Raw genomic sequence first — 121,896 nt, forward strand, 5'->3', positions numbered from 1 at the left:
CGCGTTTTACTTTTTAAATGCGTTTTTCTCGAAACTGCATGTTGCCCAAAACCTATCATAAGAAATTCTTTGAAATTTTCACGACTTAATAATTGCGATTCATTCAGTAGTTTTTTTTTATTCAATGAAAAAGCCTTAAAAAAACACCAAAATTCACAAAAAAAATTTAACACGTCACCAAAAATTTTGCTTTTAATATTTTTTAATAATCCCAGTTTGCGGACTGTAGCTAAATCCGCACGTTAAAATGCCGTTTACTCTTTTTCTTTAAGATGATCACATCGCCCTCTAGCGTGGTAACAGAAAACACCTTTTTTGGAGATGGGTGTAAAAATTGCTCTGTATTTCCATAATGAACTACGCTATCGGACTGGAAAAATTATTACACATGCTCCAAATATTAATAAATATATCGTGAAAAATTCGTATTTGTATCTTTATCCAGTTCTTCATTTTTCATTTCATTTTTTTAAAAAAGCAAAAAAAAACGGCCTTCACACGGGATGACCCCTTTAAAGCGGGAGACCGGAAGGGTTATTCCGAAATAATATGTCAAACGGTTCCAGACTTGTTTCCTGACGACAGGGAGATGTTTAGTTGGTTACGTTGCGGGAGGGTGTGCATCAAAATATTCACCCAAATTACCTACAAAAAAACTTCCCTACAACAGTTAAAGGAAATGATCGAGAAATGATTGGAAAATTTATGCTATTTTGGAAAATTCCAAGGTTTTTCCAGACCTAGACTATCAGCGATTAACCTTATATTCTCAGCCAAGCAGATGAAGGAAAAATTCTGCGAATATAAAATTCAGGTATTTAAATTGCTCATCCTCTCAGGATAGCGTGATGGTTGAGGGGGTAGATCGTCACCCTCCCAATTTCTCTGTTCTGGATTCGAATCCCAGTCGCCATGAGTGTCTGTGTTCGTCTTAAGTTTGTCACGCAGCTGTGAGCTTATCACTTGCATAGCTGCGATGCAGTGCGATGACAGTGAAACTGAAGCACTGGGTGGATGCCATAACTCCAAAGAAAGCATTAATTGCTCGAGAATTCCCTTCAGCATTACGATAGGATTTGTTAAACTCTGTATAAACTATTACTAGAATGAAGTTAAGCTGGTTCGACTAGTTAAGGTTATAATGGATAATACGAAAAACGAATTTTCCCGGAAAAATATTTGGGTCCATTAGTCCGCATGATACTGGGTGAATTCGGTACAATACTGAGTTTTGCAACCATTTTGATGGTCGACCAGGATCTGTTCTGATCTAGGTGCCGAAAATTGCGAGGGGCTGAGAACATCGTACATGTCCAACAGAAAAACTACGAGAACAATGGGAAAGTAGTATTAACATAGACAGTGGGGCACTGCTAAATATGATGAAATGAATGATATGATCAAAGGATCAAAGATGTTGAAGCGAGCGATAATTCAAGGATACCAAGGAATGATTTAACTCAGAGTACCATCAAAGAAATGGACTCTATAGTGTTACAAAAAATACTGAAGGAGTTTCCAGAATGCGTAGCATTAACACTCATATTTGGCTGCTCTGTTTGGTTCAATCTTAAGCCTCAACAATTTTAAGGAAAGGCCCTAATCAACCTGGAGACTGGTTGACCAATTCATGTAAAATATGAATAGAAAATTGTAAAATCTTACATAATTTTATCCACTAACTATTCAATTATTCAAAGTGCATTTTGATACCGATAATTTTCTAATTTCAAATAATGAGAAATTCCGTGAATAAATTTTTCACTTCTAGGTGCTGAAAATGATGAAAATCTTCAGAGATATTGCAATACTGCGATTTATCAACATAAATTTATTATTTTTTTCCTATCTCTTTTCCTTTTTCATATAAATTTCGAAGTCAACAGTTTCCATGTTGAAATTTATAGTATGTCTTTGTCTCAGAGTTTTTTAAGCTTTCGAATCACATTTTCAAGCCAATTGCAGGAATGTTTTTCTATTATCAAAGCCAGATCAGACGAAGCTGTGTCAGTTATTTTAGACTGGACCAATAACATTGTTTCAAAACTTGGAACGAAACTTCCGGTTATTGCTTTCTTCCATGAATTATGTAAAACAAATCATTAACACCCCCGCGAGTAGACCGAGCGTAGGTCAGCTATTTGTTCAGAAACTGTCTCAGTTTGATAATTTTTTGTACTTAAGTGATCATTGAACACTTGAGTTACGCATTTGTAACAATCCAATTCTTCATGAGAGTCTACTGGTTGATAGTAGGAATTTCAGGCTTATATATGTAACATCCAATAATCGTTTAGAGCGTTTGTATCTTCTAGGTATTGAGTGAAAGCTGGTAGTACTAATTCTATTATAAATATATATAAAAGATAGATCCATAAAGCCAATCTTAATTATTTTGAATACTCATTATTTCTCTGTATTACGTGTAAGAGTAACTTGGTAAATGGTAATTACGTTTTTCGCCGCAATACCGAGCCAGATTGCTCAATGCGTATAATCAAATATGCATTACGCTCTGATTAGTCTCTATCACTATGTAAATTCTTATTTTTATAATCTTGTACGTACGTTTATCTTAGTAATCCAAAATATTAGAGTAGTTATAATCCAAGGTTTATCGTCGAGAGTTGAAGCCAGTCATATTGACGAGAAAATTCACGTATTTTATCGAAAACAGCAATTTATCGCCGGCTTTTTCACTTTTTTACTTAAAAAAAAACACCAAACGAATGTTATCCGGAAACACATACACATAAATTTCAGAAATTCAAAAATTTCCCAGTTAATCCGGCAAAATTAGATATTGGTCATATTCAACAAAGATTTCACACTGCAAAAATTAGTAATATCTTTTGCACTGATTAAAAAAATTAATATTTTGATGAGCGATTTCTTAAGGAACATAAATGAAAATGATGAATAGTTTCCTTTGTTTCGCACCACACCTGCCAGACAAAACGAGTTAATAAATCTTTTTTTCTTCGTTTCTATAATAATCAACCTTATGAGCAATTCCGAACGGATAATTCACGATAAATCCAACATTTAATGCCGACGTACTTAAATTTTTCATCAGATGATGAAAAAAAAGTAGAGTTCATATGGGAATAACAAAATTCACTTTCAAATGCACATAGATCAAAAAGGAAATGTCGGAAGAAAGATGCAAAGAAATAATCAAAAAACCAACTACCGAATATAAGCAACAAAGAATAGCACACAGTCGATAACTTGGAAGCAACCGCGCCAGCAAAGGCTACAATAACAATACACTTAAGTGAAAATTACAATTCAATGGCAGAAAAAAATTAAATGTAATCATAGTCTTGAATGCTTTCAGGAAGCCAAGCACCAAATCAGTTTTTTCTTCAGATCCGTACGATAGTTTAATCGTCCGTTATAACGTCCGAATGACAGATAGGCGGCTTTTTCGAATTTCACGCGCGTTTCGATACTGACAGAACGCCAAACTCCCCAAGAACCATGCAAGCGTAAGATGGTCTAATCTAATCTTGCGAGCCGTGCATGGTGAATTCGCTAGCACACTATTTGCGTCTGTTTGCCGGTACTACGTCCACTGGTAAGAAAGTCTTATGTGGTACTGTTACCTGATCGCCTGCTGTTACCACGATTACCTGTTAAAAACAACCTCTCCACATATCATATTGATGGAGTTTGGCCATGCACCATTTCCAGCCGATTTTGCGGCGGTAAAAGTATTCGGCATCAACTGGAGTATTCGTAGTTGGAGAAAAAAACATCTCCACCAACATCTTTTTCCAATTGTATCTTCCAGTTTTCTCTGTTATGGTTAGTAAGATGGTTGAGTCTTTTTGCGGTGCAGTAGATAACTTGTCGACAGCAGAGTAATAGGTGTTACTGTTAAGACTTGTATTGTAGATTTTTGAACTTCTTGTTTGCGCGATTTTTGAAATAAATGATTATTTTTTTAGATGGAAGGGCAGACAAAATTACCTTTATTCTGCTTAGGTAAATATTTGGGCACTAGAGGCTCGATTCGCAACTGTACTTTACAATATTACTATGTTTACTGCAGCCCAAAAGTTTTGCGAATTTTTTTCATAGAGAAAACAATGAAGTAAACAACCCACGCCACTCATTTAATGACGCGCCACTTGACCCCAGACTATACAACTTAAAACTATCAACCGCGCTACCTGTATGTCGCGGTCGAGGTCAGAAAATCCACTGCAGGTTGCAACCTCAGCTAATACTTCCTTTTACTGTAGATGAACTTAATATCTCCTGACCTAATTATACTAATATACCGATGCCCTGAATACATACTGTAGGTTCCTAGGAATGTCCGGAGAAGGTGGATTTCCGTCTGTAAACCGTGAAAGGACTGGGCATCATAAAGAAGCTATGTTCTCGATATTCACAGAAATAACACAAGTGAAGATTCACCTGCATCTAGTCCGTAAACTTTTTTGCATAAAATATGCCTAGTATTCGACCTTTCGTGACTTCCAATTCTATAATAGTTCTAAGTTAGTCTTCTAGTTTCGCGTGAAAAAAAAATTAGTAAAAAAATTGAAGTTCTGGAGTCAAATATCACTTCAGCCAACTACGTGATTTTTTTTAAATTTCTTTTTAAGGTTTTGTTTGTGAAACAAAACCTTATTAAAATCGGTTTACTGTCTGTCTGTCTGTCCGTCTGTCTGTCTGTCTGTCTGTCCGTCTGTCCATCACACGCATTTTTCTCGGAGACAGTTGTAGCGATTGACACCAAATTTGGTAAAAAGGTGGGAACTGTGAACGCTCACGCATATAGTGAGTTACATCCTCTTACGACGAATTTAAGGGGGGGGGGTCCCCATACATGCAAAAAGGGGGTGTACATTTTTTTTTCATCAAATATAGTCATGTGGGGTATCAAATTAAAGGTCTCGGTTAGTACTTTTCGAAGCCGGTGTTAGTTTTGACTTTTGCGGAAAAGGTAGGGAGTGCGGGGGGTTGAAAGTGGTCATTTTTTTAACGAACCTATTCTCAGGAACTACTCAACCGAAAAATCTGGAAAAAATCAGAAGGCTGCCACTATATAGTGCCTAGGCTCCGAAATACCCTCCATGTCGATACCTGTTCAAATAAAGTTAATAATAGTATATTACTATAATTTTTAGTAATTGACAGGAAAACCCCCCTTAAGTTCTCCTTAAAATCAGAAAATTTTGCAGCAATGTAGGCTACAGTATAGATCATGATCCTGCCAAATTTGGTGAAAATCGCACTATTGCGAACAAAGTTATACTAGGTCAAATCTGCGCTCCTCTCCAAATTCAAGACTATGAATGTCAATATCACTTGAAAGTGGCTATTTTCACATAATATATGCATATTTTATGTGCTACATGCTTATGGGACAAATGCACACCCAAATCTCTTTATAAAAGAAATACACAAAACCTTTCATACCTGAAGCGTCTAGCTTCCGGTTTCCCGACTTGTTTATTTTCTGAGAATGGGCCCTCATTTTAGTGGGTAACTGTTAAGCATGAAGGAGGGGGATGGCGAATAAAACCGAATAAAAATGGAAAACCTCGGTGAGTACCTTAAGAAACAGGCGACATCGATTGCAAATTAGAGTACTGAGAAGTTAAAAAGTACAATTTCGAAGTGGGGCAAGGCTCATTCTCAGAAACTACGGAGCGGAAAATCTGAAGAAGGTCATCAAGGTGCCTGTATGTAAAATCAAAACCTCATAACAATACCTCATACCTCTCTATTTAAATAAAAGTGATAGTAGTGTGACTCTTCTCAAAATTTTACTGGTGAACCATCCTTAAATTTATCCTAGGTTTACAAAATTTTGCAGGAACGCACTGCCCAATTTATATCAAGGTATTGAAGTGTGGATGTATGTACGATTTTAAAAAAGTTATAGTAGATCAAATTTGTATATTTCCTGTGAATTTGCCATACCCATACCCCCCCCCCCCCCCCATGGTGACCGCTGGGAGCTTTTTCTTAACCAAAAGCTGCAGATGGAGAAGGATGAAGGCGAGTCTCCCGCGCCTTGAAACGGGACAAATTGTACCAACCGGTCCTCCAGGTTGGGGGCTGGGTAGGGCTACACGGAAAACCCAAGATACGAAGCCAAAACAGGAGCCTCGGACTGGACGGATTACACAACGACGAACCCGGCAACGACAAAGGAATAACGATTTGTGCATTTTCTCATGAAACGTGCGCTCCCTGTACAGAGATGCAGCTGCAGCAGCTAGCCGATACCCTGTCCCAATATAGGGCTGATATAACAGCGTTACAGGAGATGCGTTGGACAGGGACCACTTTCTGGAGAAGAGCCACTACACCATATATTATAGCGGCCATCCGATAAACCATGTGCTCGAAGTGAATTTCCGGCTGTTATCGGCTTTAAAAACATAAGCGAAAGGCACTCTGCATTTGCGAGGCAAATTTAGAAATATAAGCCGTATAAACATTCACGTCCCTACAGAGGAGACTGCAGAGTCGGAGAAGGATACCTTCTACGAGGCAGTAGAATGAACCCTCGAAGCCTGTCCCAGATATGATATCAAAATCGTACTTGGAGATTTTAACAATAGGGAAGGAGCCCGTATTGAGGCAATACAAACGATAGCGGACTGCGAATTATTCAATTAGCAGTGTCACACGAAATGGTTGTTGGAAATACTTGGTTTCCGCGGAAAGCGGTCCACAAAGATATGTCGGCCTCTCCACACGGGACCACTTTCAACCAAATTGACCACGTGTTGATCGAACGCCGCCACTTCTCAGCTTTGATGAATGTCAAAACATATAGGGGGGCCAATATAGACTCATATCACTATCTCGTTGGCACCACCCAGAATCCCCTGTGACAATCAGGTGAGCATTAAGCATTAAGCAAAAAGGAAGCCTGGGAGAACCAACAAGTCTGTGAACTGGAAAAGTACATGGAGGAACCTCACCAGGCGCGGAAGTTTTACCAACAAGTTAGCAGGACGAAGCCTTATACACCTCGATGATCATTGGTTACATATGGAGGCGACCAATTACACCAAGTGGTTCATCAACTTGTGCTCAAGGTGTGGGACAGCGAATCAATGCCTGACGATTGGCAAGGAGGCATTATCTGTCTCATACATAAAAAGGAAGATATTACACAGTGCAGCAATTATAGAGGTATCACGTTACTGAGTACCATCTATGAGATATTCTCAGCTATCTTGCTAGGCCAGATAGCCCCATACGCTCAGAATATCATTGACGCAACAGATCAGATTTTCTCTCTGCGGCAAGCGATGGAAAACTGTTGAAATATGAACATCAGTTGCACCATCTCTTCATCGACTTTAAAGCCGCCTATGATAGCATAGCCAGGGTAAAACTGTACACGGCCATGAGAGAATTCGGTATCTCGACGAAATTAATAAGACTGACTAGGCTGATCCTGGCCAATGTGTGAGGCCAGATAAAAGCAGCAGGATCACTCTCAAGAGACCGTTGACAATTTCTCCTATCTAGGGTCGAAAATCACAACCGATAACAGTTACGATGACGAAATCCGCGCACTGTTGTTGGCAGTCAACAGAGCCTTTTTCAGCTTACAAAAACTGTTCCGCTCGAAACGTATCACCATAGGGTCAAAGCTCTTACTGTACAAGACTATGATCTTACCAGTCGTCATGTATTCCTCGGAAACTTGAGTTCTTAGCAAGAAAAATTGCGAACTCTTGGCCGCGTTCGAGAGAAGAATCCTCTGAAGAATTTTTGGCCCCCTACATGAGGATGGACGATTCCGCAGCCTACACAATGACGAAATCTATCAATAGGTTACGGTGGGCGGGTCACTTAATCCGTATGGATGAGGATGATCCAGCCGGGAAAGTCTATAAGGGCAATATCTATGGTAGAAAAGTAGACGAGGCAGACCCTGCCTGAGATGGAGCGATGGCGTAGGTCAGGACGCCAGACAGCTTTTAGGGATATCGAATTGGTGGACCTCGGCGCAAAGAGAAGAAAAAGATTCGAAAGAAGGCCACCCGTTTTGAGTGTGACAACTAGAAGGGTGTCTGCATGCTCCCTACCGTTGCAAAGGTAATAGCTATAATTATCCGCATTAAAGAATATCTCTAAAGCTTGATCGACAGAGAGCAAGCTAGTTTCCGCTTCCCATCCTCCTTCATTGACCACATCAAAACACTATGGATAATTTTGGAACAATGCGCGGTGTTTAGATCTTTACTTACTCTTCAGCGATTTCGAGAAAGCTTTCGATGGTGTGAACAGGGAGTGTATCTGTAGTGCTCTACGTAGAAAGGGCGTTATCAGTACAACATATGATAGCGCAAAATGTCACGTGTTACACCGATGTAAAATCTTAGCGGATTTTAAGGTCCAAAGCAAAGTTCAGCAGAGTTGCGTCTTTTCACCGATCATAGATCTTGGCTAAATGGTTCAGGATTCCGAAAAAGAGACAAGTAGAGTTTGACTGAAGAAAAACACCACCGGCTGGACGGCTTATAAACGGTTGTCTACTTTCACAGTCTATCAATTCACAGACGAACTTCGAGAGCTTTACCTCCTTCCTAGTCTAGTTGAATGGAACTCGTAGGCCGTTCGAATGACACTTTTTAACTTTCTTAGTCTTATATATAAAATTATTTAGTGTTTCCTGTTCACTCGTTGCAGAGCAGCGAGATTGGGAGGCTGACACTCTACCCTCTCAACCATAACGCAATCATTATATTATATGCTAACTTAAACTAAATTTTATTCACACGCCTTTTTACAAATTATTGATTTTTACATTTGTATTATCTGAAATAATTCTTCATGTGGACTCTTTCTATTTCTATTCAGTGGCACATGCTTTAGTTTTGATGGTTACTTTCACTTTGATAATGAACTATGTGTGAATCTTAGCATTCTACAATGGCCATCGAGTGAGTCGCCCCAAGTGCACTTGGAGCAAAACAGTAGAGAAGAAGTGCAGGCTTCTCAGAAAATCGTGGCGGGAGCTGAGGCTCATTGCAAGTAATCGCGAATGACGACACATAGGTGTTTTTGAAGCGCTGCACACTACTAAAGGGTAATTGGCCACCATATACATATATAAAAAGAAAAAAATTCACAACAATGCCTCATTCAAAAATTCTTCAACTTGGAACATTCGTATCGTTCAACCAAATTGACCACATGTTGAATGAACGCCGCCACCTCTCAGCCTTGATGAATATCAGCACGTTTAGGGGGGGGGGGAGTTATTTACTCGAATCACTATCTCATTCACATAGTGCCCCAGGCGGCATTCGAAATTTATTTCAGAAACAGAAAAATGAAGCCTGGGAGAGCAAACAAGTCTGTGAACTCAAGAAGTACATGGAGCACCTTCACCAGGCGCGAAAGTTTTACCAACAAGTCAGCAGGATGAAGCCTTATACACCTCGATATTCATGCCGACGCAAAAAGGGAAATCTGATTTCCGACAGAATGGGCATATTGAAGCGATGGGTTGAGCACTTTGATGAATTGCTCAACAATCAAAATATCGGCGGACTGGAGGTCCCGCCAACTGAAGATGACGGAAAATCCTGCCACCACCAAGCATAAAAGAAACAGTCCGTGCAATTCATCGGTTTAAAATCCATAAGTTGCCAGGCGTCGATGGAATTTCAGCCGAATTAGTTAAAAAAGGAGACGAACAACTACACCAAGCGGTTATTAACTGATGCTCAAAGTATGGGTCAGCGAATTATTGCCTGATGACTGGCAACGAGGCATTATCAGTCCCACACATAAAAAAGGGGATATCACGCAATGCAGCTATTATAGAGGTATCCAGTTGCTGAGTATTATCTAAAAGATATTCTCCGCTTTCTTGCTAGGCTGGATACCCCCATACGCCCAGGACATCACTGACCAAAGGGGCTTCACTCGAGCAAATCAGCAACAAATCAGATTTTCTTTGTGCGGCCAGCGATGGAGACACATGGCTATGAGAGAATTCGGTATCCCGACTAAATTGATAAGACTGACAAGGCTAACTCTGACTAATGTGCGAGGCCAGATAGCGATCACTCTCTAGACCATTCAACATAAACCACGGTCTGAGACAAGGGGATGTCCTATCATGCATCCTTTCTAAACTGGCTATGGAAAAAGTGATCCGGGATGCTGCCTTTAATGCATAAGGCATCGCCCTCCTCAAGTCCACCCAACTACTCGCCTACGCTGACGATATTGATATTATGGAAACAACAACCCGAGGTGTACCGTCTACCTTCATCCAGATCGATCAGACGCACGAGATCTTAGACTCCACATTAATTAAAGTAGGACGAAGTGCCTAATAGCACCATCAGCACCAAAAACGAAAGAACCAGCAAAACGAGAACAATAAAGATAAGAGACTACAACTTTGAGACCGTTCATAATTTCTCCTATCCAAAGTCGAGCATCATAACCGATAACAGCTATAACGATGAAATCCGCCCACGGTTGTTGGCAGCCAGCAGAGCCTATTTTAGCTAACAAAACCTGTGTCGCCCGAAACGTCTCACCATAGGGCCAAAGCTCTTACTGTACAGGACTATGATCTTACCAATCTCCGGAGACCTGGGTTCTTTACAAGAAAAATTGCGAACTTTTGACCGCGTTCGAGAGAAAAATCCTCCGCAGAATTTTTGGCCTCCGATATGAAGATCGACGACTGCATAGCCTCTATTACGATGAACATTATGAGCGAGGTCTCAACAGGTTGGGGGTGAGGATGATCCAGCCCAGAAAGTCTGTAAAGACAATATCGATGTTAAAAAAAGATGAATGTGGCAAACCCTGCCTCATATAGAGCGATGAAATAAGTCAGGACGTTAGACAGCTTTCAGGGATATTGAATTTGTGGACCTCGAACTAAAACCTTATTAAGGCAGACCTAGACCGGATACCGGTTGTTGCGCTATTGACGATGATGATAATCTGTGATCTGAAAGCGATGGTTCATCTCGTATACGCCACCAGAAGTAACATAGTAGGTGTGAATATGGACATCTTTGACTTTTGCCTTTGCAAATCTAGCCCTTGTAGAATCCTCGATTTTTTGCATAGCTCGTTGAAGCTCTTAACAAGGTGGCCTTCTCCTCTACACTCCCTACCCATTTTCAGCATGTGCTGTTCAGTATGCTGCTGCAAAGTAGCCAAGCCGGATACGTGAAACATTTACCTTGTTATTTTCTGATTCTATTTGAGAAGATGTTGAGAATTCAGCCGATGTGTTAAAAATTACCACGGTTATTTTACCTATTCAGCTTTTTTTCACGAAGAGACGTTTTCACACGTTGTGGCTTGCTGACGTAAAGAGGCCTAATTCCTTCCGTTCCTATTCCTCGTACCGGAAAAGCAAGAAAACTGAAAAGCCTATTCTACTCCTAATGAATAATAGAATAACGATTTGTTCTTAAAACTCAAGTTTAGTATACCAAAAGACTGCTTTATCACATCCTTGATTACACGCACGTTTAAAAACGATGGGCTCAAATTAAGTAAGCGAGAGTCACAAGAGAAATGATGGTTCCAAAGGTTAAAGGTACGATAGGCCCATAGTACTCAAACTACTTTACTTTTCATATCTAAAGCTCTCAGCTCCCGACAGATACTTTTCTAGTGCGACTTAAAAATAGTTTGTAAGAGATGTTTCTCAGTAAAGTTCGCAGAAGCTTAAATCGTGTTCGAATATTTGGTCGTACAGAGCCAAATATCTGTATTTAAATATCATTTTTTAGAATTACATTCTCTAGAATTACCGTTGCAAATTTCTCAGTGTATATATCCTAATCTCCGCAATGAAAAATCCTACAATTACTTGAAGATGAACACCAAAAAACGTCAAATCTTGAAACACAAATGAACATGTTTTATCTTTATATCATCCCATTTATGACAAATTTCTTTTGATATAACCTACTCATCACTGTATGATACCTACCTTCCTCGGCAGTGAAAAAACTCAAATAAGTCTGATCTTCCTCACCAAGATCAACTATACTCGCTGCCAGCATCTTGAAGACGCATCTAAGTCCCCATATTTTCACGGTGAGCTCTTCCAGTTTCCAGTACCTCTTCAGGGAGCCAAGATCAACGAATGCCTCTACAGCAAGTGCTTTAGCAATTTTACTTTCGACTGACCTTCACTGAGAGGTAAGTGTAAGTAATAGCTCTCAAGTGCTCCGAAGAAATGACCTTAGAAATTACGTGGGTGCAAAAGAGATTATTCAACAGTTAACCTACGCCCATTCACGAGACAGGAAAGTATTAAACATGATTCAGATGCGTACATTTGCCGGTCATAATGCGTGTATTTCTTAATTATCCCATTCGTGGATAGAAGATGCTTGGGGCACATTTTGTAACTAGAGATATTGTTTGGATTTTCATTGCGGCTCGATAAGTAGACAGGTGCTGACATTATTGATAAAATCATGACGGATGAAAGTGATTGATTTGTTCGCATTGTTTGATGTTGATCGCGGTTCATCGAACAAATAATTCAATTAGAATCCGACGTGGAAAGTTGTAAGTAACGCAAATTAATTACCTAATTCCATGATTACTAATACTAATCATTATCTTTCGGGCTACAATGCATATGGCCAAAACAGTATACGGTATCAGTGTAAAATAATTTTCTTTCCACAATGAGTTTTTTTTTTCATTTCGGCAAATACAATCTGACTCCCCCATGCTCATGTCCTTCTTTCTGCAAGGTAGCATTGTGAAGTATCGTTTCACATCAGGATAAGATAGACTATCTTAGATAAAACCTGACCCAACAAGGACTACATAGCCAACGTAGCATGAAGAAGCTGCTCATCTCTAAAATGACCAAGGTGATTCGAACATGGCCTGTTGAAAACTATTTTTAGCAATAAATCATCAGCATCAACAGTGCAACAACTTTGCCTTAATAAGTTTTCGGCAGAGGTCCACCAATTCAATATCCCTAAAAGCTGCATGATTGCCCGGCCTACATAATCGCTCTATTTGAGGCACGGTCTGCCCATGTTCTTTTTCTATTTCTATAGGTATTCTCCTTATAGACTCTCCGGACTGGATTAGCCTCATCTCTCTCTCAACTTTGACGCTATGGCGCGACGCTTCGAGAGGAATAATTTTTTGAAAGCTGGAATAGACTCTGTTTGCAGCCAACAACCGAGGCCGGTGTCCGGCTAGGCCTGCCTTAATAAGCTTTGGCCGGAGGTTCACCAATTCGATATTCCCAAAGGTTACCAGGAAGACGGGGCGGCAACCCTGTCGGCCAAACCAAAACTAAGTGGCCGAGGAGAACCTCCATAGTGGTGGCACCGGGAGACGCTGTACTCACTTTGGCTTGCCGGCCGTGATGCAGTAGGCGAATGCTCCAAAGGCCTAATCAAGGCGATCAGACCCGAGTCTGCACGGGGACTCATCTGAAGTGGTAATTTGGTCACGAAACCTCACCAGTGGTATACTGGTACCATGGGAACCGGGATAGCCCCTGAACTCACATACTTCAGTAGAATTCCTGTTGTATATTCGTTCAGCTCGGTTGTTTGCGGTTGGCCCCCTAGTGGGAGCTTCATGGGAGTTGTGGGTGCGTTAAAGCGAACAGAGATCTTCGGGTCTCAGTGTAGTGTTGCGTTTTAACATGGGTGCCGTACTCCTTAGTTCGGTAAAGATTTAGGTAGGTCTTGCATCCAACCAGTATCCAGCCAATATGAATGCTGTGCCGCTGGTATAGACTGGTACCGTTGTTGCTTGTCACAGCGGGGCTCTTGTTATGGTCACAAAATCAATCCGTGTCTTAAGAAGACCGTGGGATTAAGTCTCCATGACAGGTACTTACGTAAAACCACTAGGACTGACTATATCTAAGGCAGGATTTGCCCGTCTTCTTTTTCTACCATAGGTATTGCCGTTGTTCTCATCTATACGGATTAGGTCATCCGCCCACCGCAACCTATTGAGACGGATTTTATCGGTTATAATTTTCGAATCTATATAAGAGAAATTATCAACAGTTTCAAAGTTATAGTTTCCAATTGTTGTCATTTTTATTCGACCATTTGGGAATTTGATGCGGTTGGTTCTTTGGTTTTTGATGCTGACGTTGCCAACATGTACTAGACGGGAAGACTTCTTGTCATAAATGTGCAGCACAAAAATCTCTCAGCAGGATCACTCTCAAGACCATTTGACATCAACAACAGTCTACGACAAAGGGATGCCCTATCATGCGTCCTCTTTAACCTGGCCCTCGAGAAAGTGATCTGTGATGCTGACGTAAATGCAAGAGGTACGATTCTCTCTAAGTCCACCCAACTACTGGCCTATGCTGACGATATCGACATCATGGGAAGAACCACCCGAGACGTACAAATTGCCTTCATCCAGATCGAGCAGGCGGCGCGAGATCTTGGGCTGCACATCAATGAAGGCAAGACAAAATATATGGTTGCAACGTCAGCACCGAAAACCAACCAACCAATAACATCAAACCGCACTGGTCAAACGGGAAGAATAAAGATAGGAGAATACAACTTTGAGACCGTTGACAATTTCTCCTATCGAGGGTCGAAAATCATAACTGATAACAGCTACGATGATGAAATCCGTGCACGGTTGTTGTCAGCCAACAGAGCCTATTTCAGCTTACAAAGACTGTTCTGCTCGAAACGTCTCACCATAGGGTCAAAGCTCTTACTGTACAAGACTATGATCTTGCCAGTCCTCATGTATTCCTCGGAAACTTGAGTTCTTAGCCTACACAATGACGAAATCTATGAGCGATACCATGACTGTCAGGTTGTGGATAAAATCCGGCTCAATTGAAAACGGTGGGCGGGTCACTTAATCCGTATGGATGAGGATGATCCCACCCGGAAAGTCTGTAAGGGCAATATCTATGGTAGAAAAAGAAGACGAGGCAGACCCTGCCTAAGATAGAGCGGTGGCGTAGGTCAGGACGCCAGACAGCTTTTAGGGATATCGAATTGGTGGACCTCGGCGCAAAACCGGGATGTCTGGAGTTCCTTATTAAGGCAGCCCTAGACTGGATACTGGTTGTTGCGCCGCTGACGATAATGATCAGGGATCACTTTTTCCAGGGCCAGTGTAAAAAGTATGCACGATAGAGCATCCCCTTGTTTTCGACCGTTGTTGATGTTGAATGGTCTCCAGAGTAATCCTGCTAATTTTATCTGTCCTCGCACATTGATCAGATTACCCTAGTCAACCATATCACTTTGGTTGGGATACCGAATTCTCTCACGACCGTGTACAATTTTACCCTGCTATGCTATCATAGATGTTGCAACTGACAGCCATCGCTTGCCACAGAGAGAAAATCTAATCTATTGCTGATTTGGCAGGAGTAAAAGCTTTCTGGTATGGGTAGATTATGTTGTGGTCATATGGGGCTATCCGGTCTAGCAAGTTACCAAAGAGGCGGGGCACTCACATAGAAAATGGTCTGCGGATTTCACTTCCACATTACAAGATGATCATCTTCGAGAATCCCTATTCTGAACATGCCCAACAAAGGGAATTATGGTCATTCAGAATGCCTACAAAACTTCTGCAAATGTTCCTGCTATTTGACAGGATAAAATTGCAATATGTTTGTCTAGTTCTAACAGGAAAGAACCGCTCAACGTCCTCAGTGCAATTTGACTAGTGCTACAGATTGGGATGCGCTTGCCCTTCAACCTCTCGTCTATCAACCAGTTTGCTGGCTTCAAGATCGCATACACTTCAGTCTGGAAAATCATGGCATATTGTCCCAATGGAAAGCCCGCTTCTCGTTTTTACTCGAGAGGTAGACTCCTGCTCCAGAAACCTGTTCTCTTTTTGAGACATAGGTGTAAAAGGCTTCCGTCTATCAGGCCACACATTCTTCTGGGACTTCCAAATTTTCTCTGTATTTCAGGGTAAGTCTATGTCTTCTACAAACAGATGCTTGGGCTCGTGAGAATCAGAAAGAATTTTAAGAATTTGATTCAGTTCTACTTCCAATAACACTTCCAATGATCTGTATTTCCGTTGTTTCCATATAGATCTAACCACATCAATCTATGAGCTATTCTCATTGCAGTGTTCACATATATATCAAAGGGCTGCAATTGGGGAATGTATTTAGTGGTACCCAAGATGTCATGCACATGGCACCGGTAATACCCAGACACACAGTTCTTTGTAGTGCCACTAGTTTACACGAAAACGTTTCTGTTTACTTCATCATCTCTGGAAGGTAAAGACCATTCCGTCTCCTCTTTTTGTAAATAATATCGTCGTGATTTTATTTGGATTTACTGTGCATGTATATTTCTACACACCGTATCGACTTGAGCGTGTATTGTATTGTAGTGAGTCAATCAACCAACTCCACAAGAGCGGCGATAGCACACCTCCTTTGGAGTAGTCTTTCGTCGCTTCTGATGTTAAGCAGCAATCGACACCCACTTTAACACACAGCACTCTCTGCGTTAGCATACTTAACTAAACTTTCAATGCCCCTTCAATGTCCACGAACACACCCATCGCGTTCTTGCCTACCAGAGTTCCGTTCTCTCTCTTTGAAACCAAGGAATGAAGAACAGTCTCAAAGGATTTTCCACACTGTTAAACGTGTTGGTTTTCATTTATTGGGTGAGGCCTTAATACCTTTTAGCTACTGTGACGTTCAACAAATCTCCCCAGACATTTTGCGAAAATGATGTTAAACTGATTTATCTGAAGTTCTTTGGATTTGGGTAGTCATCTTTCCCAGGCTTCAGTGTGAAGTCTGTTCAGACTCAACCCTTGAATTCGTGCAAGTTCCATCTGGTTTTCTAAAAGAGTCCAAGTCCCTTTTAAGGGCTTTGCACAGCCTTTAAATCCCAATTTCACACTCCAGTTTCTCACAGTGTGATCTAAAGTAGTCTCACTTCGAAAGTTCTACGAGCGTCTTAAATTTATGTTCTCAGTTCCGCAAGTTTAATTAATCTTTATTCTTATGTCTTTACAAGCACGATTCAGCTCTGTATGATTTCCGGAGTTTCTGCAGTTCACGGTTCCACCAGAGAACCCTTTTACGCCTCGACTTCGCATAATAGGATAAGCCTCTTCAAAATACTCCAAAGTGTGCGATCCAGATTTTCCAATTGATCTTCTATCGCCAAAGGAATCCTTAATCGCCTAAGAAGCTCCGCTTTGTCACCAAGAAGTTCATTGAACTTTGTCCACTCCGTTTTCCTACTATTTCATCTTTCTATTACATTCTGCAATAGCTAGACTAAATTCTAAGTAATGGCGATTTGCACCTGCCAGTATCTATTTAACTCTACCAACTTTGAAGTGCACATTGTTGGGTCAATTATTTCACTTCTCCTTGGCCCCACGAATGTAGGAGCGCACGCGCGGTCAACCAGTTGAAGACATAAAATCAAACATCTTCTTTTCTCTAGGATTGCATTTGCTACCTCCTCAACAAATATGCTGAGCGTTCGCATCACAACCTGTTAAGAGTTCAAGGCCCTTAGTTCTTGCGTCGGCGAAGGACACAAAAAATCGTAGCATAAGTAAGCGGAGGCAACTATGACATTTCCCCTCTTGCCATTAACCTGGTATTGTAAGTTGTCCGTAACTAGGTCATGGAAAAAGAATTTTCTCGGCATAGTTGCTTTTAACAAACTTAACATAAAAACGCAGCCTCTCGGCTTCCAGGATCTCTCATCGAAAGAGATCCTATCCCCCTCTACTGATCAAATAACAGATTTTGTTAAAAGGAACCCATGGCTTTTGTACCAGAAATATAGAATTGTAGCGTTGCTTCCAGTTGATAGGAAGAGGCTTTGGAATGCGTCAGGTTAACTTCACAAACCTTTGTGCTTATTGGTAAAGTGTAGTCTAATGTACGTTAACTAATTTCTTTGGATATTTCCACATTTGGTGGTGTAGCAACGCTCAGTCTCTCATTTCCAACAAGCTTCGCCTTCTTTCCCAATGCCCCCGCTATTGTTGGCTGGAAACCTTTCTAGTTTCGCAGGATCCGACCTACATGGATTCGTTTGCATATACCGGTGTTAGACCAGTTGCATCCACATCACTAGCCTTCCCTTATAAAGGCGAAAGAGAATGCTCTGAGGGGCGAGACGTAGCCTCTCCTTTACGGCTGAAATTTCCTCCTATCTTAGGCAACTATGTCACCGACAGGTCGGCCATAGTCAGGTTTCTACTTCTTCTTATTAAGGAAGTTGCTGCACTCTCCTTTCTGGCTGACAATGCCGAAGACACTGAATGCTAGGGTTGAAGATTTCTCAAAGGTCAGGAAAAGAATTTTAAGACACTTGTATTTTATTTAACAATGCAAAAGGGTCTGCATTTAGTTCAAGTCCCGATTGTCTCTGTACAGTCCTTATCCTGCATGAATAGCCCGCGTAAGCGTAAAGCACTCAAAAGTCATGTATTCGCGAATCACAAACTAATCTTCTGCTGAAAATTATTCAAGGATTTTTTCTTTGGCTACGATATCATCATCATCATCATCAACGGCGCAACAACCGGTATCCGGTCTAGGCCTGCCTTAATGAGGAACTCCAGACATCCCGGTTTTGTGCCGAGGTCCACCAATTCGATATCTCTTAAAGCTGTCTGGCGTCCTGACCTACGCCATCGCTCCATCTTAGGCAGCGTCTGCCTCGTCTTCTTTTTCTACCATAGATATTGCCCTTATAGACTTTCCGGGTGGGATCATCCTCATCCATACGGATTAAGTGACTCGCCCACCGTAACCTATTGAGCCGGATTTTATCCACAACCAGACGGTCATGGTATCGCTCATAGATTTCGTCATTGTGTAGGCTACGGAATCGTGCATCCTCATGTAGGAGGCCAAAAATTCTTCGGAGGATTCTTCTCTCGAACGCGGCCAAGAGTTCGCAATTTTTCTTACTAAGAACTCAAGTTTCCGAGGAATATATGAGGACTGGCAAGATCATTGTCTTTACAGTAAGAGCTTTGACCCTATGGTGAGACGTTTCGAGCGGAACAGTCTACCTGTTTGACTGTGCGGTTTGATGTTGTTGGTTGGTTCGTTTTCGGTGCTGACGTTGCCACCATATATTTTGTCTTGCCTTCATTGATGTGCAGCCCAAGATCTCGCGCCGCCTGCTCGATCTGGATGAAGGTAGACTGTACATCTCGGGTTGTTTTCCCCGTGATGTCGATATCGACAGCGTTGGCCAGTAGTTGGGTGGACTTAAAGAGAATCGTACCTCTTGCATTTACCGCAGCATCACGGATCACTTTCTCAAGGGCCAGGTTAAAGAGGACGCATAATAGGGCATCCCCTTGTCGTAGACCGTTGTTGATGTCGAATGGTCTTGAGCTGCTTTTATCTGGCCTCGCACATTGGTCAGGGTCAGCCTAGTCAGTCTTATTAATTTCGTCGGGATACCGAATTCTCTCATGGCCGTGTAAAGTTTTACCCTGGCTATGCTATCATAGGCGGCTTTAAAATCGATGAATAGATGGTGCAACTGTTGTCCATATTCCAAGAGTTTTTCCATCGCTTGCCGCACTGAGAAAATCTGATCTGTTGCTGATTTGTCTGGAGTGAAGCCTCTTTGTATGGGCCAATGATGTTCTGGGCGTATGGGGCTATCCGGCCTAGCAAGATAGTGGAGAATATCTTATATCTTGTGTGATATCTCCCTTTTTATGTATGAAACAGATAATGGCTCGTTGCCAATCGTCAGGCATTGATTGGCTGTCCCACACCTTGAGCACAAGTTGATGAACCATTTGGTGTAATTGGTCGCCTCCATATTTAACCAATTCGGCTATAATTCCATCGGCTCCTGGCGACTTATGATTTTTTAGCCGATGAATTGCACAGACTGTTTCTCCTAAACTTGGTGGTGGCAGTATTTGGCCGCCGTCTTTAGTTGACGGGACCTCCAATTCGCCGATGTTCTGGTTGTTCAGTACGTTATCCATCAAGGTACTCAGCCCATCGCTCTAATATGCCCATTCGATCGGAAATCAGATTTCCCTCTTTGTCTCGGCAGGATGAACATCGAGGTGTATAAGGCTTCATCCTGTTGACTTGTTGGTAAAACTTCCACGCCTGGTGCGGTTGCTCCCTGTAATTTTCGAATTCACAGACTTGTTGGTCCTCCCAGGCTTCCTTTTTCCGTCTGTGAAGTCGCTTCTCCCCTCGACGGAGTTCGTGATAAGTCTCTGCGTGTGCCCACGTTCTTTGAGAATGCAACATTACTCGGTATGCAGCATCCTTCCGTTCCGTTGCTAGCTTACATTCATCGTCAAACCAGCCTTTCCGACTCCTTTTGCGGCTGGGGATGTTGTGGATGGCTTCAGTGTTCACTCTCACCTGATTGTCAGAGTGGATTCTAAGTGGTATCGTTATTCGAGCTCGGAGCACCATACCAACGAGATAGTGATCCGAGTCTATATTGGCCCCCCTATATGTTCTGGCATTCATCAAGACTGAAAGGTGGCGGCGTTCGATCAACACGTGGTCAATTTGGTTGAAATTGGTCCCGTTTGGAGAGGCTCACGTATGTTTGTGGACCGCTTTCCGCGTAAACCAGGTACTTCCAACAACCATTTCGTGTGACCCTGCTAATTGAATAATCCGCAGTCTGTTATCATTTGTTTTTTCGTGTAAACTATGGGAGCCAACGTATCGCCTGAATACGGGCTCCTTCCCTACTTGGCTGTTAAAATCCCCAAGTATGATTTTCATTTCATATCTGGGACAGTCTTCGAGGGTTCGTTCTACTGCCTCGTAGAAGATATCCTTCTCCGACTCTGCAGCCTCCTCTGTAGGGACGTGAACGTTAATGAGGCTTTTATTTCTAAACTTGCCTCGCAAGCGCAGAGTGCATAGACGTTCGCTTATGATTTCAAAGCCGATAACAGGAGGTTTCATTTTTTGGCTGACTAAAAAACCTACTCCGAGCACATGGTTTACTGGATGACCGTTATAATATATGGTGTAGCAGCTCTTCTCCAGGAAACCGGTCCCTGTCCATCGAATCTCTTGTAACGCTGTCATATCAGCCCTATATTGGGACAGGGTATCGGCTAGCTGCTCATCAGCTTTATCTCTGTACAGGGAGCCCACGTTCCATGAGAAAATGCGCAAATCGTTAATCCGTTTTCGTTGCCAGGTTCGTCATTGTAAAGTCCATCCTGTCCGAGGCTCCTTTCGTGGCTCCGTAACATCGGTTTTCCGTGTAGGGTTGTCAGCCCTACCCAACCCCCAACCTGGAGGACCAGTTGGTACAGTTTGTCCCGTTTTTAGGCGCGGGAGACTCGCCTTCATCCTTCTCCGTCTGCAGCTTTTCGTTAAGAAAGAGCTCCCAGTGGTCACCACGTGGAGGTGGAGATAGGGTTTGGTAGTAGAGCTGCTGGTGTTGGTTCAGCAGGCATTTCCCAGGTTTTATACTCCATCGTGAGTACCAATCCACGTTTCGCCCTGGGACCTATACTACCCTTTGAGCACCTACAATATGCAGAACCGAAATTTTGGGTTCGGAAGGCAAACTTAATAAGGTCTTCCAGCTCGTCGCAAAGACAAGGCCGGGTGCGTTCGCTGAGTTGTCTGAAGCATGCATTGCTTGTAACTTCCTTTCGTACCCAAGCTTAGTAAACTTCAAGGCGAGCATCGTCTTACTCGCCCATATACATATGTACATGTAATGACCGTTTTGGGTTGCTGATGGTCTGGAAAATTTTGAGATTGACAATTTGGTTTCCGTAAATCGACCTGACTTCCGAAATCATAAAATTGGTTACTATGTAGATTTGAATGCATCAAATTCGGCCAACTACATAGAATCAAATTGTGTGTTCCCTAACGGCGGTTGATATTCTCGTCTCTCGTTAGTTTTCCTGACAGCCACCCAGAGAGGAAACAAGGCTTTAGCACGACAGTGATGAAGGACTCTAAGAGCATTAACAGCGGTGACAAAACATTTTAAGGATGTCGAGTTGTACTCAAATGCAAATAGAAATTCGCGGAGCAAAAAGTGTAAACACCGAATACCGAACGCAGGCGATGGGCTGTATATTTGCAAGTGGGTTTCCCAGGCCTGATGCAAGGGGCAGTAATACAGACACATAAAGAAGTAACTAACGGTAAAGAGATAATATTGGGGCCTGCATAATTTTCCACCCGGCCCCGGATATACTCTCTACGGCCCTGGTGAAGAACCAACAAGTATTTCGGCCAGGGTGATTGGAATGGCAATGATTAATCGACAAAGCATGCACCATGAGACTGAGAACCTCTCCGGTAGCATGCAGCAGCAGGATGTAAGACTTAACACTTTCATGTATTTATACTATGTCTCCATTTGCGCCCTTAAGCGCTAATTCTCGAACAAGTTTCGGAATAAATTTAAATTGAGCACTATTTTGAAATTAGTTCTTCAAGGTAAAAACTGCTCATTAGAAGAACTGCATATCATTTCATAACTCAATTCAAATGGGCTTACCTTATCCTAAAACATTTACCTCAAACCTTGTGTCTAAATGTGATAAGATAAAATTAAAAACTTCAGATTAACTTGAATTTTTAACATTTTTATACATGATTCTATCATCACTTCCATCGATTACCACTATTCATTTTGCTCTTGTTGGTTGTATTGGCTTGACTCTCATCCTGTGATGCTAGTTCTTCATCCAACAATAGTTCGAAATTTCCCATTGCTTCTGGGCCTGGGATTTTATTCCATCGCACGCTAGATAGACAAGTAGATACATGACTAAGAAACTATATAAGTCTTGAAAGATTAAATTGTACTCACTCTGGAACGCCATCCGGAGGCAGAACAACTGACAATATGTTATCAATTAACTTATATTTAAGTATCCTATCATTTACAGTTGTCGATGTAAGTGACGGTGAAGCATTCACCTCAACCAGCCACGGTTTCAAATTGTTATCAATGATAATGTCGTAACCATAGCACTCGAAACAATGTCGATCGCTGGCCATTACCGGAGCAACCGCTCGCAGTGAATGCACTATGAGCCAGGATATCGATCCAAATAAACGATCTGTGACTTCTTTGCCTCTCGTTCCTTCCAAATAGAGACGAAGGTTTTGGACAGACCACTTGCCCCCATGCAGATTATTATATTCACCCTGAAAATGTTTGACTATGATAACTAGCTTCTTTTTGATTGCGTGATTGTGCTGAACTTAATTCATTTAATGCTTATCCTTACCCCGTGCTTCTGAACGCTCACGTTGGTCAAGTGAACATACATATTGTCCAACTCGGTTACACTGGTATCATATTTCACAGTACAGAAACGACAGAATCCCAATTTAAAAAGATATGCCTTCAAAGGACGAAACGAAGTCACCAGCACGTACAGACGTAAATCAAATTTTTTGCCTCCAATCAAAAGTGGGTTATCTATGTATCTTGAAGAAAAAAGTATAAAAGATTAAATTTTGAAAATAGTTTCTTTTGTGAAAAAAGAACCATATGGAACCATATGATTTCCATTTCAACCAAAAAAATTTCAAAATTGGTAGCCCCACTAACTTTCTAATTACCTCGAAATCACATAACTTTCCTTCCCGATCTGTGGATGAAATGCGCCTTTCGCCTCACGGGACCACTTCTTCAATTTTGATAACTTATTGATTAAAAAAATTCCCGCACCTTGTGATTTACCGCATGGTTTCATGATCCATGTGCTTTGCGGATGTTTTCTATATTCCTCAACAAACATGTTGTAATCTGAAAAATAGAAAAAATTGGAAGAGATAATTCCGAAAAGGATTATAATTTGAAACACTTACCAGCCGGAAGAACAAACGTAACTGGAATAAAGTCCAGATAGAGATAACGCGCTCCACCGGGCTGATTACTTTCAGTTTTTTCAGCTAGTGGGCTACCATCACGTTCTAAATCCTTTCTATAGCGCTTGATGTTTTTCACCAGCAAATCCTTCCGAGATAGCTCATAATGATTTGGAAAGTGATTTATGATTCTATCAAAGAAGGTTAGCAAATGTTACTAAAATAATTGCTGTAAATGGCGATTTTAGAGACACAATATCTAGAAGCCTACTGCTATCCGTTTTTAGTGAAAAAAAACCTAAGAATCGAATGGTACCACAGTCCCAAAAAAACAATGTCAAATAGACATTTTAAAAAGCCAGTTGAACTATATGTTTCTAATTTTCAATATCTTTCCCTTTAGAGGGCTACGCATACAACAAGTACAAGGAAACAAGTTTAAGTGACAGATTTAGAATTCCATATAGGGCACCCCAAAAGTATCTGCACTTTATATATTACAGGTATAGGATCAGTCCATTAGGACATTCGAAGAGGGTTCTCCGCCCATATCCCCATCGACCACCGTGAAAAGTATTATTTTATTGAGAGGGCTATGGTTTATACCAGCACGATCAATCCAGTTCCTGGGGCTTTCCTATTGTTGCTTTTAGTGCGCTCCAATTTACTTTTGATGTTAACATCTCCTCCATGAGATTATAGAGTCCAATAACTCCTTTAGGGGTGTCATTCAACCTCCCGCTTTCATTCGCGAATCTCGGACAATGATACATAACATATTCGACGAGCCTTTTTAGCTCCATCAGTAGTTTGATTTCCTACTGTAGTAAAAAGACCGTTACAACGTTGTAGAGTCACTCGCGTCAGTTACACGCAGACATAACTGACTCGCCTTTTCCAGCGCAATTCCCTTCGGGACATGACTTCCTTCTAGAGCTCCAGGAATGTCTCCTTCTCAAAAGCCCCACTGAACAAGCCAGCTATCCTAGTTTTTTCACTTCTTGTCCCTTTGTCCAGTCCCAAAAACCGACGGTGCTAGGTTTCCGAAACCCTGCACCGTAGAAAACTTCCTGTCTCGTCCTCCACATTTGGTTTGATTTCTGGATACCCTTCCCATACTCATTTTTTTCACGAATGGGCATTCGCTCCCACCTACCGGGCTTATGAATCAGCATCCAAGGAGATTGGGTGAGTGTAGGCGACTAGGATAACCGCCACAGGGGAAGGATTATATTAAATGATAGAAGTTGTCCGCGATAGCTGAGTGGTTAGAGCATACCTCCCTTCAAGAAAGTAGCTGGACTGCATTTCCTTCTACAGGCGGACATGGACAGCAGCAAAAAGCACAAACAACTGTAACCCCCGCTGAGAGTACTGTGGCCGCCAAGCGTTGACATTCGATTATAAGGTGAACTGGCAAAATAGCGGAAGAAGGAACACGGCGCCTAGAAAGTCTCCAGGACACAAAAAAGAAGCCCAAGAAGTACAAGAAAAAAAGGTTGGAATTTGCGAGATACAAACGGTGGAGCAACAAATTAAAAAGGCAGAGAAATGGATATAAGCGTCAAGCTCCACTCGTTAAACCGGAGGAAAAAAGATCATTCCAAAAGCCCTCGGTGCTAAAAAATCAAACCCGAAGTGTCCTCCGTTTATGAAATGAAGGTTCACCGAGTCTTCGTTGAATTAGGTCCGAAGATAACCAACAAGGCTACCGTGAGGCCTGCCGAGGCGGCAAAATAGCTACTTGAAAAATTGAAAACAATTTCTTAACAAAGGAAAAATCATAATCGGTTTTGTAATATGTACAGTCAGCTCCGAGATAATGTCTGACGGATTTAAAAAAAAACTAAGAGGCGTCCAACATTATTCGCAACACACACCGTGCAACTACTCAGGAGTTGCTAGCGCTATTCGCTGCGGTGGAAAAGCTAACCTAATGCTAATCGGCAAATAGTCCCGGAATAACGACCCAGCTTCACAGTATCTTCACTCATTGAGTATCCATTGCTATCTAGGTTCGAAATGGCACCTAACTTTGGGTTCAGACTCGAATGAGCTGTGGTCTGGTCGCAGTCTTTTGGCGCAGACTAGAGGATGCATCTCAACCACGGAGGAGCAGATCCTGGTAATATAAAACATTAATGCCTGGACATATCTCAGCTTAACTCTAGAGGTGAGGGCATCCTAAAGATGGGGAGGACGGGGCCCGTAGTTTTAAGCGTATGATGCATGCCAACATTTTAGCGCATTTCGGTCACTAGAATGGTCGGTGGAGGGATGGCGAATTCTGGAAAACTTTTCTACAAATAACTATCAAAATATCGTATTCAAATTAATCGACCCAATCACTTGATCTGCACTGGCCTGGTGCTCTCCTCATTTTGAATAAAAAGAGAATTCCGAGCTACGTCTCGTGATAATCGCCGAGACAATTATAGAGCCAAAGTTAAGTACTTTGGGTTAAAGCCTGACTTCAAAATGAGCTTTTCCAACGAAATCAAAACAGCAGGAGACAAGGCTGCAACACGAGCTTCCACCTTAAATCGGTTAATGGCACATTGTGAACTCCCTACCTCCAGCACGACAGCAATGCAGTCTGTTCTGTTCTGTGGTTATGAAGTAGAGACTGATGTTTTTAGCAAGAAAGTATAGCATAAAAGGGTAGAGTCTCTCCACCATTCTGTCTGAGGGTCCACTGTAATGGTGATCCCAGGAGAGAGCCCTAGCTCAACACAAGATCAACCTCAAACGCAAGGGATAGGACTCAAGGGAGATGGCTGCTCATGAGAAAGTGTGCCATACAGTGAATGAATGGCAACATTCTTGGGGAAATAAGTCGAGAAAGGGATGAACTAAGCGACTCATCGGAAGCGACCGGGGTCACAGAATGGCAGATGTTCTTTAAACAACTTCCTTCCCTCCTTTCAGGCTATTTTACTGAAAGGAGTGAGCTGTTTATTTGGTCGTCCGACGGCTTATAATTACAAGAGTTCAACGTGCAATCTGTAAATACATCCAAAAAAAAAAAAAAGTGTGCACTCCAAATTTTTTTTTGTTTTTAGAGAATGGCCGAATCAAACAGTAATTTGAACTTTCTTTGAAAACATTAATTCTCAAAAAACTAACATGCTTTGATTCCACCAATATTAAGAATAATGTAAAACGAGGATGTTGCCTATATTTCACTCGACTTCTTTAATGGTGCCAAGGAAACCCTGAAAAGGGGCATTATCAGCACCTTATGGAGTGTGTAGGCTACCAAAATACAGAAGTTTATAACAACTTTTACCGCGTTTCTTATAGAGCGGAAATATTAATGCGCCTCTTCCGAAGGGCTCTTGCGACTTCCTCCGCCTTTCCAATGAGGGTACCAAGATTCAAATTGATTCATTTAGGTCTTGCTGCCGTCCATGTGTCAAGAAATTTTGCCTGTTTCTCGACAGGACCGGGGTTGCTCCTGCCGCGCATTGCCCTTCCATTTCTGCGAGAATTTGAATTCAACATTATCCCTATTGTTATTAACGACCTTGAACGCATTTTCTTGGTCAACCTGCCGTGGGATCTCTCACTAAGAGAGATCAGCTCAGATTTAGCATAGTAAAGTAACCCCTACCATATTTTATTTATCTCAGCGTTTTATTTTCTTCATTTTACTGAAGATAGTACAAAATATGTAGTCTCAAACCTTCCTTCTTTATATGTGGTTAGAACTAGTTATGAGGCTGCGGAGTTTCCATGCACCGGAGAGTACTCAAATGTGATAAACCTTCTATGTATTGAAGAGCGGCAGAAATGGCCGAAATGAGTGCCACAAGCTCCGCTGTTTGGCACAGCCTTCAAATTATGGAAAAGAGGCATGCAACAGAATGTCAGAGTACAAATCACATAAAAAGGAGGATTCATGACGGAGTAAATAAAAGCAAAGCTTACTGCTGAGAGGAGCTTGCCGACAAAGTAGGCGAGCATCCATGGGGATTTAGTCATAAGCTTGGCATTAGAAAAACCGGTGTCCTACGGAAACCGTGTTGACTTAATGCCAAAAAGACAAACTAAACCGTACATGCATTGTTCCCTGTGCATCCCGTTCAAGGTGATGTCTACAGGCACCGAGGATTGTCCACTTTTCATCACGAAAGAACTGGAAGAGATAACCTTTTCTATGAAAAGCGCACCTGAACTTGACAGTATTATGGCAGGAGAACAGAAACTGGCATTCCGCCATCGACTGGACCTACTGTTCTGCGCCTTTAAAACTTACCTGAACGAGAGTATCTTTCCTTCGCGGTAGAAACTAGCAAGGTTCGCGCTGATCAAATGCAAATCAAATTCAGGGTACTGTGGCGACTAGTAAGCAGATGAATCTCTACTCATTGTTTCAGCTTTTACGCTTTACTCAAAGATGAGCTTTTTCGAGGAAATATTAACAGTAGCCAGGAAGGCTGTAGCAGGAGTTTTGGTCTTAAGTCGACCAATGGCAAATTTTAGGGGCCCCAGCTGCAATAAAAGACGTAACAATGCAGTCGATTTTACTTACGGCGCGCAAGCATAGGTTAATGCTTTTAACAAGGAGATGTATCTTAAGCACTTTACACAAATGCAGAGAAGGGGAGCTGTGATCGAAGGAAGAAAAGCAAGACGTGATTATTCATGAGGAATGGCAAGATACTCTAAATGATAAGGAATTCTCTTGGGAAAACGAGTCGAAACAAAGATGAACTGCGCGACTCATCGGAAGCTTAGGTCCAGAGCTGAACAGAAAACATATGACTTCCTTACCCAACTTCTAAACGGCCACGGAGGTTTCTGACTATGTATACTGAAATAGGGTGGCGAAAGACCCCAATTACACTTTTCGTTCTTGAACGTGGGATGGGATTCGTCAGCAACTGTATGCAGATACAGGAGAGTTTTTTCCAGGCAACATTGTCGTGGAGACGCTGACAAATGGAGTCCTGTTACATATTACGTTCAAGTTCTTCTTCGACCAGCGGGGTCCGGATGTCAACAGGTTCTTTGAACTAATTACTTCCCTTCCGTCTCTCGTTGATGGAGGAAATTCCCTGACTTGAAAGCTCCCTAAAATGGAAGAGCGGGAACGCTATTCAAAAATAATAGTTCTCTGATGACAGAGAGAGGTTTAGTTAGTTATCCGACGGCTTATAGTTGAGGGAGTTAAACACTCAGTCCCTAGTGCATCCTACTACAAAAGTCGGGAAACCGGAAGCTGGACGCTTCAGGTACGAAAATTTTTGTGTATTTCTTAGTACATAGCACATAATATATCCATATATTATGTGAGAATATTTACTTTCGGGTGATATTGACATTCGTAGTCTTCAATTTTCAAAGAAGCAACAACTTTGACGTATTATAACTTTATTTGTAATAGTGCGATTTCTACCAAACTGGTAAGATTATGCTCTACATTATAGCCTACATCACCGCAGAATTTCGTGGTGCTAGGATGAATTTAATGGAATAATGGTAATATACTATTATTAACTTTATTTGAACAGATATCGGTATGGGAGGTATTTCGGAGTCTAGGCACTATATAGTGGCAGCCTCTTGATTTTTTTCAGATTTTTCGGTTTGGTAGTTTCTTAGCATGGCCCCTTTAAAGAAACGATCACTTTCAACCCCCCGCACTCCCCACCGTTCCAACTAATGTCAAAAATAAAACCTGCTTCGAAAAGTAGGACTATATTTGATGAAGAACAATTTTACACCCCCCTTTTGCACGTAATTTAACGTAAAAGGATGTAGCTCACTGTATGTGTTTGTTCACAGTTCCCACCTTTCTACCAAATTGGTGTCAATCGCTATAGCCGTCTCCGAGAGAAATGCGTGTGACGGACACACAGACAGACAGACAGACAGAAGGTCCAGTGAGGAGTGCCCAGATCTCCCATCAGACGCGACTCAGCTGGCGGATTGGGGCATACCTATTGATATGTAAATATGTGTTCATGCAATTTTCTTTTCTGACTGTGCATGGGCTAGTGTTTGCTAATCTCTGGTGCGTGGACCAAAATGGCTATGGGAAAGACACCCATCAGATTTGATCAAGAGGTACTCCAGCAGCAACAAATAGATCCATTCAGGAGAAGCTCATCAATTTTACGATCGCCTCCAATACCAAAACTGGCAAAAGAGAAAGTCCATGGGAGCTCAGTAACTAAAAAAGGCGAAGGAGTTAGTAAAAGGAGTAATCTGGCCAAGGCTCACAGAGAACAGAGCCCTGACCCAGAAGAACTGCCTTTTATGCCGCTTGGGACTAAAATAGTTAAGCTGCCCGAATTCATCAAGGACAAGCACAACGTGCACAAAGCCATTAAGAACATGGTGAGAGCCATCACGGTGCTTTACAATAGGTCCCAGGATGAAATAAGAAAGCCTAAGGAAAAGCCGGACATCCCAGCCCCAACAGTGTCACAGGCGAGTGCAAGACAAAGAGGGGGAAGCTTTGTGGAATCAACAGGGACCAAAAAGGTAAAAAAGGAGTCTTCACCAGCCCAACAAACGGAACTAAAAGTTCAGAAGGGCCTAAAGTGCCCAAAGTAGGAACGTCGGCCAGCGAAGCGAAACCGAAAGAAAATAAGAGCGGCGGTTGAACTAAGGTCGTGGACAAGAAAAAAAACAAGAAATCAAAGGTACGAATTCGCCCGGAGGCAATTGTAATCTCTAGCAAAGGACATCTAACGTATGCGGGGATATTGAAGAAAGTGAAGTCTGACCCCAACCTAAAAGACCTGGGCGGAAATTTCAGCAAAATCCGGGGATTTTGTGGAGAGAAAGGACATATTGCCAAGGACTGCAATAGAGACCCCAAATGCATTTTGTGCGAAGGAAAGGAGGGACGAGATAACCGGCATATTGCCAGAAGTGGCAAATGCCCGGAATTTGGGAAGGCGCTATCTTCAAAGAAAAAATGATATTTATTCAAATAAACCTCAATCATTGTAGGGTCGCTCAAGATTTACTCGAGCAGACCATCTACGAATCCGAGATGGAAATTGTCATCATTAGCGAACCCTGTAGAAACCGTCACGGTGGCGTATGAGTTACAGATTCGACTAGTGGAGCGGCGATATGGGCATGTGGTCGACAAGCCATGCAATGTACTGGGGGTCAGACATACAGCGGCTTTGTTTGAGCGAAAATAAACGGGGTATAAGGGTACAGCTGTTACGCCCCACCAAGTCTAACACTGCCCGAATTCGGGGAAATGCTTGACAATCTTGTTCTCGACACAGGGGGTCGTAGTCCAAGGGTGATTGCTGGTGACTTCAATACTTGGGCCCGTGAGTGGGATAGCACAGAGACAAATGCAAGGGGCCGCAGTCTATTAGACACTTTCGCACAGTTGGATATCATTCTACCCAACGAACGAAATGTAAGCACCTTTCAGAAAGGGGGGTCTGCCTCAATCGTAGACCAACTTTTGTCAGCCCTGCACTGGCACGTAGAATGTCCTGGTGCGTCAGCAATCATTGCACCCACAACGATCACCAGGCAATCTTCTTTGGGCTATGGGTGGAGTCACAGGGCTAAAGACCATCATGCCTGAAACCGAGAAAGATGTCAGGCTGGTCTGCTTCATAGAGGTGTAGTCAGATCAACCTAATAAAGCAGGCGCCTCTACGAAAAGAGCTGCCCATGTAGCCCAATGCATCGCCAAAGCATGTGACGCGTCCATGCCTAGGAGGTGCTCATTCCCCAGTAGAAGACCAAACTACTGGTGGAATGCTGAACTGGCCAGCCTTCGATCAGCCTGTCACCGAGCCAGAAGAGCAGAATTGACCAAGGGCAAAAAGAACGCGCCTATAAGGAAGCCCGCAGAACCCTCAAGCTCGCCATCCAACGGAGCAAGAGGGAATGCTTTAAGGAGCTCTGTCTCTGGTGTAACGCCAGGTCAACCATTGATGCCATCAAAATGGTTGCTTGCTTGGCCGAAGATGCAATCCACGGAAAGGGCAGTACTAGCAAATATTGCATAGTAGTGACCCTGGATGTGAGAAATGCATTCAATTCGGCCAATTGGAACCTAATACGGGAATCTCTGGCGAAGATTGGTATTCCCGCTTATCTTGCAACTATTGTCAACAGCTATTTACAAGAACGGAGGTTTTGGTATGACACCAATGATGGACCCCAGGAGTACGTTGTCTCTGCGGGTGTCCCACAGGGCTCCGTACTGAGCCCACTGCTGTGGAACATTCCGGAGGAAGCCACGGTGGTGGGCTACGCCGACGATATAGCGCTGGTTGTGGTCGCGAAGCACCTCGAAGATGCTGAGTTATACCCATGCGAAGCGATCAGTGCTGTTAAGGGTTGGCTAGAGAGTTCTGGTCTAACACTTGCGGAGGAAAAAACGGAAACGGTCCTCATCACCAAGGGCCGTAAAAGAAATGTTGCCCGTATTCAAATGGGAATCATATCATCACTTCTAAGCCTGCCATCAAATACTTGCGAGCGATGATAGACGGCAAGCTACGCTATAAGCAACAAGTGCAGTATGCTTATGACAAAGCATCCACTGCAAGTGTAGCCCTGGCGAGGATGATGCCGAATGTGGGAGGGCCAAGGCATGCTTCCAGGTTGCTTATAGCTAGTGTAGTGTGTTCGATCCTGCTCTATGCAGCTCCAGCTTGGGGAAAGGCATTGTAGGTTGCATTTAACGTTAACAAACTGAGTCTACAGAAGAAAAGCCCTAAGGGTGTGCTCGGCATTCAGGACTGTCAGGCGTGTCCAGGCCAGTGTCTTTTGAAGATTTCCACCACCTCAAAAAAAAAAATTTAATAAGGTTTTGTGTTTACACTTTTAAACCTTAAAAAAGGAATACACTCCAAAATCTGTATGGTACTGGAGTTTGACCAAATCAAATAGTGATTTGAACATTTGTTCATCATCCATCGTCCTTAATAGAAAGGAGATTGGTATGTCATGGATATTGGCTCAGCTTTCTTTTAGTTCAGCTTCTCCATTCATATCGCCCACTGAAATTCACAACATAACCTTTTAGCTTTAAGGAAACAACTATCCCTTCTGAACCGGGAATTTGCAATCCTGTACGATAAATACTCTTGTGACGATTCTCCATCTGAACTGGAATTTTGCAAAGGGAATTCATATTTAAAATAGGCCTCCGAAAAATGAAGGCGTAGCTTCCTTACTGGTTTGTTAAATTTCAAATTTTCAATTTATCACAAAGTTGTGCGATTTAGGTTCTTGGATAAGCAATTACAATGTCAATGATTTTATGGCATCAGATCTCCCGACATTAATAGGTTGAATACTTTTTCTCTAGGACAATAAACTTCTGCACATTAGTATCCATGAATCGTGTCTAATATTTGGTTATCGATGTAATGAGCCTTCATGCAATCTGCCTTATTCAAAGCTTTTCGAGTAAACTAGAAGGTGCAGTTTCTATATGACGCCATTTACGGTTGTCCTGGGGTTTCCATTTAATTAAGACTAGTTAGTAATAATACCCAAAAAAAACTGAATGAAAACAAGAAGAACTTACTGATTGTCGTGCATCCTATATCCACTATCCACGCTAAATATATTCCGGCATGTCTGAACACCAGCCCAATAGAAATTCCAGTCATCATCAGCCCCGACTTGTACCCAACCGCGTTTCTCGAAATTATTCACCAGAACCGATTTATCTAGGTCCGTACAAAAGCAAATTTTGATTCGTTCATGAACACCTGAAGGTCCAATTCTGTAAAAAAGGAAAGGCTGAACTTTAGAATGGTCATTTCAGCGAACAACAGACGCCAGGTCCAACCAATTAACAACACTTACAACCAGAACACATCATAAATTAAATTTCTTATGTGCACAGACTATTCAACAACTTCTTCCAAGGATTTCCTGTCGCACAAAAAAGCCCAACTGGAGGGTTTATAACTTGTTCAATTTCGTGGACATTACCACCTTCCAATGTTCGCTTACTTACCTGCCATACATGTTAGCCAGGTTGCTCGCTAACCGCTTCTGTTCGTAAGTCATTCCTAGCATTTTGCCTGAAGTTGTTTCGTGCTGTGTAATTTGACCAGGTTTGATTTAATGCATATCTGCATATGAGTATATGTTTCGAGCTCACATGCAATCGAAAAATCTAATACACATAAAATGGATATTTGTTTCTATTTGCCTGCGATTCGGTTTATTGATCAAACAAGGTATAGCGAACGTGAGAAATTAACCGAAATCATTCAACTGATAGAATTGGCTTTTCAGTGCGCGACTGAACAGATAGTACAGGAAATATCTAATCTCATATTGAAATAAAAGGAGTTAAAAAATTTGTAGCATTGAACAAGCTCGAAAATTAATTACTTCCCTCAAAGTCATCAAGAAATATTGGACAAGTGGACAACTACTGGTTACAGTTACAACCTCCTCTATGGAAAATCGTCTTAATGTTGGTATAAGCCAAACTTCTCTCAAGGATCCAAATTCGAAAAATAATTTCTACCTGACCAACTTGTTTCAATTTTCAATAATGAGATCGATTAACGCCCCGTCGATGTATACTTTCTCTAGATTTGTGGCAATATTTTAAAATGAAAGTGAACAATGAACCATGACCCCCGTAAGGAGCGAAAAAATATATTAATTCCTCCTGCCTACGTGGGTGTTGAAGGCTAGTTAAACCGTGTTTGAAACAGCAGACTTGGAGACTACCCAAGCTTGGCCATGTAGGGACCTCTCCCCACGACACAAATGCGAGCACTGAAGGTTTCTTAATGACAAAATGTGATGGGTAATGGACAAAAGTCCATTCTGAGTGGCCTGCGACGACCAAGAAGGGAGAACTAACCCAAAAACTTAAAAAGAAACACAAGTTGGCGTAATTGACCGTGAAGGTCCGCCCGCAAATACTGAAGCTCCATTGAAGTGTTCCGTCGACACGTGCTTGCTCGCCTCTATACTAGCCAGGCTCAGGAATGTGAAGGGGGTCCTTTGAACACTTTGATCCCTCACATGTCAATTTACGTGTCCTTTACCGATGCGTGAGTCCGCATCGGAACCTAAAAGTTCGACACACAGAGGAATTAGCGGGAGCCTAAAGAAAGATCAACACGCGAGCTAAACAACAAGTCGGAAACCGGAAGCTCGGTGCTTCAAATATAAAAGGTTTCAGAGCCTAGATGTCATTACCATCACTTTTTTCTATTTTTCTGGTAGATAGTTTCTGAGAATGGCCCTTAATTTAAGTGACCCCTTTATGAACCTCTACTCTCCCATTTCGCAATCGGCTTTAAAACTAAGCCTAAGAAATTTGGAAAGTACTAATCGAGATCTTTCATTTGATACCCCAGATAATTATATTCGGTGAAAAAAAAGATACATCACGCTTTTGCATGTAAATTGACCACAGAATGATGTAACTCACTGCATGCGTGAGCGTTCACAGTTACCATTTTCCTACCAAATTCATATCAACAGGTGTAACCATTTCTGAGAAAAGAAGAAGTGTAATAGACAGACAGATCTCCCATCAAGTGCGACCCAAGGTAGCGGATAGAGACATACCTATTGATGTTTACATATGTGTCCATGCTTTTTTGGCTGTGCATGAACTAGTGTTTACGCATCTCTAGTTCGTGGGCCAAAATGGCTATGGGAAGAATACCCAAAAAATAAAACCACCATGGAAGACAAGAGTAAACGTGAACTTACGGCGCAAGGACTGGGAGTCCCTGTATCGGCGGCTTTTAGTAGTGAGCAACCGAGCTCCGGGTCTCCGATATCAAAAATAGTCGAGTTGTCCGAATTTATTCAGAAGGGAGAAAACATCTGCCCAAAGTGAGAACATCGGCTAGTCTAGGGAAACCCAAGAGAAACGAACGCACTGAATGGATCGAAGTTACCAACAAAAAGGCGAAAAGGAAAGCAAAAGTGCGAATTCGCCCAGAGACCATAGTTATCTCTAGCAAAATGTAAAATGCCTTATGTTTGGACACAACGGTGTGAAACATCACGATGGCGGGTTACGGCGATGATATAGCGCTGGTTGTAGTCGCAAAGCATCTCGAGGATGCTGAGTTATACTCATGCGAAGTGATCGGTGCTGTTAAGGGTTGGTTAAAGACTTCTGATCTGACGTTTGCAGGGGAACAAACGGAAGCGGTCCTCATCACCAAGCGTCGTGAAAGAAGTTATGCCCGTATTCAAATTGGGATCGTTGCCATCAAATACGTGGGAGTGATGATAGACACGAAGCTATTATAAGCAGCACCTGCCGTATGCTTATGCTGCTGCAACTCCTACTCTATGCAGCTCCAATTTGGGAAAAACATTGCGGGCCACATTTAACGCTAACAAACTGAGTGCAATCTACAGTAGCCCTAAGGGTGTGCTCTACCTTCAGGACTGTCTCAGATGATGCAGCACTCGTCATTTCGGGAATGGTGACCATTGATATGTTGAGGTGACAAACATATACAATACGAAGTCTAAACCTCCTTTATCGCAGACGATGAACGCCGAAAGGGAGGTATCTCTAAACAGATGGCAAGAGCGTTGGAAACGTTCGGAGAAGGATCGGAGGTACACAAGCCCATCCTTGCCATCAAGGAGTGGTGGAAGAAACGGCACGATGGGATTAATTATTATCTTATCTAGTTTTCCACGGGACATGGAGAATATCGCCGGTACCCGTACCGGTTTAAACTGGAAGCCTCACCCGAGTGTCCAAACTACAATGGCGTCCCAGAGGAACAAGAGAACGTACTCTTCCGCTGTCCAAAATTTGTGGAAAAAAGAAAAAACCTAGAAGAGGCCCTAAGAGAGTTGCTGGTACCAGTAAATCTAGTGCAAAAATCCTAGTATGTGAGGAGGACTGGGGTACGATCAACTTCATGGTCGTATCTATCCAGAACACAGTGGGGAGTCGCAAATGGGTTCATGGCGCTGAAAAATGAAGAGGAACGGCTGAGGGAACTGAAAGTTCATTATACTCATGCGGTCGAAACCTCACCAAGAAAAGCCTTTAGATCACACCGGAATACTCACTGGTCACTGCTGGCTAAATTATAGCCGGGGAAGCTAGGGACATCTACGGACGCTATATGTAGATTCAGTGAGGAGAGTGATGAAACATGTTCTGAGACAGTGTGCGGCACTTATGCTAAGTAGACAAAGGCACCTGGGAGAATACTTACTACCGGATACCAGGTTGAAACACTTAAAAGTAGGAAACATAATAAATTTTCTTCCGGTTATAGGCTTGAAGGACATATATAGTTAATAGGTATATTATAACTAGTAAAGGGGCACAATAGTGCTTTTAGGACAGAGTGCAAAATCCTTTGACAATATTATTATTATTGTTAAGTTATTATGGCTGGACCATAATACGGTTACAAAGCACATTGATGACATGAGACTACCAAATAGAATATTCGAAGGGAAACTTAGCAGGAACCCCGCAAGTCAGGAAACTGCTGAAATACTACTAGGTTTAAGAAGTTGGAGAACATCGTTATTGAACGAGATAGTTGGTGGCAAATTCATAAATGGATGAGTAGTTAGTTGCTTTCAGCGCCTCCCTTAGACCCGTTTCCCCACCCCCCCCCCCTTTTTTTTTACCGAAACATAGTAATATTTCCGAGGGTGATCCTCTTTATGCAAAATAATTACCATTCCAGATAAAGGCACAGGGAGGAGCCTCCAAAATGCTCACACAGGAACTATCTTTCAAAGTCTTTTGGAAGGAGTTGAAATTACCTCCTACCTAATTAACAAGGGGAACAAGGTGAACGAGCAGTTGCTTTAAGGGATAAAACGCCGAAACTGCTGGAAGACAGCCGAAGGATTGCCGAGGAAAAAAACAGCACACCAAACAATCGACAAAAGGAGACGAGGGAAAACAGTTTGGATCTGCCAACAAGGAGGCAGCAAGAAGAATCCAAACGGATCAAGCAGTGTCGAAAAAATTCAACAACAACAACCTAAGTTGAATAGCGAAAGTGGTAACCCCACTGTAGCAAAGTTAAAATCGACCACGACGGCAAATCAATGCCAAAGAAAAAAGAAAGAGCAAACAAGGCCAAACGAAGGAAGATATTTCGCAACGACGCCAAACCACAAGACGCCGGGGTAGATGTTAAATCTATTCGGCGAACTCTAACCAGCAATGTACCTGTGTCCGCGAGAAGCAGTTATTTCCAGCCTAGAACTCATGTGCACCCTTGAAATAAGGAATCAGGATTGTCTCAATAACACGGAAGAAATAGAGGAAGCGATAAAACAGGATTTCCCAGATGTGTGCAACCTTAAACTGAGAATTACGTCAGTCAACTCTAGAGGGCAAAAATTGGCCATTATCACTGTTCCTGGGAAGACACCGAGCCAACTTTCAACCTCACACCGAACAAATATATGTCCGCTTTTCAGAATAAGCTCACCGCCTTGGAGGACGAGATTAGAAACACGGAAGGGAGAACTTTAGTCGAATGAGACTTTAACCCTCGAATCGGCATGCCTCAACCAGATTGTCGAGGCACACAAATTTTAGAGACGGCTCCTCCCAATGTTTGACGTCCGGCAAATCCATACCGCGTAAAACATCGACTTTGGAAAATTTGTCGAAGCTGTCTCAAGAGAAGTAAATCAGCGACAAGACTCAGGCGCAGACAGAAGAACTGCAACTGAATCGGTAAGCTATTCAATAATGAGTCTTATCACCGCAGCTTATAATGCATCGGCTCCCAAAGGGAAACTGCGTCCCGGGAAAATACTTGTGTACTGGTGGCTTAGATCCGCAGAATTTAAGAGAGCGAAAAAGGAACTCCACCAGAAAATCAACAAGCAGAAGGCACGCTGTTGGCAGGAGCTAATCGACGATGTAAGCAGAGAACCATGGCGCCTCGAGAATAAACTGCTTACCAAAAAACTCGGTGCCCAACGGTCACCCAGTTTTGTGGAAGTAGAGGAGATAGAGGAAATCGTGCAGGCCCTTTTTCCTGTCCACCCCATTCGAACTGACGCTACCGGTAAGGGAGTGTGTACTGAAGAATGGCCACTCTTCACTGTAAAGAAACTAGAGGAAGCACACAGTCCATGAAGGACAAAAAAGCACCAGGACCAGACGGTATTCTCAGCGAAGAGTTGAAACTCGTATGTAGATACAAACCGAACTTGCTACTCAGAACATTCAACGCATGTTTGACAGAGGGTGTTCTTCCCTCCCGCTGGAAGGTTGTGAGACTTGTGCCGATAAGCAGAGTCAGCGTATGTTGGACACAGCGGAGAAGCTGTTTGAGAAGCACATCAATCCAAGACTGATTAATGCAATATGTGCTGCGAGAGACTACTAACCAACACAATATGGTTTTAGAGCGAGGCGATCCATAATTGATACGATTGAAGAAGTGGTCGCTACTGTCGGTGGGTGAGAAACGCCTTCAATTCTGCGAGGTGATGAAAAATCGTTAACATACTCGTACTCCAGGCTACCTATTGCTGATATTGAGCAACTATTTAAAGGACCATGATCTACGAAACCCAGGAAGGAAAGTGAAGAATGAGGGTCACGTCGGGGGGGGGGGGGGGGGGGGGGATTCTTGGTCCAGACCTTTGGAACGGAATGACGATGAGGCGAATAAGCAGATGAATGGCTAAGCATGGAACTTTCCTAGCTCTGGGAAAAACTGAAACCATCATCCTAACCAAAGAGAGGGCTCTCACAGTCCTCCCTGTTCAGATGATCTTGCCCAAGCCGACGGTGAAACACCTTGGGTGATGATAAACACGAAGATGACCTTCTTCGAGCAGATTCACAACACAGAGGTTCCTTATCCAGCAAGCGTCGCTAGCTGATGAGTACGGTTCAGTCCGTCCTTCTCTTATGGTTCTCCGCGCCTAGCGCAAGTATCATATAACGACGAGTGGCTCTGCAAGCTGTCTCTGCTTATTGCACTATCTCGCAGCCAAGTTATTCCGTTCGGTCTTCATACTGCCGAGTAAGGGCTTATATACCTCAGAAAAGGCAAGTGAAATAAAGAAGCTGGCATTTTTGAAAAGAGAACCTGTACTCCTTGCGCATAGCATCAATCTTGGAAAAGAGAATCAAGGGGTAGATGATCCGCGAATCTCATCGTCGTTCAATCAAAAGCACGATCACGTTGACTATTACCTAACCCAGCTACTCAGCAGACATAGTTGTTGTCAATCTTACCTGCACGCAATCGGGAAACCACGATCGCCTGCTACACCTTTTTCTTCTGCAGAAGGTGGGGGTGACATCGCCATTACTTTTCATGGAGTTTTTAAGGCGAAAAGGAGGGAGATGGATAGAAGAGATGCCAGGGTAGCTGAGGCTCCTTGAATCCTGCTCCTATACTGGATAAGCCTAGCCTGAGGTAATGTGTCAAACAGTTCCGGGTTAGAATGATACACGCCCCAGGGTAGTGTTTTCGCAGATAGTTTGTTTGAGACAGGAGTTCGGCACTTTGTGCGTAAGTGCATTTCACCTCCCTACAAAAAAAAGATAGGGCTGTTAACCATTAAAATTATGAAGATTAAACAGATCCCGGTAAAACCTGGCTGTGGAACAAGTTGAGAGACTGGTCTGAATTTGATCCGACAAACCAAAAACGAAGTTAGAGGCCAGAGCAGGCTATTTATAAAATTTCACCTTCTGTGAAACTGATCATATCAGAGGCCCACGTTGGGCGCCATTTGAAATTAACACTTCCTAACTGCGATCAATCTATTAATTTTCTTGTATTGCCGTTCTAAGCCAAATCTAATAAACGAAGCATGAAAAGCACCATTTTTATATTAAGTCTCAACTACATAGTACGAATTTGTTTTTAACTCTACCAACACTATTTTAGCTATCTTCAATCGAATTCAAATTATTTGATTATGTGCCCATGTTAGTATAATGATGAAGTATTTTGGTATGCGTATGCATATTTCTTGATAGATAAATACGTTGTGATACCGATTTGGGAATGCAACATAAACTATTCGAAGCCTATTTCAATACGCGGCCTGTTAATTGAATGTGGTAGACAAGATTAGCGAAAGGTAAGATGAGACCTTTAAATATTTATACTCGCTCTGAAGCATTTACCAAAAGACAAAATAAAAAGCAGTTTGAAAAGTTTCAAAACTATCAATTTAATGTGGTTTTATGTATACTGTATATAAAAGTAAAAATATGTGCATACATTAATAGGATTCAGATTCACTTTCACGTCGCGCATATCAAACAGGCATCATTAATTAAGAGTTCATACATAATTATGGTATTACACCAACTAAGCTGGATTCACTTCGAATCTTGTGGCATATCTTTGTCGTATTCACTGATTTAAGATGATTGGAAAAATTGTCTGAATGATGTTTTTATTCTTTCTTTTGAATTGTTAATCGTACTATACAGTTCGGATTAAAGTTAGCCCAGAGCGGCTCAAAAAGACGCTTGGAATACCTTAAGCATCCTACTTGAAGATGCATCTCAAGCAACGCTTGCCTTCCGCTTTCGAATCCACCATGATAACTCAATTAACATTATTACCAAGTGAAAACTACATACCGACGTCCACCCTTCTTTCTTCTTCGTACTTTTCTATTTCGATACATTTACAAAATCATGTAGTTGAGTTTGTCATGCCCATCAAGGCGCAAGGACAAATATGGTTCAACTCTGCTTCGCTATAATGGTATATTTTGGAATATAAAAACTTAATTGAATTTCATGCTGAAGTGAAGATTTATGTATTCATCTTTGACTAAAATTTCAAAACAAACCGCACTAAAATTAAGGACGACATTTAAAGCAAAGAAACTGGGATATCTAATGACAATTTTTTATCGAAAGATAGTAACCCAATTAATATCAATTATTCAAGGTTCATAGAATTGCATGTTTGCTGCTCACATTTTGTTCATTCCACGAGTTGTTTTTTGACCGCGAAAAAACCCTTGGATCTTAACTCGATATAATTTGTTGTTAACAGGCCTAATCGAAGTAGTATGAAGATAATCCGGAATCGGCGTAGAAGTGATGCGAATCCATTATTAACCGTATGTAATGTGTAAATATTAAACAAACCTTCGGACAAACTGCTTCTGGGCTTACTGCCTTATAGTAGAGCTGCGGGGAAAATCGAGATATTTGTGGTGGATCCGATCTTGGGTATACAATACAATAGAATACTACATTGCCAAACCCCGACAATGTCAGCCACTGCGCAGCTTTACAAAAAAGATGTCTGAAATGCGGCAAAACGCCTGCATGCAATGATCCATACGAGAGACCAAAGTGTTTAGTTCGCGGCAGTCCTAGCCACCAAGTCCGGGACGAAAACGGTTAGAGTATCTATAACATAACCAAATAGCTGCCATCCAGAACGTCACAATTGAAGAAGTACAAAGGAATTCTGCCAATACTATGATGTCCTTGGTTCGTGCTCGGAAAAAATCTTTCTGTCTCTCACAAAAGGAAAATTTTACTCATCAGAAACCCACAAGAGGACATAAACAAAATAGTAAGAGGAAAACACTTCTTCAGCATACAGTGCTGAAACACCATTCCACCCTGCAAAAAAAAACGGTCAATCTTCCCCACATCTGAGTAAATGGCATTCTATAGCGAGATCCCCGCCTACATCTATCCCAGCAAGCATCAATATCACAATTGTTCCCATAAACCTTCCACCGCCAACTAATGTATACGCCTTCCGCACAGAAATCAACAGGCTACTTCAATTTTTGGAGAACAGACCAAGCATTGTCCTAAGTAGTGATTGCAATGCACGTTCCCTAACATGGAGTGATACTATCAATTCTCCTAAAGGTTCAAGCTTTTTCAAAACTCCTCTTTGAAACAGAGTTTCAAATCATTGATAATGGGAAACCAACCACCATCTCATCAACAACACACGGGTTCTCTGTTCAGGACCTAATAATCAACAACCCCTGCTTAGGATGAATGTGGAATACATTGATGGTCATCTATCAGCTTCAGCCACCACAGTTCAATCCTAATCTCAAACACTTCAACCACAGAAAGGTCTCGCTCCTTGAACAACACCTTGTGATGGGGCAGCCTTTAGCAGTTTACTACTACACTAAGGGTGTCCAAAAACACATGAAGATGAAGGCAATGCATAGCAATGCATTGTACCTCTCCAAGCAGTAAGAAATCACAGACTCCGAATGCACCCGCGAATTTAAGAAATCAGGCACAAGGAGAAATATATGCAAAGCAAGCTCTCCACTTCAGTGGAAAACTTGCACCCAGTGTCTACGGCGCGGTCAACCAGAAAGGATAGTACAGTAACCACCTTAATGAAAGGAAAAGGAAAGCTGACTACGACCGGTCCTTCCGTAACACTGTTGCCTAGTTCTTCGAAAAAAACTAGAGAGGAAGGCAAAACGAAACTTCGACCGCAAAATAGAGAGAACTACAGGTTTGCCTGTCAGAACCTTCTTTTCCACCGCTGGCAACAAAAGCGGAAGAAAGGGAAACTGGTGATATGGACGCAACTGGTCTAATTCCGGTATGTGGAAACAGATCCACGCAGCTCGACCAACGTTAACCTGGGAGGGTTTCCAGCGGACAACAACGAAAGACTCTGCGAAAGAAGGCGAAGTTTCTTGGGACTGGGGACATGGGAGCTTCTACACCACCAAGTATGGCGATATCCAAAGAAATTGGATGCAAGAAAAGCGGAGCTATCGGTGGAGGAAGAGGACAAGTTAGTAAAGCCCGTGAGATCCACACTGGACGCTGCAGACTTTTCAGTTAACGACGGTTTTCACATTAGACTACACTTATATCTACAAACATAAAGGTTAGTCAAATTAACCTGCCGGATGACCAAGCCTCTCCATATCTACTGGCAGCAAGGTTAGTAAAGTTGCAGAATTGTCCTTATAAATTTTTGATACAAGAGCCATGGGTTCGTTTGAACAAAATCTGTAGTATTGGTTCAGTAAAACAAGAAGAGTCTGCACGCTTTTCTGTGTCCGGACCTGAGTTCCAGCCACCTAGTCGTGGTCAAGTTGGACCAGGTGGGGGCAGAGAACGTGTATATTTCCTCGGCTTACATAGCTCACGACCGACCAGATCAACCAAAAGAACTACAACATCTGACGAACACCATAGCAACAAAGAAGACAACCTGTTGATAGGTTGCGACGCCAAGACTGTGAGCTGTGATGGTTGGGAGGAGGTCCTTGATATCACCCTAATAAGCGACAATGGGATTCATAGAACTGGAGAGTGTCTGACCAGATATCATTCTCAGATCACAGTTGGATACTTTTCAGTCTAGATCTCGCCACGGAGGTCTCCAAACCCTTCAGAGACCCGATGCGCAAATTGGTAAGATTCGCACGACACGAACTGGAGTCAAAGGTCGGGGCTCTGGAAAAGGCATTCGATACCGCCTTTAAAGTCTCATGCAATACTAAGTACAGCAAGAAGACACTGCCGTCGTAGTCGAAGGAAGATCTCTCCAGCCTCAGGAAGCTCACCAGGGAATTCTTCAACATCTGCAACAGGTATAAATATTAGCAGCCATACAAGGACTGCCTGAAGAAGTACAAGTCGGCCATCAAGATCGCCAAGAGGCCGTCTTGGTTGGACTATTGTCAGAACATCGAAAGCACCAGTGAATTCGCGAGGCTCAGCAAGATAAAAGCAGATCCTTCCTTAAAAATTCGGAAGGCTCCTGGACGGAATCCTCTGGTGAAACCTTGGAGCTGCTGGTTCAAAGGCACTTTCCCGCCAACGAGGAGGACTGTGAGTCAGAGCCTTGCTTGGAGGGTTTGTGGCCACCCCAGCTGGGCGAGACTATCAAATCGTCTCAGGCTGAGCTATAAACAGCTTCTCTGCATATAAATCTCCAGACTTAGATGGCATAATGCTAGTTACACTACAGAAGCAGCAGAAAAGAAAAATCCACAGAAACCGATCTCCACGAGGTAATTGATACGGTTGAGCGGTCATTGCAGTACAAGCAGTATACTGTAACTGCCTTCTAGGATATAGAGGGAGCTTTCAACAACGTTAGTACCAACGCCTTCGAAGAAGCCTTGACCAGCATTGGATTGGAGTATCTTACGCATTGGATTATATCCGTGCTAACTACCAGGATAATCCAGTCCGATCTGGGAGGCAACCACTTGACCAGAGCTGTGAACAGAGGCACGTCCCAGGGTGGTGCCATCTCTCCGGTGCTCTGGTTAATAGTAATGAACGAAATTTTACAAATATTAGACAGCAGCGGGGTGAAGATGCTGGCGTATGCCGACCAGTTGGTGATATTAGTGCCAGAGATGTTTCTGTATATTATGAGCGACATCTTGGAAGGTGCGCTGCGAAGCGTTGTGGACCGCAAAATGCGGAATCAGCATAAACCCAACCTACGGCCACAGTAACATCCTAGACGAAATACCTCTGGAAATCCGAGCATTCCCCACGGACTATGCCACACACAAGCTGAACTTCACGAGAAACTTTTCTGTGGACTTTACAACGAGCGAAAAGTGGAAGATCGGCGGCGCGTTGCAAAGTTAAGACTCAATATTCTTTACCGACGGATCAAAGATGGTCTGTGGAGTCGGCGCGGGGGGTTTTCTCGAATACACACCGTGCACCCGAGTCATATAGTCGAACAGGTTTCGCCAGTGTATTCCAAGCGGAAGTACTGGCGATATTGGAAGTCTGTCGATGGCTGGAGCGGGATCCGAGCCCCAAACGTATCATAGCCATTCTGACCGACAGCCAAGCGGCCATCAAGGCTTTGTACTCAGCGACGACATACTCCAGGCTGGTGCGGCAGTGCAGGGATGCACTGAACCATCTGGGCGACACGCTCAAGGTCACCCTGCTCTGGGTTCCCAGGCATAGAAACATAGAGTCGAATTAGTGGGCTGACGGATTGAATAAAGCTCTGCTCTTGGCTGCTCCTGTGCCAAACGCGTTCAAATGCATTCAAGATTACGGCGGTCCGCACGGGACTCTGGCTCATAGCTGGCTTGGCATACCCTACAATTCGCATTGCCGAAGTTTCGGAGAAGGAAGAGAACCCTCATACACTTTTTCTGCGATTACGCAGCTCTAGCTAGAATCAGGCTACCGACACTGGGTAAACCATTCTTGGGGAACCTCAGAGAGATTTCTAGCTGCAGGGTGGGAGATCTGCTTTCCTTCGCAGGCTGGCTATGAAGATCCGAGCCGATTAGACACTGTCTCCCTGCTCTCATAACAGCAGTCAGGGTCTAAGGAGTTTCTGGCATCAAAACGACGCGTCCCTAGCGCTAATTAAGCTCCCGGGAGCGGCCACTGATACCTACCTACCCTGTTCTCAGCTTTCTTACTTTCTTGCGTACAGTAGCACATTACCGCTTAACCTCAGAATACCTCCAACTGGAGAAACTCAAACTCTCGATCAAGTTGGAGAAAACGATCATTCTGTGGCCCGTCCCCAACATGGTTGTCAGAAGAATACGATTGGGTCAGACGGTCAGACGATAAGCCAGGCTGCAGTATGGGGTAACGTCCTAATTCTAGACAAAATACTACACCCACCTATCCAGTCACTTTTCTGCAGTTTAAAACAGTTTCATTTTTAGTTCAATGATTTTTTCAAGGTCCCGTTTTCACGATGCTGGATATGGACTACGTAAGACTCAAACTGACTCGCAACCAAAGCCGCTACCGCAGATCAATAACTTCTCCAGTAAATTTCTATGTCAACCATGCATCCTCTTCCTTGATATGGAACGACGTTCGCTACTCATGATTAAAACAGTAAAAACTGCCCAAACAACAAAAAGAAGGTTAACCACGTCTTCATTTGAAATTAAATAAATCCGCTACTATTCAAAACATTAATATCTTATATTTTCTAGAATCACAACAAACGATTTCATATCGAGAACCAACCAGGCAGACCAGGTCTAAATTTGTTCCTCTCCAAATATTTCTTGAAGCCTTGCTTCGTGTCTTCCAAAGCTTTGTTGTCTGATTCTTGCTTGGCTAAATCCTGCTTCTCAAATATGTCAGGAAACTCGAACTTTTCTTCTTTCGGCTGCAAGAGATTAGTTTTAAAATTAAACTTATTTGAGAAAATCGAAAGGATTCAAAACGATCCTCACCAAAGTCACATAGGCCAGCTTCATATCATCCTCCTTGAGAACGAAGCCCTTGAGTGGCTCGCGACGAGTTTTGCCTAAAGCTATCCGCGTCCGTACATTAACTACTGGAACATTATAAATTTTCTCCAAGTAGTTTTTCACATCGTGTCGGGTCATTTCCATTGAGCAGTGAAACTGGACAATATTTGGAGGTTGGTCATGGGCTGGTCGAATGAGTTTGAGCCAGAAATTCGGCAGAAATACCCGAAGCTGCGGATTGCCCCGTTGGTAGATTGGATACCATCGCGTGGACATTGTTTCTGTAAGTGAGAGAGGAATGAAAATTCATGTTTTTATAGAAATAAGTGACTATTTACTATAGCTAGACCGCAACTAGAATAGATGTTGCACAATGTTTTGACAATTCTACATAACCTACGAGATTTATTAAAATTTATTTGGTTGTTTTACTGAAACTTTAGATGGCAGCAGCAACAGCTCTTATAAGAACATGGGAAACATTTTTTGGCTAACGTACTAGAACGTCCTTCACTTTTGACAATTTACGTGTTGTTGCGACGGCTGAGTCCTAGCTCGATTGGAGTAATTTTTAGGTGAGTATCGTGAATAAGAAAATGTCCAAAGTTATTGAATTGGACGACTGCTTTCTCAAGAGAAGGTTTTATTCTTTTCTGTTTGCATGGTCTTGTGCATATTAGTTGATCTCAGATATTTATGTGCGCTAGGTTATGTTACATAATCTTCCAGATGTCCTTAGATTTCCTGCGAGGAATAAAAGAAAATCTCCATTTCAGATATAAACAAAAATGCGTGTAACATCAGCCCTTTCCGGTCAACATTTTGGCAACTTGGCCAAAGTTCATGGCATTGTGACATACAAACTCTCGCCCTACGAGCAGCGGGCCTTCGCTGGAGCTATCAGCAAAGGACTTCCAAATATCTTTAGGCGTCTGCGATCAAATGTGTTCCGTGTAGTACCTCGTAAGTAACTACATCTGTTCGAGTAGGAACTTCTCTAGCAATAACTAATTTCAATTGCAGCCTTTATCATCGGCTACCTCGTCTACGACTTAGTCGAGAAGGAGCACACTCGCTTGACCCGCAAAAATCCAGCCGATTTCGCCAATGATGAATAAGCGCGTGATTAGTTGTAGATTTTTCCGAGTATAGTTGAAATTTAATATATATTGGAAATTGTCCGAAAGTCAATGGTTGTGTTATCACTTTACCTACAGCTTACCTTTACTCTTGGATACAGTCGTTCAAAGAAAGCAGTAAAAATCGCAGCTTGTTATACGAGCGTTTTGTCTTTCAGCACTTAGCCATCTTCACCTAAATTTCTATCTACTTTTACCATTATATGCTATTCATTTCTATGTACTTCGACCACAGCAAGCTCGACTACTCGAATCTATAAATTTCACACGAAAACTCTAATATTTCCCGCTTAAGCATCTTCCAGTCCACCTGATTGTATTCGACGTCTGTTATATTACGCACTAAGACTGAGACTTTCGCATGCTGATCCATCTCTCGGGCATCATGGTACCGTGTGTATGCTTTTTTGGTTGGATGTGGGTAGAAAATTCTACAAGACGCTGCTGCGTCAGGTTACCGCAGTTTATACAATTCATATCTACTAAACCCACTCCCATTCTTGTACCCGGAGTTATTATTCGGCGGGGAGGCCTCAGGTCTACACCAGCACGATTAGGTCACGCGTCCGGCGCGCTTTTCTTTTTCGTTTGCGTTCTTAGAGCTGCAGCGTTTACCGTAATCCAATTCCCCTTCTCCTCTACAAAGTATTTGGGTCCGTCTTCTGTCGTCTGCGTTGAGAGCCTCGTTCAGCCTCCTTCCCTCCTTTGTGTTTCTCGAGCAAGCAAATATAATATACTGCGGGTCTTCGGATGTAGCGACGCATTCGAAACAGTCAAGAGATTCATCCAATCTGAAGTGATACAAACACTTACTGTGAACAACGCGCCCAATGGAACTATGTTAGATGGTAAATAATTTCTCAGTGTTTGCCCGATTCATTCTTCAATACAAGTGCTTGGTTCCAGCGACCCATTTCAGAATCATCCTTGCTGTGCTCCTGTCATTTTCTACACATTTCCTTCCTAGTGGCTTGTCGGAAGTCTGCAATGACCTCATTACTAAAAAATTCAACGGGGTCATTCCAGCAATGATACACATTGCCTCATCTGATTCCTCCTTGACTCTTGTCGCGATTGCTTGGTATGCCAAACTCACCCCTCTTAAGTTGACAACATTGTCAACATTGACATTTTTTCCTGCGGTTGGTAGTGAGGACGGCCTCCGTCTTTTCGACCGCCAGGTCCAGTTTAACCTTTATGACATGAATATAGTCCCACGAACTCAGAGTTTTTCACAACTACAACCATCGCTGCTTAACCAATTAATGTAGCATCTACAAAGACCAATCGCCTATCGTACATGACCTTCCATAGCAGGGGACCCCATACGGAACCTTGAGGAACACCCGCTACCACAACGGAAAGAACCCTCTTTGAGAAGTAACTCTTGATTCACCGAACCAAGTAATCAATTCCGCCAAAATGCCGGCCGTTTGGCCTCCAGATCTAGATCGATTGCTACCGCATCGAAAGTAGAACGGGCACACCAAAACCTATTCTGTCGCTCTGATAGACCACAAGCTGGATGAACGAGAACGTCGTATATTACTCTCTCCGACATCTTCTCCATAGACTCTAAAAGACAGATAGAGTGGAGTGGTTTGGAGTGTAGATGGCAGAACAAACTTCTACCTCTTCCACGGCACAGCACTCCTTCCATCACTCACGATTCAAATATGCTTATGTACCACTCGGACCTGGTTTTAGCAGTCAACTTCAGCGCCTTATTTGTGATTCCGTCTGATTGCCTTCTTATCTCCAATCGTCTTGGGATCCCTCGCAGTTACTCATCAGTAAGGTCAGGGAGAAGACATCCTGTTGGAATATTATGTAAGATATACTCTACTCTTGCTGCGAAAAATCGTTATAATTATTTTCAACAAAAACCGCCATGTAAGCAAGTTCCACTTAGTCAGAAAACCGAAATAAAACTAATTTTTCCGATAATGCCGAGAAGAGAAAAATTAATTTTTTTTTGATTTTCTAACTATAACCAAGCCGAACAAAACGACATACATAGCAATAAAAGTGATCCACTCGTATGTATTGGCATCAAGGCACAGCTGCCTGGAGCAATTCTTTTTGCTTCTCCGTATATTTTTCTGAAGTTATTTCGGAGATCCTACGCTCTTTGGCAGAGTTTCCTTGTTCGCAGACGCGGCGATCTCGCGTATTTTAGCGTTACATGCCTCCATTATATACTAAGATAGCTGACCTAACATTTCCATCCCTGTTCGCTCCTGGCCATGTCACTCGACCGAATGCCTATTCCACGAAAGTCAAAGTAGACTAGCCGGAGCTTTCGGTTTCAATGTCGAGAAAGATGACCTGGTGATCGCTGCGTGTAGTGTTCACTCGTCCGCCAGACTATCCTTCTCACCGACGAGATATGTCAAATAGACCACCGACCCTAACTCTCTACCTCGGAAAGTCGGCGCACATCAAACATTAGGTAGTACGATGTCCAGCTTCACAAAACTTTCGATGAAGCCCTTGATGTTCGTCACCTGGCTTCTTCATTCTGAGGTCTACGCATTGAAATGGTAGGCAGTGATTTTAGTGCTACGATCTCCAGCGTCCAATACCGAACTGACAAATATTTGTGCTATTCTGGCACTATTAGCAGCAAATCGGCTGTAAATACGAACCCCGTTGGTTTTTACCAACTTCATTTATCGATACAACCCTTTTGAGGTGACCGTCTTCCCCGCACGTTCTGCACCTTTTTTACCTATCATGTTGATTGGTTCGAGCTGCTGCAAAGTGGCGGCATTCAAGACGTCTGAAACATCTTTTTAGAGATACTTGCTCCCTGAGTCTGCCCGTAACCGTGCCTATCTGTATTTTCCCCGCTGTAATATTGCTAATTCAATCTTGGCGTCTAGTCTAAGTTCTGCTTTCTAGCTCTAACCTCAGCTTGCTCTCTCCAATTTGCCGCAGAAATTATCCACGGATTTCTCTCTGGACCTATTAATTCTAGCATCAGATTCCTTTCTGTCTTGGCCTGATGCAACTCACATCGTCACCCAAGCCCGTTCTGGATCTGCCTTTACCGCTCAGAAAATTTCTATATAGGACCTATCTTCCTCCTTGGAAATAATAATCTTCTTCTTATCCTTTTCCCTTCCTTTACTGCTAGCCCTTATCCATTCTTCTTGCGGCCGTGTTGGTTTCTTTCATTATAATGTTGACGTCGTAGTCGAGAAACTACTTCCTCCAAATCGCCGGTACTGGGTTTCTGAAACTCTACACCATATGAAAAATCACCCTTTTCTTTTCCACATTTGATTTTATTTCTGGGTATCCTTCTCATAGCCAATTTTTATCCAGGGGTAGGTGTTTTGTTCTCACCTAGTCGGCCTGCGCCTGTCCATACACGCACAATTCCGGGTGCTTGCACGTGCACGCCGATATATATCTGCCGAGCTATGCTACCTTCCTGTAATGAAACCGACAGCACTTTCGGACTCAATACATACCTCCCCACGTCTTCTTCCACACTGGGCCCGGGTTCTAGGCTAGCGATGGGGTCTCCTAAGTTATTCGTTGGTCGTTGAACAGGTCTACTTCTGACAGAAAAGGTAAGAATTGATGCCCCATAGCCCCATCAGGATCCGGAAATGAGAAGCCCGCAGGAGCAATATAAACAGACATCTCTCCTCAACCATTTGCGAAGACACTTACAACAGCCTAAGCTCCACGGGCTTCAAAAAATTCATCTTTTGCTTTTCTACTGAATGAATGCCCCGTCAACTTAAGAATGGCATACTCAAAGGACTAAGATGGGGAGAATATCCTTTTATTTTGGATTTTGACGAAACCCCTTACCATCATCAATGACGCAACAGCCGGTATCCGAGCTAGACCTGTTTTAGCAAGAAGCTCGAGACCCTTGGTTATATTATTGCCCTTATAGGCTTTCCAGACTGGGGCATCCTCATCCATATGGATTAGCTGACCCGCCGGATTTCATCCACAACCAAACGGTCGTGGTATCGCTTATAGATTTCATCGTTATGTAGGCTACGGAATCGTGCACCCTCATGTAGGAAGTCAAAAATTCTTCGGAGGATTCTTATCTATTCTCTCGAACGCGGTCAGCAATTTTTCGTGCTAAGGACTCAAGTCTCCGAGGAATATATAAGGACTGGCAAGATGATTGTCTTATATAGTAAGAGCTTTGACCCTATGGTGAGACATTTCGAGCGAAATAGTTGGGCGAATTTTTTCGTCATAGCTGTTATCGGTTGTGATTTTGGGCCCTAAATAGGAGAAATTTTCAACGGTCTCAAAGTTGTAGGCTCCTACCTTTATTCTTCCCGTTTGACCAGTGCGATTCGATGTTGTTGGTTTTTTGTTCTTTGGCCACCATATACTTCGTCTTGCCTTCATTAATATGCAGACCGAGATCTCGCCCCGCCTGCTCGATCTGGATGAAGGTAGACTGTACATCTCGGGTTGCTCTTTCCATAATGTCAATAGGGCATCCCCTTATCTTAGACTGTTGGTGATGTTGAATGGTTTCGAGAGTGACCCTGCTTTTTTTATCTGGCCTCGCACATTGGTCAGGGTCAGCCTAGTCAGTCTTATCAATTTCTTACCCTGGCTATGCTGTCATAGGCGGCTTTGAAGTGGATGAAAAGATTGTGCAACTGATGGCCATATTCGAACAGTTTTTCCATCACTTGCCGCGCAGGAAAAATCTGATCTGTTGCTGATTTGCCTGGAGTGAAGCCTATTTGGTATTGACCAATGATGTTCTGTGTGTATGGGGCTATCCGGCCTAGCAAGAGACCTGATGCCTCTATAATTGCTGCACTGGGTGCTATCATGAGCATCAGTTGATGAACAGCTTGGTGTAGTCGCCTCCATATTTAACCAATTCGATTGTAATTTGATTTGAAATTTTAACTGTATATTTGTAATTATTTCCTGCAAGGAAGTAAATAGGATTCATTGCATAGTTTTTTATAATAATAAGTAATTTTCTCACAAAAATTTAAATTTTTTTTAAAGAGCGCCATTTTTGCAAAAGTCAACATACCCGAAAAATGTTATATACTTCTCTAGCTATGAATGCTTATAATCGAATCAAATTTCTTTGTTTACCGTAAATTCAAAATTGTAGGTGAAATTGGTTCCCCAGCAAGACCTTCAAAAAAGAAAGCGTCGTCGAAGAAAAGCTGTGTAGCCGCCATTTCCTTTTCCATTGCTTTCAAAAAAATAAGATTACCATATATCATGCATAATTAAGGCCATTTTTACTTCATTGTCGCTCTGAAGAAAATACGCTTTATTTGTATATTAGGTCACTACAATGGCCTAACCCATAAGTAAGCCGCAGAAAAAATATTCTGCGGCATCTAGCATGTTCTTCAAACGAAGTAGGATAACGTCGAACAGTCACGGAACGCAGTCTTCAATTTAGATTGTAGAATCCCCGGGCAAAAGGCGAAGTGAATGGCTGAGAGTCAATAGGACAGCAATCTCCAATAAACAATGGGGCTAAAATCTAGGATAGTGGAAAAGAACGGCTGAAATTGCTGGCCAAATGCATATAATCGCAATGTTTGAAAGAAGAAGCGGTTCCCATAAGAAGGATGGGGAAGCTTAGAGAAAAATCGTACCTCAGAAAGGCAGAGACAAGAGGAGGATACGTCCATAAGTGTTTGTCATCTTTAAATAAAGTAAAGGGTAATGCACCAAACGGTTAAGGGTTAAACATAAGATATTTTTCGCATCCTGCTAGGCCGAGTAGCCTCATATGCCCAAAATATCATCAGCTCATACCTGTTGGAATAGGGCCATCAGTCGCACTATATTTTCACACGACTTTAAACTCGTCAGGCACAACTAGGGTAAAACTTTATACATTCATAGGAGAATCCATTATCCCAACAAAATTAATAAAGTCAGTTTAGGTCCTGACCAATGTGCGAGGCCAGGCAAAAGTAGCAAGACTACTCTCCAGACCTTCCACCATCAACAACGGTCTAAGACAAGGTTATATTCTATTATGAATCCTTTTTAACTTATTTTTAGAAAAAGTGAGCAGTGACGTTGAGATGAATGGCAGAGGCAACATTCTCTTCAAGTCCACCCAAGAGCTAGCCTATGCTGACGAGATAAATAGTTACTCATAAGAAATCACTGACTTTTTAATATAACTTCAAATTGAAAGGTCAACGAAATTCTTGATCCATTAAAATTCAAACGAGGCTCTCATGTATATAAGGAAGTCCAGCAGGTCAAACGGAAAAGTCAAAAGTTAATTTTCAAAAATATTCAAAAAAATCTCTACACAGTTAGGAAACAAAATTTCCTGGTATGGGGATATTCATAAACTAATTTACACTGTCAAAAATTTGCATCGTTCACCCAATTTCTACCAGGCTCTCTCCCATTGGTAAAAACCTTGACAACTGATTATTCTTGTTGGAAATGTTCTCGAAAATTCCATACAAGGTCGAGAAATTACACAATCTCTACCTACACAACTCCTCTATCCACGCCACGTACACTGTACATACAGCATACGTCTGTGTGTGCGCTTTGTCCTCTGGGGGAAATTTTCCCTCAGCTGAACTCGTTTCAGTTCAAAGCAAAACGCCGGGAAGGGTCTTGGACAAGTTCTGCTGACATTTTTTCAGTATTTTTGACTGAAAAGTTGACTAGTTCTTAGACACGTTGGAAAACCTATTTATTTACATCCATACGATAATTGATTGTACGTTGAATAAAAGATAGTAGTCTCGAGAGAAGTGAGATCTCGATTTCCGTGAAAACCGGGTTCATCCAAATTGACATTAAATGTCAGGGAAAATTGTCCCAATTGTGGAGACATTTTACTATTACGAATCATCGACAGTTGTCCAGTGGGAAATTCTCTAAGCTCGGACCGTGTCGTTTTCCGCCGAACTCGGCTCGAATATTGTGTATCGTGCTATCGAATCGAGCGCCGCTTTCGGGTCTAGAAAAGGGAGAAGATATTAAATCAATTGTTAAGTCAGTCGCTCTCAAATTTTCGCAAGATTTCATCGAGAACTTATCGTTGCAACGGAGTAATTAACCAACAGAACGTGGAGGAAACATTTCGCATTGCGCGTGTGAAGTGATTGTTGTGAGTTTCCCGTACCATCGAAGTTCCGAATTCACTTGGAATTGGCCAAGAGGAACGAGAAAGGAAAACGCATTGTCATTACACATTTTTCGGTTTTTCCCGATACGGAACTGGGAGAAGTTAGTGGAGTGTTTGGTTTAGTGAGGGAGACGTTTGAAACTCCGGGAACCATCGAAAAGTGACCAGAAAATGTCTGTGATTGGAATCGATTTTGGAAACGAGTCATGTTATGTGGCGGCCGCCAAAGCGGGCGGCATCGAAACCCTAGCAAACGACTACAGTTTGCGGGCGACCCCGTAAGTATCGTTTTCATTATCCAGATCTATCGAGGCCTGATGTGCATATCCCCGTCCTGGTTACAATTGTAAAGTGCGCGAGGCCTTGCCGTGTCTGATATGTATTGGCCAATCACATGTTCGCAAGCGTGATCAGTACTTTGTTCGGAAAAAATGCTCGCTTTACTACCACCACCACTTGGAAAGAAAGACTTCCTATTGCGGTTGGAACCTAACCTCAAAAAGTGCATGGTGGAATTTTGGTTCTAGAACAGTTTGGATTTCCTACGCTGTTGCCGCAGCAGATAGTAGGCCTGTGACATTATCAAGAGGACTCAAAGAAAAGTAATCAGAACTTAGGAGCAAGAACCGAACTCGCAAGTCCCTAAATGGGAATATTCCATCCATGAGTTTCCAGAAACTTCTATACATTTCCAATAGAGGATTTTGACAGATGCGCGTAAGCCTACTGGGGTGACTGCTAATGCCGGTTTGGGTTTCTAATCTTCCGCTGACGAAGGGTGGGCGAGCGGTGGCCGGTATTACAGGCGGTGAGCAGTCACATCTTACCTGTTCCATGCTATTGAAAGCTAGTGTGTCGCTGATGACCTAAAAGGCATATTTCGCCGAGCTCCATTGAAGGCTTCCTTGTTAAAGAGCGCGCATGTTTGCGCCGAAATTTTAATCATCTACGAGTCAACAAAGCTGTTGGTAACATATGTGTACTCTCCGATGGTGAAGAGTCAAATTAGTTGTGACTTTATCGGTAATGAGTGCTTGCCGCATGTTTGGCCGATTGACCCATTCCACGCCGCAATCATGGGATCGGCAGTAGTTGCTTCGATTAGATTTACATACTGATGAGTTTGGCCACTTCGCTTTCAAATTGGAACCGTCAACTTCCAGAGCATTCGGGCACTTTCTGCCATGTCTTGATATTAAAGTGCTACAAGTGACTTTGTATGCAATCCTTTTCCTGCTTTCTCATAAAGCGATTTGGTATGAAAAGGGAAGGACTCACGGTTCATTATCTTTCACTAGTAAAAGCTTAATCGATACCTTACCTAGATTGCGCCTAAAGAAATGGTCTGGTGTCTTGTGTGTCACGAGGGGACTTATCGTCTTCAGAGTTCTCTCAAAGCAAACGACAAGTGAATAACGATTGGCATGCAAGGGAATGAAGGGTATTGAATACTTAGATTCATGTGTATTTAGATTGCAATCTGTACCGAAATCACTCGAACATGTTGTACAGTTTCATCATAGAAAGGGAGCTTCATGTTTATTCACATTTTCCCTTTCACGGAATATAATCCTTTGTGCATGGAAAAATCGTGATTCGATGCAGGCAGGCTTTTTATTGGGGGTCTTGAATGTTCGTTTTACTTAATTTCCGATTGTATTGTTTAGCTCTATAAAGTTTGTCGAATTTAGTACTCACCTAGTTCAGACAGACAGACTCAGAATATAGCAAAACCTTTCTTGGGAACGTATTAGGGGAACATGGCCTCTTGCAGGTAATAACAAAGATGAGTGGTTAGTCGAGTTCTGCGGTAACATCATCCTCCATAGATGGCTTAAGTCGCGCATTTTCGTGCATAATAAAAGAAACAGGAATCGCCAACGAGACATACTAATCATGAAATTTGTAGTGAATTTCTGTCAGTCTAACCTGGAGCCTGATAAAAGATTTAAACCAATTAACGAACGCATATGCAAAACTCGAATAAAAGGCAGTGGTTTAAAGTTTATCCATTTATAAAAGAGCAAGCAGCAATTCCAATAATAATGGAAGAAAAAAAAAGCCCCTATGATTAATTCAAAAACACTTTAAAACCAGGTCCTAACTACGACATTAGCAAGTGATTGGCGATTTCAATACACAAAGGTTCATGCAAGATATTCTGTTCATCTGAAAGCCAACAAAAATTGGCTGGTATCGTCTATTAAATTTTGCAATAGCAAAAAATTGCATTTTGGCAATACAGACTTGCAGCATAAAATTTCCACAAGGTCATCTGGATATCATCAGACAGAGAGACCTGCAACGAATTAGGGTGTTTATTGAAAAACCTGCAAAACTCTGTTTACCGTCTACCTGTCGCCCGAAATTTTAATTCCAACTAGAAGCAAAAATAAATAGGTTCCAAACTGCAGAACCTCCACATTACCCTATCTCCAGCTAATATTGGGTTGCAGCGAAAAAATCTAACTCCTGGCGCCTTCCCAGAGACACAGGGCTTTGGCCTGGACACGAAGACATTCTTAGGCCTGCCGTCGATCGATGTCAAGCCTAAGGAAGTGTTCCCTCTGTATAATATTTCATAAGAGACCTCATACGGTGGCTGGAAGGATTTTCGGGAAGCATCCACGCGAAGCAAGACGTGTATGCAGACGTCCAGGTCCTTGGCGGTGTTAGCCTTCGTCGAAGAATGACGGGATGGCGGGGATGATTTTAGGGCTGCCCTGGCATCGAACGCAAGATTCGCAAATTCTGCCGTATACTTGCTCGGCGGACCTGGGGGCAAAAACCTTACGATGGGCTGAATGTAGGCCAAGCAGAACAAAAGACAGAACTAGCGACTATGAAGATTCATCGTGTACCATTATGGCAGCCTTCAGTGTCCTATGCTAGCGTTCGAGCATCCCATTGGATTGCGGGTGGTGCACAATCGTCCGCTGGCGTTTGAAGTCTAAGAGACAAGTCGGTTCGTTATACGATTGCCTGGATGCGCAAGATCGTGTACTTCATGGAATAATTCCTTGCGAAAAGTCCCCGGCATATATAACCTAGCTCCCTTTTCAGAAGTCTCACAGAGTATTTCGGAGGTTTAGTCGAAAAGGTGGAACTTCCGAAATTTCTATTTGGAGTTGCCTTTGGGGCTCTGATGCACTGCGTTATCCTTCTTTGCCTCGGCGATTGCCGTAAAATTCAATGTGGGAGGAATTTTGACCTCTGAAATGCGTGACAAAGCTGTCTGCAACTACCTTGTTCTTGCCGGATACGTGTTTGATATTCGAAGTAAACTGGCTTATAAAGTTCAGGTGTCGAGGTTGGCGAGAGGACGCTTTGTCGGCATTCTGCTTAGAAGCGAAGGTAAAATGTTTGTGGTTCGTGAACACTATGAACAGCCTGCCTACTAGGGAATATCGGAAGTATTTGATTGCCATGTACGCGACTAACAGCTGCAGGTGCTGTAGTTCTGTTAAGCTGTATTCAATTTCTTTTAAAAGAAGCTCAACGTCTGCCAGATTTGGTCCACTTTTTGCTGGAGGACATCACCTACTGCGATTTCTGAGGCATCGTAGAATACGACTAGGGGTGCATCTGGTTGAGGGAATGTCAGGAGTGTAGCATCCGCCAGCTGTTACGTGGCTAGCTCAAATGCTTGGACGGCCTCTGCAGACCTCGCAATCACGCGTGAGTTTTGGGTCTTGTGGTGTGTGAACTCGAAGTGCATATTGCCGTTTTCAGAATGTCTTCTGGAGCTACAGGAGTTTGATGGTGCGCCTTGGCTTCGCCCAAGGTCGTGAAGAAGCGGCAATTAGCGGGGTTGGTGCAAAGTCGTTAGTGGATGGTATGGGGTAGCGGTCTGGAATGGTCTGAGCATTCAGACATTTGTAATCATCGCATGGTCTCTCTTCGCCGTTGGGCTTTGGGACTATGTCAGATCTTCTGGGATGGTAATGGACGCACCTTCGAGAAGACATGGGAGCCAGTGGTGCTATGCATCATGTTTAGTTGACTGGGAGAGGTTACTTTCGGTAGTTATGTTGCTATATTTTTGCAGGAGCGCGCGAATCTGAGTGTCGGCTACTTCTTCAAAAATGGTAAAAAGATTTACAGTAGAGCAGGTGGCAACCTTTCCTAAAGACCTGAACGAGGATACGGGGTCTATAAGAGACCTATTCTGCAGATCCACCAGCAATCTATAGTGGCCTAAAGAGTCTGCGGCTAATATGGGACTGCTGATGCGCGCTATAAAAAAACGCCATGAAAACATTCGTCGAAGTCCCAGACTTACGTCCACTTACCTGTAACCGCAAGTATGTATGGTAGAGGAACTTGCCGTAGTTTCAATTGCTACGGAATCAGTTTGTGATTCCGCGATACCGATAATTTGACATCACTGACCACGGGGCGCGCATGTACCTCGTGAATTTGATCAGCGGTGTTCGTTAACACCTCCAAACATCCGGAGTCTGCACAGGACAAGATGGCTTGGGTGCTCTTTGGGAGTCACTGTAACCACAGCGACTTCGGAAGCTCAACGCCGATCTTATCTCCGCCCAACTGTTTCATTTCACGCATTAGTTGCTTTGCTGACTCAGTAGGAACACTCCTCGATCACGTCAGCAACGTCCCTCGTCCAGGCCGAAGAGTGTGTGGTTAAATCGCGTGGTATCAGTTGTGATGCCCGCGAGCGCGTACTTAAATCGCGTGATATCAGTAGTTATGCCCGCGAGCGCGAACTCTGTATCCAATTGGCGGATCCAGGTCTCCGGGTTGCAAGCGGAAAACGTGAAAATTGAACTGCAACACGACCGAAACGAAACCACTCAAGCTCCAATGTTAATTACAGGATGAGAAACCAGGAGAACTACCAGAACGCTAGAGTCCATAGTCTGCCCAACTTTATTCTTAAAAAAACTGCGCCGGCTCTTGCGAGCTAACATGTTTTACTTTTCACAATACTTTTAAATCTGTTAAATTGAACTAACTCAATAATAATATGTACATAAATAAAGAAAATGTAGGTTGTTGTTGTTGAAGTTGCGGAAATTTCTTCGAGGTGTACCTGTTTTTCTCCAACAATCCCTCCTTTGCCGTCACAGATTCTGTAAGTTTCGATAGTAATACCGTATCAGTTGGTTCTAAACTTCCAAATACGAAAGGCGATGTTCGTATTGGGGTCCCCAATTTATAATGTAATTAAAATTGCAACTATATTTTTCTCACGGCAGACCGGTGGGTCAGCATGGTTCCTACGCGGGCCCCGTGGCTGCCACCTGCTACCAACAGATATGTGAGCTACTCAGTCGGGTGAGTTTCGAGTCGGGGTGAGTTGCGCTACTTTGCTATGGAGCTCGGGTAAATCTCTGCTAAGCGGCTCCACACTGCAACGCATCCACATGAAGATCGGTCGCCAAATATAAATATTATTGAATCCATCTTTCAAATATTCTAAGTTTTTTGAGTCGTCTAATTTTGAACTTTTGCAATCGATCCTTTGTCAACCTGTGATAATGAGTTGTAAGTTTGTACTTGTATTTGCTGGTATAGGCTGCAATCTCGCACAAGACTAGGTTTCTGAAGATCCCTGTGAAGCTGGTTATTTTTCACAAACGAAAGTGCCCTTGTGATTGCACGCATAATTCTGGATTGCGCGCATTACAATAGCTCTATATTAGGTATTCTCGCAGAACCCTATATGTCTAGACACGCTTTATGACTGGCTTGTACAATTTAAGTATAGAGCACTTGTTTAAAAGTCAGTGTAGACTCCTTGCTTTAACGGTCATCTGTTGCTTCTAGGCTTCAATATGCCTTTTCCATGTAAGCCGTCTGTCCAAGTACAATCCCAGGTATTTGGCACCACTAGATTGGGGAACTTGGGTTCCATTTAGGTTGGTGCAGAGCAGGTTTTCCGGCGGAGCGAGAATGTTATATGAGTGCTTTTGGACTCATTGAATTTGATCTTCCAGGTGGTCAGCCATTCCTCAATCCGATTTAAATGCCGCTGTAGGACGCAAGACATTAATCGAGATTTGTCGTGGGTGATAGATGTTACGGTAAAACTTTCGTACCGAATTCTAAACTTTCGCTCAATTAGATAGGATTCAAGAATCTTGTGAACATTAACGGGAAGCAGTTTCTTAATGTTGTGCACCAGACCTTCACTCCATTTGATGAAAGATAAACGTTTGTCCTGTACAGGTGTATCACACTTTTAAAAACTATCTACGAGATCATTGTTAACCCGCTTAATGTCTGCAGATGATAACACATTGAAAGATAGAAAATTTAAGAAGTTTCTAAGCGAATTATGTTATATTAAATCTTTCAGGCACTAATATACTTTGTCTGACAAAGGGTTCAACAACAGCTCTGAATTTTAGCTAAAGCTTATCTTATAATTGACGGGTTTTTCGAGAAGTAAGGTCTCGGTACACTCCTCGCATGTGTAGCTGAAAAATTTCGAGGAAGGGAAATGATTCAGTTATGCGTCCGAATGGCTTAGCGGTAAGAGCGCTAATCTGCTACAAGGAACCCCGCGGCTCAAATCTCACTTATGAGAAAGATTAGCCAAACTTTTTCCAGCAGTTTTGATCCAACATATATATATAAATATTTTCCAAAAAATTGTAGCAATTATAATCAGTTAAATTTTCACACTGCTACTGTGTCCAGTTTGGATACACTGGCAATATCCACGATGATTTTCCCACTGAAATAAGCTTTGCGAGCCAGTACTGACAAGGCGAAGTAGTAATTAAAAGGGTTTACTGAATGCTCCCAGACACATGCTCAATTACTCATTTCGGAAAAATTGTCATAATTGATATAAATAGCAAAATTTGTATTGCAATTTTCCAACTTCTTTAGCAGTGTTTTTTGTTTTTCAGCAGAATTTAAATTTTTTTCCAATTGCTAAAAAGTAATATATCAACAATTTATCGATTAGTTGCCCAAAGTCAAGTGTCGTTTGATGATTATAGTATCGATTATTCAACCACGCATGACATCGTCTAATTTAAGTGGCTGAAAGGGTATTTTCCAAATGTGTGACTAATTTTATATCCTGTCCTAAGGGACGCAATCTTAAGTAGTACCTTAAGGTGTTTTACATTATTCTATCCTTACCATATGCATTGTTATGCGAGAGCAGACAATTGAGAGTTGTTGACATTTTCTAAGTTCTAGAATTTCTGAAGATTTTTTATCGTCTTTGAGGTATTTCACATGGAAAATTATATTGGTTAAAGTTTTCAGATTCAAACGGTAGGAATATCCAAAAGAAGTGATTGCTACATATTTCGAGAAAACGATACTCAATGGATTTCACAAATCACAACTGCAATTAAATGTATGGCTAATTTTAAAAGGAAATTATTATTAATAATTAATTTGAAACTTCAAGGGTATCTGAAATCTATCAGTCCGATAAGAACTAATTTCTACGTTAAATTTTTTTTATTTAATTATCAATCGGGTTTTTCCATTCATGTGAATTGAAACGCTACTCAGACAGGCTATGAGTCATCAATAGGAAAACCTGGAGATTCTGGGGAAAGATGCCTGGAGTTTTAGTGCTCCGGCGATTGATTTCACAACGTATGATGTCGTTTTCTTTTTTGACTTAATAGATTTATCTTACAATATGTGCAATTTTTGCAAAATTTTACCAAATGCAGCTCTTATTCTAGTCACGAGTCCTGATTTCCACTATAATTTTTTATGCGACGGAACCAGTATTTATATTATACTTAGTGGAATCATGGAAGGTTCGTTGTCCAGAGTAGACTTGATATAAAAAGGAATAGCAATCAATATACAATATAAGATCAACGTCTCTCCACTCATCCATTACTGGCATTTCAGTTACCATGGAACAGTGAAATACAATAGATCGGTCAGCTACTTTTTGAGAAAACAAAAAAAACTATTCCCTTGTGCAAGCGCAGAAAACGTTCCGTCATCCTTTCCAAGTCGGCCAAACATGGTTCTGTTGTGGGTGGAGGACTTGCACTTACAAAAAGATGAAAACAATCCGAAGGACTGCGTTCTGTGTAGATACTAGAACGGCGTTCCGTTCTTAACCATTCTACTGCTGTCAACATAACGAATCTGCCGGAAAATTCTGCTTTGGATATGCAGTTTCACCAGGCCTAACAAAAGGGGTGATTCCCCCCGGGCCCGGAGTTTTTTTCAGGGGCCTGGAATAGAGATTTAGCTCAAATTAGATAGACATATAAGGACAACTATTCACCCCTGAAATCATGCATTCCATTCTATGCAGAAAAGTTTGGAATAAGTATACAATCAAGATTGCATTTCCAGACCTATGCGATGCATATGTGTATAGCTGCTATGCCCCTCTAAGTCATATTTCAACTGCATTCGAGAATATACTTTTGTAGCGTGTTTTCCGACATGCAAGAAAGTATAGTTCATTTTGCGCTGTTGTACATAGTCCTAACCAAAGAAATAATGTAAATACTTACTGGAAAGGAAACTCTGGCTCACTTGGGGAACCGTGTCGTTAGGGCTGCGCTGGTGCATAACATGTGTTAAGACTTTAATGGGGATTATTCCGACAGCAACCACCGGGCAATTTTACCTCAGCTAGGGAGGGAGCCAAGGCCAAGCATAAGGAAGCCAGTAAACCTGCGAAAACGATAGGGCTGGAACAAAATACGACTCGATTTTAAGATGATGCACATTCCCTGTCAGAAAATATAATTACTCGTAAAATCGTAATCTGTCTAACCTTCGCTGCCATCCAACCAAATGAATGCCCAGAGAACGGTAGGTAAGATTGATTAAAATAAAAAAAATATGGCTATAAAGAAATATGAAGTGTAACGAGGAGGGATGCGTTTAAAGGGACTCTAAATGGTCGCGAATTGTGGCAACAATAACTGACTGACTGATGACTTTGTGCCGCACACAGTGCCTTCCTTGATATGAGTGTTAATAATCTAAACCCAGCTGCGTACAAAGCAAAACTTGTCGACCTTTGGATACAACAAAGACGGTTTGGAAATCTTTCAATTTTTGGTGTAATATGTTCGAAGTTAGAATGAATGATAGATAGCTCCATTTCCCCAATTAAGAGAATCGGCCAACCTACCTACTGGAAAATATATGTGAAAGCAATAGTTGCTTACAAAGCTAGTGGTCATCCTGGGGTCTGACCGTTGGAACTGCGCATTGAATTTCTTTTATGTCATAATGTGGGCGATAAGGTACTGGACATTGTGATTTTGTGTTTTGCCCAAGCTAGGTTCCTTTAAGTTATTCTTCATATTGCCTTCACCAAGAAGACTATATACAGGAGAAATCATTACATATCTTTGATCGCAATTGGGGTTGTGCAACCAACATTCCGCGCATAAGGACTGTTGTTAGTTCCGTGTACTTGATGCAATGCTGCGAGCACCAGCAGCATCTGGCATAACAATAGACATTGCACAGCTGTTTATGACTTGACACATCCCAGCGAGGACTAAAGGCAGAGCTTACTTAAGGATTTAAGGTCTTAATAAAGTCTCTAAGCAAATTATGCTTCAAAATTCCTCTATGAGAAACTTGGTGGAAGGAAACAAGTGCAACATTCTCGGCAATAAATCCATATTTGCTTTCCTGGGAAGTGAGGAGGAAATAAGTAGGGCTCCCACAGGTGTTGAGTTAGAAGTAATTTTATGTTATTCAAAGACAATCAGTCGTAAATTTTTTCCATTATAAAATTCTTCCTTCTCAACGTCATCCCTTTTCGATTGGGCGATTGTAGTTCACTAGCCAGAGTCGATAATTGTCTCTTAGTTTAAAATAGTAAAATGTTTGTTAACAATGGTTGCCATTCCGAATTCTCTGCCGCCTGATTCCTTTCCATTTACATGCATTGTATTCGATTGTTCCTTTGTTCGAGAGATCTCGTTTCTTGGACCACCATGTTGGTGTTGTATTCTAAAATTTCACTGTGAATATCTCACTGAGCTTCAGCTCTATCTACAAAATTGAAAAAAAGCATCATCAACGGCGCAAAAAACGGCATCCGATCTAGGTCTGCTTTAATAAGGAACTTCAAAATCCCGAATTTGCGCCGAGGTCCACCAATTCGATATCCTTAAAAACTGTTTGTCTGGCCTACGCCATCGTTCCTTCTCCGACAGGGTCTGCTCGTCTATTTTTTCTACCATACATAGATATTATCCTTACAGACTTCCCGGCCTGGATCAGCCTCATCCAAGCGGATTAAGTGACCCGCCCACCGTAATCTGTTGAGCCGGATTTTATTCACAATCAAACGGTCATGGTTACGCTCATAGATTTCGTCGTTATGTAGGCTACGGAATCTATCCATCCTCATGTAGGGGGCCAACAAATCTTCGGAGGATTCTTCTCTCGAACGCGGCCACGAGTTCGCAATTTTTCTTGCTAAGAACTCAAGTCTCCGAGGAATACATAAGGACTGGCAAGATTATTGTCTTGTACAGTAAGAGCTTTGACCCTACGGTGAGACATTTCGAGCGGCACGGTTTTTGTAAGCTGAAATAGGCTCTGTTGGCTGCCAACAACCGTGCGCGGATTTTATCGGTTATGATTTTCGACCCTAAATAGGAGAAATTATTAACGGTCTCAAAGTTCTAGCCTCCTATCTTTATTGTTTCCGTTTTACCAGTGCGGCTTGATGTTGGGTTGGTTGCTTTTCGGTACTGACGTTGCCACCTTTGTCCTCCCTTCATTTATGTGCAGCCCAAGGTCTCGCGCCGCCTGCTCGATCTGGATGAAAGCAGTTTGTACGTCTCGGGTAGTTCTTCCCATGATATCAATATCGTCAGCATAGGCCAGTAGTTGGCTGGACTTAAGAGGATCGTACCTCTTGCATTTTCCTCAGCATCACGGATCACTTTCTCGAGGGCCAGGTTAAAGAGGACGCATGATAGGGCATCCCCTTGTCGTAGACCGTTGTTGATGTCGAATGGTCTTGAGGGTGATCCTGCTGCTTTTACCTGGCCTCGCACATTGGTCAGGGTCAGCTTAGTCAGTCTTATCAATTTCGTCAGGATACCGAATTCTCTCATGGCCGTCTACAGTTTTACCCTGACTATGCTATCATAGGCGGCTTTAAAGTGGATGAAAACATGGTGCAACTGATGGCCATATTCCAACAGTTTTTCCATCGCTTGCCGCAGAGAAAAAATCTGATGTGTTGCTGATTTGCCTGGAGTGAAGCCTCGTTGATATGGGCTAATGATGTTCTGGGCGTATGGGGCTATCCGGCCTAGCAAGATAGCAGAGAATATCTTATAGATGGTACTCAGCACACATTGCACCTGTGTGTGCCTGGTTGTTCAGTAGTTCATCAAAGTACTCAACCCATCGCTCCAAAGTGCCCATTCGGTCGGAAATCAGATTTCCCTCTTTGTCTCAGCAGGATGAGCATCGAGGTGTGTAAGGCTTCATCCTGCTGACTTATTGGTAAAACTTGCGTGCCTGGTGCGGTTGCTCCCTGCACTTTTCGAGTTCACAGATCTGTTGGTTCTTCCAGGCTTCCATTTTCCGTCTGTGAAGTTGTTTCTCCGCTCGCCGGAGTTCGTGATAAGTCTCTGCGCGTGCCCACGTCCTTTGAGAATGCAGCATTACTCGGTATGCAGCTTTCTTCCGTTCCGTTGCTAGCTTACATTCATCGTCAAACCAGCCGTTCCGACTGTTTTGCGCATTTATGATAACGTTCTTCAGGTGATTGTGAAGATCATTTGTTGATGTTTCATCTCCAGGATCTCTGTTGACTGCGGCTGTTGCGTCATCCAATTCCCTCTTATAAGTGTTGCGGATGGCTGTGTTGTGGATGGCTTCAGTGTTAACTCTCACCTGATTGCCAGAGGGGTTTCTGGGTGGTGTGGTTATTGGAGCTCGGAGCACCATGCTAACGAGATAGAGATTCGAGTCTATATTGGCCCCCCTATATTTTCTGACATTCATCAAGGCTAAGAGGTGGCGGCGTTCGATCAACACGTGGTCATTTTGGTTGAAAGTGGTCCCGCCTAGAGAGGCCCACGTATGTTTGTGGACCGCTTTCCACGCAAACCAGTTAATTCCAACAACCATTTCGTGTGACCCTGCTAATTGAATAATCCGCAGTTCGTTATCATTTGTATTTTCGTGTAAGCTATGGGAGCCAACGTATCACCTGAATACGGGCTCCTTCCCTACTTGGCTGTTAAAATCCCCAAGTATGATTTTAATATCATATCTGATACAGGCTTCGAGAGTTCATTCTATTGCCTCGTAGAAAGTATCCTTCTCCGATTCTACAGTCTCCTCTGCAGGGGCGTGAACCTTAATGAGGATTATATTTCTAAATTTGCCTCGCAAGCACAGAGTGCATAGCTGTTCGCTTATTTCTTCAGATTTCATTTTTTGGCTGACTAAGAAACCTATGCCGAGGACATGGTTTACTGGATGGCCGCTATAATATATGGTGTAGTGACTCTTGTCCGTGAAACCGGTCATTGTCCAACGCATCTCCTGTAACGCTGTTACATCAGCCCTATATTGGAACAGGACATCGACTAGCTGCTTGGCAGCTTCATCTCTGTACAGGGAGCGCACGTTCCATGAGAAAATGCGCAAATCGTTATTCCTTTGTCGTTGCCGGGTTCGTCGTTGTATTATCCGTCCAGTCCGAGGCTCCGGTTGTGGCTTCGTAAGTTAGGTTTTCCGTTTGGGGTTGTCAGCCTTATCCAACCCCCAATCTGAGGGACCAGTTGGTACAATTTGTCCCATTTTTAGACGCGGAAGACTCGCCTTCATCCTTCTCCGGCTGCAGTTTTTCGTTAAGGAAGAGCTCCCAGCGGTCACCGCGTGGAGGTGGAGATAGGGTTTGGTAGTAGAGCTGTTGGTGTTGATTCAGCATTCATTTCCCAGGTTTTATGCTCCATCGTGGGTACCAATCCACGTTTCGCCCTGGGACCTATACTACCCTTTGACCACCAGTTGCTGAAGTCGTTGGCGTTAAATCGGTCCGGTTCCTTTCTCTTCCCTCTTCCAGTGCCTTTTGGCGGGATGGCTTTTAGCCCAACACCCAACTCTGCCTGGAGCGCCGATCTAACAAGACTCGGTTTAGTAGCTCGCTACAGCCCGAATGCTAACCATTTTGGTGATTTCAAGGATTTTATTTCATTTCAAACTATTGTCTGAACCACAAATTAATTTTAGGTTTTCTTGAATATTTCCTTATCGGAGAGCAGAGATCTTCCACGATATTCGCGAATGATTTGAGTCAATCATTAACAAAAATATCAGAACAGTCTGTCTTTCATTGAATAAATATATTATTCTCAGAGTCAAAATTAAAATCACTCGGATATTTGTGTTTTCGTCATAATTTATTTATGCCCATCTGATTACCATTTCCCGCGAACACAAAACCTGTAAATTAGAAAAAAAGCGAAACACATAATTGAAAAGAATCAACAAAGCATATAAATGACTTATAAATTTCAATAAAACGCACTCTAGCCGCCCATTTACCACTAAATAAAGAAATGTTGCCGTCGAGGTAATTCATTTTGGTTACAGAGTTCCGCATCGGACTGGTTCCTTGATGACGTCGAGCCAAGTGAGACGAAGAAAAACATTTCGTGGGTGACTACCAAATGAAAATGTGAATTGAATATTTTCTATTTTTAAGATTTCAAGATTATTCACATATTTAAACACAAACGGTATCCATACTTCAATTTTCAAATGATGTATTCATAGTCTGAGATTCATTGGAGATTTTTTAGTCTTCTGGGAGATGACTTATTTTCGAGAATAATCAACATAGTATGCCCTCGTCATGATTTTGTTTGATACATTTTATATCAAAATGATATTTTTTAGAGCCGGTCAGTGTGCTAGACTGAATAGATATTTATCTTAGATAAGACGAATTATTTGCGGAATATTGCATCATAGTTATTATTACTCTATTGGAAATAGTATCACATTTATGGTCTAATTTGACACTATCTCCAATTGTTGAAATAATATAAATATTTAGATTGTTTTCCAGATCTTGCAACTAAACAAAACTGTCTTCTTCTAGAAAGAAAATCTCCATAATTTTCCCAGATATGCTGAGTTGGTTACTCGACCGCAAACAAAGCTGTACCTTTCATTCACTGATTTTATTGGGGGTGACGGCATTGCAAATCTGTTGTGTATGCGGAGCTTTAATTTTTGGGTGGAAATTCAAATATTGTTTTGTAGATAATATAGTTATGGTTGAATTTAGTATCTTTCTATGATAGGAGGTTGAATTTTAGGTGAATTTTCGCTAGGCGTATTCCAAGTTTTTGATAACGAGTTTCGAGTTTTGAAATCGAAATGTAAGTGGTGAACGTAACTGATTATAGCTAACGTACTACGCGTGTAGAAACAAAAATTATTGTTGGGCTCTTGATATATGACTTATAGATTGTTGATTCGATGACAGTATGAAACTAATTAGATTACAAGAATTTCATTTATCTCCAGCTACAATAAATTGAGCTCATGGGGATTTTATGTTTGGGGAATATCCCGAAGAATGCCAGGTGTAATCAAAAATAACGCTGATAAATTTACTAAGAACCTATTAATTGCTTGTACTAAATTTTATTTAGTTTTTCTCCACTTATCCTGCATACCCATGCATTCATCTCACCTTAAATTCAATGATTGGAGTCGCTTTGGAGAGGCCTTGAAGTTGCTCCGTCATCGCCCTCTCAATTTCCGGAATAGTGTCAAAACATTTTTGGCTTAGTACAATGTTCATTAATTTTAGAAAGACCCTGAATTCGTATGATGTTAAATCTGGTGGGTAAGGCGAAATCCTTCTTTTGAATTAAAAACTAGCAAGTCGTTGTAAACTTCGAAATTTATAGTTGTTTCATTTATAATAATAATAATAATCGTTGGAGCAACAATCCAATTGAATCAGGGCCTTGAAGTGTGCTAGAGCACTTCATTCAAGACCGTAGCGATACATTACAGTGCACTGTAGGAGGTAATGTGGTCAGCATTACGCTCGCCCGAGATTATTCTCCTGATTTAACTCAGGTACTCATTCACAGCTGAGTCGACTGGTATCCGACGTCAAATCGCGATACAAATTCCACTGCCACCAGTGACATTGGAACCGCGGCATTCCGTACGACGGCCTTGTGCTCTAACCACTCGGCTATCCGGACACCACCTCTTAAGGGACATCAAAAATGCCGCTCTGGCGACCCCAGCTTCTTTCATAAGGATTTTCGTCTGCTGCCAAGAGTTCAAATTTCTCCGCAAAATTGATCTAGCGCATCTTCACGCATTTCCATTTTATTCTATGCCCAAAAGCATGCATACCACCTTTCATTTGATAGCCCACATGACCACATTCTGTGGAAAAAATTGTACACCCGCTTTTCGCATGTATGGGAAGACCCCCTTCAAACTCAACAGAAAATGACGCCACTTGCTGCTTATAAACGGACATTCAGATCACGTGTTCTCACCAAATTTCGTGACAATCGGTTCAGCCGTTTCCGAGTGAATCGGACAGACACAGACATTCTTCTTCTTTCTCTTCAGCCTTTGTTCTGTTCACAAGCGGGGTCGACTCGTCGTGATTGATTTCACCATTTGGCTCTATCAAATGCCTGATCTGGATGCAATCTCGAGGTTTTTAAATCTCCATCCAGCGGATCAAGCTACCGCTGTTTTTTGGCCGGCCTTTTGGTCGTTTACCATCGATGTTCAGACCAGACTAACCTCGGCAGGTGAGTTCTCGTTAGCGCGAATTACGTGACCATACCGTTGAAGATGATTCTCTGGCATTTTTTTCACGATCGGTGCAACCGCATATCGATCGCGAATATGCGAACGCAACATCTTCGACTCCATTATCGCAAGACGCCGTTCATTGTGTTTTATAGTCGGCCAAAACTCAGAACTACAGAGAACGACAGGACGGACAACATTGCGGTAAATTTTAGATATGAGACGTTCGTTTATACGTCGATCACATAGAACATCAGTTGTGATACGCCACTTCATCCAGGTTGCGTTCATCCGTGAAACAATTTCATAACGCAGTTCTTCATTGGCTGATAGCGTTGACCCGTGGTATTTTAATCGCTCATTTCTAGGCAGGTCACTGGCACTGACAGTGATTGTGCCTGTTTCATCGGGATCGGTCGTCAAAAATTCAGTTTTGTTTAGATTCAATCTATGACTGTGTTGCATCAAGCGATCATTCCATTTCTGGACAAATTGCTCGAAATCATTTTTGCTATGTGATGCTAGCAAAACATCATCTGCATAAAGCAGTGTATAAGGCGCTGGACTCTGGATGTCCCGTGTGACTGTCTCCATCCACTCCATAAAGAGGAGTGGTGAAAGGGCGCTTCTTTGATGAACACCAACAAAGACACGAAGCGGTTTTGATAGACCCCCCACACTTCGAATTTTATTTTTAGATTGTGGTATAGCAATTGAACCCAGCGCACGAGTTCTTCTGGCACTAAGTGTTGTCGTAGAGCATGCCAGATAAGTTCATGTGGCACATGGTCAAACGCGTTCTCTAGATCAAGAAATGCAATTTAAAGAGGGCGATGCTTCTCATGATTTTTCGCCATGAGTAACCGCGCAGCGTGTATTGCGTCAGTAATCCCGCAGTTTTTGACAAATCGGGCTTGATTCACTGTTATTTCAACGATTTCGCAAATACGGTTGTCAAGAATGCATTCAAAAATCTTCATAGTATGGGAAAGTAACCGGATTGGACGGTAATTTAAACATTCTACTTCTCTTGTTTCATATTGAAACGGCGATACTTTCTTGCCAGGCAGATGGTGTTCTACCTTCCTGAATAATCCAGTGTTGGGTCCCAGCTCTTTGCTTTCCAGAGCTCAGATGGAATGTCGTCAGGTTCTGTGGCTTTCCCCGATTTCGTTTTATTGCCCCCTCGACTTCAGTTGAACTGATAGGTGGAATTACTTCAAATTTCGGCAATGATTGTGGAAGTGGAGAATGAGCAAATTCTTCTGTTGAAATCTGCTTGACGTATTCTCACCATCTATCAGTCGCGGTAGGTAAGCAAAGTACCATTCTTGTTATTAACGCAACAGAAGTGTTTGATATCCTATGTGTGTTCGTTTTGGCTTTTATCAAGTCAATACAGATCTCTCGTATTCCGAGTGTCCAATTTATCGTAAAGATTTTTGTAATGGTCCGCTCGGGTGACAGCGACCGCTTTCTTTGCTTCCCGGTTGGATATATAAATTTGCCAATTGGCCAATGTTTTATCGTTGAGAAACTTTTGGCAGAAGCGTTTCTTTTCACGGACCTTCATTTCAACATCAACAATATGTACACTACATATACAAGTAGAAATTGCAAACGATAACCGCTTTGTTGTATTTAAATTTGATATGAGAGTGAGAGAGCTCATTTGGAATTGTACATTCTAGAAATCAGATAAGTCAAATTCAAATCTGAGAAACGTTTTGTAATTTTCAATTTCAAAGCGCCTCACGTTTAGGAGAAGCGCGAGGGGATTTTACTCAATCAGGCAGTTATGTTTCAATATTTATATCTAAAATCTGAAAATCCCCCATTTCAAATTTTATCGAAACATCAGATCGACGACGTGGTAGATAAGAATTGACGAACATAAGAGCTTAGAATATATTATTTCAAAGAAGAGCGTTGTTGCTGACCAACCTCAATTTGATGATAGAGAGGGTTATACGATAACAGCGCTTTCAAGCTCAGTTTCATATTTAAGAAAGTTTAAGCTTTGCATTCGTCGAGTGGCATGGAGTAATAAAAATACAGAATTGGATAATTATTGTTCCATTAATAACTGAAAAGAGTTAATACATTAAATAAACCATAACATGGCAAAGCTGCCTCAATCAATTGACTTGAAGAGAATAATTTATAAAATCTTTTGTGACTCATTCATGTTTCCCTTAACCTACTAACTTTGACTTAACTTAAATGTAGAGGACTATCCAATTTTTAGTAGGAATATCAAAGAGTATTGTTGAAGAATCGTTAAGAAGGGTTAGGATTATCTGAAGATTAGTCCTTAAGTCTCCTTTGTTGTCTATCTATCATACGCACTTTCCTCAGGAATTATTCGTATGAAATTTTTTGAAAGGTTTAGAGCTGAAAGCCTTCGATATGTCTTCTATAGCGATATCTGCTCAAATAAAATTAATAATGGGTATATTATTAAAATGTTTGAGAAATGGTTCTAGGGTAAATCCCAGGCCGGGGTGTTCCATAGAGGCTGCCACTGCAGGAAAAAATTAAAATTTGAAGAAGAAATAGATTAATTACAGAAGTGATTGGAGTATCAATTAGACCATTTTAGCAAAAATCATAAAATGCACAGATTCGTCCAAATTTGTCTGTTAATAATAACCCTTAAAAGTAGATATAGCCTACTGATCTATTGGTCCACATCTTTTGATAATTCGGATAAATTAACAGGGTATGCTGGAGTATTTTGAAAAATTTACAATGCCTGGTGGCTTTTTTTTCTTTTTTTAATATTTGTTTACTTCTGGGAAAAAGTTATCTTTAAACCAGCCCGAAAGAGGCAATTTTGACCTACTATAACTTTGTTAATTATAGTAGGATTTCCACCATACTTTCCAGTATGATATTAGAGCCTATATTACTGTTTTACGGACCTAGATTAAACTTTAGGGGAGCGCAGTGAATTTTCAAAATAAAATATGCTGTAACTTTATCTGAGCAGATAAACTGGTGTGGGAATGCCTTGAGTGACTGATTACAATCGACTCGTCCAACAAGGTATGGATACTTTGGGTTCCAGGCCATGCTAGGTTGGAAGGCAACGAGGCAGCGGATGAACTAGCCAAGAAGGGAGCAGGGACGCCTTTACTCGGGCCAGCACCCTTCTGTGGAATCAGAAACCCATGCTGCCAAAGGATTGCTTAAACCTCACCAAAAAAACCTCTGAATCATAGTGGGAATTTTCACTGGTAATTGTCGGCTAGGGAAGCTAGGGATATCTACGGACACAGCCTGCAGGTTTTGTGAGGAGTATGATGAAACCTCTATACACGTCCTGGAACAGTCTCCGACACTTGTGCAAAGTAGGTCGAGGCATCTGAGAGCACTTAATACCAGATGAAAGCTGAAAGATCTGGAAGTAGGGAACATACAAAAGTTCCTGCCGGTTAAAGGCCTGTTTGAGATACTATGATCAATAGGTACACTATAACCAGTAAAAAGGGCACAATAGTTCTTTAAGGGCGCAGTGCGACTTTCTCTTAACAGAATAATAAGGATATAAAGTGATTATCTGCTGGGTGTTCGGTTCTACGCTCCTAGAATCTAAAGGAACGCGATTTTCTGAAATTTTTGCGGCGTATTCTGGGATAATTAAGCTATCGATCTATCCAATAAAAGAAATCCATTCTGCGTTGTGGTTTCCCCCCTTGAATTCAACGTGCAGCAATGCAATTGATCGTATACGTGTGTGTGGGTGTTGACAGTTCTAACCTTGCAACACGTGTAACAGCTTCTGAGAAAAGTGGGTGTGACAGACAGACAGACAACCGATTTTAACGAGGTTTTGTTAAAAAAGCCGCTTTAGTCAAAGGATGTATGAGTGCTGACCGTATAGCGAGGTATGAGTGTCTCAATTTCTTCTCCATATCAAGTTATAATTTCGAACATAAACTGAACAGTGATTGGATTCAAATTCTACGTGATTATTACCTGGGTTTTTACTGTCTTTTTTAATTTCCTTTAAGATAATCTTAGCCACTCCTTCGATAGTTATTGCCTAGTGTAACTTACTTGGTTCAGTCTATCTGCGAGGGAGGGTCTAGTGCTACTCAGGTTAGCTTAGAAAATATTTGAATGTCATAGAGGCGATTAACAAAAACAAAAGCTCATAGTAACCCTTTTTCGAAAAGAAGTTTACGTCAATTTTAGTTATCTTTATAAGCGACAACTCGTCATTATTTCACTTTTGGCAGTCATCTGACAACCGTTATGAGTAAATGAGGAAATAATGTTCAACGAGAATCTAAAAAGAAACGCTCGACAAGTCAAATTTTCTTACATTCTTTACTTCTCTATACTGTGCCTATCCGTTGACGAATAAGGGTGAAATTTCATTAAACCAGAACCAATGCGGCAGTTAGAGTTATAATCAAAATGTTAAATGGTGCTAATTCGCTGAAACATATTGCACGTTTTCATTTGCGCCAATCGGAGAATAAATGAGAAGCCAAAAGTGCCAAACAACAGGTCACACATTTAGATAATGACGACGCTTCTCACGTCGACAGTATTTCTGATTGAACACAACTGTGTTCGCATTGATATGTACGAATCATAAGTAGCGCTGATTTTTAGGGGAGAGTGAATAATTGTCAAAACGGCATGGAAAGAAACTTTTATAATAATAGACACTTTACTTGCGGAGTTATAGCTTAAATAGAATTTTGATCATGCGAATTAGCAGTAGATGTGTAGACTCGATGTGGGCCTATCATTTGAGTCGATGCAAAATGAAGGGGAGCCATTTAGTTTTTACACACTGGAGATGTTTTTTGAAAATCTCGCAATGTTCCTTTGTGCATTTCAAAGGCAATTTGAATTTTCCCATAGAAGCAATCAAAAAAGATGAAAAACTTGGGATAATAGCATTTTACAAACATCAACTTAAAAAAAATTTGTTGACTTACAACAAAAAGATTAATTTACTTAAAGCCAATAAACTCGCTTGCCATATCTTGTTTTTTTTTCTTTCGGGATTCTTTTTTGGTAAAAACACATTTTTAATCACGTCATATTTCCAAGAGATCAAGGACGGTTCAACGGTGAGCAAATGACTCATTTTACTACCGCGCGACTGGCCTCAAAAAGCGAACACATACGTTTTGGTGCCAAGTCAAAATCCAAGCTGTTCATTTCCATATGGAGTCTGAATCAAATTAAAAAAATACTTGAGATGTCGTTTTTTGAAAGAGAATCACATAAGATCACGTTTTGCATGTGGCCGTATTTTCTCGGGTCCGATCACACATCCCAGGGTATTGATCATTGTTTGCCTAGAAAATGAAGAGATGAGCAATCAATTTAGAAAGTCGTGTCAGGTTAATTACTTATGGATTATAATTCGTAATGTAAAAATGGAATCCTGTTTCAGATTGGATTCCATGATCCACATGACCCTGCTCTTGAAACATCTCCTATTTTACACTGGAGACTGACCATCGGCAACAACTCCACTGTTAACTATTTTTTAAATTCATTCTATTCTCCCACTTCTCGCGAAAACATTGAGCAGCAACATACATCTTGGCACTCTGGCTATTACCTTGAAAGAGAACTAGTTTTGGATGTATTTTTATAGTGGAAAACCACCGTCATGCACTTGCTATTTTTTGTGATAGAAACTCTGCTAATTTCCAATGATCGAACTACTCAAGTTGCTTTTCAACAATAATTTATTGTGATTTTTCGCTCACAAACAGTAATCACACTACAAGAAATATGTCAATCGAATGCGTTAATTATTTGCAGTCTATTAGTTACCAATTTATCTGTCATAGAGGGCATAAAGTATTGAGTAAAAGTAACTCTTACAAACCTATGTCACCCGACGCTATGGTGTAAGGTAAGCTGACCTATCGGTTGTTACATAGTCGAAGCATTCCATGATGTAATCACATATGATGTTGCTCAACCATCATGTTTACATTCGATTTATTGAATTTAATGATCGAACAATCTGAAATTTATCATCCAGTTTTGGAAAAATCTATTTAAAATTTGTAATAGGTTAAGATTGTGTATGGACATAGATTGTCATCTATTTTTAGTATATGAGAAAATGTAGATGAATTTGAGATATTCCCTTTTTGAAAAGTTAAGTGGAATATTGTTAGTAGGTGGCAATTGAAATATATTTCATTTTCTTATTGCTTAGTTAGTCTATCTCCGTATGGTCAAGGCTACTCGATAGGTGTTGATTTAGAACAATTACGAATCGTGTTAGACTTTTTTAGAAGAGAGGAAATTATGTCACTTAACCAGTGTTAAATACATTTGTAAGGCAAAAAAACACATAGGATGAATTAAAGCGTAATTCTACCGCCATTGGAGTGTATAAACGATTTTCCATGAACCGAATCCACACGTTGATTTATAGTATAGGACCCACCATTCTTTTTGTTTCATCATACATACAGCATTTTTCGCACATAATAAAATCTTCCTTTTAGGGTAAACGAAGACTAAACCATGAAAAAACCAGAACATTGGGCCTACTACCTTTTTTGTCGGAGCCGATTTGCACACAACTCTTTTACATTGACTTTACTAAATAACTTCCTTGTCCTTAACATTGTAAAATGCAAACTTGGATACATATAACTAACTTACCTTATAAACCTCCTTATATTCATTTTGTATTTAATTTTTCTTTGCAGATCATGCGTAGCATTCGCCGGAAAGAAACGTGTACTTGGTGTTGCAGCCAAAAATCAACAGGTCACAAACATGAAGAACACAATAAGCGGTTTTAAACGCCTGTTGGGACGGAAATGTAATGATCCACATGTTCAACATGAACTTAGTACCATTCCATATAGGGTAGAGCCACGATCGAATGGTGATATCGGCATTAAAGTGAATTATTTGGATCAAGATCAAACATTCTCGGTGGAACAAATAACAGCAATGTTACTTACAAAATTGAAAGAGACATCAATCAGTGCCTTACAAGTGCAGGTAATTGAATAAATTTAGTGTTTTTTCGTTAATTTTTAAGTAGAAAGTTTATAGTAAATTTGAAGGGTTTCAATCAGAATTAATTTACGAATAACAACTTACAAAGAAACTTTTTGCACATGCGGTCTCATGAAATATACAAGCCTGTGGTTTTATAATGCCATCCATGATTTTTTTTGTAAATTTCTTTTGTAATAAGGGTAACACAATTCTCATTATTTTTAAATCTTTGTTTTTAACCGAATTTCGATTATCTCGAATATCTGGACTTTGATTTTAACCTTTAGACAAAGTAGAGGTTTGCCCTGTTATCCTAAGTTTAACATAGCTTGCGCATTTCTTCTATGTTCCATCCCTATCAATTGTTGATGAAGTAATTGTGTTCCTGAGAAAAATTCAATTTTATAACTATCCACCTCTATATATAGCTCAGCCATCGGTTCTCTTGTCTTTTAAAAAAAAAAAAAAACTTTTTTTTTTTTACATTTCTTCATTCGGAATTGTGTTAGGTCATGTGTTGAGGATGGACGATTCCATAGCTTACATATCGCCAAAACCTATAAGAGATACCATGACGGTCAAGTTGTGGATAGAATCCGGCTTAATTGGTTACGGTGGGCGAGTCACTTAACCCGTATGGATGAGGATGATCCAGCCCGGAAAGTCTATAAGGGCAATATCTATGGTAGAAAAAGAAGACGAGGCAGACCCTGCCTAAGATGGAGTGATGGCGTAGGTCAGAACGCCACGCAGCTTTTAGGAATATCCAATTGGTGTACCTCGGCGCAAAACCGGGACGCCTGGAGTTTCTTATTAAGGCAGGCCTAGATCGGATACCGGTTATTGCGCCGTTGATGATGGTGATGAACTATTCTTTAAATAATGCAGCATCTACACCTGGATGGAACACCATCGCTTGATCTTTGATTAAACGACCTGTTAAAAGAGCTTCCTTTTGTCTTCCTGGTTAAACCATATTCAAATTTGTTGTTTATTTTGTTTCACAAAAAACTTTAAAAATCGGAAGTTTCAAGGGTTGGTAGAGGTTTGGAAACTCGGAAATTCTCCTTCAATAAGTTCAACAAAAAAAAAGAAGAAAGCGTTGATAACAGCGCAAAATGACTTGATTGCAAAACATTCACCATGATTTGACCCTGGTACTCATTGACAGGTGAGTCGATTGGTATCCGACATCCAGTCACGGATTAAATGACCCGCCCACCGCAACCTATTGAGCCGGATTTTAATCACAACTATTTTGTGAATCCTGGGATAAAATATTTGATTGCGTTTTAGTGACCATTTAAAAATATTACCCTAATTTTTTCTTTGCTATCATTATCCCCAAGGACAATTGCTAGCCGCAGTTGAACGTTTCAAGGAAAGGATAATTCTGTACCTTTTCTCACAGCTTTGTTTGAATATTTCCGTTTCGGCAACTCAAGATTTGATCAGATTGATGTAACATATCTGAAATCATTTTTAAAGTTCTGTCTAAAACTATCTAATTAATATTTTGTTACTATATTTTAGAAATTTATCCAAACGACCCCCTCAAAATGATTCTAGATATACGAAATTTGGCACAAGCGAATAGCTGAGTGGCTGGCATACGGAAGGTCGCGGTTCAAATCTCACTGATGGCAGTGGAATTTATTCGGATTTACTGCTCGGAGTGGTATTCACAGAATGCGTTCTATATATAGCGATATGGATATATGCCACAATAAAGTGAACCGCCTCATTTACGAAGGCCGAATGGAAACAGCTTCTTTTATCCTTTTTAGCTATGCGAGTGCTATTCGCTTTTGTGTATGAGAAAGCACTGTCCATACCCACAAAAAAACCAGAAGATAGAGGAGGATTTAATACTCCTTTTGCTGCCTTGAAGGTGAAGGAAGATTTTTTATTTACTTTCGTATGTCTATTAATAACTTCACTTAATTGTATAGTTTACTAGAACATGGTATTACAAACGCAAGATACCAATGAGTGAAAGGCCCTTCCTGTAGAGAAAGGTTGGTTAGTTTCTGCGAACCCCACATGCCGTAATTCACATCTTCAAACCATTTATTAGTGGCTGGGTGTAGGAGGTATTCCAGTATTGCCTATATAGAGTAGAACGCAAGAACTCTCATTGACTGGCGGCAGTGTGCATTGCTACATAAAGCCGGCCACACACAACATTAGGCAGGGCTTTCAGTTACGCCTGAACAGTCCATCCGGCTGCCTATTGAATTGAAAACACCGTACACGTACCGGCAAGCCGGGCGACACCATTAGTATAACTCTGGCCGTGAAAGGTGTTGAGATGCAAATTTGAGATATGTTTGTATTTCAGCATCTATAAAAAATGTTTCCCAGCGGTGAAGATGCGCATACAATTCTCACTCACTACGGCTTATCCGCCTAATATAGGTCGGGCGCCTCAACTAACACGTACCAGGTTACCTTGTCTCCTTTCCGGTCAGCCCAGTGGCCACTTGAACAATCCCAGCTGGCTGACATTCCGATCGCCGGTTAACTGCGGACTGGTCAGGCGTAACTGGAAGGCCGGCCTGCGCGCGTATGGCAAGTATAAGGAAGCACAGATTACAAAGAGCGCTATCTGTGTGTGCTGGCTCTGAAGTAAATCGAAAATATTCAGATCCGTACATACATGAATATGTATATAAGCACTAGTAAACGGTAATTATGTATCTTTTCAATATGAGGTTTGGAAATACATGGAAAAATATATAATATTTTTAGCTATGAACAATCTATTCCTTACATACCTGAAGCGTCTAACTTTTGGCTTTCCAACTTGTTATATTCGACAGACAAATTCATGGATTATTTTTTTTAAAACCCTAGCTGCGTGAATATTTGAGTTACGTTAAAATATGGAGAATTGGTGCTACAATTGTCACTCGCATTTCAACCAGTTTCAATTCCAGTAGCTCTATTATCTACTGATAAATGATCACTGGGTTGATTTTTTTCTGTCTGAGAGAATAATATATCGACAAGGCCCATCTGTTAAATGCTCTTACGTGTTAAACTAACGCTAACAAGGTGGGTTGTTAGCTTCGTGATTTCAGCATCGTATTAAGGACTCGGCTCTCGGCGGCCATGGGTCCTTGTAATTGTCTAAACGGGTTAAAACAGTACAATGAACATTTCCTCGCTGTTTAAAAACACACTAAGAATGAGTTTGCTAAGATCCTTTCAACATTGGGAACCTCACGATGGTTGATTTGGAGGGGGGTTAGCCTCTCGATCTGGTTATCCCGGGTCCGATTTCAAGTCGCCATGGTATGACGATAAAAAAACTGAAGCTTCATCTCATTGAAACAAGGTAGAAACGGTGTGGATGCTACTCCACCACAAAGATCTGAAGAAGAGATATATGTAGTGTAGCTGTTTATTCACAATGGAAACATGAAGAAGGGGATCTCACGAAATTGATCTCGCTTTCGCTGTAAATGGGATCTGTTACTAAAAACTTGAAACACTTTTTGATATTTTTTAAAAATATTTATTTACTTCAAACTTTGAACTGGAAACAAACAAAAGCAGGAAAATAAATAAATTTCTTTGGTACAAGAAAAAAATTAATAGTTGTGTAATGTCCTACATCTGTGTCGCATTGATCCTAAACTATTAGTTTTGGCGACAGTCAAGGAAGGGTGGCATACCATACCTCAGAGCTTATCCTTATACGGAGAGGCATCTTCCAGGGAGATTCTTTGAGTCTCCTTTGATTTTGCTATTCAAAGCTTTTGAATAATGCTAAAGGGCATGGTTTTGATCTACTTACCTGACGTCAAACTGTATTCTGGCACTGACGACCACCTTAGAAGTCTGTTGCGAATAGTAGACATATTCAGCCGTGATATTCGGACGGAATATTAGACAAGTGTTGAATCCTAGCCGTCCGCAAAGGTCATCACGAGACGCATGTCGGACATGGCACTGGTAACCTCCGCTTCCAAACTATGACCGAGACAGACTTCTACAAATAGTTAGGAATTCTGCAAGGAACGCATGCTCGAGTTGGTGATCTCAAGGATGCGTATCTGTCCGAATTCCTGCGACGTGTAAACCTGGTGTTGAAATCGCATCTCTCGGGGAAGAATAAAATAAGCGCATTGAATGTATTCGCTATCCCTTCAGTTGATTATGCATTCGGAATATTATCGAGAACAAAAATAGATTTGGAAAACGTCCAGCGGCAGATATGAACTACTATGTCCAAATTTCGAATACATCATCCAAACTCTGCCGTGGAGTGAATGAATCTGCCTCGTGACATCAGAGGTAGGGCGTAGTTGACGTGGCAGCACATCATCGCCAAGTCGACTCGCTACGCGCTCATTTTTACAACAAAAACCAGGCGAGTCCCTATGGGCTGACTCCATTTAACTTAAAGGATCCATCTTTCAATCCTCTGAGTGGTGTGAAGTCGGACCAAGAGCGAATCGATGAAGCGAAATCGAAGGCAATGCACGGTTAAACACATCAATTGTCTTTGGCAGCCATTTGTCGAACCAGATGGCTATGTGCTGGGGAGCTTTTTGCTGAGACAGAGGAATTTATGTGTGGCATTCAGGAAGGCGTGGTCGCAACCCGAGCTTATAAAATGCTCATAATGAAAGAACGGATGGAGAACGACTAGTGCCGAATGTGTAGTTTGGCGTTAGAAACGCTGGACCATCTCATTTCTGCCTGCACTGTTATGGCACTGGTGGAATACACGAACAAGCATAATGCTGTATGTAAGGTTATCCATCAAAACCTAGCAAACACGCATGGCTGATCAACGTGTCCGATATGAGCCGCTAGCAGTACTTGATAGTGCTGCTTACAGCATGTATTTGGACCGGCAAGTTCTAACTTATCGCTATATTCCACACAACAAGCCTGACGTGATATTAGTTAACAGGACAGGTCACTCAGCGTATATTATTGATGGTGCTATCCCCCATAATAGCAACATTGAACGGAAATACATACATGGAGAAGAAGGTGAACTATAAATCACTGGCTCGGGAAGTCAAAGAAATTTGGCTTCTCGAGCGGGTGGTTGTAGTTCCCATAATATTGTCAGCTACAGGTATTATACCTAAATTCCACACGGCTTCCTTTGATGTCCTGGGACGTTCGCAGTCTGGTTCAAACCATGGAGAAGTACACCATTCTGGATACGTACTCGATGTTGCGGGGGGTTCTCAACGGATTCTTCAATTGATTTACCACGGGGCGACCACCACCAGCGCCCCTTTAAAATTTAAATAGATTGGATCGTCCCAAACTAAATTCTCGGCACTTAGTGCTAGTATTAGGTAAAATCCGGCGTCTGCCGAGATTGTCATACTCCAACGTGATCCAATTATATGAAATTTGATATATGCCACCTAATATTTCCTGGATTCGCATAGTCGTATTATAAACCTGGTTTTCACAACTGCCTTGTAGAATTGTGTTCAATGCATCCACATTTCCTGACGATTCGGTTAGCGTCCTCGACAGCCTCGTGACTGACCATTTTAAAACAATCCAGAGGTGGTTGATGAGATTAGGTCTGGATATTGGAGAGGCTAATCTAACGTTTTTTGGTGGGCAATTTTGTTGTGTGCTGCAGATCATTGTACTGTTGAATGGCAATGTCTAAAGCATTAACCCTTAAATCTTCCATGGTATAAAAGAAATGATCCTGTAGAACCTTAACATAAGAGTTTGCTGTTATTTTTTTCCTTCCATCTTCTCCGATCTCTCTCTGTTTATCATATTCATTCAACTTTGTGGGTTCTATATAAGGGGGTTGTATTTTCCCTCCACGATTCCTGCGCCCGTTCGCGGCCATTCGAACCAAAATGCTTTATTTTCATCCCATTTGACAATATAGCCTCTGCTCTGCTCTGCTTTCAGTCCAAGTTTTATGCTTTTTTGCGACCGAGAATCGCAATTTCTGATGTCTCTCTGTTAGCAAGGATTTCTTAACGTTTACATGCTCTATAAGACCAGTATTTCACAGTGTTCGTCGAATAGATTCTGAGAATATTTTCAGTTTATTAATGTGTTGAAGGTTGTGTGGCGTAATTCTACTGCATTTACTTACAAAATCTTGCTCGAAGACTTGGCTAAGGATTTGCTTTGGATTTACCTTATTTTTTACAGAAAATCGAAAATTTTTTGCCGGATTTCACTTACTACGCCTACAGAAACTCCAACTCCCATTGAAATCTTCAAAAGCTTAACCACTACGCAGTACATCCTCGATTTCCTTGTGAAAGTGTTGTGGGTTAAAGTCTAGTGCCTACCGACGTTAACGAGCTCCATAATGATTAATTTTAAATTTATTTGTACGTCTTACTTTCATATTTTTGTAAATTAATTTACCGTTAGTTTGGCTCAGTAATATATTGATAATGCAAGTTCAAATATCAAGCAACAAAAATATTAAATGCTATTTGTCGATTTGTAGACATTAAAGATACAACGTTAAAGAAAAAGCATAACAAATTCGAGCGTGAAAATTTTGTGAGTTGTGAGTATATGTTGCAGTTTAGAAAGACTCAACATCATTGTAAGATCCTTAAAGTTTTTGTAAAGGCCCTTCTTTATCCACAGATGATAAAAAAATCATTAAATGCATGTAAGTGATATCCATGTGTATGGGAGTGCATTTTTTTTCGAAAATACTGGGAACTTCTTCAAATGACTATTGATCTTTTTATCTATATTTCTAGTTAACTCTTGAAATCACAATGATAACAAATAAAATTTATGTTTATTTCAGGTTAAAGATTGTGTCATCGCTGTTCCCATTTACTTTACTAATGCCGAAAGACAAGCTCTACTCGATGCAGCTATGATTGCCGGTTTGAATGTTTTGCGATTGTTGAACGAAACAACATGTATAGCCCTACAGTATGGTTTTTACAAGCAAGATTTACCAGAAGATAAGCCACGTAATGTAATATTTATTGATTGCGGACATGCATCACTGCAGGTCAGTGCTTGTGCCTTCACAAAAGGCAAATTGAAAATGATCGCTAGCGCTTGGGATCAAATTGGTGGACGCGACTTTGACTTTGTATTAGCCGATCATTTCGCCCGAGAATTTCAGGATAAATACAAAATAAATGCAAAATCAAATCCTCGCGCCTACCTACGACTCCTCACTGAAGTCGAGAAACTGAAAAAACAAATGTCTGCTAATAGTACAAAACTGCCATTAAACATTGAATGTTTCATGAATGAAATTGATGTACGCTCGAGTATGCAACGTGCTGATATGGAGCAATTATGTGCACATCTGCTGAATCGTGTTGATCAGACGCTAAGACGATGCCTGAATGAGTCGAATCTGTCATTGGATGATATTCACTCGGTGGAAATTGTTGGCGGCAGTTCTCGTATTCCAGCCATCAAACACTTAATTGAACAGGTGAGTAAAGTGCGTTCTTAAATTTGAAAAAATTACTAATTTACGAAATATAATGACTGTCGACTGCTAGAAAGCATTAAAATTTATCGAATCTCATTGATTAATTTTCATATTTTTCTCACTCAGGTATTTGGTAAATCGGCCAGCACAACTTTGAATCAAGACGAAGCGGTATCTCGTGGAGCTGCCATTCAATGCGCAATTATGTCACCTGCAGTACGTGTCCGCGAATTTAACATCACCGACATTCAGAACTATCCAGTCAAAGTTGTTTGGGAGAAGGATAACGGTCAACCATGTGAAGTTGAAGTGTTTCCAACTTTCCATCCTGCGCCATTCAGTCGTATTATGACCATTGCAAAACGTGATCCATTCGTCATGAATGTCATGTATGCACACCAAGTTCCCTACCCCGATCAAACAATTGGTAAATGGCACATCAAAGACGTTCGACCCAGCGAGAAGGGTGAACCACAAGATGTGAAAATAAAGATTCGTATCAATCAAAATGGCATCGTGTTGATTACGAGTGCTTCGCTCGTTGAGCGAAAAGATCAAGTTGAAAATGAAGCGGAGGAGAATCAAGAAGCTGAACAGCAACAACAGCAGTCTCCTGATCAGCAACAGAATCAGGAACCAATGGAAGGCGTACAAGAGGTAGGTTGTTGATGAAAGATTACTAATACTACTCATTGTTAGCAGATCGGAAAATGTTAGTGTTAATAGACACTATATTTTGGTGGATTAATTTCTACATTTCAAGTGAATTTTGCTTCGTAATTGAGCGGTAGAGATGTAATTCCTCCGAAGTTTAGTGAATAGCATATCCACTCTCATACGAGCACCGTAGTGATATTCGTACTTTAAAATCTTTGGAACAAACGGTAACAATGCGGAGTAATCAATGTGCTATTTGCACACTTTCTTCATCACTTAGCATATAACATTATGCGGTCTGCCTAAAATCTTTAGAATTATATCTTTGTTGACTTGCAGAGTGTCTATTAACATTTACCTTTTGCCTTCCATACGAAACATAGCAACCTTTTGGTTTTTGAATTGAATTGAATTTCGAATACCTCTAGACCAAAATCCATTACATACAATGAAAAAAGTAAAAATATAAACACTAAAAATATGTATATCCTATGCCTTTCTGTCAGGCTTCTTTTGATAATGATTTTGATTATGGTAGTCAAGGTGATGGTCATTATCAAGCACAATCACCTACTGCATCATCACCTAAAGGACAAGGGTGGGCTCAACGGGTCAAGGGATGGTTTACTTCGGTACGTTTCTTTACGCTTTTAAAAAATATTCTTTTCGAATAAGAAGATAATTATGTATAAATTTTCCAATACACAATTAAATTTAAACATTAAAGGAATTTCAGAAATGAAAAAAGATTATGACTAGCTCTTAAAAGCGAATTCATCTGCACTTTTTATTTTATTTATCTGAATATGTTTTCGTTCTTTTTATTAACTCTCTTTATTTTCTCTGTTGTTCTTGTCTACAGATGATTTGTATATCAAATGTATGATATGGTTTTCTGTCATTAATCCATTTTTAAGTAATCGAGTTTTTCGCAAAATTCCATTTTGTAATAGTAGAACAACTTTTTCAAAAATAAACCGTTTTTAAAAATGTCGGTATGGGAATAAATGAGAAGTAAAAACAATAAACACCATCTTGTAAGATGACCGAGCTTGTGCCTACCCTGTGTGCTCCACTTGTTTGAAAATGTAGATATTGAGAGATGTAAATATATTCTTAAACAAATTTCATCTAGCTTTACAAATGTTATAGATATGGAAAAATCATTAACAGTTTTTTCATTCCCTTAACCAATCACAACTCATATGCCAGTCATAACACACAATTTAGGTTGATGAGATTGATTGTTTTAGCGTGTTCCATTTAACAATCCTCCAAACCCTCTCATGTCCATTTGAATATTAACAACATCCATCGCTTGCATTGAAAGTTGAATATATTCCACCCCAAAATCCGTTGAATAGCAGTTTAAGAATGGATGAAGCTTGATTTTTAGTTAGGCAGCAATATTAAAGTGGATTAACATACGGGGTGGGAGTTACATGAGCCCGGAAACACCTTTGCTCAATTGGTGATTGCTGGTTGTGGTGTATGCTTCTTGGATTGTAAACGTTAACTCCTGATAACTGATCAAACGCTCTTGGATGAAAGCCAAGCTTGACGTTTAGAGGGAAACGCATATGTGATTAATTCTTGCTACGCTACTTCTTTCAAAAAATCATTGCGGAAAATAGTAGAAGGGTAACAAAAAATAAAGGCATTCACGTTGTTTCATATAAATATGTGTTCCTTTATGTAGACGTGATAAGTACGGTAATTTTTTATGATTTATTTCACGAAGGCCTCTAAAGTAGAACTCTTGACGTACGAACATATATGCAGTTACGCCCTCAAGATACAACATTCCTTTTAAATGAAACTCGATTTATTTCAGGTCATTACCAGATTTTCGATGGCCCTCGTTCATATCTTGGCAAAATAACTAGTTAAAAAAAATTGTTGATTGATAAGACAAAATCCTGTCCTTACTAAAATTTGTTGCCGTTTGCTATCGAAAGTTAATCGAAACTATTTTACCTTTTTGCAGTTTTCCGTCTTTCTTCTTTTCATTGGCTTTGACAAAAATCTAGACTTGGAGAGTTTCACTTCATTCATTCAGTATTTCATTTGTTTCTGTCACCTCACTCTTCATTTGAGAATACCACATTGTTTTCTTTTACAACTTCTTGCTTTTGTTACCTGTGTACATATGGAATCATTTAGTGGCATCAGATATATGCAAATGAAAGGTTCTAGCATTTAATTTAAAGATAATGGAAGTTGATTTTATGTTTAAAAACTCCAAATCTACCACATCCGTTAGTATATTCACTAATTTATTGTATCAATGAATTTGCAGGATGCAACCAAACAAGAAAAGAAAAAGAAAGTTAAATCAATTGATTTGCCATTCGATGCTCAGACACATGGACATTCAGCTGATGAATTAACACATTACCTCCAAGAAGAAGTCCGAATGGTTGACAATGATTTCAAAGAAAAAGAACGTGTTGATGCTAGGAATGCTCTTGAAGAGTACGTGTACGATATGAGGGAAAAATTACAGGTAAGTCCAAATCAACCATTTTATTTTTCAATATTCACATACATTAAAGTGTTATCTAAATGTATAGAGAATGAGGACATTTTTTTCCAATTTAACTTTATTCCAAAAAGAAAGGAATATTGTTAATGCTCTCATATTAAATGCGAATTTGCGAACCGATTCATTTTGATCGCACTGGCCGCTTTGAAATTGGACCAAAAATCACGAACAATGGACCACAGAATTCAATGTGTAGTTGTTGTCTTTGTTAATGTTCGACTCTTGCCATCTGAATATCTCGTCCGCTAGCTAGTTTGAGAAGGTTGGACGAGTCGCGGTACTTCGTTTCTTCGCGTTTTGTACGTATGGCGCTAAAAACTTGCCAGACAGAATGTCACAATCAAGAAGAATTGAAAATCTCTGCCGGCTGCATCCTCATCCGGTACCGCTTTTTTGGCTTAATTCTTATTGGGACGTGACCTATGGACTATGCGCTTTCTCTATTTCTAAATTTGACGACCTACTAAATTTGATAGTGAGAAGAAGAGGAAATGGAAATTTTCTCAAAGCAAAAAATACTCTGGTGGGTTCGTTGATACGTCGATCACAAAGAATATCAATTGTGGCGCGTCACTTCCGCCAGGTTGCGCTAATGCGTACAGCAATTTCACAACGCAGTTCTCCATTTGCTGATAGCATTTACCCGAGATATTTAAATCGCTCAGTTCTGGGCAGATTACTGGCATTGACAGTGATTGTGCCTGTTTCAAGAGGATTGATCGCCAAAAATCCAGTTTTATTTCAATTCAATCTGAGAACGATCATTCCATTTTTGGACAAATTGCTCCAGATAATTTTTACTATTGGACGCTAGGAAAATATCATCTGCATAAAGCAGTATATAGGGCGCTAGTCATTGGATGTCCCGTGTGGCAGTGTTTATAACAAGAATAAAGCAGTGGCGAGAGGGCGCTTCCTTAATGAACATAGACAGAGACACGACGCGGATTTGATACACCCGCCATACTTCGAACTTTACTTTTGGGATCGTGGTAGAGCAGTGGGGTCCAGCGCATAAATTCTTCTGACACTGTGTTGTCATAGAGCATACCAGATGTGTGTGTGGCGTGCGGCCAAATGCTTTCTCTAGATCCAGAAATGCAATGTAAAGAGGGCGATGCTTCTCACGTTGTTTCTCCATGAGTAACCGCGCCGCGTGTATTGCGTTAGTAGTTCCGCAGTTCTTGACAAATTCTTCTTGATTCAAGGTTATTTCAATGATTTCACGATTACGGTTGTTAAGAATACGTTCAAAAATCGTCATGGTATGAGAAAGTAATCAGATGGGACGGTAATTTTAACATTCTACTGGACTACCTTTCTTTTTTCGCATTGCACTTGTGGTAATTTGTTGCCAGTCAGATGGTATTCACTGAGCCGCAGTTTTGGGTCGCAACTCTTCGCTTTCCAGAGCTCAGATGCGATTTCGTCGGAAGTGAAGGATGAACGAATTCTTCAGTTGAAATCTATTCTCGCCATCGTATCGTTCTTGTCATTAACACAACACAAGTGTTGGATATCCTACGTGCGTTCCTGTGTTGGCTTTTGGCAAGTCGATACGGATCTCCCTGGCTATCCCGAGTGTCCAGTTTATCGTAAAAATCTTTGTAGTGGACCCTTCGGGCGACTGCGATTGCTTTCTTTGCTTCCTGGTTGGCATTCTTATAAATTTGCCAAATGGCGAGCGTTTTATCGATGAGTTTCGGCCATTTCTTTTCACAGACCTTCATTTCAACATCGTCATTCCGAAGCCAAGTACTCTTGGTTGATGGACCGCTTACCTGGCTTAATGACCTCAAGGTTTGCCGAGGCCACAATGTCAAAACCGTATTGAGTGTGTGGGCTGCCCAAATAGAGAAGTTTGTAGCCATTATACCCACGTTGGTGTTCTACGTTGCAGCTTTTGGCACCAGACCATCGGGTTTCTTGCAGACCGCAGACATCAATGCGCTTTTTCCGAAAGGCTCTTACGAGTCTTTCCAGTCAGTATTTGTTTTGCTCGGACTAACTTACTTAATTCGTGACGCCGTCCATGCGTCCAGAACCTTTCCCCATTTCTTGATATAATGCCAAAATAATCAGCTAAAGAAATCATGTTATTTGCGAAATTTTAATGCAAACTCGTTGCAAATTTAATTTAATTCTATTTTTAAAATTCTAAAAGCATTTGGTGCCTGGAGAATAATATAGGAAAAAACCAGCTAAAAAAACATCTAAAAGTGACATTCAGAAGGCCAAAAAGCGATTGATTCACAAGCGTTACGACTCCTCCGCGCATTCTCTCACAGACATCTTAACAGTTCCAAAAAGGTACTAGTTAACAGTTTAGCTAGGGGAACCACCACCAGGAACACCAAAAAAGACAATTACCATCGCTTTCACAATCAATGTCATTGGTCTTGCTTTATTGTTCTCGGGAAGTTGGGAGGCTTCGCTAGCTTGATACTTGCTTGGTTTCAGGTTCATATCCATAACACCAACTCTCATCGCCTGTAATGACTTGAGTAAAAAGTTTTCATCAATTTGAAAATTTTTCGGTCTCAGAAAATATTTAACTAGGTGCATCAGCTCAAGCCCTCAGATGCGGTAGTATAACTACATCGCACAAATGCGTGTGGCCCAATATGAAAAGAGTCCTTTCAGGTCTCCCTAATTGTAAACAGTGCAATTTGTCTATTTGGTTGTGAAGGAATCTGATGTGTATAGCTAACCGCGTGATTATCGTTTTTATAGCTGCGAATTTAATAATTTCAAGTGCAATTTAATGAGCTTCCACAAACGAGCTTTGCGATTCACAGAAGTAATTGCCACAATTTTTCGTTCCGCCCTAGGCCTTGTTTTTTTGTTCGTCCACAATGAATTTTGCTTCAGTTTTTAGAGATCTGGACCATTACATAAGGTGAAAATAACTGAAGACTAGAAATTTCTCTCATTGAGTGATTCCCCGTTCACAGCAGTGCAGAAACTGCACTTTTTTCATTGGAAATGTCCGTTTTTCTCTCCATTACAAAATTCGCACCAAAATATGAATTTTCAATAGTTTTTGTTTTTCACCGCAATAATGTTTGCACATATATCAATCTTAACATTTCATCATTTACTTCCACAAAACTTTAAAATCGAAGCAAAGCTAATATACATTTTTCAGTTAAGACACTCAAAGAACACTATTAATTAACTTTAAGCAAATTAATAACTGGCACTTTCCACACCTCTGACTCGTCTGCTTATACTTTTTAATCTGCAGAAAGGACCAGCACCTCGTTTTATTACCGTTTTATTTTTCCTAAACTAATTTCGTTATTTCGGCCAATAAATATTATTGGCTACGTACCTACCAAGAAAAGCCAAAGCCAAATGCAGGAAATGATGAAATTTACAAGTGCTTGTAGTATTTTGGCCAAGGACTATATATCATCTGAACCTCAAACGTAGTCACTATCAAAATTTTCATATCTTGCCTAGACTGCAATTTTTTCTCTGAACGTTAACTTCTATTCTTTTTCAAGTTTTGAAATCCATTCCACTCTGCCGATGACAATGTTCACCTTGTTCCATTACAGATCATACAGGCATTATCATATGCTTTGGACGCGTTTGTGAGAACTTTGAAAGCTACAGTTTCCAAAATTAAAGTGCAGTTATAGGAGTCAAATAATCAATACAAGAGACTTTGGATAAAATATGCCAAGTGAAGCTCCCACCTTTCCCAGAAGTAGGAGATGTATTTCTGACCAAAATAGTTACCTACTGCAAACTGTGACAATACTACTGAATTGAAATAGGGAAATGACGAATGGCGTAAGAAAATAAAGTTAGCAAAGACCTCCTGATTTAATAATAATCGATGGCGCAATAACCAAATGCACGTCAAGACCTTGAAGTTTGTAGCTTCTTAGCATTTCATTTTTTGATTTTAACGATACACTCAGGAACAATATGGTCAACATTGCGTTTACGTGGGATTATTACCCTGATAGATTCAGGTATTCATTAACAGATGAATCGGCTAGTATCTGACATCCAATCACGTTACAAACTGAACTCCATCATCAATGAAATCTACAAAATCCTGATTTATGACTTGTCATTTTCATCTTTTCGAACCCCTTAAAAGAGGACAGCAATTTCAAGCTTGATCGACAATGGAAGCCTTTGATCGCAATTGACTTCTAATATAGTTCTCCCAATTTGTTAATTCCAACTCCGATCGGAGTCATACAAACGTCTCTCATTATGGAAACTATCCGTGCAAACTTTCCTCTTCTATCACCGGAATTTCTTTTTAAAGTCACAAAAAATCGAAACTTTTTCTTTCGCCCTATTGAAATTTTTCAATGTTTTTTTATGCTATATATTCATCTTGAATTGCTTAGCCATTATCAATTTTAACTAACTGTACTTACCGTAAAAAAAATTTTTTTTTTTTTAATTGATTTCCTATTTTATAGTGAACAATAGACGACGATAGATTATGCTTTTTCAAGATTTTTTGAGCCTCCCTTATGTTTTGTGATCGGTTAAACTCTCGCCCGGTTTCGTGAAATTCTCCAAAAGCGCTTGTGTAGTTTTACTGTACCAAGTGTACTCGGTCACTTTGTCCAATTCAGCAACAGTTTTGGTTTCTGCTTCATTGTTAGCACCTTCATATATAATGTGCCAAGACTTCTCAATAGGATTCGTATTGGCCTGTTTGCAGGCCAGTTTAGTGCCGAAATTCCGATTGGGCTATTACTATTGTTTTTGATTACCTAATAGATTTATCAACAAGAATATTACAGCGATAATACAGGTCATCTGCTCAAGAATAGGACCCTTCTATTGCTGGAAGCTGATTGTTCTCCAAAATATTTTTCTTTCAAATAATTCGATCCGATCTGCGATGATTTTTTCGCACTCTTCTAGATCCCTTTTCCCGTTCGGTAGATCCAGTAGTCTGAGAAATATATAAAAATTTGCTTATTGCCCTTAACCCTGCTACTGATATTACCCAAACTTACTAATAGCTTTACCGTAAAAATAGTTGCAGAACTTAAGATGAACTGATTTAATTTAAATCATTTGCCCTAAGACTCAGAAAAACTATCAGATAACAAAAAACTCAGCGTAACATTGTTATGACCTCTCAAGCGCTACCTATTCTATATCATTATATTTTGAAAGGGTTTTTTTTTTTTTTTTTTTGAAGACTTTTTCTATGTCGTTTGTAGTTGTTTTCCCCGAACAACTGTTTTTATGCCACATTTCTCCAAACCCAACTGCACACCGATATCCCTACTGAACTGGATGGTGGATGTCCAGCAAGGAGCGAAGTTGATTCTCGTCCTTGGCATACAATTTGATGTCATTAATATACATTAAATGGCTTAATGTACATTTCGACAATATGCCATGTTTGACTTGGAACCCGTATTTGCTTTCATCCAAAAGATGGGATAGCGGATTCAAAACCAAACAAAACCACAGTGGGCTTAGAGAGTCGCCTTGGAAAATCCCACGCCTGATTGGTATCTCTCCTGATGTTTGTGAGGATACCGATAGCTTCATGCTCCAATTCTTCATCACTATTCTGAGGAGAAGAACGACATTGGGGTTTGTATTGCACATGAGATGGCGGCCGATTTGTTACTTAAATTTGAAACGACTGTAAAGCTTACACAAATTTAATTAATCAGAATAGGTGCCAGTCGCTCCAAAACACTTCCCCCAGCGAGATACAAGAGAATGTATGTCAGTTTCGTAGAAGTCCAATTTTCAGGTGTTGATAAACTCGTCGAAGGCAATTTTGATGGCCTCTTCATTCCTAAATTGTTTTTCCGCCAAAAAAATGATCCAAATGCTTAAAAAAGTGGTAGTCGGTTGGCGAAAGGTTCGGTAAATATGGTAGATGAGGCAGAGTCCCATACTGCAATTCGTTCAACATTTGAACCGTTGTTCTGGATACATGAGGTCGTGCATTGTCGTGAAGGAATATCACATCATCTCTGTCGACTAATCTCAGCCGTCGAATACTCAATTTTTGGTGCCTTTGAGTTTGGCACAGTATTTCTGTGCATTTATCGTTTCTCCAGTTGCCAAAAAACAATAGTGGATAACTCCAACTGTAGACCACCAAACAGTCACCATTACCTTCTTCGGATAGAGACTCGATTTCGGCATATGCTTCGATAGCTCATCAGTATCTAGCCATTGTGCTGATCGGCAGCGATTGTCGTATAATATCCACTTTTCATCACATGTCACTATTCTGTGCAAAAAGGGATCGCCTCAGTTGCGGGAGAGTAAAAAACTGCAAATTTCCATTCGAAGCGCCATATTTTGCTCCGTACGGGCATGCGAAACCCACTTGTCGAGCTTTTTCACCTTGCCAAGTTATTGCAAGTGCCGGGAAACTGTCGAATAGGAAAAGTACACGTTCTTGGCTCTTTTCCATCCTTTTTTCCTTTTTATTCACTGTTATCACAACGATGGTCAAAACTGAAATGACTCCTTGAATAAATGTAGGAGTATTTATACTTCATTATCCGACACCAACAGCGCCAATTGGTGGTGGTTTGATACAGCAAAATCGCAACTAACTTCACTTGATTGCCAAATCAGCCATTTCATGTGCAACAAACTAATACAAGCGTAACACTTGTAGTAACAACGAATGTGATATGGAGTCAAAGGCTGATTTATAATCGATGTAGGCTGTCGAGGTATTTGGTTTTTGTGAACAGCCTGCTTTACAGCGACCGTATCGATGCTGTTCTTTACAGCCTAGGGAGCTTTTTGCGCATCTTTTTTGTTCCTCAGCTATCAATTTATGAACATCAAGATGTTTTGAGATGTTTGCGCACAAAACTGAAGTGAAGATTTTGTAGATGGTAAGAAGACAAGGAATTAGTCGATATTTTGAAGGACAAGAGACACCCTGTTCCTGTGGAACTAATTTCGGATCGACAATCATCTGTTTACAATGATTTGCCAATACCCTATTAGTGCTCTTGAATCGCTTCAGCCAAAAGTTGCGAATCTTATCAACTCCTGATGCTTTCCAATTATCTGTCTTTTCAAGGGCTACTTCTACGTCAGCTTCAGTAATGTCATGCATGGTCATTTCGGGGAAGACATCGCATGGACGCATAAGTTGTAGGAGCTACGCTGCTTCTAAATTGCGATGACTAGGTTTGCTCCAAACACTCCTCCAGAAGTCTTCTGCCTGATCAGATCGAAGTTACTTTCCCGACTTGAGTTGGTGAGATTTTTATAAAATCCCCGTTGGTTCTGAAAGAACAAAAACTCTTTTGATATCTACGGGTGCGATTGGAGCATACCGCAAGCTTCTAATTCAGCATCTCGAGGATCTCTTCGATTGGCACATCATTGGAGAGATGGTAGTTTACAATGATGTTCGCAACGCATCTGTGCACTTTAGAACCTTTCTCAATTTATACTCATGGAGAATTCATCGGACATGTTTTTTATCATAAATTCGGTTCAACTCTCGTTATTGTAACGATGATAACCCAATCATCTTCCGAGATGACTATTATAAACTGCAACCCCCATGTGCATTGTACATTCTAAAAGTGACATTCAAGTTTCATACAAGTCAACTTTTCAGTATTAGTAACAAGGGGAAGGGTTGGAAAGTACTCCACTGTGGAAAGGCCTTATGGCGTTATGAAAATAATAGAAAGTTGATTGAAAGCTAAATAAGTGATTAAAAAGATGTGCTAAATAGTGCACACCTTTTATTTGTATTTTTCTATATTCAGAACTATGTACATAACAACTTCCTTATACATATTTATCCGCAGTTAGTCTTATTTCTGTTTTATTTGAAGATATATAATTTGAACATTACAAATCTTTTCAGGAGGAAGGTCCGCTTGTTCCGTATGTAGCAAATACTGATCGTGAAAACATTTGCGCTCAGCTAAATGATCTCGAAAATTGGCTATACGAAGAAGGTGACGATTGCGACCGTGATGTTTACGAAACGAAATTGGCGACATTGCATTCACAAACTGATCCAATTAAATCGCGACAACAAGAATACGAAGGACAACCACCAGCTTTCGATGAGCTTGGACACATGATTCAAATGGCACGCAAATATGTTGATGAATATCGATCTGGCTCACCAAAATATGATCATCTTACCGAAACGGAGATTCTGAACGTAAGCGAGTTAGCCGATAAAGCACATAAATGGCTTGAGGATTGCCGAGCAAAACTCATTCGAACCCCAAAAACATCCGATCCACCAGTGAAAATTGCCGATATCCGCCGCGAATGGTCGACATTATCGTCATGCGTTAATTCAGTCATGAATCGACCAAAACCTAAACCACCAACCCCACCAGCAAATCAAAAACAAAATGCCGGCGATGCAGCAGGCCAAAATGGTGATGTGAATAGTGGAAATAAAACAGCAGAGAGCGAAAAGGATAAAATGAACAATTGCACCGCTGAAGATTCAACGATGGAGGTAGAATAAAATCGCTTAGCAGGGAGGGGAGTACTTTAATTTATCTAATCTACATACATACATGTAATAAAAATAATGTTCATTTTCATCCTCGTGACGAAGGTGAATCGTATTTTATATGTATTTAATTTTGAGCTGAATAAAAGAAACTGAAAAAAGGGTAGCAGAAAGTCAAGTGATTCGCCTAGTAATATACAAGAAAAGTAAATATATTAATTCTAGATGAGAAAAAACACGATTACTAAACACTTACCTATAGAAAAGATCGAAATTTGCGGGCCGCGTTGAATATTGCGATATATATTTATATGTTTATTTAATGCTAGCAAAAATGCGAGAGTGATAATGGGAATGAGAGATATTGATTATCTGCTATTAAGTTTATCGTCCCTTGTTTTTGTTATTGCTCTTATTTGATTGTATTTCTGGAATAATTCCGTTCTATCCCGATAGAAATTGGGTTATTACATTTTTCTATCCTAATATATTTTGTTGACAAAAAAATTAGTTAAATTCATTTGATATAATCTCGAAATAAATAACCACAGCTGCTGCAGAACCCCTTACTAATGAACGGTTGATGTAGATAAAATATTTTAAACGAAATGTTAAATGGAATATCTTAATATCAGAAAATTAATGTTAAATGTGTATTATGGTTATTCAGCGCCGTAAATAAAATAAAAACGAAAAAGTATATATTTATTTCATTAAGTTCCTTCGTAACGGTACGTTTAACATAAACTGCAAAACACCTTGAGCTTTACTGCTGCCTCTCGTCTGAAAAACATGAGCCATCAAAAAACAAGAGTACGAAGGTTATAATCGCTCCACTACTGATGACACATGCCTTTATAGATAAAATACAAAAATTAATTTTTATTGTAATTTAATGTTTCTATAATTATCTTCTTTCTGTTCCCCATGAATTTCAGTAGAAGTAAAAAGAAATATGAGAACAATCTACTTTTCTGCAATCCACTCCTTGTGAACTTATTTTATTTCAATAAAATCTCAGTCATAGCAATTCAATCGCGATATCTGTCGACAATGCAATAGCTTTTGTTTGTAGTTAGTTTTATACCGAAATATATTTAATAAGTTTGAAACACGCAATTGTATGTGAACAACACGCAGCTCCATAGATAACATCCGTTCGTTGTGACAATGAGCACATGCATACATTCTTTTATGTTCTTCCTATCCTGTACTTATAATTCCTGAACTATTTAAATAGATCAACACTTGCATTATTTTCCTTTAAGAAAATAATAAATCTAATTGACACAAGAAACTATACTTGTTTATATTTTTTATTAAGATGTACACGAGGATTGGTATTGTGATATGTAGAACATAAATTATCTGGAATGGTACTGTGTTATGAATCTGTGAACTATGAGGTTGATCGCTACATTTCAACTATAAACTTCTATAACGTTTGTCCAGGTTCGGTAGCGGGGTGGGCTCATCCAGGTCGGATTCGATGTTTCGCTCGGTCACAGGCTTGATCCAGGTGGAGTCAAGAGGCTCTTAAATTACCACCCCGCGTATCAGGTTTTTTCCGTTACTCTGATTGGTTTCCCATCGACTTCTATACTCAGATCAATCTTAGTGAGTTCGCGTCAGTGCGAATTACATGACTAAGCACCACGGCGTGTAACTCATTGTCTGTGGGACAATAGAGGGCGACAGGGTGAACGACGGTATCAGTGGTCGCTCCGAGGAGCCTAATTAGCGCTTTGGTGCGCCGTTTTGATGGGGTGAATGACACTGCGGTGCATTTTGGGTTGGAGATGTTCGTTGATTCATCGATCACGAAGAACGTCAGTTGTGGTGCGCCGAGTTGCGGAGTTACATGAAACAACTTCATGGCACAGTTCAGCGTTCATTGATTTAAAGTACTTACAGTGCCTGACAAAAAACATTTCACACTGCGAGTGTGAAAGTAAAATCCTAATATAAAAAGGAGGTTTTCGGGTTTATCAAGAAGCTGGAGAATAAAATTGTACTTCATGTGAAGTTCTTATTATTTACCAAGAATTCGTCCGGAATTTCATTAAACCATATCGTTTCTAAAAATTATTCTATATTTGCTTTATTTCTTATCGACCTTTCGTCGCTGCTTCATGAACGCCCATAAGTTCTCTATGGGTTTCAAATCTGGACTGTTTCCTGGCTATAGCAGGGACTGTATGTCAAGCTCCTCCTTTCAAGATGTTACCTGTGAATAAGAACCGTATTGGGGATAAAATATAAAAAAATCACACGATAACACATCAGAGGACACAATTAGTTCACCGTCCAGTGACGTCGTTTCAATGCCCAATTCAGCCTTTTTTCGATCATAGCCTTCGTTAAAATCGGCTTTTTTGCTGTTCTTCGACCTCTGAGCCCTAATTCATTCAACCTTCGCGGAACCGCTCTCACACTAACTGGCATATTTCCGCTTTCCAGCAATTCAGTACGTAATTGAGGAGCAGTTACAAATCTATATCGCGAGGATGCTCACAGTAATGATCGTCTGGCCCGGGGGAGTAATCACCTACTTCCACCCGCTCCCTTTTCGTCGAAGACTACCATCTCTGATATACATTTAAAAAAAAATCTAATCTAATCTCCCTATTTCTCTATTATTATCACCCTGTTTCGCAAAACAAGAATACGGGCCTTCCCCTTAAAACTTAACCTTTTCCCTCCTGACAATTTCTTCACACAAAATTAAAGGTTTCACTCTCTCTCCTAAATCTCCAAGCAAACTGACACTGAACAAAATCTGAATATGACCATGCTTTTACAACACTAACATTTAACTCTAAATCCCAATACAGAAATCATTCGGCGAGACTACATGCTGTCTAGATGTAATTAAAAAGTTAGAATCATAAAGGTGTTGAGTGCGAACATTTCTTTTTGTCAGGCACTGTAAATCACTGAATTTTCGGCAAGTCGGTCTTCAAAAGCTCCTTTTGTCACACTTAGTTGGAGAACAAGTTGTATGAGGCGAACATTCCATTTATGAGCAAGTTGCTTGATTGGGAGACGCATTATCTGCATAAACCAGTAGATATGTCGCTGTGTGTCAAATGCCCCGTTCGAGAGTGGCTATGCCAAGAATGAGAAGAAGTGTGTCTGCTTTCCTGGCGACAGAGGTACGAAGCGGTGTTACTATACCTTCCACACTTCAAACTTTAACTCCCCTGATACTGCCTGCCATTAACCACGATAATATCCACAAGACTTTTCAGCAATTGTTGAGTCGATTTTTGTGGACAATGCGGGTCCACTTCGAACTCAGGGGCAAAAGGCCTCAGAAGGCATACATTGCCATTTTTGCTGCTTTGTCACAAAGGCAATTCGTATGGAACTAGTTAGTGGCCTTTGAATGGAGGTATTTGTCGGAGACCTCAAGTGTTTTGTTAGCAGACAGAGGACCTTGCTGAAAATTATACTGTGATAAAGCAACAAATTTCTTAAGTGATTGGAATCAACTAGAGGAGCTTAAAAGTCCAATATATTCTAAAGAAGCAGAAAAGAAAATTGCAAGAGTTTGCAGTAACAAAGGCATCCTATTCCATTTCATTCCACCAAGAGCACCGCTTAAATGTAAGGTAATCAGCAAATGTGCGTTTACCTAAGAAAGCCAATTAAAATCAGAATTTTGAGCAAACACCTAAATGAACCCCAATACAGAAATAAATGTAAGAAATCATACGACAACGTTAAGCCAGGCTAAACATAAATCATCAAAGAAGATACTGTACTTCTGATGAGTGGCCCCTTGGACGAATCGTTAACATTTACAAAGGCGACGATGGTCTAATTCGCGTGGTAGATGTGAAAACCGCTGCAGGCTAATTGAAAAGGGTGATACACCGACTCGCGTTCTTGCCACTAACAGAAGATGAGAACCAGGTTATAAAGCAACATGAAAGTGTAGAAGGTACGTCCGGATTGGATGCGAAAGCAACACACTCAGATCTTCATCGGAACCAGCAGAAGTCACTAAACACCGGCAGAGGCCGGACCATACAAATTAGCCAAGAAAGAAAAGGGAAATGTCTGCAAGTGCCCTCATTGCAACGGTATTCATTCTGCTAATTACTATGTTGCTTAGTCAAGGCACCCCTATAGGCATAAAACATTCGATTCCAACATTTGAATCTTCTTCAAAAATATTGGTAAATTCTGTTTCGTAACCACCGAATCTAACCTGGTTGTATATTGTGATCGGAAACCAACCAAATCAATCATTGAGAAATAACAGGAGAGCGGGGTACCCGACACTTCTTTGGAAATATTGCAAATTCATTTTTGAAGTTTTAGATTCAAATTATGCAGCTAAAATATCAAATATCATAGCCGAAGTCAAGTTCAACGGAGATCATCTACTTAGCATGACCAGAAAGAACACTTTGCTAATTGATTCAACAAACAACAATGATGAATGTTGAAGCCGCTATTGAATGAAAGTTTAAAGAAATGGAAGATCAGCTTATTAATACCAAAAATAGCCTTCCAAAAGAAAGAAGATTTCAACTACACCTCTTTCAATTATTCTACTCAAGAGAGATGCAAGCAAGAACTGTCGCAGCTAACCTACGACGATTACAATCTGCAAGAATCGATGTTTTAACTGATTCGCCTGACTCGCCATTCAAAGACCAGCCTGTTCCTATTGTTATCACCTCAGCAGGTAAAGGGGGAACTTTTTGCAATTAAACATCATCTACAGAAATTCACATTTGCCAGTAGATGACCCAGCTGATGTCTCTAGAAGATGGGTTCCCATCGATCACGTAATTTTTAACATAAAACCACCATTGATTGATGAACACCAATTTGATGCCATAAGAATTATCCCGATACCAACCATATCTAACAATTTTTTCACAGCGATTACAACCTGTTCTCCATTTCTTGCAGTTAATACATATTGACGTCATATCTACACTCGGCTTCGTATCCTGTGTAACATAAAGGAGCGCAAATTTGTTTCTGCGAAATAAGCATATTCAACAACGCAACCCAACACAACTGTAGCTTCACCCGGGTGAGGACTAGTTCTACCTAGACTCACTTTCGAAATCAAAACAGTTGTATTCGATAAAGGCTCCTACTACAGTGTCCGTAGATATCCTTAGCTTGTTCAGGTGATAGTTTACCCTGCAGTGACCAGTGAGTATTCTCACTATGATCCGGATTCTCTTCATGGTGAAGTTTAAACAATCTTCCAAGCGTTTGGGTTCGTATTCCCCCATGCCTTCTAACCCAATGTGTCCCGAACTGAAAGTATCCAGACCTTATTACGCGAGCGGCGCGCATTTAGTCTGTTAGGGTACTCCCATTCCCCAGTTTGGATTCTACATGGTAGGAACTAAGTGCCTTAATAGCAGTTTGGCTGTTGGTTAGAATAGTGAAATATGCTGGTATGCATACCCATTTTTTTAAAAGTTAATTTTCCTTCAACCAAAGACCTCTGCACCTGCTCCCTTTGTGTAAGGGATTCGGCAATGTACCAGATAATCAGTTGCTGGTTTAAGCCGTATGTCAGTATCACGCTTTCCCAGTTTGCTCTGTTGCTCGAACGTGTTTAAAACTTCTTATCGAGGTGGAACCTCGTTGTCATGTTATCCCTTAGTATGGGAATGCTGCCTGAAAAAGAATATCAATCTTCCTTTGATTTAGGCAGCTCCCCACTCTACTATTACTCCCAGGCATTCTGAAAACCGTCCTCCTTGCCTACATCTGTACGTGCAGATGGAGAGGAGTCATTCCCAAAAGGATCTCTAGGCATGCCGTTGGGCATGTTTTCATTGCCCCACTGATATACATGCAAGCTAATCTTTAAAGTTTATATAACACCCTGGCTGTTGTGCTGAGTTCAACTCATCTGCCCAGATTACCGCCCATTTTTTCCCAGCTATGGACCTGCAAGACATCAGAGCCCTTGTGACTTTCCGATATATATTTTCAATTTGTATCTTTTGGTCTAGTAAGATCCTCCATGCCAGGTAATCTAACTGTTCGTAGTCCAGTTTGCTTACGCTTCCTAGTGAATCGTACTATGTTGACCTTGGTTGAATTTATACACAGCTACATCTTCCTGCACCAGTTGCTAATGACTCATAGTCCAGTTTGAATTTTGTCACATAACATAGATATCCTCATATTTATATTCTGTATGACTACCCAATAACATTCCGCCCATCCAGAAGGCCAGGATATTTCTCACTCCCTTGCGACTTATATATATATGGTTGCCATTTACCTCTTAGTGGGTATAGCGCACCAACCACACCTACGCGCCATCACTCACGGTTGCCTGAAATGCCCTTTAGCTCCCCTACGACTTCCGGAGACAGCCACACTCCTCTTCTACTATCATGCGCCAAGTTTCCTTGTGGCAACCAACTCGCTGGCCAGCTTGAAAGAGTGAATTCCACTGCACGGCGGAGCTCGCGATGCAATCGTCGCTCCTCTTTAATGTTTGACCTAGTCACTTCCAATTCCGTCTTCCGATCGCAGTACGGGTGTCAGGCCTATGTGCTGACCAAGTTCTTCGTTTGAGATAGTGTCAGGTCAGCGTTAACCGATACCACGCAGACAGGTGTTGACGAAGACTCTGAGCTTTTGAGTAACAGTGGAGTATACTTTCCATGTGATATTCCTATATAGCAATACAGAAAAAACAATAGCGCAGAACCGCCTTGACTTGATCTTAATGTTGAGATAACTGCTTTCGTTGACAGAAACCACGCTTCCTGAATATACAAATTGATCGACGTCTTCGATGCTCTGCCCATTAACCAAAAAGGGAGAGTACGATGACCCGTCAGACTAAGAACCTTTGCTTTGTAAGTGTTTATCTTCAGTCCAACCCTACTTGCCTCTCTTTCGAAATCCAGAGTCATTTGATAAAAGTTCATGTCCCCGTGAAAGAGTAAACAGATATTGTCAGCATAGATGTCGTGTTTGAGGAAAGATGTCATCGCCCATCGCCCCCATACCTCTACGTCCTCCGGACAAGGGAACATGAAAAGATTTTACCTCAATGGCGACCTGCAGGTGCAGCGATAAATAACTCTGCGGCTCTCCGTCAAACGCAACGGCTTTATTCCGTTTGAGTGCATGGATGGCCAAAATGATCTGTTTGGAGGAAGAACCCATATACGCATGTTGCGGTAGCTAACCATTTCATGCAAAAAAGACGGAACTTTACCAGATGTGATACAATTACGAACCGTGGTGAAGTTTTCTTTCCATCTCTTCAGTTGTTCTTCATCGTGGATGAGAAGTTGGCGGTCCTTCACGGGACTATCAAAAGCTCTTTCGTAATGCGGTATACACTTTTGAAATCATTGCGTTCATGCATCATCCTTGACCAGCGCAATACAAAATTCTCTTTTGTCACGGCATACACCACGCTGAACTTCTCGGAATTTCGCTCGGTAACAGGATACCGCAGTCAGTCAGATTTTATGATGCCCCTTCGGGACGTGGCGGACAACCTCTACAACACCCGAGAAAAGAGCATTTTTAATGGCAGCCCAATGCTCATCGATATTCTCAGGCGGGTTATTCAGTATATCTGCCGTCCGATGAACAAGATAGTATTCCTACTATCAGGCGATAGTTGGATTACACAATCGATCGATATTGAACTTAAGGACTCGTAGCTCCCTAAGTTTGCGAGAAGTGGCGGACGCAACACGCAAGCGAAAGTAAGCGACCATCAGATGGTGATCCCTTTCGAGGCCAATGTCAGCGCCTCCCAGCGTGCGCGCCTGTCGCCTACGCCTGTAGTCGTCAGAAGAAACCCCGGATTCGCGCCTGCTACTTTGCTTTCCAGAGTACACAAGCACATTGGCGCAAGAGGGAGAGGAATACTCTCCAGAGTCCTACCATCTTGCTTCGTTTAGGCCCAGAATGTCAAGCTTATATCGTTGGGATTCCCCTCGAGTTGAAAAAAGCGAGTAATGTGGGGACCCCCGATTCGGTTGTCGAGGAGAGCACATTCCAGAAACGAATCATAGTCCGTTTGCGATAGCCGAAGGTCGTAGCCACCTTATCAGTCCTTACCCGAGGTGTTTTTGACGTCTCGATAGCAGTAAAATTCCGTAATTTGCAGGTTGCTAGTCCACAAATTTCTATTCCCTTGAGTCGCCTTTTACGATAAGAAGGGAAGACTTTGCATACATTCTTAAACCCCAACTCAGGGCAAATCAAACTGCCTACTAAGAATCGCGTGAAACAATCATTCATCAATGGATTCCTAAATGGAGACAAATATAACTAGATAGTTTCATAACATTACGGGGAATGAATTACTGATGGATAGTGTACCTTCGCATTTGATGCAAATTTTGAATTTAAACACTTCAAAACAAAAAAACATCCACTACACAGCAATTAATCAGCAGCAGCTGCCAATGTGTCACAAATATTAATAAAATGTTTTATTCATTTCACACCACCCTACAACTTTCAAAGAAAGTAACTTCTTTTTTAAAGCCAATTCGGTTGTGCCACTTTTCTTTTTTATATTGCGACCAAATTTCTTACTATTTGTTTTGCTGTATTTTCGCAGTCTTCTGCTCTTTGGTTATTTTTTCCGGAGTTTCACTTCTAAAGTTTGAAAAACAATTAGTTCGGTTAACAAGAGAAGGGTATATATATATAAATATTTACATTGAAAACTAAAAATTGCAGTTTGGAGGAAGCTACCCCTTGGCTATCAATGTTAGGCTAGACTACAAATAGCAGACAAAAATCTAATCTTTTCTTCATATATGTTAGTCTGAGCCCAGACTCCACATGAGGAATAATATCTTATTATAACCTAAATTATACAGATGTGCTACATTCTCTGATACATAATCATTTCCTGCTTTCCCTATTCATTATGTGCATATGACCCACATACAGTTGTTCAAACAAAAGTGAATTTTAAGTTGAAGAATTATTTGTGAATAGGCATCTTGTTTACAACCTATTATGCATATAAATACTTATTTCGGGAGCTACTTATTCCCTTCATTAGTGTTTAGCTAGCTAGCTAATAAAAATTATTTGTAAAAGAGAAACTGCTTGTTTAAATTTTACAATAATCTTACAAGCATCAGAAGTGATAACTAACCTGAATTTTCCGTTATTAGAAAATGAATGTTAGGTTATCGAGCTAAAAGTGATGTTTATCTTAAAATGGGTTGATTTTTATAGATAAGGAATATAGAATATTTCATGAACAAATATACCCCCGAGTGTATTTATTGAAAACCATCTGGATCTACTCCGGAACAAGGAAGCCTACCAAAGCCATGCAATAACGTTCAACCAGTGCAGGAAACCATAGTAGCCAACCTTACCCCCAGAAACTCGTGACAAATGACATTCATTCATTCTCGGTGTGTCAAAATCTAGTCACTGATCTTATTGGTTAGAATTTCACGCTGTGCGGCAAAAATTTGTGTCGAAATAAATTTCAGTTAAAGTTTTTGTCGTAAAAATCTTTTAGTTATTTTAGAAAGCTCAAGCTATTCTTCGTTTTCTATTCAATTTATCATAAACACACAAATATAATGTTTCGAATGGAAATGCCGTCCCAAGTCGATGCAGCTGAAGAGAAACGCCGAGTACGCGAGAGTGTGAAAAATAATATAATCACCTTTGTCGTTTTATGTGCAGCGATACGACTATGTAGGTTTTGTAGTATTCTGATAAATGCTTGTGCCAGGATTAATTGTGCCAATTTGCTTCTTTTCAGTACCGTACGTTATGTCGAGGTTAAAATCTTAACTCGGCTGATAACCCCGTAGAAATCGATTCTGTTCTAATTTGCTGCAGTTTCGAAACTAGCTAAGACCTTATTTGATATATTTTGTAAGTGATTCTATCAAATTATATGTTAAAGAAAAATTAAAGATTTTGTATTTAATTAAATCATTCCTGAGAGTTGTTTTTGGAAGCTATCATGACCACGGGGCGTTCAGCGGGGTAGGATGTTCACTAACTTAAAAGGAAGTTTAGAGTCCCATTTCCAACTACATCCAGCATTTTTAGACATCTCTACTGGCTTCTTGTGAGATTAAATTCTTATGAGAATTCAACCCTTGCGTTTTTCATCAACGAGCAAACACGCTAGTTTGTTGATTTTGAGTTGCTAGCATTATCTGGTCTTAGATTTTGATGATTTAAACACTCATTTGAATAAATATGTAATAATAATCGTTGGCGCAACAATCCATATTGGCGTGTTAGAGCACTTCATTCAAGACCGTAACGGGAATAAATATGTAACCATTGCTAAAAAATATCAGACGGAGTAAGCCACAAAGATGGTGTGAAATTCACTAGTATATAAATCTTGTTATGCGCTTTTATTAAGGGGTTATATACAGCTGCGGTATGTGCTAACAACGAACTTTCCTCGATTTTTTTCGACAACTTAGCAAATTTTAATTGAAAAACTACTAACAGCATCAATTAGTACATATTGCGGTGTACTTGTAAAAGTTTTTTTCTTAAGAAAAAAATGTAAAAATGGTGGATCTACACCTGTTTTCTAAGTCTTGTTTGGGAATGGTTTGTGGTGGGCACGATAGGCCGCTAAAGCCTTTGGCACACAGATTTGCAATTAGGCAATGTCACACACAATGCTATATCTTCTGAGCGATCCAGTATTGTGATTATTTTCTAACGAATATATCTGAATATGACTAAATAAAATTAAACGGGTTCACAAGATTATTTCCCCTTATTGGATAAGAACTTGGTGAAAAAAAAACAAATACACTGAAGTCTCCGAAATACTGTATTTTTTCACCACCAAACCAAGGAAATAATCTTCTCAACTCGTTTAATTTTATTTAAACTTTGGCTAACTAACCATCTCCTAACTCAAACCAAAAATGGGTAGTTCAGACGAGGAAGTACCCCTTGTTTTAGCACTTCAATATAACAGAGCAAAAAGACAATGTTGGGTGCATGGGATAAACAGAAAAGAGCATACTTGGTGCAGTCAAACGAAGATAGGTTTTTCTAGTGTTTCTATTTGTCTTGAGAAATTTTCGAATAATTACATCACCTATTACAACCTAGTATCGAAACGTTCACAATGGAGAAAACCAATAGAAACCAAGGAAGGATTAATAATTTGTTTAAAGTAAATTATGGGAAATCTTATATATAAAAATCAATTGCTGTTCGTTAGTCTCGCTAAAACTCGAGAACGGCTGAACGGATTTATCCTATCTTGGTTTTGAAATGTCCGTGGAGGTCTAGGAAAGGTTTAAAAGGTGAAAAAAATGCGAATAATTGCCGGTAAACCCCTAATAACAGCACTTTTCTTCTTCCCATATAAACGTTTTTTTCTAAATAAAATTTAAAGTCAATTTGAACTTTATTGATATTCAATAAAGTTCAATGACTCACTGTGTTCATCGGACCTCAAATTATAGCTATGAAACGGACAAATTTTTTAACGCAACTACAAATATTTGACAACCAAGTGAAAATCTTTTATTTCTAAAAAGACAAAAGACATCAAATGTTTCACAGCTCAGAACATGTAGTATTGGAAAATAGAATTTCTGTTTTTAGTATTTTTGTTTCTCACCGTTTAAACCTTCTCTGAATTTCCATAAATATTTCAAGACCAAACTAGACTACCTAGACTTAGACTAGATATTAAGTTTTGTTATAAATTAAATTTCTGAACGCAACGATAATATTTGACATTAGATTTGACAACCAACTAATATGTCGATCCATCCTGTTGCACTTTAGAACACGGAAAGAAGTATTACGATATTGCGTTACGATATCTATGAGGGCGCGAGAACTTTCGTCACTTTGGCGATCCTTTGTGATAGTGACATTCTAGGTAATGTGCTCTTTTTTTGATATTTTGTGATTGTGACACTTTACTGCTAAGTGAGCGAAAAATTTTCTCACTTTGAATATTTACAGGAGAAGGAGACGACTTAGATCGTCGCATTCTATCAAATTTGCGAAGAGCTACCTCATGTGCTAACTGCACTGATGACCAGAGAGAGACAGATAAAAAAAATAGTCGTATTGCTATGTCAGAATTGCGTTATTTAGTGAGTGATAATGAAGTAGATAGGCTTAGAATGCAACAAGTTCGTGCACATCAAACACAACAACAGCAATCACGACATAATGAAATTGATCGAATCCGCAGACGGAATGCTTCACAATATGCTTTTTTATTAAATACGAATTCGTTTTGTTTGTTTTAAAATTATTTTATACAAAAGTTTAGGTCTTTTATTTATCGATTGAGGCAGTACGAAGTCTGTCGGGTCAGCTAGTACTTTATAAATAAGTTAAATTTCTAAGATTTCTCTAATTTGTTATAGAAATTCAAAACAATACAAATATTTTCTTTTCTATTAGCAACTCCGTACCTTCACTCATTGTACTGAAGAGATTGCTCATCAACTCTGTAAATTTTTACAAGCAGATGGCCGCGGTCTAGAGTGGATCGCTGCGATAGATCGGGTTATTTGTGACGAAGACTTTAAATTAAAAAAAAAATCGTTATTATATAATATTATATAAAAATTAACATATTTATTTACATCGAGTCGTCGATCCCATATTCCAAATTTTCTCATAATAGCCGCTCGAAAATAAGAACTCGTAGAAATCAGAATAAACAATTTATCTACATGTGTCGCTCTAAAATGAATAAGAATAAGAGGTTGTAATTTCCGAGTTTTTCTCATTCTTAAAATATTCTCATTTTTTAGGTAGAGTAGGTGAATGTGTTTGCGCATTACCTGTTGGGCTTCCGTAACGACAGGCTGTCGGACTACCAATTAAATATCTCCGTTTGGCACATTACTTTGGGCTAGCCTCACCTTAGAGAGCCTGCAAGTCAGGGGCTTCCTTTAATCAAAGGAAGGGAATTGTTGGTTCAAAAAACCACCATTTAGTTCCAGACAGTTGAGTTCTAGCTTTTTCGCAACAAGAACCTGCACACAATGTGCAAAACGGGTCTATCATTTTTCCTGCCATTGCATTGCAATCGTACCTTCCCAATCTAGTGCAGGTAACACTGGAAACTTCCATCCCTGCTTCAAAGCTAGGTAAAGAAATAATCAGTCTCACCATGCTCCCGATTCAACCGCGGACCTAACTTATTCATAAACCCCGCAATCTATCTGCTTGTAAATCGTTTTACGTTCCTTAGCAAGGAGGGTAACGGAAGTCACTTCCGCATCCACCGTCACTATCGATTCTATGACAGCACAGTAGGCAGATACCACCCCACAGTTCGCCGAATCTGCACCTGCACAAAGCAATCGCCATACACCTCCTTTCTAAGAGTATCAGCCTAAGCCTACGCGCCATAGAGCAAAGTAGACTGAATGATATTCATGAAAAGACGTCTCCAACTAAAGATAGGACCCCTCAACGTTTGTCATGATCCTATTTAAGGCCGAAACTCCAGCTGTGGCTTTGCCCGCTGCTGCTTGATTTCACTCAAAAGGTCTCAAGATTCTTAACTGTTGGTTTTGACTATTTAATAATCTCGCCGGTTGATACAGGACGCATGGTAAATATTTTTTATTTAGTGAATATAGCTGCTTTGGTATTTTCCAGGCTTAAACCATGAACAGCCATCCATCGGCTTACCAACTCTCCTCGGTGCCTTTGAAAAATATGTCCGACTTTTCTGGCATGACGAGTCTTAGGAGACTATCGTGAGAAATGCTCGAAATGTCCGGCCCTAGAATGAGTCCCTGTACTACCTCCGACCTGATTTAACCCTCCTATGGCGATCAGCCTCTTATTGGGCAGTAACCCGATTCTCAGATAACCCCTCAATATGCGCAAAAGATAGGCCGGAATGCTCAATGATTTTTCTAAATTGCCCAACATATCTACAATTTTACGGAATTGAAGGCATTTCTGACATCGACATCAACCGCTCTGCGCCTCAGATCGATGAATAGCATCCATAATCGCCATGACAATATCCAATGTGGAATTGTGTGTGTACTCTAAAACTGAACAGTCCCCGGCAGCACATATCGCTTCGCCGCGTCTATGCCTCATGACCCTTTTGAGTATTTTTCAGACGGCAGAATGATCGGTATGTAGACAGCAACTCAGGGTCTTCTTTGCCTTAGCTGATCTACACCAGCCTAGTCGTTTTATAACGACAAGATAAACGTTGAATGCGCCGAGGTGTAGGTCCCGCCGTTATTGGAATGCCAGCTTATGCACCTTCGCTAAGATACCCTCGGGTACCGGCGCCTTCTTGGTTTTTATGGAGAGATGCTTCTAAGTCTTTCATGATGAAAAGTGCGCAATCATCGGCTGCTTCCATGCTATTGTTTTCAACCAGAACGGTTGTATCTTTTTGTGTTATTAAGTAAACAGGGTTTCGGCAGAGCCTTGGTCTTTCTAGTGATTAGTTAAGCTAATGACATTCTCGGTCGGCAATAGAAGGTGTCCTCCAGGACATAGAAGCCCGGTAGACTCTTGTTACCACAACTGAATTTACGGCGACGCTACCAGTATTGTCATCAATATGGCCGAGAGAAGCGACTTTTAAGAGGAAGACAATATTCCACTGGCTTTTCTAATGTTTAAACACGAAGTACAAAATTGTTCCAACTTTGAATCAGGTATCATGAGTTTTTCGGATGGCACAATACACAATGTGAAGGATAGCTGCCATTCCAAGGACGAAAAATTGAACATAAGGGTCTCCCATGCAGATACACTTAATTTTCCTAATGGCTTGTTTAACTCGACTAAGCGGATTTATTTACCAGAGTCCAAAATTGTTAAAATGAAAAACTACCTTGGAAGATATTTTTCCATTTTATTGGTTAAGTCTTTAATTTAAACAAATACGTATTTTGGGGATCAACTGTTCCCTTCTTCAGTGTTTTTTCTTCGAAACTGGTATTGAGTGAGACATAAGGGAGTGAGTGCTCAGAATGTGTACCCCAAAAATGAAGCAGGTCTCGTTCTTAGAACCTATTTAACCGAAAAATACACCTCATTCCGATATCTGCTCAAATTAATAAGTTAATAATAGCATATTACTATAGTTGAAATTAATGTCCATGTTTTTTTTTACAGTTGGTATATAAGTTGAAAAAAGAACTAGGTTTTTTCTCTTATCCTGTAAATATATTTATTTTTTCCCGCATACAATTGTTTCGAAGACAATGTGCCTCCTTCCTCAGTGCTAGTACCTAAATCGTGGTCTCCGAAACAATTATACGCGGAAAAAAAATAAAAATATTTACAGGATAGGGGAAAAAATCCTAGTTCTTTTTTCAACTTATATTGCTATATTTTAGCAGCTTTCCCAAAACCACCCTTAAGTTCGTCCTACAAATACATGCATTGGAATAAAGGATAATATAAGGCATAACCTTGCGAAGTTTGAATGAAATTTAACTATTATTAACAAAGTTATAGAGGGTCAAAGTTTCGCATTTCATGTGAATTTATTGCCCTCTAAGATCTGCATAATGACGTCATCGTCATATAAATTGGTCTTACATGAGCGGGGGTTCATGGGATTATTTTAGATTGCTGTTTTTAGCTTCTTTTATTTATTTATATATTAGTATGAATTATTCGAGGCAGATATGTATGTGCTAACAAAGTTTGCGGGTAGCGTGCAATAGGATAGACTTGTGTGTATGTTAGTACCAGTGGTATTTGCTTTAAGTACCTATATATATGCTTTTGTGCATGGAGTAAAGTGGAGATGCCTTAGATCAATTTGGATGGGTAACGTATGTTTATTTAGGATGAGCACAATATTGATGTAATTTGATATGTATGTACATATGAAGTTGAACAATTATTGAAGGAATATTTTTTTGCATTTTTTGCCATGTACGAATGGAAAATCGTGCATAGGGAGTTTCTCGCATAAGATGAACACAAAACCTTTTACTCGAAGCGCCCAGCTTCCAGTATCCCAACGTGTAAAGTTGAACACATAGTAAATTCTTGAGTTTATTTATCATTTGCGAATCGCAGAGATGCCTGATATAGCTGGGTGGAGAATTTATTGGAAATTCAGCGTTGGCATCAGTCTTACCATCTTTTATTTTTTTTATTGCTGCCAGAAGTAACATATGAAAGTGTATGTGATTTTTATTTTTCTTAATAGATTTTTCCTTCACCACCACAACATTACTAGTAATGGGTATTGCACCAAGTGTCCTTTTCCAGTAAATAAATTACGAACTGATAGCAGGTCTATTGCAGTAATGTATTTATATGTCCCCTAATGTTACTCTCATTATTTGATCTTTGAACCAAAATGTTATTCGGGTGCCTAAGTTGTATTAGAGATTAAATTTATTATCATTAGTATTATAGTTGTAGGTAAAAGTTAAGCTATGCAAGAGCTTCTGAAAAGAATAAATCTGAAAAACACGGTCTTTTATCTGGCAGGAGCTTAAGGAAAATACTGAATCTCAAACTATCGCGAGTGAGAAAATATTCTTAAAAGAGATCGCATGAAACTCATTTGGATGATGACTTACCCTTGAGAGCATATATCGCGGAAGACTAGACAACTAATGGGGTTAACAAAAGCATCTTCAAATGAGCCGTCCGAAAGTCCGAAAGTAAGCCGAGGATTTTTTCGTTTCTTTTTTATTAGAAGTAAAGTTACACTTTTTAGGACCAGTATTTATATACAACAGAAAATAAAGATAAAAGTGTCTAATATTTCGCTGCAACTTATAATATTTTATACATATATACCGCTTCTTTCCTCACTTCACTTCCTAGTATTTATTTCATAGTAGCATCTCTACTGGACCCGAATATTTTGGTAATAAATTGTTTGATATCGGTACCCTTTCCCACAATGATTAATTCAATAACCCATGAACATTTCTATTACGATTGGTTACATTGGTATATTTTCGAATTTTTTGAGACAAATTTCTAGTTAGTAAATGATTGTTTAACAGGTGTTTATGGGAAGAACGCTTTATTGGCATCTCATTGCTTTGGTGTTTGGCGTATCGTGTAATTCAGTAATCAGTTCGAGCATGTGCCTTGCCGCATGTTTCCTAAAACGCATATTTTATAGGGGATTCTGTCGTATCATTTGGCGATTTTGGAACACTGTTGAAAAATGGCAAGACATCCGGAACTTCGTCCCTTTTGGATATGAAGCAGATCAAAGGCATCGTAAAAGAGCGGAGGCAGGATGTTCTACTCTACTCTTCCGACATTGTGCCTTTAGTTTATCGTTAGTTTCGATTGATTACATAGTAATAGTGATAATCACCGGCACGACAATCCAATTAAAACAGGCCCTTGAAGCGTACTAGATTACTTCATTGAAGACTGTAACGGTTCACTACAGTAACGCTATAGGGGACAATGTGGTCAGCATTGCGCTCGCCGGAATTATTACCCTGATTAAAGAAGAATACATACGAGATTCGTATCCCGGAGCATTGCTTGAATTATTTTATGAAAGAAAAGCATTACACATGTTCGACATCCTTCAATCACTATAGGGATAGGGAGAAATCCATCTACGTGTAATCGTAACCCCTATATACGCCATCACATTCCGTTACGCCTAGAAACTCGATTTGCTCCTTTTGCATGTAGTCTTCTTGCTCTGCTTTGACTCTGGTGCTTATTAACCGCTGACTGGTATCCGACATCCGAGTCACGAGACAAAAAATTTCTCTGCTACCAGCAAGATTTCCGGATGGCATAACGTCATCATACTTATACGGCTAATATTTTGTTTACAGGTTTTCCAACAATGCTATCAGTTAGATGGATAGTAACTCACGAAAAAAGTTACCAGAAAAACATACATACAATATACGAGTATACAACTAAGGCTGAATCTTAGAATTACTCTTTTATTAAGGAAGTAGTATAAAATATTTGAAATGCAATTATATATTATATCTTCAATGTCAAAATATACCGCATTCTTAGGAATCAATTGCAGTCAATTTAAGCTTTGATATTAACGATATCGATATAGCAAAAGATAACCTGTCGAAAATTATATCTACATCTTATAAAAGAATTAAATCGAATGATTGAATGGGTCGGAATGCGTTTGTCAATATTTATAAATAGTTTATTGTTCGAAGACCACTGCATAAAAGTTAATATTTAATTGCAAACACTTTCTAATCACACCATACATTAAGTTTAGTTAAGTGCTGACCGAACGAATGCCAGTTATTGAAATCGTCTAATATAGAAAGCCTATAATTGAGCCTTAAGAATATCTACGAAAAGGAAAAAAATGCGCAGAATGCAACCTTTGAAGGAAATTCAAGTACGCTTGGAATACTAACAGATAACAAACGAAACTATAAGTTGATATTATACACAGTACCGAGTGGCGATAAAAGTAGTAACGATAAGAGATAAAGTCGATGATAATAGTTAACAATTACCCTCTGAATGAGAAGTAGGCGTGCTTTGCTTAAGTAGCTAAAGATAACACGTAGTGTTAGTGTATTTGAGTTTGAACACTTGATCAGTATAAATTCTTGAAATTCCAGTCCGCAAAGTATTGAATCATATTTTTAGCGAAGGTCTCCAATCTCCGGGGGCTTGTTTTGCTTTTTTGGAACTTTGGCGCTGAATGATGAAATTGCTTTGTATACGAGTGAGTTTTTTTGGCGCATACTGCAATATATTGGCTTATATTGTATGTCCCACCAAAAATATTATAATAATGTGATATTAATTTGATATGCCGTTAGGCCATCGCTGTTTCCCATTGATGAGTTTTCAATCTGCGTGAGTTTGCAATCTCGTATGGTTCTTACAGCTCCGGCTTTGTTCATTCCAAGTGCAGATCCCGGTTCCACAAATGGCATTCGCGACACATTTCTATAAAGTTCATCAGCCCTCACATTACTACCAATATTTTTAAGCCCTGCTATCCATTTCAATGTCATCTCGGTTCTGGTTGTTAGGGTTTTGAGGTTTTGTTTGCATTTCTATACCAATTCTGCTTCGGGGTGTTCCGATGACAATCAAGGAGACTATCGAACTTAGTACGTTCGTACTTTCTTCGTAGATTCTCTATGACACACAAGCTAACTCCATACAGCTCTGCTGAAGAAAAATTGTGATATGTTGAGGTTGGGATTGCAGCGTTTCACGCCTCAGGATCATTCCTTGAATCCATTTGCCTTACTTCCATCTGTGTAACAGAATATGTAGCTCCTCAGGTGGTCATCATTCCAATGATTCATCCCTAACCATCATGATCTAGTATTTAGAATCAAAGCAGTTTCTAGTGCACTTCCACTACGCCCCTTCAGTTGCAAAGGTGGGCGTGCTATTGATGGTACTCAATCAAGCGAGTGTTTGGAGCGAAGGCAATTTCTAAATAGCCTATCTCTGCTCCGTCTTTGGCCATCCTACTAATGCGCCATAGGTAACCACAGGTATCATCACGATTTGGTATATGCTGTATGTCGAGTGTGTTTTCAATCTCCATGGTTTAACTACGGCACGTTTTGGGGCGAAAAGTGCCCGGTTAATAATAGTCGTTGGCATGTGAATCCATTTGGATCTGAGTCATGAAGCGTGCTAGAGCACTTTATTCAAGGCCGTAACGGTGTTAATTAAACACTCAGTTTACAGTAGGTGTGACTTAACTCAACCTGCCTGCAAGACATTACAACACTAGGTCTGTGGACTTTATTCAGCTGCTCCAGAAATGGAATCTCTTGCTGCAATACAAAGAAAGCCTTCATCTGAGTTAAATAATTCTACTTGCCCTATTGTTAAAAAGTGTTTCATCAAACTGAAATTCGGCACTCATTGTTATTTCTGAACTTGGAAAGTGCTTTTATAAGATCTCTTCATTATCCTCCTTTTGGCTTTCCAGAATTTTTTGTTATACCGGCTAACTTTTCAGTTTTATTCCTTCCACCACCCAATCTTCTATCCCATTGAATAATCAGCGTGTCTCTACCAATACTTTGTGTGCTAGCATTTGTCAGCTGCTTTACCTTGTTTAGGTCATCTACAGCTATCTCGAAATCGTAAGCTTCATAGCGTGGATATCAGTCGTCACCAATAATTGCCTATAGGTTATACAGTATACCTCGTAGTAGTTGACCAGATCCTTTATTTGCTTCCTAGTTGGCACAATCTATGGGTCATGCGTAAAGTATTCGATTATCAGTCCTGAAGATTCCCATTTGTCTCTTTGTTGCTACTGAGTCAGAGGAAGTCAAGCCCTTCAGTGGGAGTGTTTGAATTTCGGATTTGGTGAACTTACCACCTTCATTCCCAAGTCTAGCTATCCTCCCTTCACTTTTCAAGATTCCTGGGTCAGCCTTACTTCCAAGCTCTTAGCTTTGGTTAGCCGACTGATTGTCACGACTACCACCTTATTGGTTTTAATGACCTTCTGGCTTCGCCGGCTCACAAAATAGTAGCATTTCACGAGGTAATGAATGGTACCGTATCTTGTAGTCAATCATTTGGGTAGTCTAAAAGTAAACAAATTCCAATCTCCTTATGGTCAATCAATCTTTATTTATAACCGAATACGTATTTCGCAGCCTGCTTTGGCGGGCCGGAATTTGTTCAGTATGTCTTCAGTCGGAGCAAAACAGCTGAGCGCAACATGCAATATTATTTGCATAATTTTCCCTCGACGATTATCTTCAGAGAAGCTAGCATTTCCCTATAATCCTAATTAAAGCACTCAAAGCTCAAAGCAAAGTTCTGTGCACTGAACTTGATTAACTTAAGGAAATATCTATATATATAAAAGAAAGTCGTGTCATAAAAATATAAATAGTGTAACTGTTTATAACTGAAGAACGGCTCAACCGATTTGCCTGAAAATTGGTGGAGAGGTAGCTTAGGAGACGGACATAGGATTTTTATCCTGTTCGACCGCGTTTCCATTAAGTCACTATAAAACGTGGTATAACAAAAACGCATCTGACATGAAATAACAAAACGCAAATGACAGCTAAACGTAATTTTTCCTATGGTTAGCTAGAAAATTTGAAAATATAAATTTTGTCAGAAATATATAATCATCAGAAATCTGTAATCTCTTTGAATCATCATTAACAATGCCGCGACCAAGACGACCGAATCTTTCCCGACACTTGGAATGCTTCATCGAAGAATTTTCAACGATGGAAGCAAGGCGATGTGTGTTCTACTCATGCTCTTGGTCGTATTTATACAGTTCATCCAAAGAATGATGAATGCTTCTATTTGCGGCTGTTGCTGGTAAATGTGCTTAGGCCAACGTCATTTCAGTCACTACGGACTGTTAATGGTACAATATTCGCAACGTATCGTGCTGCAAGTGAAGAACTCAATTGACTAGAAAACGATACCCATTGGGATACGATAATCGTTGAAGCCATTATCTCTGCACCTCCAAGTCAGTTCGCACATTATTTGCTATCATCATTTCGACATGTTTTCCATCGGACCCATCTAACCTGTGGCATAAATACAAGGATAATATGTATTTTACATCAAATTCGTGTCAGTTCTCCATCTTGAGATGAATGAGGAGATACATAATCGGGCTTTACTCTTGATCGAAAACATGTGTTACCATATGTGCGGTAGTTCATTAGTCAGATTAGAAATGCCACCGCCAAATCGTGAAATGAATGACGCATTTTATCGAGAATTGGAAGAGGAACGTGAATATGATCACCAGGAACTAGATTTAGTAGTTCAAACGAATGTACCACTGTTGAACCCCCAAGAAAAGGAAGTTCTCATTCCGAGGATCCCGATGATCCCAACCGATATGCCGTTTGAGTTTAAAAGAATTCAATTTCCGATCCGTCTTCCATTCGCCATAATCATTAACAAATCACAAGGCCAATCCTTGAAAGTTTGTGGTCTGAATCTGAAAAATCAATATTCAATTATATGTGGCATGTTCCAGGGTCGGAAGACCATCTACGTTGTTTGTTCTTGCGCCCCAATATAAAACAAAAAATGTCGTGTATCACAAGCTGCTTAACTGAAGAGTGCAGCCTATTAAAGAATCATTGAAATTAACTTAATATCAAAAATCCGCTTATTTTTGCCTCTAAGGCGGAACAAAGTTGGTAGGGTCAGCTAGTATATTATAAAATATAGAACTCTGATATCAATATGTATGTTAATATGGTTAGCTACCTGTAATTAATAATGTTGTATCATTTTTGTGGACCTAGTCAATTTTTAATTTTACTTCGATTATGATGGTACTTGGCCCAGGTTCAATGCTTAAGCAACATATCCTATCCAAGTTGAAAGGCAAATACAATAACAACAATAACATCCGATGGCATCAGTCAACTGAAACAGAAGTATATGACTACTACTTTGACAATGAGGTGATTGAGTTGGTTACGGGTGCGCCTCTCCAGGGTCAAATCCTAGTTCCAATGGGTTGATTGTGTTCGCATTTCTGCTGTCCCGCTGTTATTACGTTATCACTCGTACAGCATTAAACGTGATGTTGGCAAAACTGAATCTCCTTGAAAATAAATGAAAAAAAAATTATGACAATACGAAAAGGAGACTGTGTAGTTGTCATATACTTCACAAAGGAGTAAACATGAGGTTTAAAACAGTTCAAAGCTTTTAAACCTACAAAACTTTTTTTTTTCGAAACCTTAAAGCGCGTCCAAGAATAAAATCCTCTGAAGATTTTTTGGGGCTACAAACAACTAAAAATTCTATAAGGGATACCATAAACACTTTGTTGTAGACAAAATCTCCAATAATTCTAATCAGTATGAGTGAAAATGACTCAGTATACATTTTTTTTTACTACAATGCTGTCCCTTCCCCTTTGTCTATTTCAGTCAAGGTGACTTACATCTATATTAACTCTAACACACCCATGAGTATATAATCGCCCCAGTAGAAGAAACTAGGACTTAGTATGTTAAATTATCCCAAATTTCGCTTCCGTACTGATGCCGATAATATGGCAAACTTGGGTGATAAAAGTCATAACTCAGGGAAGGGTTGGCTTATTACTTATAAAGTTTATGTTTCTTCAAAGATCATCATTTTTTTGTTAACGATAGAAGGACGTTCGGCAATAATCAAGACATACTTGCTTTATAATCACCGAATGCTGCATTTTATGGCATAAGATTCTCATTTTTCAGAACGTCTCCAGTTTTTAGTTTATTACCAAATACCATGAATAAAATTTCAGTAACTTAATTTATCAATATAAAACATGATAAGTAGTCATTGTGCTTCTCGTGATATAATAATTTCATGCAAATATTCACTTGTCAGGATAAGTAGACTCCCCAACCTTTGAGAGTATGCAGCATTGGTTTGCATTTATAACACTTGCTGAAGCCGTACTATTGAATTCAATATTGGAAAAAACACCTTGAAATCGTTTCACCAAAGCCTACGATTACAAAAATCAAATGACAAATCCGTGCTTGAGAACTTTGAAAAACAAAAAATACGACAACTTATATTTTTTCCTTCTGACTTTTTCTTGTTTTTAATTTCTTTTAAACCGAAAAAAAGTTTAATTTCAGAGGACAACTTTTTCGCCTTTTTGTCTGTTCAGTGGTTTTTCTCTTCTGTTCTGTGTTTATATTTAGATATAAAACGACAAAAATAAAACGTTTTCAAACAAAAATCTAATTGAAAAAAACTAGAAACAGGATAACGCGAAATCTTTGTTTTTGTTTTCTTGCTTTTCGTTCGTGTGATTAAAAACGAATTTATATATTTTTTTCGTGTTTGGTTTATATCGAAAAAAAGCAAATAAAAAGGCGGATTTAAATCTTCGTTTTAAATAACTTTTTTTCTTAGGACATTTTCGCTTGTTTAAATTATTACTTTTCACCTCTCGCTAATTAAACGTTTTTAAATTGATTTCAGTTCGGAGAAAAAAACTTTAAATTATTCAAAATTTGATTAAATTTCAATTTGCTTTTGAACTATAATCCGTTAATTTAAAAAATATAGCTTGTGGATTTTTTTCAATAAAAGATAAATCCTATTTGTTTATTTTCTCGTTTAATCTAATTATTTCCTCCGTTTTCTTTAGATAAAAAGTGTGAAAATTTGTTTTCTGCTTTGGTTTAAAAGATAAAAAATTCGCAGAAGAAAATTCGTATTATATACAAAGACAAAGAATTATATACTTGGAGAAATTTTTTTTATAAAAAATTTATAAGAAATTTTCTTTTGGAATTTTGTGTGTGCCATTCGGGACGAAGTGTGAAGCAGAGAACAAAAAGGCGGTCATATCAAGATTCACTCCTACAGCATTTTATTAATTCGTTCCGGTGTGTTGACTGGTATGTAGCAAATTGATTTTATATGTGTATTTCCAGACTCTAAATCCAAATTTATAAATTTGCTACAAAATAAATTAACATTAAATTTCTGGTCTAGAAGCATTTTAAAGAAATAATTGCATTTCTTTATTTTGTAAACTTATAACTAAATTTTCGGTTTGATCTTATTTATCATTTGAAAAGTATTCCTCTGCCAACTATATTTGATATTGCTTTACTTCAAAGTACTCATCAGCATTCGAGCATACGGGCCAGTGATTTCCCGCATAATTGATAATGAACTAAGCGCAGTACATTGACTCGGTGTACTTCGATGATTTTGGTTATAATGATCAACACCCTCCCTTTCTCAAATCGCTTTGA

General features: G+C 40.5%; 4 protein-coding genes across 5 annotated transcripts; 2 read left to right on the forward strand and 2 right to left on the reverse strand.

The window, feature by feature from the left end:
- Positions 1-22,590: 22,590 nt before the first annotated feature.
- LOC119648844 (probable tubulin polyglutamylase TTLL1) lies at positions 22,591-41,686 on the reverse strand. Its single transcript, XM_038050719.1, has 7 exons — positions 41,418-41,686; positions 33,381-33,581; positions 23,849-24,039; positions 23,600-23,786; positions 23,263-23,464; positions 22,839-23,179; positions 22,591-22,772 (listed from the first exon to the last, which is right to left on the reverse strand). Exons 1-7 carry the CDS (start codon positions 41,462-41,464, stop codon positions 22,631-22,633), a joined length of 1,311 nt encoding a protein of 436 aa, XP_037906647.1. The 5' UTR covers positions 41,465-41,686; the 3' UTR covers positions 22,591-22,630.
- A 5,030-nt stretch (positions 41,687-46,716) lies between these two features.
- Positions 46,717-47,496, reverse strand: LOC119648146 (probable 39S ribosomal protein L23, mitochondrial). Its single transcript, XM_038049703.1, has 3 exons — positions 47,350-47,496; positions 46,994-47,292; positions 46,717-46,926 (listed from the first exon to the last, which is right to left on the reverse strand). Exons 2-3 carry the CDS (start codon positions 47,285-47,287, stop codon positions 46,765-46,767), a joined length of 456 nt encoding a protein of 151 aa, XP_037905631.1. The 5' UTR covers positions 47,288-47,292; positions 47,350-47,496; the 3' UTR covers positions 46,717-46,764.
- LOC119650068 (cytochrome b-c1 complex subunit 8) lies at positions 47,434-48,202 on the forward strand. Its single transcript, XM_038052565.1, has 3 exons — positions 47,434-47,586; positions 47,788-47,974; positions 48,035-48,202. The coding sequence occupies exons 2-3, from the start codon at positions 47,800-47,802 to the stop codon at positions 48,127-48,129; spliced, it is 270 nt and encodes an 89-aa protein (XP_037908493.1). The 5' UTR covers positions 47,434-47,586; positions 47,788-47,799; the 3' UTR covers positions 48,130-48,202.
- A 6,786-nt stretch (positions 48,203-54,988) lies between these two features.
- On the forward strand, positions 54,989-98,232 carry LOC119647811 (heat shock 70 kDa protein 4L). Of its 2 annotated transcripts, XM_038049029.1 has the most exons (7): positions 54,989-55,566; positions 77,770-78,070; positions 84,855-85,505; positions 85,632-86,162; positions 86,669-86,794; positions 88,462-88,668; positions 96,572-98,232. In XM_038049029.1, exons 1-7 carry the CDS (start codon positions 55,460-55,462, stop codon positions 97,193-97,195), a joined length of 2,547 nt encoding a protein of 848 aa, XP_037904957.1. In that variant the 5' UTR covers positions 54,989-55,459; the 3' UTR covers positions 97,196-98,232. The 2 variants fall into 2 exon arrangements, with proteins under 2 accessions (XP_037904957.1, XP_037904958.1); XM_038049030.1 differs by lacking the exon at positions 86,669-86,794 and having other exon boundaries at positions 55,003-55,566.
- The last annotated feature ends 23,664 nt before the right edge of the window (positions 98,233-121,896 follow it).

This window comes from Hermetia illucens, chromosome 2 (assembly GCF_905115235.1).
Source record: "Hermetia illucens chromosome 2, iHerIll2.2.curated.20191125, whole genome shotgun sequence".
Taxonomy (NCBI): Eukaryota; Metazoa; Arthropoda; class Insecta; order Diptera; family Stratiomyidae; genus Hermetia; species Hermetia illucens.

What these genes read in the sequence shown, in the direction of transcription:
- LOC119648844 (XM_038050719.1), bottom strand. Translation starts at nt 41,464, where the DNA reads ATGTATCGAAATAGAAAAGTACGAAGAAGAAAGAAGGGTGGACGTCG. An exon ending in TACGTTTGTTCTTCCGGCTG is followed by an intron (nt 23,787 to 23,848) that starts GTAAGTGTTTCA and finishes TCTATTTTTCAG; the next exon opens with ATTACAACATGTTTGTTGAG. An exon ending in GAAAGTTATGTGATTTCGAG is followed by an intron (nt 23,465 to 23,599) that starts GTAATTAGAAAG and finishes TTTTTCTTCAAG; the next exon opens with ATACATAGATAACCCACTTT.
- LOC119648146 (XM_038049703.1), bottom strand. Translation starts at nt 47,287, where the DNA reads ATGTCCACGCGATGGTATCCAATCTACCAACGGGGCAATCCGCAGCTT. An exon ending in AGCTGGCCTATGTGACTTTG is followed by an intron (nt 46,927 to 46,993) that starts GTGAGGATCGTT and finishes AATCTCTTGCAG; the next exon opens with CCGAAAGAAGAAAAGTTCGA.
- LOC119650068 (XM_038052565.1), top strand. Translation starts at nt 47,800, where the DNA reads ATGCGTGTAACATCAGCCCTTTCCGGTCAACATTTTGGCAACTTGGCC. An exon ending in TGTGTTCCGTGTAGTACCTC is followed by an intron (nt 47,975 to 48,034) that starts GTAAGTAACTAC and finishes TTTCAATTGCAG; the next exon opens with CCTTTATCATCGGCTACCTC.
- LOC119647811 (XM_038049029.1), top strand. Translation starts at nt 55,460, where the DNA reads ATGTCTGTGATTGGAATCGATTTTGGAAACGAGTCATGTTATGTGGCG. An exon ending in TCAGTGCCTTACAAGTGCAG is followed by an intron (nt 78,071 to 84,854) that starts GTAATTGAATAA and finishes TGTTTATTTCAG; the next exon opens with GTTAAAGATTGTGTCATCGC. An exon ending in TCAAACACTTAATTGAACAG is followed by an intron (nt 85,506 to 85,631) that starts GTGAGTAAAGTG and finishes TTTCTCACTCAG; the next exon opens with GTATTTGGTAAATCGGCCAG.